Here is a 143,055-nt window from a genome sequence, read left to right as displayed (position 1 = left end):
TGCACACACGTGAGCATGTGCACCTGCATACAACATACGCCTACACATCTGTGAAGACACATGCACTCCTGCATACATACACACATAACCACACAAAAGGAATGTCCAGTGCCTTCTGCCTCACTGTGGCTATTTACTCAATAGTGTGAAGTGAATCGACTTTAGAGGAAACAGTAGGCTCCCCTGTGCCATAAAAGTGGTGTGTGTGTGTGTGTGTGTGTGTGTGTGTGTGTGTGTGTGTGTTGGGAACTGATGGTATAGGCCTGTAACCCTGGCTCCTTTGGAGGCTAAGGCAGGAGGAGTAAAAGTCTAAGGCCAGCTTGGGCTACAAAGCACACTGAAGGCCTGAGCAATTTAGTGAGAGCCTGTCTCAAAATGAAAAGTAAAACACAGGCTGGAAATAAAGCTCAGGTAAAGGCTTGCCTAGCAAGTGCTGCAGAACAAAGGTGGGGGTGGGGAGAGGGTGGTGTCCTGGAGAGACATTTCTACTATATTGTCTCACCTCTTGCCTTATCTGGGGACAATCTCAAATGTCAAGTCTATACAACGTGGCTAGGGATTGGCTTGTTCTGACTTGCCAGTGTCCCTCCTTCCCCTTTTTGTCTCCTTCTGTGTCCCAGTTTATGAACCAAATGTTTCTGCTCTGTTCTACATTTTCAGGATGGAACCTGATCAATCAGTAACCAGAATGGAAAAGTCAAATGCGTGCAGCGGCCAAAGGAAACAATCTGAGTTGCCCGGGTAGGAACAAAGTGACCAGACCCTGATTACAGGGGCAGCCGATTCCTTGCTAAGGTGGGTAGGTGGTAGTTTGCAGGGACCGCGGTCCAGGATCCCTGGATCTTAGGCTTTACATGATCAGCCTTCTTTTTTTAGTCTTTGAGTTGTGTGTGTGTGTGTGCGCGCGTGTGTGTGAGAGAGAGAATGTGTATGTGTGAGTGTGTGTGAGAGAGACAGAGAGTGTGTGTGTGTGTGTGTGTGTGTGTGTGTGTGTGTGTGTGTGTGTGTGTGTGAGAGAGAGAGAGAGAGAGAGAGAGAGAGAGAGAGAGAGAGAGAGGGAGCGGAGGCTGGGTGCTGGGAACTGAACTTGGGTCCTGTGCACTCCTAGTGACTGAGCCATCTCTAGCCCCTGCAATCAGCCATCTTTTTTTTAATTTATTTATTTATTAAAGATTTCTGTCTCTTCCCCGCCACCGCCTCCCATATCCCTCACCCTCCCCCAATTAAGTCCCCCCCCCTCAGCCCGGAAAGCAATCAGGGTTCCCTGTCCTATGGGAAGTCCATCTGCCATCTTATGAACCTTTTCATTGTTAGGAAACATTTGTCCAAGACTAGGGATAGGGCAAAGGAGATTATTTGGGTCCCTCTATTGAATATAGAGTACCGTGCCGGGGTTCTCCAGGGAGTATCTGATTCTACAGCATCCTGACTATTGATGGATCTTGAGATGGGAAGACTGGATGGTTCTTGATTATCCAGGTGGCCCCGGTGAAACCATGAGATCTTACAAGGGGAAGGCAGAGGAGAATTAGAATTAGAGAAGTGGGTGATGAGGAGTCGGAAAGACTCAGCCTGCCATTCCCAGTGTTAGAGGCAGGGAGGAATGCAGCTGTGAGCCAAGAAGTGCAAACAACCTCCAGATAATGGGGAACAGCAAAGAAATGGGTTCTCTCCTAGCGCAGTTAGGAGGAACGTAGGCTGGCCACACAAGATTTTAGAACAGTAACCCCATCTTTGACTGCTCACTCCTGATGGAAGTTAATTAACACAATTTTTCTTCTGGTTTTTCAAGACAGGGAGTCTCTTGTTGCCCTGGATGTCCTGGAACTCGCTCCATAGTCCAGGCTGGTCTCAAACACAGAGATCCACCTGCCTCTACCACTGCCTGGCAATATTGTTGATTTTTAAGAGCTAACTTTGGCAACAATATGCTTATAATCTGTTCCCTGCACCTGTTAATGTCAGCTCTAATAACTATATTCTTTTATCTTCAGTACAAGAGACTGAAACCTAGGGCCTTGCACTTGCTAGGTAAGCTCTCTACCGCTGGGCTACACCCCTAACCTGGGCTCATAATTTTAAGCCCACTTTGCGATTACTTGTTAATTTGATCTCTGTTTTCCGAGCAGCCAGTTAGCACAATTACAGAAAAGCACACGCTGTTAAGACCTGCACATGGGGTCCAGTGAGAAGTTGCTTATCTGCTAAGATTTTGGTCCTGATGGCGACTTCACTGGGACTTGCCCAGCATCAGACAGCACGCTGTGTTTTCAACAGCTAAGGCCTCAAGGACTAATTTTCTTTCTAGTGCTGGGAATTGGACCCACGGCTTTATGAAAGTCCAGTAAGTGCTCTACCTCTTGGTTACTCTCCCAGACCTTCATGGATTGGGTTTTTGCTGAGGCAATAGATAAGCCCTTGCCATTTCTTTCCTGATAGCTCAAACTAATGCCTTCCATACTGTCTACTACTGAGCAAATTTACCAACAGGGAATGGACGCTCAAAAGAGCTCTGTGTAAGAGTAACTAACCGATGCTGTCTGCAACTCGTGCCGACCCAGGGCAGGGCAGGGTGGCCCACCACTTGAGAGCCCTGACGCTTGTCACAGGTACGGTGACACATAGCAGCTGCTGCTGTCACCACTGAATGTAAAGCCATTCTCATAGCTTTGGACACTGAGGCTCACATACGTTCAGCGAGTTCCTTGGGGTCTCACAGAAAGTGGGTTACAAACCAGAATCTTTCCTAGTCCAAAGCCCTGAATTTTTGCTTAATTCTCTATTTCTTGTTTTTATGTTTTGACTGTTTCATACATGTATATAATGTATTTTGATCATATGCATCTCCCTCCTAACTCGGTCATGTGATACTTTGCATATCACATTTTAACCAGGGACTGTACTCTACAGTGTCCTTAGTAGGAGTAGTACTGTCAATGAGTGTCGTTGGTCATAATGACTGGGAAACACTGCTGCCAGTGATGGTTGCTAAGGGGTCTTACAATGACTATGACGATCCTGCTTTGGAACGTGTCCTCAGAAATCCACACTGGGGGAACAGGATTGTTCATAAGCCTAAAATTGAGCACCTTTGTATATAAGCAGAGGAATTTTTTTCAGATTGTTTAACAGCATAGTTCATTTCACTGGAATTCAACTGTCATGCAGGTTAAAGCATGTCTGTAGTTTGTTTTGTTCAAAATTTTACCTAGAATCTGGGCATAGTGGCAAACACCTGTAACCCCAGAATCAAGGAGGCTGAGGATGGAGATTTGTGAGTTCAAGGCCATCTTGGGGTACATAATGATATCCCATTTGGCTCAAGAATAAGCTGGCCCTTACTTTCCTCAATGTGAAAGCTGTGTTTTATATTGAAGGTTGTAACCACAATAATTAATTGTCGATTATTATTTAAACTTTTTTTTACGTTTTATTTTATGTATATGAGTCTTTTGCCTGCATGTATGTCTGTGTCATATGTGCATGCCTGGTGCCCATAGAGACCAGAAGAGGGCATTGGATCTCTAGGGACTGGAGTTACACAGGTGGTTGTGAGCCACTCCGTGGTCCTGAGAACCAAACGTGGGTCTTCTGGGATAATAACAAGTGATCGTAACCACTGAGCCATCCCTCCAGCCCCAGTTATAAACTTTTGTCCAGTTACTTCTCATTTTAACGCAGAAACATTGCACTGGTTGTCCTTTTGAAATCATCAATTATATTTTTTTAAGTGGGGGTGTATGTGACAGCGAGCTTTTTACACAATATAAGGGTGCTAAACCTTTATAGCGGTGGAATGAGTGCTCGGGCACCCGCTGGAAAACCTCAGTTGAGAGTTGTGGCTCTGTTGCTTCTTTTGAGCACACCATGTACCTAAGGCCTCCTAGGGGCTAGCGGGTGTGGCCTTATGCGCATAGGCCCTAGGTTCTAACCTCATCAAAACAAACACCTCTCCAAGATCCCTTCCTCTGTGAGATAAGACACACCCCCAGCCTCGGCTTCTCAGAATATGTATTGAGAGCAGAGAAAGCCCTAGCCACTGAGGACTATCTCTTAAAGAGCCTTGCTACATTATAGAGAAAGCCCTAGCCACTAAGGACTATCTCTTAAAGAGCCTTGCTACATTATTATTTGATCACATTATTTGTAATTAAACTTTGCAATACTCTTAGCTTTCTGTCTGGGTAAGCGTGGGCTTTGAATAGCTGGCCTCAAAGTTTGCCTTGAACAAGTACTTGACAAGAGAGAATATTCAAGCCAAAGGGCTGATAAGCTCTGGGAAAGGTAACTTAGTCATCAGGGAAACACTATAAGGAAACACCGTTGCCCGCCCACCAGGACGGCTAAAATAAAACTAACAAGCTTTGTTGTCGAGAATATGGAACAATGGGAGCTTTCATACCTGGCTGATGGGAATGCGAACCAGTATAAACCGACACGGTGGAAAGCTGGCAGAGCAGCTCCGTTCTTGACTTCTGAAGCCCACAGAATGTGCGCGCAGGTGATGGAGGCGCGGCTCAGTGGGGGAGCATTTGCCTAGCATAGGCCCTGGGGTTTAGGGCTCAGAACCATGCAACAATCAATGAGATATATACCAATATTTTTCAAAGGCATTACAAGAAGTCCTCCTACGATAGTCCCAAATTTGAAATATTCCAAGTGTCTACAGACAATAAACAGGCAAATTGGGATACATTTCTGCAGTGACGTAATAACGTAATGGCAAAGAACGCCATTAAAGAAACACTGATGTCCGCAGGGCATGGTGGTGCGCAGCTTTGATCCCAGCACTCAGGAAGCAGAAGCAGGTGGAAGAGAATCTCTGCAACTTCAAGGCTAGCTTGGCTACACAGAGTTCTAGGACAGCCAGGCCTTCATGGAGAGATCCTGGCTAAAATAAAGAAAATAAGACAAAGGAAACAGCGAATAAAGAATACAGATGAATGTTACAACGTTCAGCAAAAGTCACACACGTGAGTATATATTGTTTGACTCCTACATGAAATTTGAAAGCAGATAAAGTTAATGGATGGAATTATTGTAGTTTAGTTTCCATTAGCATGACAAAGCACTTGTAACGGAGCTATTCTCCCAAATGTGTTGCCATCTAGGGCAGCGGCTCTCAACCTGTGGGTTGAGACTGGAATGATGCTTCTGTAGTGGTCACATGTCGGATACTTACATTACAATCATAACAGTAGCAAAATTACAGTTATGAAGGAGTAATGAAATCATTTTATGGTTGGGGGTCACCACATGAGGAACTGTACTAAAGGGTCCCAGCATTAGGACACTGGCTCTAGGGAACCACTGGCTCTAGGGATCTGGCTTGGGTTTGTTTTCCCTGCTAGCTGGAGAAAAATAAAGCCAGGAGGATCCTCAGACACAGCAGGAAGTAACAGGCAGTGAACTTTATTACAGCTGAAGAAGCAGCCACGCAGCAGAGTTCACAAGAGAAAGGCAGAGAGGGAATCCTTGCTCCGCCCCCCATAGCTCAGGGGTTTAAGAGGTTCTGGTGGCTGGGGTGGGTTTCCTTCCCCTAACTTAGACAGCAAAAGGGGAGCTGATAGGGTCACAGCTTCAGGTTCATGTGTTCATGATGGCACAGGGCAGGCCCCTGTCCCAGGTTTTGAGTTTGGTCAACTTGGACATAGTAAGAAGATCTGATAGGCCCGTAAACACATTCGGTACTGGTCTTAAACATATCTGATCACTTCAAACTTGGCAGCAGGAAGCTGGGGGTGGGAAGGGAGGTTGGGGGAAGGTGGGGAGCTGGGGAGGAGGGAGGAGATGGCAGGCTACTATCAGGAGGAAAAGCCCTCTAGGATGTTACCTCCAGTCAGAAGAGTGAGGAAGAGCCCAGAAGATTGATATCTTCTCTATCAGTGCCCCTTTCTACCCGCTGCCTGTGAGTGTTCTAACCTAGTCTTATAAAAGACATTTAAGCCAGATGTAATGATTTAAATCTATAATCCCAGCACTTCAGGGCCTGTGGCAGGAGGACTGCCTTGTGTTTGCCGCCAGCTTGGACGACTGAACTACATAATAAGTTCCAGGCCAGCTTCGGCTATAGAGTGAGAAACTATCTCAAAACAGCAGCAACAGCAAACTCTCTCTGTTCCTCATGTGTGTGCACAAACACATACACACAGACACACACAGACACACACACACCACACTTGTAGGAGTCAAGCGTTTCCTACTGTATGTGCCCATGCGTCTCCGGCATGCAGGGAAAAAGAAGTAGTTGTTGAAGTTGCTATTTGGTTTTTGGTTTTAGAAACTTCAGTTCGAGAGCCAGTGCTGACATTTGTGAAGATCCCCCACCTCCCTTCTCCATCTCCCTCCCCACAGTGAAGATCTGTCTAAAAGTCAACTGCTTTCAACCAGATTCTAAACAGGATGTTCAGGATGCTGCTACCCTGTAAGTAACTTGTCTTTTGTGGATGCTGCATGCCCGCTGGCCACGTGACCTGTTTAGCTGATGTAATCTATATCATATAATCTGTCCCCTATACTGTTACTTTAAGACCTGCACTCACTTCTAAACTTCTAAAGTTGGCTTACTTCCAACTTTAAGATACTTAAATCTTGTGTTTCAAAACGAACTTCTTAGCCGGGCGGTGGTGGCGCACGCCTTTAATCCCAGCACTCGGGAGGCAGAGGCAGGTGGATCTCTGTGAGTTCGAGACCAGCCTGGTCTACAAGACCTAGTTCCAGGAAAGGCTCCAAAACCACAGAGAAACCCTGTCTCGAAAAACCAAAAAAAAAAAAACAAAAAAAACCAAAACGAACTTATTGCCTTTAATCCCAGCACTCAGGAGGCAGAGGAAGGGGGGATCTCTGTGAGTTCAAGGCCAGCCTGGTCTACAAGAGTTATTTCCAGGACAGGCTTCAAAGTTACAGAGAAAGCCTAAAAAAACAAACAAACAAACAAAAAACCAAACCTAATTTTTTTAAGTTTTCATATGACTTCCTAAGTTTTCATCTGCCTAATTAAAGATATTTAGACTTCAGAACTGATTTCTGAGGTTTTCATTACACTCTCATGGCTTCTTTCAAAAAGTTCTTTTCAGAATCCTACCAATAGGAGATCAAGTATGGTTCAGTGACTAAGAGCACTGGTTGCTCATCCAGAGGACCTGGGCTCGGTGTCTAACACCGGCAGCCTGCTAACCTGTAACAGGTTTGTCTTTGGACTGCCAGCTCCTGAATAGCGACATGGAGACATTTCATTAATTATGAAAGCTTGGCCTTAGTTTAGGCTTATTCCCAATGAGCTCTTAAAGCTTAAATTAATCGTTTATACTAATCTACATTCTGCCACATGGCTCATTACCTCTCCTCAGTGCCATATCTCTGACTTCCTCTGAGTCTGGCTGGAAAATTTCCTATGCTTAGATTCTTTTCAAGAGTTCCTATCTCTGCCTGGATGTATCACCTACCTTCTCTGCCTAGTTATTGGCAACAGAGGCGTTCTGTGAGACTGGATCACCTGGGATGTTTGTCTTGTCTTCTCTGGTATTTTGTTTTGAAAACATACAAACTTCTAAAGGTAACATATATATATCTGCATTAACATAAGTATGGAACATGTGGTATAAACAAATTAGCTAAAGATAATTTTCTGTTCTGTGTTTGAGCAGGTAAAAGGCATCTGTCAGCTTCATAAGTCTGTTTGAACTGCATAACCAAACCGTTATAAGGACTCTTTAGACAACAAGATTCGGCCGGGCGGTGGTGGCGCACGCCTTTAATCCCAGCACTTGGGAGGCAGAGGCAGAGGCAGGCGGATCTCTGTGAGTTCGAGACCAGCCTGGTCTACAAGAGCTAGTTCCAGGACAGGCTCCAAAACCACAGAGAAACCCTGTCTCGAAAAACAAAACAAACAAACAAAAAAAGACAACAAGATTCATCATCTCATCCAACCCAGAGCTGTTCCCGTGTGGAGGAACCAGCATAGACGTCACCTTTCCTTACAGGGCTTATTCTTTTTATATTACTTTACTCTGTCTTTAAAACTTCATATTATTAGCCCGGCGATGGTGGCGCACGCCTTTAATCCCAGCACTCGGGAGGCAGAGGCAGGCGCATCTCTGTGAGTTCGAGACCAGCCTTGTCTACAGAGCTAGTTCCAGGACAGGCTCCAAAGCCACAGAGAAATCCTGTCTCGAAAAACCAAAAAAAAACCAAACTTCATATTATTATTTTCAAACTGTTTTTTTCTATGACTGTCTATACTCATTTCCCTTTTTTCTTCCTTTTTCCTTTCTTTTTGTTTGTTTTGTTTTGTTTTTTGAGACAGGGTTTCCTCTGTGTAACAGCCCTTGCTGTCCTGGAACTAGCTCTTGTAGGCCAGGCTAACCTTGAACTCACAGAGATCCACTTACCTCTGCATCCCAAGTTCTGGAATTAAAGGCGTGCGCCACTGCCACCCAACGTCATTTTCTTTTCTGTCTTCCACTCCTACGCACATTTTCAAGCTTGCTGTGCCTGTTCAGAGGTTCTCTTGGTCTGGAACCGACTTTCCGTGCTCCTGCAGTCAAGCTTTAAATGCCAGGCCACCTGACGTGACCAGGGTGGTTACATGCAGCAAGCAGTCACAAGCCTGTCGGAGAGACTGTGCCATCGGCACATCATGGCTCTGGGGAAAGTTCCTTTCGTCCTTCTGTGAGAACCGAGCCTCATGCCCAAGGCCAGGGCCTGCCTGAGAGACTGCACTTGCTAAAAACCTGCAGCCAGCCCCACGTCTGGGACTTTTCTTCATTTTCTCAGGCCCTGTGCCCTTACTTTGGACCACTAGCTCCTGAATAATGACATGGGGAGTTTTTATTAATATAAAAGCTTGGCCTTCACTTAAGCTTGTTCCCAACTAGCTCTTAAAACTTAAATTAGCCGGGCGATGGTGGCGCACGCCTTTAATCCCAGCACTCGGGAGGCAGAGGCAGGTGGATCTCTGTGAGTTCGAGACCAGCCTGGTCTACGGAGCTAGTTCCAGGACAGGCTCCAAAGCCACAGAGAAACCCTGTTTCGAAAAACTAAAAAAAAAAAAAAAAAAAAAAAAACCTTAAATTAACCTGTTTATATTAATTTACATTTGCCATGTGGTTCATTACCTCTCCTCCGTATCTTACATCTACCATTCTCTGAGTCAGCCTGGTGAATCTCCTGCCTCAGATTCTTTCCCAGAGTTCTTATCTCTCCCGGGAAGTCCTGCCTATCCTCTCCTAGCTAGCCAACTACCCTTCAGCTCTTAAACCAATCAGAAGGCACCTTAGGCAGTGAGGAAAGACAGAGAGACAACTTTACACAGTGTACAAGAAGATTATCCCTACAGGCAACCAACCACCTGCGACTCCAGTTCCAGGGAATCTGATGCCCTCCTCTGGTCTCCTCGGGCACCAAGAGGAGGCACACACACATATCCAGGTGGGACACTCAGACACTGAAAATAAATAAATCTAGAAAAAACCTTTTTAAAGAGACAAACAAACTCAAATTTATTTATGGAAAACTGGATGTTTGTATGATACAACTGAGTACACAAATGTTACAAATTTCATAAGTCTTATAAACAACAAGATGTACCATAGGACTTGGCCACTTTTAAGGTTATCAGGTGTTACCTACTAGGGCTGGTTGTGTGTTTGTATGTGTGTGTGTGTGTGAGTATGCGTCTTAGTCAATGTTTTACTGCTGTGAAGAGACACCACAACCACAGCAACTTTTATAAAGGAAAACATTTAATTGGGACTGGCTTACAGTTCAGAGGTCAGCTCATTATCATCACGACAGGAAGTATGGCTGTACATGGGCAGAACATGGTGCTGAAGAAGGAACTGAGAGTTCTATGTCTGCATCAGTGAGCAGCAGGAAGAGAGAGTGAGCCTCTGGGCCTGGTTTGAGCTTCTGAAACCTCTAAGCCCACCCCACCCCCCCAGGGACACATATTTTAACAAGGCCACATGTCCAAATCCTTTCACATAGTGCCAGTCCATAAGAGACTATGGGGGCCATTTTTATCCAAACCACCACAGTACGCTTGTGTATGTTCAGGCATTGTTTTTATTTTTATGTATAAACATTGAGGTTTTTTTTTAACCAAAAAACTTCAGCTATATCTTAAAATTTACATCTCATGCTCATGAATTTTAAAAACATCTTCTTTTACAATGTTTTTGGGATAACAGCTGATTTATGTGCAAAGGACTTCCTGAGTCCTCATTGGTTTATAACACACAAAAGAGTTAGAGACAGGAAGTGTATTTTTGATAAAGGAGATTTTTGTTTTGTTTTGTTTTCGAGACAGGATTTCTCTGTAGCCCTGGAGCCTGTCCACACCACCACCTGGCAGTAAAGGAGATTTTAAAAATGTTTTTAGATCAAGAAAAATATTTACAGCCGGGAGGTGGTGGCGCACGCTTTTAATCCCAGCACTCGGGAGGCAGAGGCAGGCGGATCTCTGTGAGTTCGAGACCAGCCTGGTCTACAAGAGCTAGTTCCAGGACAGGCTCCAAAACCACAGAGAAACCCTGTCTCGAAAAAAGCAAAAAAAAAAAAAAAAGAAAAATATTTACAGGGGTATTTATAAATTATGATTATAGTGTAATTATAACTTAATTATAATTCCTAAGGAAATACAAGATGATTTGTAATACAATATAATTTTCTGAGTTCTCATTTGTTCAAAAAGCAAGATATGCAGCTTACAGATAATGCTTTTACATAAAAAATATTTACACAGGAAATTTATAGTTATAATTATAGCTAGGCAATGGTGGCACACACCCTTAATCCCACTACTTGGGAGGCAGAGGCAGACAAATCTCTGTGAGTTTGAAGCCAGCCTGGTCTACAGAGTGAGTTCCAGGACAGTCAGGGCTATACAGAGAAAGAGTGTCTTGAACCCCTCAAAAAATAATAATATAAGCTGGGCAGTGGTGGCACACACCTTTAATCCCAGCACTCGGGAGGCAGAAGCAGGCAGAGCTCTGTGAGCTAGAGGCCAGCCTGGTCTACAAGGGCTAGTTCCAGGACAGGCCCCAAAGCTACAGAGAAACCCTGTCTCAAAAAAACCAAATAATAACAATAATAATATAATTATAACTTAATTATAATATCTAAGACTAAAATTCTGTTGCACTTAGATATAGCTGATGCTGATTCTGTTTATAGCCATAAAGATTTAAAAAACATATTGAGAATTAAGAACATTATTCTTAGTGATGTGGAAAAAAACAAGGAAAAATGTACAGCTTAATGAAATCAATTAAAAAATGAGGAAGATACTTAACATTGACTTCTGACCCCTACATGCACAGGTACACATACACAAAACATGTACATACATACATACATACACAAATGTGTATATATGTACATACATATATTTTTAAGATCCAAAAATTTACATGTAAACAAGTATTTTATAGATTGAAATCACCTTTTATTAAATTAATAAACCTATGCACATGGTTTTTAGATTAATCTTTTTCCTTAAACATGTTTTGAAAGTGCCATACTTTTATTTTTCATTTATATAAAATCAACCAAACATGTCTGTCACTCATTTGCCTTTTATTTCTGCCATTTAAAATTTATATTTTAAGTATAAATGTTTAACCAATGCAGAAAATAAACTATACAAAGGCAATAAACTGGTTGTCCTATTAGCTCAGGTTTCTTATTAACTCTTACATCCTATAATTCTTGTCTGTGTCAGCCTCATGGCTTAGTACCTTTTATCAGACAGGCGTTCTCTTCTTGCTTCCTCTGTGTCTGGGTGACGACTGCAGACTGAGCCTTTCCTCTTCCCAGAATTCTCCTTTTCTGGTCGTCCCACCTATACTTCCTGCCTGGTTACTGGCCAATCAGTGTTTTATTAAACCAATACAAGTGACAAATATTTACAGGTTATAAGGCCATTGTCCCACAGCAGTGTATTGATGCAAATTAAAGATATTTTTGTCATATTACACTGTGTATTTCTATCTCTGATTAAGATATTTTTGTATATTGTCACAAGTTTGAGGTCTATCTGTACATCTGTTTACAGACTGTTTATTCTTATAATTTGAAGCTTTAGTCTTTAAGATACATAGGTGATTAAGAACTACAGATTAATAGACACCCATATTTATCATACTTATGTTAGTTAGGTTTTCTAGACGCAAAAAGATATATCCCATATAGCTAGGTAATCTTCAAACACTTCAAAGACCTGTAGAATATGGCATTTAAAATGTTTTAATAACTTAGAATTCTTTTTTTAAAGATTCATTTATTATGTATACAGTGTTCTGCCTGCATACCAGAAGAGGGTACCAGATCTCATTTATAGATGGTTGTAAGCCAACATGTGGTTGCTAGGAATTGAACTCAGGACCTTTGGAGGAACAGTCAGTGCTCTTAACCTCTGAGCCATCTCTCCAGCCCCCTTAGACTTCTTTTTTATTCCTTTTTTTGTTTTGTTTTGTTTTTCAAGACAGGGTTTTTTAGTAGCTATGAAGCCTGTCCTGGAACTCTCTCTGTAGCTTAGGCTGGCTACAGAAATCCACCTACTTCTGCCTCCTAAGTGCTGGGATTAAAGGCATGTGCCACCACCAACCAGCAATAACTTAGAATTCTGTTAATGTGAGACATGACTGCTCCTGGAAGCATCAATCTACTCCCGAGAGGATGATGGGTACCGAAGACAGTCCATATGGAGCTTGTTTTCTTCTTGGCAAAACTAGTCTGTTGGACAAAGAGCTGCCCTGGCTTCGACTGCTGACAGTAGGCACCCTGTCCAATCTGGACAAACAGGATACAAGAAAAAGGTATTACTGAACCTTGCCAAGTCAGGATAAAGCAATCTTTCAAAATTTTCTGCTTCTGAAAATGGCCTGTCAGATATTCTAGGCCTGCCAAAGTTGGATGCCCCAACAGTACAGAGAAACATTGGGTGACTGTCCAGGAAGCCAACTGTTTTTGTCATGTCCTGCATCTTTTAGAAGTCACTTGCTTGCACTTTCTGCTTACTCAGGTACTATTACCTTCCTTCTCAGGTCTTTGATGGGGTTGAAGACTAGATAGTTATAGTTATAATTCTCCTGTATCTTAGCTAGGGGCATATTAGGTACAAGATTTGGACTCTTCATGATAGGACAGCTATTATAGTATTACCTATGGTCTGGACATTTAGAATGTGTTTCTTATGATGTTGTTATTGTTGGTTGTAGTTTTCATTTTAATTTATGTTATTACCTTTTCTTTCTTCTGGACAATACTTGATAGTTCTTACTGTATATAGTTTAGGTTAAGATTAGAATCTTCTTAATTAAAAAAAAGGGGGGACATGTGGGAGCTCCACCCGTTTATCCAATGACATTTGGAGGTGACTTGCCAGAGGTGTTATTTTCTCTGGAGATGTGATAAAATGGAAGAAACGGTCAGAGATGCTCTCTTGGGTGGTCGGAGCCAGAGCAAGCCTTGTGGAGCAAGAGCAAGCCTTATGGTTGGTCCAGCGCTGTGGTGCCATATGGTTGGTCGTCATTGCCTTTGGGAGAACGACGAGACAGGGGCAGCTGGATCAGCAGCATCTAACTGGGTCTGTGTTTGTTTTTCCATTGCATCACTTCATAAATTGTTAAATAGACTTTTGTGGGCTCACACTTCATTTCCTCCTTTTACTAAGGATAAGTAATAAGACAGTGAAGACCCAAGGTTATAGTTCTCAAAAAAAAGTGTGGGGATACAGTGGAGGAGAGATGGGTAGAGCTGGAGGGAAAAAAAAGAAGGCGGATGTGATCAAAATTGTACACACATCCTAAGTTCTCAGGGACAAGGTTCAAATAGATTATTTAAACTACTGGGATATAGAGATGACTCCCTGGGCTCCCAGGGCACCTGCACTCACATGTGCAGACACACTCTCCATCATACATACATGCACACACATGCACACACACACACACATGCATACACACATACTCACATTGAAAAGTAAATCGAGGGCTGGAGAGATGGCTCAGTGGTTAAGAGCATTGCCTGCTCTTCCAAAGATCCTGAGTTCAATTCCCAGCAACCACATGGTGGCTCACAACCATCTGTAATGAGGTCTGGTGCCCTCTTCTGGCCTGCAGACATACACACAGACAGAATATTGTATACATAATAAATTAAATATTAAAAAAAGAAAAGTAAAGTAAATTGAGAGAAAGGGGTAAGAGGACAAGAGCCTATGTCCCAGAGTGACTTCAGCTTCTCAAGAGAGAGTTGCCCTGGTTCTACTTCTTAGTCTGGGTGCTGGTTCCATGGGGAAGCCCTGGTTCTACTTCTTAGTCTGGGTGCTGGTTCCATGGGGAAGCTCACTTTGTGAAAGGTACATGGGTGGTCACGTGTGCAGTTTTTTTTAAATATATTATATGGTTCAATTAAATCCTTAAACAGTAAAACATACCCACAATCCTAGAATGAAGGAGAGCTGAAGGCCAACCTGTCTACATAGTGAGTGCTAGGCCAGTCAGGGCTGAGCAGTGAGACCCTTGAAACAGAGAAAGAGAGAGAGGAAAAGAAAAAGATGTTTCCCAAGCTTGTGCGGCTTAGGTCCTTTTTAAGAACAAACCCAAACCCTGCCACCCTGAAGGCTCTGTTTGTGATAGCACAGAACAAAGCTAAGGGGACATCTCATGATAAAGTGACAGGTCCCAAGACTCAAGATCAAGGATGTTGTAGCTTGCTTTTTATGAAGTCTGATAAAACGTTGGCCAAAACAACTTGAGGAGAAGGTTTATTTGGCTTACAGGCTACAGTCCATCACAGAGGGAAGCCAGGGCAGGAACTCAAGGCAGGAGCCTGGAGGTAGGAACTGAAGCAGAGACCATGGAGGAGCGCTGCTTACCGTGATTCCCACTCCTTGCTCAGCTACTTACCCTCTGGTTTTTATTGTGTGTGTGTGTGTGTGTGTGTGTGTGTGTGTGTGTGTGTGCGTGTGTGTTTCCTTCATGGGTGTTTGCGTACCACATGCATAACCTACGAGGTCAGAAAAGGCCATAGGATCTCCTGGAACTAGAGCTGCAGATCTTGTGAGCTACCATGTGGGTTCTGGGAACTGAGCTCGGGACCTCCAGAAGAGCATCGAGTAATCTTCATCACTTTCCGCCACCCCCCCCCACCTTCTTTATAACCCAGACACACCTGCCAAGGGACGGTACCATCCACAGTAAGCTGGGCCCTCCTATATCCATTTACAATCCAGAAAATGCCTCATAGATGTGACCATGGTCCAGTCCCATGAAGGTGCTTTCTCAGGTGAGGTCCCCTCCTCCCAGGTGAGTCACACTGACAAATGAAGTTATGACAGGCGTGATAGAATATGCCCTTATGCAAAGCAGGGTCGAATATACCCTTATGAAAGAATGGTAAACCAAGGATGGTGGCATATGCCTTTAATTCCAGCACTTGAGGGGTAGAGGCAAGAGAATCAGTTCAACGTCATCCTCAGCTACTTACCTGCGTGAGTTTGAGGCCAGACTGGGATACGTGAAACCATGTGTCCAAAAAAAAAAGTGAAAGAAGAACGAGACTGCAAATCTCTCTGGTGAAATTTCTCCTCATCCACGTTGGATCCAGGAAGAGCTTCCAACTCATATGCAAGAGCCAATTTTTACCGAGCTTGTCTTTAGGTGTAGTACCTATCTTATTCGCAAGAGGGCGGTATGGCACCACGGCGCGGGATTGGCAACTGGGGCGTTGGCTGGGATGGAAGCCTTAATCCCTTCAACCTTGAGAGTCAAGCCACACACTCCTTTGTCCGTCCCCCACCCCCCACCACCACTAGCAGAGTGAGAAGGGAGGAGACCCTGGCACAGGCAGGGGAGGTCTTTTGTATCTATAATGCATTGAACTGAGAGATACGGCTAGGGAGTTTAGGAGTGCGCTGTTCCCTGAGACTCACAAATGTGTCTGTTGCTTGTGGAAGCTTCCTAAGGAGGGAATATTGACTGAATAGGGGGGTTGGTTTGTTTGAGTAGGGGGGACCAAAACTGGTCTTGAGGGTAAGTAGCTGAGGATGATCTTGAATTTCCTCCTTCGCCTCTTCTATATGGGATTACAGGTATGTGAAACCATACCCAGCCACATAGTGGGCTTTTAAAAAAGATTTTCCAGCAGGCATGGTGGTGCACGACTTTAATGTCAGCATTTGGGAGGCAGAGGCGGGTGGATCTCTGTGAATTCGAGGTCTGCCCACTCTACATAGTGAGTTCCAGGGGGGGAAAAAGAGGATTCCCGGTTAACACTGCCTTAGCCTGTGTATGGTGGCTGATGACTGTAATTAGATACTTAGGGACTAGGGCAGAGGACAGTGTTATGCCCAAATCCGCGAAGTCCCCCAGAAGTCAACAAGGAGACCGAGTCCCCTGTGTAAAAGCAAAGAGCCTTGCCGGGCAGTGGTAGTGCACGTCTTTAATCAAAAAAAAAAAGCAAAGAGCCTTTATTTTATGCAAGTTTGCAAACTCGGTCTCTCCGCATGTCCAACGTATTGGAATAAACGGAGAGTCCCAAGTTCAGTGAGAGTTGGGTTTTTATAGTAGTAAAGGTGGGGGTGAGGGGTTTCTGAGGTTCAGGACCCCTGATTGGCTGATATTTGTCTAAGGGTGTCCTGGTGAGTATGTGCTGGCAGGTGATTGCTAAATGTGATAAATGTAGTGTTAGACTTTATCAAAATTCAAAGTTCTATCAAAAAACAATCGTAGCTCTGCATACACACCTGTTACCCCAGAACTCAGAAGGAAAAGGTATGAGGATTAGAAGTTCAAGACCAGCTTGGGCTAAAAGAGACATGTCTCACATAAAAGACAAACAGATATCAAATATTATTGAGGACGTGGAGAAAGAGGACCCCTTTATACACAGTTAGTGGAAATGTGTATTAGTATAACCACTGTGGAAAACAAAATGGAAGAGTTTCCAAAAACTAAAGTAGGTCCTGTGGAAGAGCAGTCAGCGCTCTTAATCACCAAACCATGTCTCCAGCCCTGAGGCAGCATCTCTTGATGAACTGGGAGCTCACAGACAACTAGCACAGCTGTTAGCTTGCCCAGCATGCCTTGGGCTCTGCTGTCTCACCTCTGCAGCGTGAGGAAGGGAAGAAGCGGTCGCACCCAGAAGGCTTTAATGTGAGCTCTGGGCATCAGTTCAACCTCCAGGCAACATGTTCACAAAGCCAGCACGCTGTTCATGAACCATCTTCCTGGCTAGTGTCTTAATTCAGGGCTTTTGGTTTGTTTTGTTTTGGTTTGGTTTTTGAGACAGGGTTTCTCTGTGTTGCCCTGGGTGTTCTGGAACTAGCTCTATAGATCAGGCTGACTTCAAATTCTGCCTGCCTCTGCCGGCCTCCTGAGTGCTGGTATTAACAGCGTGCACACCACTGCCCACTGGCAAGTGTGTTCTTAGCGTGCACTGGCTTTCAGCCTGACTTTCACCACCAAGCTTGAACCAGATAGTTTTGTCCCAGCGCTAATTTTTCAGTTGTTCATTAACTTTGTCACGTCTCGGTTTCCTAATCTATAAAACGGGCATTCTAGTAATGCTTACCTCCCAGGGTAGGTGTTATAACCGGATGAGATAAAGACAGCTGCTCAGAATACGTGAGATGCCGAGTCCAGTTAGTTAGCTGTTAAAATTCCCTCCCAGGAGGATGCCAGCAGCATCCACCCTTTCTCTTAAACTCCCAGAGGCAAACTGAGACAAGAGTCCACCAAAATTCATTCTGGGGAATCCTGAGTTTATTGGGAACCCTTAAGAGCATAGGTGAGTGGTTATCTATAGGGGTGTGTGTGCTCCCTGCAACACACCATACCTGGAAAACCTTTGCCCAGCTGAGATGAGGGCTTCCTCCGCCCTAACCTTCCTGACCTGTCTGGTACAGTCCCTGCCAGAGGCCATGTGCAGCTAAGAGTTCGATGATACAACAAGTGGTATTGAGTTGCTAGAGGCTCAGGGGATGTAAGCAGCCAACGAGAAAGCTGACTTAATCCGTTTGCAAGATGGCGGTTGCTTGGACAGGAGCACAGTCACTAACAACAACACATACACTCCAGAGAGCTAAGGCTGTTACACAGAAAAAGTCTGTCTAAAAAAACAAGCAAACGAAAACCAAACAAACAAGTCTCAAATATATCACTTTCTCTTATAAAATTCGCAGTGTCAGGGATACAGTTAGAGCACAGTGTCAGGAATCTAGCTGGACTCTTCAGAGAGGGTCTTTCTTACTGTCATGGGGCGTGGGTGACTGCAGGGGAGCAGTTTGTGTTGGACATGACAGGGCCTTTGTACACAGGAACTCACAGTGGCTGTTACTGCATTCGCAAGATCAAGCCTGACAAAAATTCCAGCAGGGATGTGGGAGGGGCTCGTGATGCCCCCTGCTAGCAGAGGAGCTGTTAGCAGCTGCTGGCTGCTGGGGAAGGGGAGTCAGTTTTCTCTGGAGAGTCAGCCTGCCTCTGCCTGCTTTCTATTGCATTGATAAAACGCCATGACCGAAACCAACTTGGGGAGGAAAGGATTACTTTAGCTTACATATCCTGGATCACAGTACACTGAGGGAAGCCAAGGCCGAAACTCAAGAAAGAACTTGGAGGCAGGAAGCTACATCCACCATTCATCAAGAAAATGGCCCACAGACTTAGTTATTGGCCAATCTGATGGAAGCAATTTCTCAGCTAGGTTGCTCTTCCCAGATGTGTCAAAGTCATCCCAGCCAGAAGCTCATAGGAAAAACACAGCGAGATCAATACGTTTTAATTAGAACAGAATGAAAAGAGACTGACTTTTAGAATTGTGTTGATAATGAAAAGGTCTGAATAAAAACAAATCTATTTACAAGAAGGGGCATTACTTAGCCTGGACCCTTGGAAAAGGACGCTTGTAGGAAAGGTATGTAGCACGATTAATAAAAATCCAGAGACGGAAATCGGGGTTCAACTTGAAGGTCAGAAAAGCGAAATAGCCAGCCACTGGCTCTTACTTCTACCTTAGTCCGAAATGGCGATCCTGCCTCCAGGAAGGTCAGAATGAGACAGTGTCTGAGAGCTGTCTCCTCCTGTTTTAAAATCTTCTCTAGGGCTGGGATTAAAGGCATGCACCGCCCAGTTTCTATGGCAACTAGTGTGGCTACTGGGATTAAAGGTGTATGCCATTGTGGCTACTGGGATTAAAGGTGTGTGTTACCACTGCCTGTAAGACTGACCAGTGGGGCTGTTTTACTCTCAGACCTTCAGGCAAGCTTTATTTATTAAAATACAAATGAAATATCACTACAGGGGCAGACATGAGCAAGACCTTCTATACACTCTCCGCGAGGAATGAAATCTCCATTCGTGGTCCCGGCAAAGGTGTTTGCCGTGTAAGGTGGGAAGGTGGGGGTTTGCTGCTACACCCCTCTCCTTGCCTTGGCTGACCTCAGCTAGCAGCTGCCCTCTTACACTGAACATCGACTTCATTGACCTCCTCTGTTGCTTTCCATGCTTCTTTGTCGGCCAGCTTTTTCATTCTGTGGTTACAGACCAACAGGAGAGAAAGTGTTGCTGAGGGGTGGATCTACCCTGGGGCCGGTTCAGTGACTTCTCATCCCGGAGCTGCCCTCAGGGTCTTTCTCTTGTTCTAGCAAGTCTAGCCTTCCTCTGGATGTGGCCTTTGTCCTTCCGAGCACAAGGCCTGGTCCTGAGCAGTGGCAAGGGCTCCGAGGGAGTGTCTCCTATCTTCATTGATTGGCGGCTGGCTTTGAGAATAAGCTGAGGAGGACGTTAGTATTAGCTATAATTCCTTGTATTGTAATTCTTTGAGGACCTGTGCAGGAGAGTGTGAAAGTCCTGGCTACTGCCAGTCTGCCTTTTCTGACCTGTGCCCCACCCCACCCTCGGGAAGTGCTGGAGAGCAAACCCTGTGGCCCCTGCATGCTAGGCAGACAAGCGCTCTGCACCCAACCCAAACCCCAGCCTCTGAAGCACACAGACGAGGACACAGAGGGAGCCCCTCACTTGCCTTGCAGTTTGGTACTAACAGAGACCTTCTTTCTCTGGTTGGTCATGATTTAAGGACAGCACGTGGCACGCAGAGCTGAGCGCGTGGCACGCAGAGCTGAGCGCGTGGCACGCAGAGCTGAGCGCGTGGCACGCAGAGCTGAGCACGTGGCACGCAGAGCTGAGCATGAAGCAGTGTAGCGTGGCCACTAAAACCGTCACTTACCTGTAACTTCCAAGACAATGCTTCGGGTTTGATTTAGTTTGGCGGTTTGTTTGCTTGCTTGTTTGTTTGTTTCAGACATGTTTTATTCTGTGGTTCAGGCAGGGCTGGAACTTATTTAGTAGCCCATGTTGACTTCAAGCTCACAGCGATCCTCCCGCCTCAGCCTCCCACATGTCCAAAATGTCTGTCTGTGTGTCTCTGTGTGGTGTGCATGTGATTGCATGTGTTTGCACATGCCTGCATGGATGTGTGAAGGCATTTCCTGCCATCGTTCTCCACCTTATTTTTCAAGATAAGGTCTTTCTCTGAGCTCAGAGCTCAACCGTGTGTTTGGCTGGCTGGCCGTGTGCTCCAGACATCTGCGCATCCCTCCAAGGCCTCCCCTCCACTAGAGCTACAGACATGCACCACAGTGCCCCAATTTATGTGGGTGCTGCAAATCCGAACTTAAGTCCTCGGTTGTGTGGCAGGTACTTCACTGACTCGGCCATCTCCCAAACCCCGGAAATGTTTCGCTAAGCAGGGCATTCTGCGCCTGAGCAACATCAGATAGAGAGTTTACAGCACGTGAAGGGTGTTCGAAGCATCTTCATCCTCTGTGAGCTTTTGAGTTCCGTGCATCGTGCTCTTTCTTTCCGTCATGAACATAACTGTTTGAAGATTCTAAACAGTGATGTGGGGGCTGGAGAGATGGCTCAGTGGTTAAGAGCACTGCCTGCTCTTCTGAAGGTCCTGAGTTCAATTCCCAGCAACCACATGGTGGCTCACAACCATCTGTAATGAGGTCTGGTGCCCTCTTCTGGCCTCCAGACATACACACAGACAGAATATTGTATACATAATAAATAAATATTAAAAAAATAAACAGTGATGTGTCTAACCCTGAAAGAGGCTGTCTCTATCTCTCTCTCATTTCGGAGTCATCATTCCTTAAAGGAAACCAGGGCTTTTGGGTCTCCTGCATCCTTCTCAAGAAGGTGCTTTCTCTGTATTCCTCTTGAAAAACAGCCCTACAATTCTTGTTTTATATGCGAACACACAGTAATGTTGCCACCTTTAAAATGTTTTAGTCCTAAGAGTTTTAACATGTCTACAGGATCATGTAAGAACACCCCTGGTCACGGTGGAAAATGTTTCTGCTCTGGCAAACAAAAGGGATCAGTGGTTGGCAAACCTATCTGGTCTGGGTTACCCCCCGCCCCAGTAATCCTCCTTTAGCTGCATACAAGGTGAGCAGATGCCTCTCGGAACAGTGTGCCTAGCAATGCTTGGCCCTGCCTGCACTGCGCCACATGAATATCCCTCTCTGAACGGTGGTGCAGGCTTCTCTGCCACTAATAACCATCACACATACGTTCCCAATGCATCCAGGTATGAAGAATGGAAAGGCTGTTCTGGCCTGAGCTGACTTGGGGTGCAAGGTCAGTAAGACAAAGCTGTGTCTACAAGTGAACTTCCGGGGGGACCCCCCTATTTGCCCATTCCATGCATATGGGGAAAGCATCCCAATATGTATTAAGGGGATGGGCACGAACAGTAGGAACGTCATTATATTCCTATCCATCAGAACAAAGAACTACCTTCATTATGCCCCTTAGAAACCAAACCCATCCTTTTCTTGAAACCCATAAAAGGAAGACAATAGCTGGGCTCTTATGTAGCCTGCTGTCAATCTTGCTAGCACATCCCTCTACAATCTGTACTATCACTGTGCGACAGAGAATGCTTTCCTGCGACTTTTGTCCATCTGTGTGAGCCTTGTTTTCATCTCTTTGGACAAGAGGCCAAAAACCTGGAAACATTCCACCTTGACCCTGACTTACCCCTGAGGTTAGGACCAGCCAGGATAATGTGAGAAAATCCTCTTTGCCCCCTAACTGCTAAAAGTGCCGTCACTACTTTCTACTCTTTTCATCCTGATGTCTGTAGCTGACGGCCAGCTGAGCTAGTCAGTGTGGTCAGAGAGCCACTGGTCTACAGCCGGACCCCCGAAACTGCCCCGCGGATAGCAGAGGTTACACAGGTGAGGCCGATGGACGCCAGGTCTCAGTTCCCTGGGGGAAAGTGGATCGATGCAGATGGTTGCTTCGCCAGGGACGAAAATGATGGCAAGGCTAAAGGAGAAGCAGGTGCCCTCGCCAGCCACAAACAAGGTATCCCTTGCAATCTTCCTCCTTCTTCATGTTGTTTCGAGTCTGTAGATCAAAACCAAACTCTTGTGGCGCTGGAGAAAAAAAAAAGAATCTTTTTTCCTCTCCCCCTCTCTGTTTCTCCTGCATTTTCCATCCAGTCTCACGGGAATCTGAAGGAATGTTGCTAGGTCTTGCCCTTGGATTGTTTCTGCTCTTTAAATCAGAGTCTAACTCCGCTGCTATCTGAATTTTAAATGTTTTTCTCCCCCTTTTGATTCTTGTTTTCTTTTAATTTAACAAGTGTCTAAGTTACGGATGTCTAGCCCTGACATTCCAACATTAAGAACACAATTTATTGCTTGTTCTGTGTCTTTGCTTGAGTGGTTCACAACCTGCCTACAGAGTCAGGCAGGTGATTAAAAGGGAAAGAAACACAAATTAAAGGTGAAAATCGCCTACTTTTATCCAGTCAGGAAATAGATTGCCTTTCAAAATGGGGACCTCTCTGTGTACGGCCATTGCTTGACTGCTTCTCCTGTCTTTAAAACTTGTGTTGCCTGCCAGTCAGTGGGCACAGGTTAGACAATTAAAAGTCATTAGAGCATCTGCTAATGAAAGACTCTCATGATAGGATAACTGGGTTGTGGAACTGAGCAAATTAGACTCTTCCCAGAGCAAGACAAATCCTCCCATCTGTCAGGCCAATGCTTGCATGGTGTGGCGGTTTGAATGAGAACGGCCCCCCAGAGGCTCATATATTTCCGTGGTTAGTTCCCAGTTGATGAACTGTTTGGGAAGTTATTAGGAGGAGCAGCCTTGTTGGAGTTGGTGTGTCATAAGAGGTGGGCTCTGAATAATCAAGAGCCCATACCGGGCCCAGCCATCCTCTGACCTTGTAAATAAGCCTCCAGTTCAGCGCTTTCTTTTATGAGTTGCCTTGGTCAAGGTGTCTTCTCACAGCAAAAGAGTAGTAATGAAGATAGATGGATAATATGAACACTTTGTCTTCCTTCCTGTGGCTTTTAGAAAACTACTACTAAATTTTGGGGACTTCACATTCCCAGACTAACATGATCTCTAAATTTAAGGGTTCGGGGACCCTTTCTTCTCTATATCGTAAAGTGGCATAACTTACCCTGTCAAATTTGGGAAGAATCTCCTCTTGCCTGGGTTCCTTATGAAACAGCTATGGATTTTCCCTTTCCCTTTTCCTACCCAAACTCCAAGGAAACAGGCACTCTTAGATCATGGCACTTCCACCATTTCCCCTAACTGGGGAAATGCCCTGCCAGGACCCCAATATTCTTTCTTTCTTTCTTTCTTTCTTTCTTTCTTTTTTTTTTTTGGTTTTTCGAGACAGGGTTTCTCTGTGATTTTGGAGCCTGTCCTGGAACCAGCTCTTGTAGACCAGGCTGGTCTCGAACTCACAGACATCCGCCTGCCTCTGCCTCCCGGCCCCCAGTATTCTTATAATGATTATCTTAAGCCATCCCGCCTAACAGTCCCAAATTCTCATTCAGGCAGCAACTCAACACGCATCAGCAGTTTTCCCAAGAGGCTCCCCCTGAGGGGGATCACATGGCAACCAGAGGGTGGCCCAAAGTCACGGCATTTGCCCGGGAATGCTACGGTTGGACAGCAGGCCTTGTTATGACCACCTTGCAAACATGCCTTTGTTTCAAGAGATTGTTATAACCAACTTGTCATGCTTATGTTCCGTTTCTGTAACCCTGCCTGTCAAATGCTCCATCTGGAAACCCCCTTACTCTTGAACTTGAACTATAAAAACCCTCATGTTACCCAGGTACAGCGCTGATCTCTTGAATCCCCAACTTTAGGGAGAGACAGCCCATGTACACAATTTTAAAAGCTTGCTTTAATTAACTGCGTGCTTTGATTAACATGGCCATGGTTTGGGTTGGTGGCCTTCCTCCTCTCGTCTGTGGGATTAACAAACATGCAGAGCAGTTTTGGTTAGTCGGGATTCTTGCCTCCTTCAACTGCTACCTTTACATTTTAGGTGCTAATAACTTTAGATTTGATATTCTTATTGTGAGTTGTATGTACATATTGTGTCAAACACAGAGTATTTAAATAAGTTAAAACCAGACCTGGATCATATTTATATAAATAAATAGTTTTAGCTCAGGAGAACTTGCCTCACGTGAATGCCCTGGGTTTACTTCCCAGTACTGGGGGGGGGGGGGAGAGAAGGAAGATTTATTGCTTAGAGGTTACAGAGTTTCAAATTTTTAGGCTTCTATTGCCAGAATGGCCTTCAAAACTGCAAGATGATGCCTGCGTAGTTGATTTTTTGTTTTTTATTTGTTTCAATTTTGCCACAGCCCTCACAGCTAGACCTTGGAAAGTTGACTGGGAGTAAGATGAGATTCAGACAGACAGACAGACAGACAGACAGACAGACAGACAGACGAACACAAGTAATGTAAGCTGTGATGGGGTGGGATGTGTGCTGGGATGGAGATGCTCCCGCAGCCAGGATAGCACGAAGGAGGATATGACTTAGCTAATCTATGTGGGTCTCTATCAAGAGCAGTCCCAGGGAGCGTGATGAAGCAGTCATCGCTGCGGTGGAAGCTGAGCTCTATACTTTTTACACATTCTGTCTTTAGCTAACAGCCAGCCAATGGGCAATATCTCTACTCGGTCATCTTCTTCTACCAGGAGAAGACCTGGCCGTTCCTGAGCCGGAAGCACTGGCACCCTTGACATGCCACACTCATGTCATGAATGCTCGTTCATACAGGGTTGCACTCGCTCCCCATTCAAATTAGCACAAGCGAAGGTCATCTGAGAAGAGAGAAAACACCTCCATCAGATTGATCTGTCAGCAAGTATGTGGGGCATCTTCTTGATTAATGACTGGCATAGGAGGAACCAATCCACTGTTATTGGTACCGTCCCTGGGAAGGTTGTCCTGGGCTGTACAAGAAAGCAAGCTGAGTGGGCTGGAGAGATGGATGGCTCAGTTGTTGAGAGCACTGGCTGCTCTTCCAAAGGATCTGGGTTCAATTCCCAGTACCCACATGTCTGTAATTCTAGTTCCAGGGGATCTGACACTCTTACACAGACATACATGCAGGCAGACCATCAACGTATATATAAATAAAAAGATATTTAAAAAGCACGAAAGCAAGCTGAGCAAGCCATGGAGAGAAGCCAGTGTGAAGCATTTCTCCAAGGTCTCTGCTTGAGTTCCTGCCCTGACTTCCTCCAGTGATGGACTGTAATTGAGCTGGGATATGTAAGCCAAATAAATCCTTTCTTCCCTAAGTTACATTTGGTAATGGTTTTTCTTTTATTTTTCTTTTATATACATTGGTGTTTTTCTTGCATGCATGCCTGTGTGAGGGTGTTAGGTCCCCTAGAACTGGAGTTACAGACAGTTGTGAGGCACCATGTGGGTGCTGGGAATTGAACCTGGGTCCTTGGGTAGAGCAGTTTGTGCTTTTAACCACTGAGCCATCTCTCCAGTCCTGGTCATGGTGTTTTATCACAGCAACAGAAACCTAAGGCAATGTCCTTTCTCCTACAGCCTTGACAACAGATGAATCCTTGTCAATATATGAATCCCCTTCAATGTGGTCGTTGCAAAGTGCTCTTTCATTGCTTTTTAATGCATCTCATTGAACTGGCAAAGCTTAAACTCTCTGTGCATGCGTCAGCCATGTGCAGTTCTCCAACAGTTTGTTCATATCCCTTGTGAGAGTGAGCTTGAAAGAGGTGGCACGAAGCTAAGAATCACGACAGGTACCTTACTGGTGTTCTTTGCACGGAGAGAAAACACCAAAAAATAACACCGCATAGTACAACCATATTTTGTGTTTCTTTGTGAACATCGAGACCACGGTGAGCTGAGTGAGCTGCCTGTAAGCATCCCCAGAAGTTTATTCCAGGTTGTGTGAACCAGCAGGCTGGAACTCCCTGGGGGAAGGAGCTGACCAATGATGGGACGAACTCCTCCTTCGTAGGGACTGCACCTTCCCCTGATCCTGACCTGGTGATCCCCACATCTCTTCTGAACACCTGGCATCTTACACGCCCTGCACGGACATAGTGCATGTGTTTGCCATTCACAGATTTCTTCCTTACGTTCACTCTGTAGCCAACATCCCTTCTCCCAGCATGGAGACTGGTCCATCAGAGCGCTGGCCCCAGCATCACTTCCTGTGATGACAGAGAGATGTCAGACCCCTACTTCCTTTCCACTTGCTTTGCTTTGTTTTGTATCCCAGGCTGGCTTTGAACTAGCTATGTGACCAAGGATGGCCTTGAACTTCTGACCCTCCCACCTCTACCTCTTGCAGCTCTTTCCTGAATGAAGCCTGTACTGAGTGGAGGGTTAGACTTTGTTAGAAATCCAGGAACAAAGAGGTGGTGATCAGAGAGGCCTACGTGTTATAAGAGAAACACACAGGGAGTCCCCGGGGCCGTCCCTCTGACTCAGCTCCTATGTAGTGTTGGCCCAAGGACAAGGATGGAAAAGTCTGTGGAGGATAAACAAGGACCAAGAAGACATTGCTGTGAATGACACCAAGATTAAAGGATTAAACTAGACTGAAGTGTTAAAACTAAGTTATTCTAGTTCCCAACTGCTTCCTTTGACTAAACAGTACCTGCTATTTAGAAGAAATACTTACACACCATATTGCTTTTTATCACAGAATGAAAATGGAAAACATGCCGGGCGGTGGTGGCGCACGCCTTTAATCCCAGCACTCGGGAGGCAGAGGCAGGCGGATCTCTGTGAGTTCGAGACCAGCCTGGTCTACAGAGCTAGTTCCAGGACAGGCTCCAAAGCCACGGAGAAACCCTGTCTCGAAAAACAAAAACAAAAAAAAAAAAAAGAAAATGGAAAACATATAGGTTTTGGGGATAGTGGCACTTATAAGGCTGAGGCTAACATGCCTCTTGAAATTAGAAGTTTCAGGTCATCCTGAGCAATAGTGAACATCTTCTTCAAAATGTATGTTAGAGCCTGGCATGGTGGCTCATACCTATAATACTGAAAGGTTAAAGTCTTAAGTTTGAAGCCAGCAAGGGCCACAGAATGAATTCTTTGCCTGCCTCAGTATGAAACCCTGTCTCAATTAATATATATATATATATATATATATATATATATATATATATATATATATGTAAATAAAATAAAAATTATATAAGTTCATAAAAAATGCTAGCTGGGAAGTGGTAGAGTGCACCTTTAATCCCAGCACTTGGGAGGCAGAGACAGGCTGATCTCTGTGAGTTCAAGGCCAGCCTGGTCTACAGAGCTAGTTCCTGGACAGCTAGGACTATTACAGAACAAAATCTTGTTTTGAACCCCCCCCCCCAAAATTCTGAGGGCTAGGGGTGTAGCTTACTGGTAGAGGGCTTGCCTAGTAGGCTTGAGGCCCTGAGTTTGAACCACCACCAAAAATAGTGGAAAAGTAACATAGATTTAGTATCTTTATTCCAGTTCACTCCAGTATACTGTTTACTGAGTATACAGCTTAGAAGTGTGAAGTATATTCATATTCTTGAGAAACTAATCATCATTTGTGTGGGGGGGGGGGAGGAAGAGAGAGAGAGAGAGAGAGAGAGAGAGAGAGAGAGAGAGAGAGAGAGATCCTCTATACACATACAAGGATATGCATATGTAAAAGAACAGCTTCCAGGACTCAGTTCCAACCTTGCAGGTTTGGTGACAAACTGCCTTTATCTGCTGAGCTATCTCATTGGCTGTCTTAGGGTTTGTATTGTTGTGATGAAACACCATGACCAAAAGCAAGTTGAGGAGATGTAGACGGAAGTTTCTGTCCCACCCCGTCCCACAGCATTCAGTCCCAAATAAACACACAGAGGCTTATATTAATTATAAATTGTTTGGCTATTGTTCAGGCTTTTACTAACTACCTCTCACAATGTAAATTAACTCATAATTCTTATCTATGTTTAGCCACGTGGCTTGGTACCTTTTCTCAGTGAGGCATTCTCATCCAGCTTCCTCTGCTTCTGGATGATGACTGCATCTCTGCCTTTCCTCTTCACAGAATTCTCCTAGTCTGGTTGCCCTGCCTATACTCCTGCCTGGCTATTGGCCAACCAGCAATTTATTAGACCAATATGAGTGACAAATCTTCACAGTGTAGAAAAACATTACCCCACAGCAGGGAGGAGAGGGTTTATTTGGCATACACTTCCATATTGCTGTTCATCATCAAAGGAGGCCAGGACAGGGGCTCAAACAGAAGAAAAACCTAGAGACAGGAGCTGATGCAGATGCCATGGAGGGGTGCTGCTTACTGGCTTGTCTCCCATAGCTTTCTCAGCCTGCTTTCTTAAAGAAGCCAGGACTGCTAAGCGGTGGTGGCTCATTCTTTTAATCCCAGCACTCGGTGAGGCCAAAGCAGGTGGATCTCTGTGAGTTTTGAGGCCAGCCTGGTTTATAGAGTGAGTTCCAGGACAGCTAGAGCTACACAGAGAAACCCTGTCTTGAAAAACAAAACAACAAACAAACAAACAGAACCCAGGACCTCCAGCTCAGGATGGCCCCCTCCACAATGGGCTGGGTCCTCCCCAGGGACCACAGTTAAAAACTTTGCTGCAGACTGAGACTTTGTACAGCCCTCTCTCATGGAGGCATTTTCTCAATTAAGGTTCCCTCCTTTCTGACAACGCTGGCTTGCTTTATCTTCCACACAGTGGTTGCACCTTAATCTACTGCTATTTCAGGCAGCAATTGCAACACCACAGTAATTGGCCTACTTCTCTAGCAGTGGCCTGGCTGCTCAGACCACAGCCTAGCAGAAATTCAGTTCCTGCAGGCACGGGCCCTGAGGCTGCTGCAGGCCGCTTTAACTAAATCTCTATTGTTTTATTTATAAATAAGACTCAAGATTTAAAGACTGGGTGAAAACCTGCCAGCTCAGAGAGGTTGAGCAGCAACCAGCTAACCTTCTCTCCTTGCTGGCAGCTCCTCAAAAGGCCTGTCCTTCTACTCCACCAAAACAGAAAAGGCTGAAACGGAAAAAAATTCCTCCCTACTTCCTCTAGTGAATCTCAATATCTCTCTCTCTCTCTCTCTCTCTCTCTCTCTCTCTCTCTCTCTCTCTCTCTCTCCCCCCCCCCCCGGATGCCCTGAGGCTCTATGATTACTTTCTGAACCCCGTTGCTAACTCAGCCTCCTGACCCAAGGTTAATTTTATTTAATTAAGGTAAATACTAACTCAGGGTTCACTGTGTGGTTAAATATCCCCCTACACTAGCTTGTGTCAAGTTGACATAAAATTAACCATTACACTGGCCCTTCCTTTTTGTTTGTTTTTCCCTCCCCTCTTTCCCTCCCTTCCTTTCTCCTTTTCCTCTTCCTTCCTCCTCCTCTCTCTCCCCTCCCTGTGTGTGTGTCGCCCTCCCTCCCTCTCTCCCTTCCTCCTTTTCCTCTTCCTTCCTTCTCCTCTCTCCCCTCCCTCTGTGTGTGTCTCCCTCCCTCCTTTACTCCTTTTCCTCTTCCTTCCTCCTCTCTCTCCCCTCTCTGTGTGTGTGTCTCCCTCCCTCTCTCCCTCTCTCCTTCCCTCCCTCCTTTTCCTCTTCCTTCCTCCTCCTCTCTCTCCCCTCCCTCTGTGTGTGTCTCCCTCCCTCCCTCCTTTACTCCTTTTCCTCTTCCTTCCTCCTCTCTCTCCCCTCTGTGTGTGTGTGTCTCCCTCCCTCTCTCCCTCTCTCCTTCCCTCCCTCCTTTTCCTCTTCCTTCCTCCTCCTCTTTCTCCCCTCCCTCTCTCTCTGTGTGTGTGTGGCCCCCTCCCTCCCTCTCTCACTGAAATGGATAGAGCCTCTCTATGGAGCCCAGGCTGACCTCCCAAACATTAGAACTATGTGAATAGCACCAGGCCATCCAGGTCTACACAGACGATCTTGTTTGAAAAAACCAAAACCAAAAGAAAAGATACAAACTTGCAAAGCTCAAGGTCAGGGACTGGACCTGCTAGGCCTTCAAAGGCCCTCAAAGCCTGACCCACTGCAGTAATGTGCCTAACTTACAGCAAAATCAGGACTAATAAAAACAAACAAAAAGGTAAGCAGACTTCACTAAAATTAAAAATATTTGTATTTTAAAGTTTCCTGTCACATGCCTGGGGTGCCTGAGGAAAGCAAATAAGCAAATGTGTGCTGGCAAGATGGCTGGTCAGTGAAAGTGCCTGCTGTCCAGGCCTGACTAGAGCCAACCTTGCTGACTCCCGCACCGGAGCTGATGGTACACACGCGTGCACTCACAGCCCCCCCCCCCCCCCAAATGATGATGATGGTGACAAACTAAAGAGCGAGGAAAGAGATATCTTGATTGAGGGGCCATTATGGGGCTAGCAAGAAACTTGGCAGTACAGAAATTCCTAGGAATCCACAAAGACGACCCCAGTAAGACCCTAAGCAATTGTGGAGAAGGTGCCTGAATTGACCTTGCCCTGTAGTCAGATTGATAACTGTCTTAAATGTCACCATAGAACCTTCATCCAGCAACTGATGGAAGCAGATACAGAGACCTACAATGAAGCACTGGGCTGAGCTCCCAAAGTCCAGTCGAAGAGAGAGAGGAACAATATGAGCAAAGGGGTCAAGACCATGATGGGGACACCCACTGTAACAGCTGGTCTGAGCTAATGGGAGCTCACCAACTCCAGCCTGACAGCAGGGGAAGCAGCATAGGACCAAACTAGGCCCTCTGAACGTGGGGTGACAATTGTGTGGCTGGGACAGACTGTGGGGTCACCGGCAGTGAGACCAGAACTTATTCCTAGTGCTTTGTGGAACCCATTCTCTTTGGAAGGATACCTTGCTCAGCCTAGATATAGTGGGAAGGGTCTTGGTTCTGCCTCAAAGTCAAATCAGACTTTGTTGACTTCCCATGGGAAGCCCCTACCCTCTCTGAGAAGTGCATAGATTGGGGGGAGCAGGAGGAAGAGAGGAAGAGGGAACTTGGATTGGTGTGTAAAAATGAGAAAAGATAGTTTAAAAAAAAATAAATAGGAAAAGAAAAAGGGAATCAACTTTGGGCCACACAACATGCCTACAAAATCTAAAATTCTAGGGGTGCAACTCAGCAATCTGTGCTTTTTAAAAATGCTCTAAGCACCTGGAAACAACCTAGATGCCCTTCAATGGAAGAACGGATGAAGAAAGTATGGAATATATACATATTAGAGTACTACTCAGCAGTAAAAAACAACGACTTCTTGAACTTTGCATGCAAATGGATGGAAATAGAAAACACTATCCTGAGTGAGGTAAGCCAGACCTAAAAAGAGGAACATGGGATGTACTCACTCATATTTGGTTTCTAGCCATAAATAAAGGACATTGAGCCTATAATCCATGATCCTAGAGAAGCTAAATAAGAAGGTGAACCCAAAGAAAAACATACAGGCATCCTCCTGAATATTAACCTTCATCAGGCGATGAAAGAAGACAGAGACAGAGACAGAGACCCACATTGGAGCACCGGACTGAAATCTCAAGGTCCAAATCAGGAGCAGAAGGAGAGAGAGCATTGATGTGGGAGTGTCATATATCAATCTGTTGATTTCATTGGCTAAGCAATAAAGGAACTGCCTCGGCCCATTTCATTGGTTAGAAGATAGGTGGGAGGAGTAGACAGAACAGAGCGCTGGGAGGAAGAGGAAGTGAGGTCAGACTCCGCAGCTCTCCTCTCCTGAGCAGACGCAAGAGAGACGCCATGCTACCTGCTCCAGGGAAGACGCACACTCTGAAGCTCCGACCCAGGATGGACTTAGGCTAGAATCTTCCCGGTAAGCGCACCTAGGGGCGCTACACAGTTGATAAGAAATGGGCTAGTCCAGGTGCGAGAGTTAGCCTAGAAGAGGCTAGATAGAGATGGGTCCAAGCAGTGTTTAAAAGAATACAGTTTCCGTGTAATTATTTCGGGTAAAGCTAGCCGGGCAGGGCAGGCGGCTGGGGTGTTTGGGGACGCAGCCCCACCGCCGCCCATATTACAACAAATGATGCCCAGATGTGTGGCTAACTAAACCCACTTAAAAAACCTGAGAAGGCTTAAAAATAATGGAGAGAGAGTTTAACACAGATTTTTGCTGTTTGTTGGTGGCGTGCTGTAGAGAGATTTCCTGATTCGGCAACAGCAGCAGAAAAAACGCTGTGTCATTTTAAAGCACAGCTCTTTGGGGCTGTGCTGCCAGTGCAAACTCTGGCTTTATGTTGTGTTCCCACTTGGGATCGGAAGGAGAGTGCTCTGAGACCGTGCTGATGGCTCTCAGCGCTCCCCGCCTGCACCTGGGCAGATGGCCGAATCAGGCTTAGGCAGGCGGAAGAGCATGGCGGATTCCTGCCGCCATACAGAGACGTGTTTTCAGACTGCACAGTGCTCTGCGTGTCAGATTTGGATGTAACTTGGATGAAAAGAATTTCTGTGCTGCGTGCTCAGTCTCAGAATTAAAGTGCTGAGTGCCGCTCCTACCTGGCGGCCCCAGAGCTAGCACAAAATGGTACGTCCTCCATTTTGAAATTTTCCTGACTCAGCTTCAGCTGCAAATCCCTACAGCTCATTAAGAGGTCCTGCCACGAAACACTTAAACGGTGTTGACGAAAAGCTGAACGCATGCTTTTCGGTTTTCAGCCGTAGCAGGAAAAAAGCTGTGCCGTTTAAAAATGTCGACTTTCTGGGCCATCCTGCCAGGGCAAACTCTGACTGAGGCAGGAGGGCCGGCTACCGAGAGAGGACTTGAGTGTTGTCTGTTGTAGCTCTCTGGCTGGCAGGGACCTTGAAATGCCAGTTGTGGCTATAAACATGGCTGCAGCCTGTAATCAGCCATGAGGCTGGAAAGCTAAGGAATGGGCTGGATCCAGCCGGCAAAGCCACGCCGTTAGTCCTACTGATATTGCTCAGTAATTTAAAGGCTCTTGTGGTCAGAAAAAGAGAGATATACAGTAAAGAGAGATTCAAAGACAGAGAAAATTTCTGAATGGTTTAAAGTGTGTTAAAAATATATGCAAGCTGAAAGTTGAAGTTCTTAAAGCAAAAAACAAAAAAAGGAAGAGAGTTGTTGTGTGTACACACCTTTAATCCCAACACTTGGGAGGCAGAGGGAGATAGACCTCTGTGACTTCAAGGTGTGGTAGCACACGCCTTTAATCCCAGTGCCTAGAAGGCAGAGACAAACAGATCTCTGTGAGTTCAAGGTGTAGTAGCAAACACCTTTAATCCCAATGCCTGGGAGGCAGAGACAAGCGGATCTCTGAGAGTTCAAAGACAGCCTGGTCTACAGATACACGCTCAAAAAGCAAAAAGTTAACTTAGGAATGTCACAGCTTAGACTCTTAAGCGCCTAGTGATTTAAAGGTGCAAATCAAAAGTGCTCCTGGATAGTAAAAAATTACAGATTCACAAATAGGACAGATTCAGACCACTAAATAAATCACACTGTTAGATAAATGTACGTTGGCTTGGGAGAGAGGAAAAAAAGAATATAGAGAATAAAGTTAATGGTTTAAAAAGAAAAAAGTAAAAGTAAAGTCTTTAAAGAGACAGAGTACAGATAGTTAAGAGATTAAAAGAAATAAAAAAAATAAGCCGTGTAAAGATGAAAAATTCACAGAGAGTCTGGATTCTTTGTATTATTGTGTTTTCTTTAAAATTTTTGACTGTGAAGGAGCTAAGTACAGAGAGACATTTCATTACATGGGCTGTCAAGCTAAACCAAAATGGATATAAGGGTATTATGATTTCGGAATTTGGGTCTAAGGATATGATGCTTTGGAAAGAGTCTTCTTTTGTTTTCACAGAGGATGAGACCCTGTTCATTTCTTCTATTCCGATTTGGTATGATGGACCACGTCCTCCTGAAGGTTTGCTGTGAACATCTTCAGAAAATTGCTTTGCTCAACTGCCAACTGAGATGAAACTAGCACACAGGTTATACCATGAAAGACCTAATTAACGACGCCCCCATTCAGCAGGAAGCAGTTTGGAGAGAAAAAACTGCGCCCATGTTCCCAAATATGGTTTATAAGTTATTTTACATTTAAAGGGGAAAATGATATAGGTATAAATAATTTGCATTAGTATGGATTTTAAGATCAATTTTGTTATATGTATATGCATATTTCTGCTATTGATTAAGATATTGTGATTGTGTAGTTCATTTAAAAATGTAATGTATAATTAAGAAATATAGATTAGTGGATAATCATCAGTAATAGTAAAGCTTGTAGTCATGTTAGTTAGATTTTCTAGATATATAGAGATATAGTTTAGATAGACATTCTTCATGTCTTTCGAAGATTACAGAATAGAACATTTAATGTTTTAATAACTGAGGACTTTTCATGACAATGAGACACTCTGCTCCTGGCAGCACCAATCTACTTCAAGAGGAAGATGGGCATCGAAGAGGATCCTTATGGAGTTTGATAGCCATTTGGGCAAGAAACTGCTCTTGCCTGGACTATTGCATAAACTGGACACAGAGAACCCGCAGAGAGAGGACTACTGAACTTGCCTAAGGTGAGATGATCTTTTGGGGTTCCTGATTCATGAAAGAGTCTGCGAGACATTCTGCAGGACACAACAGATAGTGACTGAGCTGACTTTGAATTTTCCTGCTTTATGGAAATGTCTGCTGGATACTATGGGCCTGAAGGCTGAAGATGGATGCCCCAACAGTACAGAGGAACTTTGGGTGACTGCCCAGGCAGCGAGATGTCTCTGTCATTTCTAGAGTTTTGAAAGTTGCTTTTTTCTTATTTGCTTATGTAGTACTGTATCTTTCTGGAGTCTTTGATGGAGTTAAGAATAGTTAGTTATAGTTATAGTTTTCCTTAGTTATGATAAAGATTATTGTAATTTTACTTGATAACTGTTTTGCTATATGTAATTTTACTATGTTAAAGTTAAAGCCTTTTTTTTGTTTAAACAGAAAAAGGGGAAGTGATGTGGGAGTATCATATATCAATCTGTTGATTTCATTGGCTAAGCAATAAAGGAACTGCCTCGGCCCATTTCATTGGTTAGAAGATAGGTGGGAGGAGTAGACAGAACAGAGTGCTGGGAGGAAGAGGAAGTGAGGTCAGACTCCGCAGCTCTCCTCTCCTGAGCAGACGCAAGAGAGACGCCATGCTACCTGCTCCAGGGAAGACGCACACTCTGAAGCTCCGACCCAGGATGGACTTAGGCTAGAATCTTCCCGGTAAGCGCACCTAGGGGCGCTACACAGTTGATAAGAAATGGGCTAGTCCAGGTGCGAGAGTTAGCCTAGAAGAGGCTAGATAGAGATGGGTCCAAGCAGTGTTTAAAAGAATACAGTTTCCGTGTAATTATTTTGGGGCATAAGCGAGTCGAGCCAGGCGGCTGGGGATTTGGGGACGCAGCCCCGCTGCCGCTCATTACTACAGAGCATGAACAAGGAACTCAGGACCACGAGGGGTGCACCCACACACTGAGACAATGGGGATGTTCTATCGGGAACTCACCAAGGCCAGCTGGCCTGGGACTGAAAAAGCATGGGATAAAACCGGACTCCCTGAACATAGCGGACAATGAGGACTACTGAGAACTCAAGAACAATGGCAATGGGTTTTGATCCTACTGCACGTACTGGCTTTGTGGGAGCCTAGGCAGGTTGGATGCTCACCTTATAAGACCTGGATGGAGATGGGTGGTCCTTGGACTTCCCACAGGGCAGGGAACCCTGATTGCTCTTTGGGCTGATGAGGGAGGAGGACTGGGTTGGGGGAGGGGGAGGGAAATGGGAGGCGGTGGCGGGGAAGAGACAGAAATCTTTAATAAATAAATAAATAAAATAAAATTGCTCTAAGCAAGACATACTGGATCATCCCTCTAATCTCTGCACTGGGGAGGCTGGGGCAGGAGGATCACCTTGAATTCAAGGACACACAATCCCTTGCCAGCTTGGGCCCAGCAGAATGGCTCCAGCAAAGAAGGGTGGCGAGAAGAAGGGCCGTTCTGCCATCAAGGAGGTGGTGACCCGAGAATACACCACCAACATTCACAAGTGCATCCACGGTGTGGGCTTCAAGAAGCATGCCCTTAGGGCACTCAAAGAAATAAGGAAATTTGTCATGAAGGAGATGGGGACTCCAGATGTGCGGATCGATACCAGGCTCAATAAAGCCGTCTGGGCCAAAAGAATAAGGAATGTTCCATACCGTATCCGGGTACGTTTGTCCAGAAAACATCATGAGGATGAGGACTTACCAAACAAGCTCTACACATTGGTAACTTACGTGCCTGTTACCACGTTCAAAAATCTACAGACAGTCAACGTGGATGAGAACTAACCTACTGAATCTCAAATAAAGTTGGAGAATTACCAGGGGGAAGAAAAAGGACATTCTGGGCTATGCAGTGAGTTCCAGACCAGCTGAGGTTTCAGAGTGACACATTGCTGCCATTCCTCCCCACAAGCCTTCCAAACCAGACCAAACAATAGAGAAGCCTGCTAGGTGACAGTGCCCCACGCCCAGGTTTGAGAATCACTGGCCAAGACACCGTGGGCGAGCCTGCCAGTCCCGTCTCAGTTCCTGTTCTTGCTGGGTGTGCATTTTCTCTGTTGTTCCCGCTGGGCTTCCTGCTGCTCATTGGGCCTATGCTTTTACAGTAGACTTGTATGATGAGCGGGCGTTCTGCTCTAAACACCAGTAGCTGTCCCACTAGGAAACTTCAGTAGCAAAATGAAGGTGTGGCTGTCATTCCATGTGTAGTTGCCGTAGTTGCGATGACTTGAGAGCTTGACATAGACTTGCACTCTAGACCTTACCTTGGATTTAATGGAGCTATAAAAGTAGATGAGCAAGAAGTCCACCCCCCATCTGTGGCAAAGTATAACAGAAGGACATCGAAAGAGTCGGGTGGCCGAGCGATTGCGGCAGAGAGGCAGAGGCTGATGGGTCTCTGTGAGTTCAAGGCCAGCCTGTTCTACAGAACTAGTTCTAGGACAGGTTCCAAAACTACACAGAGAAATCCTGCCTTGAAAAGAAAGAAAGAAATAAACAAAGTATCAGTCATGGAAGTTCGAGTCCTAGCCGAGTGACGTATTTAGGCTTTGGGAGAAGAGAAATTAGGAAGTCTGTCTGTAGAGCAGTCTAAAGATTGGGGGACAATAACAAGGGCAGTGGCTGAGTCAAAGGTCTAGATCCACAAAACGGAACCAGGGCAGGTATACCTTGAGTGCAGACCAGGCACAGGGGAAGGGCACAGGGGAGTCATCCCCACAGATGACTAAGCGCCCATTTCTCAGGAAGCAAGACCAGGCTGGGAAGCAGGGAAACGCCAGCCGTGTGCAAGGCCACTTGACTGTGATTGTCGGAAGTGATTGGCTGAGCCTGAGTAATCAAAGCGTTGGTTGGTTTCCTGCTTCCTTTTCTCATTAAATACATTGTAATCTCAGTTACTTGAGAGGTTGAGGCAGGAGGATTTCAAGTGCAAGATTCTGTCTCAAAAGTAAGTCAAAACTGGACTAGACTACATGTTTGGAAGGAAGTAGTGTGAGGGTTGGTGCCAACGCTGTCAGATCTCCAGGTTCACCCTGCTTTTGAGAGAAACATAAGGTATCCCTAGTCCCAGCTCATGAGCAAAGCCCATTCATTCCCCATCCTTACAGGCTGGGCTATGGTTTGACCCTTAAGACCCTGAAGTAAACTAGGTGAAAGGTGAGGACATCGAATGTATTGTGAATTATACAAATTCATCTAGAGAGGAGTGTGTAGCTCAGCGTTAGAGTGCTTGCCTAACATGCATGAAATCCTGGGTTCAGTTCATACATACCACAAAAATGAACAATAAATCTTGTTGAGAGAAAACTGCCTTCCCCTTTACTCTGTGTCAGTCTCCCAGAGAGAAAAAGCTCAATGGGAGATTTGAAGAATCTGAGGGACGAGGAGAAGTCAGGGACCAGTCCCCGAACTTTGCATGTTTTTTCTCTATTTCCCCGGGGTATTTTGCATTTCTCAAAGCTACCCCTCAGCACAGCCGGCTTGGCTCTCACTGATGGGCTGAGCTCTGGGCTCTCATCATCGTAGAGACATAACATTCTTGTTTACCATCCCCAACTCTAGCTCCTCCCACCAGTGGCAATTTACTTTGCAAGGAAAATGAGAAAAGCTGGTGTGGCTCAGGGTAGCTATGAGCTGGAAATCCAAAGGCAGGTGCTGTCAGTCCATGTCCTTAGCCTCCACAAGGGTTCAACTAGGGGAGAAAATGTTGGGTTTGCAGTGCCTCAGGCTGTTTGAGCTGGAGGAATTCAGTCTAAAGCACCTATGGTACCCTGAGGACTGATTAGCTAGGAGCTGTTGGTCAAGAACATGAGGCTACAGAGCTTTCTTCTTTCAGAAAATGATTTATCTAAACAGAGCGGTGGTGACACCTTTAATTCTAGCACTCAGGAGGCAGAGGCAGGTAGATCTCTGGTCTACAGAGAGAGTTCTAGAGAAACCTTGTCTTGGGGAAATAAAAAAAGGATTTATTTTTATTTTATATGCATGAATGTTTTGCCTGCATATATGTACCACTGTTATGGGGACCACCAAAGACAAACACTCAGACACAGTTTATGGCTAATTGAAAGTCTTTTTTTTTATTTATTATGTATACAATATTCTGTCTGCATGTATGCCTGCAGGCCAGAAGAGGGCACCAGACCTCATTACAGATGGTTGTGAGCCACCATGTGGTTGCTGGGAATTGAACTTAGGACCTTTGGAAGAGCAGGCAGTGCTCTTAACCACTGAGCCATCTCTCCAGCCCCCTAATTGAAAGTCTTTACTCCACTGGGTATTGTAACATGAGGGCCTGCTTGTTTGTCCCAGCCAACTGGCTAGCTTAGCTCCAAAATAATCACACAGAATCTGTATTCATTAAAATATTGTTTGGCCCATTATTCTTATCTATGTTAACTACATGGCTCGGTACCTTTTTTGGCAGGGTAGGTCATATCCTGCTTCTTCGGTGTCTGGACAGGACTGCGAAGGAATGGGCTTCCTCCTTCCCAGAATACTCATTGTACTCATTGCCCCGCCTCTACTTCCTGTCTTGTTGTCCTGCCTATACTTCCTGCCTGGCTATTGGCCAATCAGCATTTATTTAAAACATAATAGACAGAATACAGAATTGTCCCACACCAGGGTGTGGTTGTGCTTACCTTTAATCCCAGGATTCAGGAGGCAGAGACGATCAGATATCTGTGAGTTCAAGGTCAGTCTGGTCTTCAGAGTGAGTTCCAGAACAGCCAAGGTTACACAGTGAGACTCTGTCAAAAAAAAAAATAAAACAAGTAATACATAAATAAAAAAAGAAAGTCAATTGTAGGGATAGCCCAACCCCCTTAGGGGGCATGTTCGCCTTGGGCTAATGTTTACATATAAATCTGGCGAGTGTGAGCCCTCCGCCCTTTCTGCTTTCCTGTTCTCCTCGAAAACCTGTGGTTCTGTAAGTCTATTTCCCCATTAAAGCTATATATATTATTACAATCTGTCTGCATTCATTTTCGCCAATACAGTCCATCTGGAGGGACTAAATTTAGGAATTTGGGTCCTAAGTATTACCCTGAGCATTTAGATCAAGGGGTCTTTAAAGTCAAAAGCAACATCTTATTATCTCTTTCTGCTAGGGGGTGGTGCAGTGGGGGTAGGGGTTTGGGGGGTGTTCTTTGCACAAGCAGGAAGTTTAACAGAAGCTAAGATAAGCAGTTAACTGGAGGGGGATTCTACACAAAAAGCTAAGGTAAGTTATCTAGGGCATCTGGACTTGGGTTCCTAGGATAGAGTTGGGTAATTTTTCATGGGATTCTCCATGAAAGAAATCGAATTTTAGTGAAAACTGAAATGGCCTGAGCAGGAATATAAGATGGAGGAACCTGTGCTATGCACTGCCCTGCCTGTTACACCATATGTTTGCATGGCGCTATGCCCAAGTTTCTGCTCCCCAAATGAATTCACAGAGCCGGGTTTCCGATGCAAATTACATGAGGGTTTTTAATATTCAAACTCAAGTTGGGATCAACACCTTTCCAGCACCCTAGCATGGTGGGTGTGGAAAGTGTGGCCAAGAGCCCTGGGAAGGTAGAACTTTCAAAGGGGAAACACCATAATCAGGGGAGTTGATGTCCTGTTGCCGTGGGATTGGGTAAGGAGGGCATAGGGTAAGGCAGTTTCAGGAATCTTTGGTCAGTTTTTGGATGCAAAAGCCTAACAAAGAGCCATGCATAACTGACAAGTTATCTTCAAGGACAGGATGCCTCCCAAGAACATCTGGACCTCGTTAAATTTTATAGCCCCGCTCCCTAGCTCCTTAATTGGCTATTTTTGGGGTATCTGTTCAAATTCTGCTACGGCAGCACATTTCCGGAGCTGAGCTCAGCCCCTGCCCATTATATGGCTTAAGATGAAGCCCCTTCTTTAAAATGGAGTGTGCAAAGTCAGGTCCTCACATTGGTGCCCTAGGCGGTCAGCAAAGGTATTCAGAGACCCTGGAAATAGAATTACCAATAGTCATGAGCTGGCACATGGGTTCTGGTTATTCTACAAGAGCAACAATTGCCATTAAATGCTGAGCCATCTCTCCAGTCCTAATATATGACCTTTCTTGGCTACGACCACGAAGATTCAGTCAACACTGGCTCTTGGCAGATATAACCTAAAGTTTATAATGTCTAGTGTCATTGTCTGAAGAAGAACAACAAATACCTGCTTTGTTGTTTTAGTTTAAAAAAAAGCTCAAAATTGAAAAACATTAATGTACTCAACAAACATTTCTTGCCAACTTAGTCAAATGCCAAACATGGCTCAAAGCACTGGGGTGGGATAGTTGAGCACAGTGATACAAGTCTGGAATCCCAAGTGGAGGCAGGACATCAGGAAGGGAGGAAGACATTGGGGGTCGGGGGACTGAAACCCAAAAATGAGATACTTATGATCAAAACCTTACTTTGAAGGATTCACACTGTGAAAGGCCTGGGAGGAAGGCAGCGCTTCCATGAGTTCTCACGGAATCAGGGAGTATCACTCCCTGATATCAGAGCCCTGGAACCCAAAGTTCCTGCCAGGACTTTCATAACAAAGGCACAATTGATACTGGCATAATGATGCATGCCATGAGACTGAATGAAGTTCCATCTCCTCTCAGAAATCCTTTTGCATTCTACTTGGAACGATACTCCGAAGTTCCAACCCTTCAGTCCCGGGACTGGTCTTCCTAACGACCAGCTTCCAGCCTGAAGCTGTCTAGGCTTTTTCTTGATTCACTTCGTTGCCACAACCAAGATGTTGCTCACTTTGGAGATCCCAAGAGTTTTGAAGCACTAAACCAACACCTTGGAACAAGGACACAGCTTATTCTTTACTACACATCACCTTACATGAATGGAACACATCAGTAAGAGAGATACAGAACCACATATCATCAAACATCACAAAACCAGAGAACATTCTTTCCCCTTCATTTCCTTTTCCTTTCTGCTCTTGTATCAGTCAGGGTTCTCTAGAGTAACAGAACTGATATAGCTAAAGATATGCATATATATTGTATGTGTATATATTGTATATATGCATATATACATATTGTTTGCTTGGAAACTCCACCTCACCCCTGTATGATCCAGAAAACCCCATTCCTGTCTCTCCAAACCCATCCCACTCAGAGACTCTCTGAACAAAGGGAAGGCACCAAAGAGCCCAGTTCCGCATGCTGTGTGTGCAAGTCCCCACCTAAAGCATTCAGCTTTTGACCATACTTGGGCACAAACCCAGCTTGTGGTGGACATGTCATCATCCCTCACCTACAACCTATATAAGCTCCCTGTTAGTTTGTGCATGTGGCTTCTCTGGCACTGGATAACCCATTGGGAGATGCATTGCTTAAATAAACTTCTTGTTCTACTTTTTCAATTCAACTTGATCTAGCTTACTGCATTGGTAGGGAAACCCACTATGGGAGCAGGGTGGCAGAAAAATCTATTATCTTGGTGCTGAAACCCAGGAGGAGTTGAGCTCTCCCAAACAGTGGACCAGGTCCTCCAGCCACATGGAGCGGGGCACTCCTCTCCTTTTATCTTTCTCTCCACCAGACATGATCCACGTTTGACTGGGAGCAAGTCACCCATTTCCCAGCCACTAACTAAGGAGGTATCAGGTCTGTTTGTTCATGGTTCCAAAGGGTTAGAGTCCATGGTCATTATGGTGGGAAGTATGGTGGCAGACAGCTCCGGTGCTGGAGCAGTAGCTGAGAGTTTATTCCTGATCCAAAAGCAGGAGGCAGAGAGCTAACTAGGAATGGAATGGACTTTTGAAACCTCAAAGCCCTTCCCCTTCCTCTAATAAGGCCAAATCTTCTAATCCTTCCCAAACAGTTCCAGCAACTAGGGACCAAGTACTCAAACATATGAACCGCTGGGGGCCGTTCTTATTCAAACAGCACAGCCACTTTACTATAAGAGCATAATCCCTAACTATATTCTAAATACTTATCCTTACACCCACAGATAAGTGTAGCGCTCATCCCTTATCAAAGAAGCTTCTCATTACAACAGGCAGAGATCATTACAGAAAAGCAAAATGCAGAGAACAATTGACCATGGGTTTTCAGCCCCAATAGCTACATCTACAACACAACTCCTATACCCCAAGCTCAGAGAACATCACAGAAGAGGAGGCAGAAAGAGTCTAAGAGCCAAAGGACCGGGAGATCTGCTGTGAGATTGTGTTTCCTGAGAATAATGGGACTCTTCAATCTGCTGCATAAGGCTGAACAAAGACAATACCAATAGACATGCAAACATGGAAGAGGGAGCTTTCACCCCTAGACAAAGAACTACAGATAACTAAGAAATACTGAGGGCAGGAGAAGTAGTCTTCCTCAGGAATACGCCCTTTATTGGTTTACCAACGTGTCAGCCTTGAGATCACATATACAAGTATTAAATGGAATAAACAAGTTGTGTTCATAAGTGTATTTACATATGCATGTACATACACACACAAACACACACACACATATACACATACAAACGTATGTATAATAAAGAGGCCATGGATTTGGGAGGGAGCAAGGGAGGAGGCCCCCTGTGACTTCAATTTCCAGGCAGCCTTGGCTCCATTTTGAGTGCAAATGCAGAATCAGAAAGAATCGCCCTCCATCTCACTGAACAAACGGGAACTACCCCCTGCCCAGCACCAAAGCCTATTGGAACAGACAGGAACACATGAGCTTATTAAAACCTTACCAGGACCAGGGAAACAGCTTATTTGGTGAAGTGCTTGCCATGTTTCTTAGCTGGTGTTGTATTGCCATGGAGACGTCATGACCAGGTCTGCACCAGGTCCTCTGAGCACATAATTATGTTCAGTGTTTTCATGGGATTCCCGAGAGCGCGAAAGAGTGGGTCTCTGATTTTATCCTTCTTTTGGGCCCCTTTCCTTCTTTTTGTTTATCTTGTTCAACTTCAATGTGTTAGTTTTTTTATATTATTGTATTTCATTTTATATTTTATTATATATATATATATTTATATTATATTTTATTATTATCCCTTAGAAGTCCGATTGTTTTCTAGTGAGAGACAGAAAGGGAGTGGATGCAGATGGCAGGGAAGGTGAGGAGGAACTGGGAGGAGTAGAGGGAGGAGAAAACATAATTAGAGTATATCGTGAAAGACAAAAAAAGAGCAAAAAAAACCCCAATTATTTTCAATAAAAGGGAAAAAAGGACGTAAATTGGTGCTGTGATCAGAGCTATTTCCCCCACAGCAGTCACGTGGCACCGAGGGATAAGGGACTTAAAGGTGCTAATAAGCCTCTCTACCACTTGTTTTTTTTGTTTGTTTTTTTTCGAGACAGGGTTTCTCTGTGGCTTTGAAGCCTGTCCTGGAACTAGCTCTGTAGACCAGGCTGACCTCGAATTCACAGAGATCCGCCTGCCTCTGCCTCCCAAGTGCTAGGATTAAAGGTGTGCGCCACCATCGCCCGGCGCCTATACCACTTATAAGCTTACAGGACACTGACTGATGGAGGCGATGTGGAAATAAAGGGAAGACGGGCAACTCCAGAAATAGAACAGTTCTTTAATAAGAACAACTAACGGGACACGGTCTCTCAGTGGAAGCAAGATTATGCATATTTGGCAAGGGGGTGGGGCTTGGGATTGGAACTCAGAGGATGGGCAAGTCCATCTGCCAGTCAGCTCTCCTGCAGTCTGGGAGTAGGAGACACCAGTATGTGGAGTGCCCAGTCAGAAGTATCATGCCAACTTTCCCATTTAGACTTCTCAGTCCAGGCTTTTAGGTAATTAACCCTTCAGACACACCAAACGAAGGGACGATGCAACCACTTCATCGGAGACACATAAAAGGACAGACATCTCAGAGTCTAGCAAGGTTTGCTGGCCTGTCACTGTTACAGGCTAGTGTAGCATACCGCTTGCATCTCTGCCCTGGACATCACCCACCCAGACGTTTCTCATTGTCCCCACCTAAGCATATTTCCCCCACTTCACACTGTGGTCCCTGTGTCTGGCCAGCTCCAGAGTCGGTTAGTTAACAGAATGATTGCCTGCCTGCAGGGGCTCTTTGCATCCGTATTGACTCTTTGCATTGGCTCTTTAACTTCTGTGATCTCTTCACCTCTCAGCTCTCTAGAACCTGTTTATAAATGTATGAAGCATGATGCAGAATTTGAAACTTATATTAGTAATTAAGATTGTACTAAAATTAATTTCTTTTTCAATTGCCATGGGCACAACCCTGGGTGAAATTAGGGGCACCCACTTGAGAACGGATGGTTCTCAAAGTCTTTTGACATTTAGGACAATCTGACATTGTGTAAAAACACAGTGTGTCTGGGGCTGGAGAGATGGCTCAGAGGTTAAGAGCATTGCGTCCTCTTCCAAAGGTCCTGAGTTCAATTCCCAGCAACCACATGGCGGCTCACAACCATCTGTAATGGGGTCTGGTGCCCTCTTCTGGCCTGCGGGCATATACACAGACAGAATATTGTATACATAATAAATAAATATTTAAAAAAAAACACAGTGTGTCAGTCTCTGTTAGTGGCATAACTCACTCATGACAGGAGGACTCGGTGGAGCCATAGCTTAGCTTGCTATTTAACTTGAGGCTCATTGAAAGTCATGTCTGCCATCCTGGGACAGACCTAAGCTTTCTGACAATCTCCATGACAGCACCTCTGGAGAATATATCTGACACTCTCCTTCTCCACTGCCACAAAAGTAACTGTTTCTGTGGTCTGTGTTTCAGAAAGCTGCATTACTTTTCTTCTCTGCATCCTGTAATCACAGCTACCACCACATCTAAACCCGTCCTCCCAAATTTATTTGACATCTCCACCTCTAATGCCTACATTAGACCTCTATGCTCCTCACCAGGGTGACTGCAACAGTTTATTATTTCTGTCCTTGCCCAAGACATCCAGTGTTGCAAGCCGGAATGATTTAAGAGAAGTCTCGAAGGAGCGAAAAGACAGCCACTTAAAACAGTTTCTGCACACTTACCATAAGTTAGGCAATCTCTTGAGGACACAAAGATGTGTGGGGTGTTGTTTTTGTTAAACATCAAGTCTTTTCTCCAGCTGGTTAGGACTTCTCTCAGTCTATAGACTCTATAGAATATGCTTTTCTCTTTTTCCTACAGACTTTAACAGTTGCTGCCTTTGCCTGGAATAATATGTTAGTTTCTTAGACATCTATCAGTCTGGTCTTAATTTAAAATATTTTTAGGTGATCATCCCAGGCCTTTCAATCTAGAGTGTTTTTTTTTTCTCTCTCTAATGACAGGATCTCATAAATTTCAGATTGGCCTCAAATTTACTAAGTATCCAAGAATGACCTTGAACTTCTGATCTTCTTGTCTCTAACTCTCAAGTGCTGGGATTAGAGGTGTATGCCACCACACTTTGTCTTAGGTGGTGTGCGGGATCAAACCCAGAGCTTTGTTCATGCTAGAGAGTTCTCTACCAACTGAGCTAATCCTCTAGTCCATGTTTCAGTAACCATTTTTACTTGATACGTGTGAGTGTTTTTTTCTGCATGTATGTGTATGCACCATGTTCATGCCTGGTGCCTGAGGAGGTCAGAGAGGGTCCTGGAATTACCATGTGAGTGCTGGAACCAAACAAGAGCAACGCATTGGTATGAAACTCTCAGTCCCCTGGAACTGGAGTTAGAGTTGTAAGCTGCCATGTGCATGTTAGGAATTGAACCTGTGGGTCCTATGGAAGAGCAAACTAGTGCTCTTAACCACTGAGTCATCTCTCTAGTCTCTGAGTTCTTTCTTTTTGACTGGTTTTGGTAGTATAGCTAAGAAGCCATTGCATAACCCAAGGTCATGAAGTAACACCTCTTTTTTTTTTTTTTTTTTTTTTTGGTTTTTCGAGACAGGGTTTCTTTGTAGCTTTGGAGCCTGTCCTGTAGCTAGCTCTTCTAGATCAGGCTGGCCTCGAACTCAGAGATCTGCCTGCCTCCGCCTCCCGAGTACTGGGATTAAAGGCATGCACTATCACCGCCCAGTCATACACCTGTTTTCATTTAAGAATTTTAACTCTTACATTTAAGACTTATGATCTTTTTTAAAGTAGAGACAGAAGTCCACTGTATTGAAGGCACTGTTCTATGGCTGATAAAAGACATCACAACCAAGGCAATTTATAAAAGAAAGCATTTAATTAGGGGCTTGCTTGCAGTTTAAGAGGTCTAGTTCATTATCATAATGGCAGAGCATGAAAACACTCAAGGCAATGGAGCAGTAGCTGAGAGCTACATCCTGAAGAGAGAGAGGAAGAGAGAAACATTGGCCCTGGTGTGGGCTTCTGAAAACCTCAAAGTTCATCCCTAGTGACAGACACACTTCCTCTAACAAGGCCACACCTCCTAATCCTTCTAATCCTATGGAAGGATTCCACTCTGCCACGACTCAGCATTCATATAAGCCCATGGGAGCCATTCTCGGTCAAACCAACACCCCACCTGCTTTTGCTTAACTATAGTCAGTGAACTTTCTTACTCTCTATTGAATTGCTTGGCTTTTTGTTTGTTTGCAATTCTACTGTAAAGTTCAAAGAGATTAGAGGCCAAGGTGGCCTTACTAAATCTTTTCTTCATAGATGAATTAGATAGCTGAAATACTAAGTTTCTTTTCTTTGCTAACAATTATATCAAGGATGCTAAGTTTTTTTTTCTCACATATTGGCAATTTAAAGTTTCTTGACAATAACAATTTGGAAGTGCACAACCATAAAGGAATGTGAAGTTCTACAAATATTTAAAAGGTTTTGCAGCAAATCTGATCTGGAATCACATTCGCACTTTCATTTAAGAACCTTGTGACCCTGGGCAAACCAAATTACCTTCATTCTCTTCTTTAATTAATTTCTTCCTTTTCCTCAGACAAAGTGTCACTATGTAACACAGTGCCTGAAACTCAGCATGAAAACAGGCTGGCTTCAAACTTGCAGCAATCCTTATGTCTCTGGTTCCCAAACGCTGGGATTACACGTGTCAGCCAGCATGAATGACCTTAAATTCTCATCTTTATTTTTATTATTATTAAAAATTTCCACCTCCTCCCCTCCTCCCATTTCCCTCCCCCTACCCCCACTCCTCCTACCCCTCCATCTTCAGTCCAAAGAGCAGTCAGGGTTCCCTGCCCTGTGGGAAGTCCAAGGTCCTCCCCCTTCCATCCAGGTCTAGGAAGGTGAGCATCCAAACAGACTAGGCTCCCACAAAGCCAGTACATGCAGTAGTAACAAAACCCAGTGCCATTGTCCTTGGCTTCTCAATCAGCCCTCACTGACTGCCACGTTCAGGGAATCTGGTTTGATCACATGCTCCAACAGTCTCAGTTCAGCTGGCCTTGGTGAGCTCCCATTAGTTCAGCCCCTCCATCTCAGTGGGTGGATGCACCCCTTTTGGTCCTGACTTTCTTGCTCATGTTCTCCCTCCTTCTGCTTCTCATTTGGACCTTGGGAGCTCAGTCCATCGCCCCAATGTGGGTCTCTGTCTCTATCTCCATCCATTGCCAGATGAAGGTTCTATGGTGATATGCAAGATATTCATCAGTATGGCCATAGGATAAGGCCATTTCAGGCTCCCTCTCCTAAGCTGCCTAAGGAACTAGCTGGGGACATCTCCTTGGACACCTGGGAACCCCTCTAGAGTCAAGTTTCTTGCCAACACTAAAATGGCTCCCTTAATTAAGATATCTACTTCCCTGCTCCCATATCCACGCTTCCTCCATCTCAACCCTCCCACTGTTGTGGGAGCTGCAGGCCGTTTCCCTGCCGCCCCAGCTCCCGGCTGCCTGGCTAGCTTATGCCCCAAAATAACAACAGACAAATTGTATTCTTTTAAACACGGCTTGGCCCATTATATCTAGCCTCTTCTCGGCTAACTCTCGCACCTGGACTAGCCCATTTCTAATAATGTGTAGCACCCCAAGGTGTGCTTACCGGGAAGATTCTAGCCTACGTCCATCATGGGTCGGAGCTTCATCACGTCTGCCCTGGCGAGGAGCTGCATGGTGTCTGTCTGAGGCATCTTACCTCACTTCCTCTTCCTCCCAGCATTCTGTTCTGTTTTCTCCACCCACCTATGTTCTAACCTATGAGGGCCAAGCAGTTTCTTTATTTTTTTAACCAATGACCTTCTTCCATCATCCCATTCTCCCAAGCTCTCCCCATCCTCCCCTTCTCACTTTTCTCTCCCCATCTCCCTTTACCCCACCCCACCCCCAAGTTCCCAATTTTTGCCTGGCAATCTTGTTTACTTCCAATATCCAGGATAACTATACATTATTTGTAATAGCCAGAACCTGGAAACAACCTAGATGCCCCTCTATGGAAGAATGGACAAAGACAATGTGGAATATATACATGTTAGAGTACTATTCAGCGGTAATAAAAAAAACAATGACATCTTGAATTTTGCATGCAAATGGATGGAAATAGAAAACACTATCCTGAGTGAGGTAACCCAGACCCCAAAAGATGAATATGGTATGTACTCACTCGTAAGTGGATTCTAGCCATAAATAAAGGACATTGAGCCTATAATTCGTGATCCTAGAGATGCTAAATAAGAAGGTGAACCCAAAGAAAAATTCTCATCTTTTAAAATGAGGTTTTACCAGGGTGGTGGTGATGCATGCCTATAATCCCAGCAATCCGAAGACACAGGCAGGTAAAGCTTAGAGCTTGAGGCTAACCTGGTCTACAGAGCTAGTTCCAGAACAGCCAGTACTACAGAGAGAAACCCTTTCTTGGAAAACAACAAACAAAAAGCAAAGTTTTAAGGGCCAGAGAGTTGACAGACTTGCTCTTGTAGAGGATCCAGATTCAGTTTCCTGAACCTATATGTTAGCTCACAACTGTCTGTAACAAACAGCCACCGTAGTGCAAATAAACACAAGTGCAGGCACAGCCCTCAGACACAGAAAAAGAAACCTTTGAAAGGTTTTCAAGAAAAAGAAGGATTTATCTTAGAAGGCTGTTAATCTGCAATTGTAACGTTTTATACACTGTCAACATTAATCAGATAGTAATGGTTATTTTTAGGGCAGCAGCAATATTGGGAAACTTCTTTGTGTGTGAACTGAGAATTGCTAGACTATTGATTTGCTTTTTATTTATTTTTAAATTAATTTTTTTCCAAGACACGGCTTCTCTGCGTATCCCTGGCTGTCTTAGAACTTGTAGCATGAATAATAAAAAATCAGATACAGATACTGGGATTCAACCTGAGGATCAGAAAAGCAAAGCAGTCAAGCCACTAGAGAGCTCTTAACTCTATGAAATCTTCAGACTGAAAGAACACGAGTTCCTGTCTCATCCGCTTTATATTCCTCTCTAGTGCTGGGATTAAAGGCGTGCAAAATTACCACCCTGCCTAATATGGCTAACTAGTGTGACTGCTGGGATTAAAGACGTGTGCCACCATAGCCTGGCCTGTATGGCTGACTAGTTTGGCTGTTTTGCGTTCTGATCTTCAGGTAAACTTTATTTATTAAAATACAAATGAAATATTACTATAGGAACTCGCTCTGTAGACCAGGCTGGCCTTAAACTTAAGAGATCTACCTATCTGCTTTTGCCTCCAGAATGCTGAGATTAAAAGCGTGCACCACCACCATTGAGCTGCTTAAAGACATGGTTTCCTGTAGCAATGGCTGATGGTGAACTCCTCTTGATGGTTTGTCTTCCAAGAGCTGAGATTACAGGCCCCCTCCATACAATCCAACAGAGTATTGACTTTCTTTATAAGAAGAAAAGTATATTACAAAAGCAACATTTTTAAAAAATGTTAAGATCTTAGTAGAAAAAAAGAGATGCTCATTCTGGATTTATTCAGTGCGGTGTGAAAATAGTAATTTGGTTAAGTGTACCTAGTGTGATTTTAATGAGAATCAGCGTAGGTACCGTGTCTTAAGTGACCTTTGACTATGCAGTACACTATAGATAGTAGGACCTTAGAGACAGTTAAACAGGAAGGACTGACTCCCTGAAGAGGGCTGCGGAAGTAGGAAACGGGAGGAAAGACTTTGGATTCTTTGTCAAGGAGATAAGATTAGGTCAGGGACGTGACACAAGTCGCTCTTAAAGCTCCAGTAAGACGTTAAAGACCTAGGTAACTACCTTGTGTCCCATCCCTTCAGTTCTCCTGGTCCGGCAGGGTCACTTCCGGGAGGAGGCGGGAAACAAGAGGAGGCGTGCCGGGAAGGAGGCAGTCTGTAGCGCACCAGACGGAAGTGTGCTAAGGCATATGGGCGGCTGCTTCCGGTCTGGTAAAGCTCCGTTTCAGGTTCGCTGCGTGGTTTGTGTCATGCGGTGATAGGCCTCAGAGATCTAGGCGGGAGGTGAGGAGCCAAGAATCCGTGTCCGGACTCTAGAGACTGGATTCTAGCAGAAAGACAGGACAAAAGGGATCCGGGAACCTGAGACGACCTATCCGCTGTTTCCGAGGGGGCGACTTCCACGAGGAACCTCCCCCCCCCCTTCCCTGGTAACGGCCAGAAAGGAGGAGATGGCGCCAGTCAGGGAGCGGCTGTGGCCGAGACAGTGAGGAATCGTGAGAGGCGGAGCAGCAGGGAAGCCTCGGAGTCGTCGCTGTCACCGCCGCCGCCACCACCATGGAAGGAGCCAAGCCAACATTGCAGCTCGTGTACCAGGCAGTGCAGGCTCTCTACCACGACCCAGATCCCAGCGGAAAGGAGCGCGCCTCGTTTTGGCTTGGGGAGCTGCAACGTTCGGTGAGGGGCGGGAAGTGGTCGTTCTGCAGCGCGTGGCCGGGGCCGGGTGGGCTCTAGGGGTTGAGTGTGAGCGAGGCGGTTGGCCTGGGAAGAGCCTCTTTCGGTAGGAGCTGCTGCTGTGGGGTGGGGCTGAGCGGCCACATCTCTGCCGCCTTTCAGAAACTGGTGGCCCCTGATCGGCCACGAATTGGTCCTTTCTCGTAGAATCCGATTTGTAATTCTGTACTTTTCGCTTGTGGCATGGATCTAGCCCCCTTCATCCCCCCCGTTTACGTCCCGCCATCGCTTTTGCTTTTTAGGCCGTGCCTCTCTGTTTTATCTTCCTTTAGCCAAAGTCAGCCCCAAATGCTTTCCCATCTTTCACATCAGGATGCTTTTGCTTCACCTTCTCTGTCCAAGGGATTCATCTGGCAATTTCTTCCCGGTGGTAGCCTTACTTAAACCGATTTTTACTCACGTTATTCTCGAAATTTCTCAGTCTTCTAGATTCATATTCATGACTTTTCCCCTTGCTTTGAAGTGCAATATAATATTTAAAAAATTAATTATTGTTTCAGGAAATCTTTTGCTGTATATTGGATTCTTACCTTATTTCCTCCACCTGTGGGTTCCTGTTTGTAAGATGGGTATCGTAACTGCTTTAATTAGCCCATATAATTATGTGAGCAGGTGGTGGAGTGTTTGTGTTATATCTGTTCTATTTCCTCATGTTAAAGTTTTTTAGTTCATGTAACTTTCTTGACTCACGTTTTGTATTTTCTTCCTTGATTTTCACCTTCACTTTTGCTGTTTTATGTATGTATTTTGGTTTTCGAGACAGGGTTTTTCTGTGTAGCCCTGGCTGTCCTGGAACTCACTCTGTAAACCAGGCTGGCCTCAAACTCAGAGATCCGTCTGCCTCTGTCTCCTAAGTGCTGGGATTAAAGGTGTGTGCCACCACCGCTCAGCTTTGCTATGTTTTATTTTTATGAGTTTGTATGGGTGCTGATTTTTTTGTTTTGTTTTTTCTTTTCTTTTTTTTTTTTTGGTTTTTTGAGACAGGGTTTCTCTGTGGCTTTGGAGCCTGTCCTGGAACTAGCTCTGTAGACCAGGCTGGTCTCGAACTCACAGAGATCTGCCTGCCTCTGCCTCCCGAGTGCTGGGATTAAAGGTGTGTGCCACCACCGCTCAGCTTTGCTATGTTTTATTTTTTGTTTTGTTTTGTTTTTTCGAGACAGGGTTTCTCTGTAGCTTTTGGAGCCTATCCTGGAACTAGCTCTGGTAGACCAGGCTAGCCTTCCTTGAACTCACAGAGATCCGCCTCTGCCTCTGCCTCCCTAGTGCTGGGATTAAAGGCAGGCACCACCACCACCTGGCATGGGTGCGGATTTTGCTGACAGTGTATAGGTTTTAGTGTATGAGCTGTGAAATTTTTTGAAAACTGAGGAGTCTCATACAAACTGACGGACTAAACAGTAACCTTTATTTTTTGTTTTTGTGTGTGGTGCTGGAGAGCCAGTCCATCCCTAGCTCTCCTCTCCCTTTAGTTTTGCATTTCATACCCACAAGTATATTTTTGTTTAGTCTAACTCATAACTGATACTTAACGGTGCTCTTCTCTGGTATAAGCCCCGAGGATGCAAGTACATAGTTAAAAAAATGACACTTTAACTTTGATCATTGTGTGTAAATGGGAGACCCAAGTTCTTGCTTACATAGTGGGAAGACAAGATTTTGTTGTGCATGGTGGCACACGCCTTTAATCCCAGCACCCCAGAGGCAGAGGCAAGAGGCTCTCTCGAGTTTGAGGCCAGCCTGGTCTACAGAGAGTTCCAGGACAGTCCGGGCTACACAGAAACCCTGTAACCAAAACAAGAAAAAAGGTTAAATTGCGGCTTCCATGTAGGTAGGGCTCATGTAGTTTTTAGTTCTGTAGTGAAAGGAGTTACAGTTCTCTGATTTTCATAGTTTCCTAAAATATAAATAACCTGCTAAAGTCAGGACAGGGCTTCCCCCATAAACCTGGTAAGTGCATTTTAAATCAGTACTGGAGTGCTTACAATGGACAAACAACTTTTTTTTTTAAAGATTTATTTATTTATTATGTATACAACATTCCTTCCATGTATGCCTGCAGGCCAGAAGAGGGCACCAGATCTCATTACATATGGTTGTGAGCCACCATGTGGTTGCTGGGAATTGAACTCAGGATTTCTGGAAGAGCAGTCAGTGCTCTTAACCGCTGAGTCATCTCTCCAGCCCGACAAACAACTTTTGGATGTTGGTAATTGAAAACAATCATCTGTGATGATTAAATGTAATATCTTACAAGAGCTATGAGAAGTTCAACATATATCTTCTGTTATCACTTTCTTAAGCTATCCCCTTTTCTCTCCCATCATTCTCTGTTGCATCTTTTCGTTATCATCATAGAATTTCAACAGGAAGACAGGACATATTTGACAAAATGCTTAGCAGAGAGAGTTTTTCTGCTTTTTTTTGTTTTTGTTTTTGTTTTGTTTCGTTTTGTATCTCTTAGCTGTATCCCTAGCCTTCTTACTTTTTATTTTGACACAAAGACTTGCTTTCCTTTACCATGCCAGGGCAGAGTTTGTTATAAAGTACTTCTTATAAAGTTATAAAGACCAGAAGACCAAAAAAAAAAAAATAAAGACCAGAAGAAATAGTATTGTAACAAACTGTTATTTTTATGCTGGAAGAACTGAGCAGGATAAGTATAGTTACTTGGTTTGAGGGGGAATGATGAGTTTCTGGTGACCAAACTTGAGGTCCCTTGCAATGATAGTTGCTGGAAGAATGAATTTACTGACTCTTTTTCTGGGATACCCTATTGACCAAGCCAACCGGAAACCAGGGGACATTGAAAAAGTCAATTCAGGAGAGCCTATTGATAGCCAGGCATAGTGATGCAGGCCTTTAATCCCAGCACTGGTAGATGGAGGCAGGTGGGTCTCTGAGTTCAAGGTCAGCTCTGGAGATCGAGGACAGCTAGTTAAGAGACCCTGCCTCAAGGGGGAAAAAAAGAAGGCTTCCTGGAGCAGAAAAGATAGTAGTAAAAGGGTAAGAAAATACTACACAGTTACACCTCACCATTTGGGCAACTTCAGCATTAAATTATTGATTGTGTGTATATGCGGATACACCTGTGGACATCAGTTTTCTTCTGACTCGTGGGTTCTAGAGATCTAACGCAGGCTGCAGGCTTGACAGCACGAGTTCTCTCACATGCTAAGTGTTCTCACACGCTAAGCCATCTCATTTGCCCCACATGAGCATTTAAACGGACAGGTCAGGTGACACTTGAACTTCTTGATTCTTTTATTTTCTTCAGGCCACAAAGTTGTACTTTGAATCTCGTCATTACCGAAAAGCTCCAGTCTCCAGGTCTCTACTCAGACAGTCTTCTCTGAGCACAATCTGCTATTTACTGTTTCCTGGCTCAAGAAGTTTAAGTAACCCCATGTTTGATGGGTTTTGTTTGTTTGTTAGTTTATTTTTTGAGACAGGGTTTCTCTGTGTAACATCTCTAACTGTCCTGGAACTTGCTTTGTAGACCAGGCTGACTTTGAACTCACAGAAATCCATCTGCTTCTGCCTCCTGTGTGCTGAGATTAAGGGCGTGTGCCACCACTGCCTGGCCCATGCTTGAGTATTTACTATTTTGAAATCTTAAGTAATTTCAATTTTTATCAAAATTTCAAAGTTTTAGCTTTTTTTTTCTGCTCAGTGAGCAATATGCTTTTTTAAAAAGTTTATTTTGTCATTTGTTCCCAAATGTCCATAGTAGGTGTCCACTTTATATTTTCATATTAATCTGTTTTTCTTTGTTGGCTGAAGAAGACTGTGTGGCCCTAAGATCTGTCAACCCCAAACATAGCCCTCAGTTCAAAGACAGAGTTTATTCTTGAATGATCATAGTCCATAAACATGCATCAGGGTACCCTGAAATGTGTTCTATTATGGAAGTGGTTACATGAAACTGTACGAGTTATAGAACAAGTAAGTGGGGCTGCAGATAATGGCTCCGTGGTTGAGTGCTTACTGTTCAGGGGATCACTGTTGGCTTCCTCCCACCTGCCTGGCACCTCAGAACTGGCTGTCCTCAAGCACCAGGAGATCTGCTGCTCCCTTCTGTTTGCATACACACACACACTCACACACAAATAAGAATAAATAAAAAGAACAAGGAAAGTCAAATCAAAGAATTTACGGAATACATTAGTTGGGCATTGGATGATCGGGTTATAGAAAAGAAACAAACTGTTGGGGTTTTTTTTTTGGTTTGTTTGTTTTATAGGGTTTTTGTAGTTTTATTTTGAGACAGAGTCTTGCTGTGTTTGGCCTGGAACTTGCTACATTTACCAAGTGGCGTTGAACTCATGGAGACTTGCCTGTCTTTGCTTCCCCAATGTTTGGATTAAAGGCATGTGCCACCACAATTGGTTCTACAGTAGGCTTTAGGTACTATCTGATGACATTTTTAATTTATAGCCTTTGGATTGGTAGAAGTTAGTGGTCTGGTAAGAATATACCTTAAAGGTCAGAAGGCAGTGAATGCTGTTGAGGGGGCTAAAAATAGCCCAAGATAATTTGACTCTGTATCTGCAACATTCCAACTTTCTGTGATCAGAAGTTGTTTCCCTGTGTAATAGTAACAGTTCTAGCTGTCCTGGAACTAGCTTTTGTAAACCAGGCTGGCCTCGAACTCAAAAGGATTCTCCTGCCTCTGTCTCCCAAGTGCTGGGATTAAAGGTGTGCACCACCACCGCCCGGCTGATCAGAAGTTCTTTTTTTTTTTTTTTTTTTTTTTTTTTTTTTTTTTTTTTGGTTTTTCGAGACAGGGTTTCTCTGTGGCTTTGGAGCCTGTCCTGGAACTAGCTCTGTAGACCAGGCTGGTCTCGAACTCACAGAGATCCGCCTGCCTCTGCCTCCCGAGTGCTGGGATTAAAGGCGTGCGCCACCATCGCCCGGCTGATCAGAAGTTCTAATTAGTTGTTTAGCTTTATAGAGTCTTCAACACAGGTAAGAGGTTTTGTTTATTGTCCTTCCATTTCTCTTATGTGTGCAGGTTTATGTGTGTGTGGGGCATGTGAGTACATGCAGATAAAGGCCAGAGGACAGCCTTGGGTGTCATTTCAGGAACTGATGTCTGTCTCCTTTGAGAGAAAGTCTCATTGGCATAAAACTCACCAACTAGTGCTAGACTGGTTGGCCAGCTGAACCCTAACTTCTTCATGCTGGAATTGCAAACTGGTGCCTGGCTTTTTATTTGTATTTATTTATTTTTGTTGTGGGTTCTAGGGTTCAAACTCAAACCTTATATATGTGTATGTGTATATTTTCTTTTTCTTTTTTTTATTTTTTAGGTAAGTACTTCCTTGACTGAGGAATTATTTTTAGCTTTTTTTTTAAAAATAAAAACCTTGAGGGGATGAGGGCGGAGTTTCACTCTGTAACCCAGGCATCTTTGAATTCTTGATCCTTCTGTCTCTGTCTTCTAACTGTTAGAATTATAATGTACCACTGTACTGTTGTCTTAACTTTTCCTCACTTGCTTTTTAGGTAAAATAGGGAAGGGGGTAGTAGTTGGGATAGGATCTTGCTACATAATCAAGATTGGCCTAGATCTTATTTTGTGTCCTAGGCTAGTCTTGAACTTGAGTTTCTTCTGCCTTAGCTTCAGGATGGGCTGCAGTCCATGGCATCTCTCACTGTCTTCACGTTGCTCATTTTTTCCTGGGCCACTTTTACTTTGAGTAGAGTCCTCTAGTCTGCCTGGAGATTATAAGCTAGTTGCCAGTGTCCCATTTGCTAGGTAGGGGAATGAGGGCAGGTGGTGGAGTTCAAGGTTTTCATTAATCTTTTAATTTCAGATAATATTCCTGTCCTTACCTGAGTCTTTTCTCAGCAATCCAGAGTCCTGCCAGAGTAAAGCACAGGGTAACCTCTTAGGATAGGAGGATAATAGTTCAGTGGCCCAGAGTCAAGGAGAACATCCAGGAATCTCACTGCTGCTTATACGGAGCTGGATATCTGCCTTTCGTTGTACCTGGTGTTTATAATTCTCAGCTATAGGATTCATCCTGTCCGCAGGCAGATTTCAGCTATTTTTAGGTCTGTCCATTAAGATAGTTTGTGTGTTGGAAGACTGTAGTCGTGCACACCTTTAATCCTGGCCGAGGCAGGCCGATTTCTATGATTCCTAGATAAACCTCGCCTGCAGAGTGAGTTCCAGGGCAGCCAGGGCTATGCAGTGAAATTCTTGTCTTGAGAAAGTGCCTCCCCCCAAAAAAGTTTTTGCAGTTTTGTTGTTATCTGTTTCCATTGTCTTTGTCATGTGGGTTTTGCCTTCTTTTTTTGGACAGTGTCTCTTTTAACTCAGGATGGCCTTGAATCCTGCAACTCCTTATCCTCCTGCCTCAGCTGGACAAGTGCTGGGATTACAGTGTGTTCTGTCAAGTCCAGCTAAAATAGGTGTTTTCTGAAGAACCTTTATTCATTACTCTACAGACTTTTTCACCAAAATCCTTGGAACTCTTCAGACATAGTTACAGTTTCTGGTAAGCAGATATCACTGACAACTCCAAAGTGTTTTGAAAAGAAACTAAGTTATTTTGAATCATATCTTAAGGAATCCTTATGTGATAGCAGTTTGCCTGTTTTGAAAATACTTAGTGGTTTCCTTTGGCCACCTCTAGTGTATATACAGAATGAGTAGACAATTTAGAAAGCTCTGGGGAACACAGAGTGTCTCTCTCTAGGGCTAGTAATTATGCTGCTTAGTTGTTTTATGTTGGTTCTTTTACAGAGATAATCTGTGTGTGAGAAGTTGTCTTGAAGTTATAGTTCAGGCTGATGCTATGGCCCAGTTGGTGGAGTGCTTTTCTAGCATGCGTGAAGCCATGGGTTTGATCCACAGCTCTGCATAAACCAGGCATGGTGAATCATGCCTATAATGCTAACTACTTAGGAGGTGGAGACGAGGAAACAGCCACATACTGAGTTTGAGGGCAGCCTGGGCATGAGACCCTATCTTAAAAATGTCAGAGACAAGCCTGGCGGTGGTGGCGCACGCCTTTAATCCCAGCACTCGGGAGGCAGAGGCAGGCGGATCTCTGGGAGTTCGAGGCCAGCCTGGTCCAGAAGAGCTAGTTCCAGGACAGGAACCAAAAGCTACGGAGAAACCCTGTCCCGAAAAATCGAAAAAAAAAAAAATGTCAGAGACAACTGTGTGATGGTGACTTACACCTTTAATCCCAGCACTTGGTTGGTAGTTCAAGTCAGCCTGGTCTACAGAGAGTTCATGACAGACAGGGCTACACAGAGAAATTCTATCTCAAACAAAAACAAAACAACAACGACAAAAACAAAACAAAAGCCAGAGAAAAGTAGGCTCTGTGTTCTTATCTGGAAACTGAGTAGATGATGAAAAGCATATTTTAAAAAATTGAAATAAAGTCAAAGTCATGCTTTAATGGTCTCGCTTGGTATTTTTGTGTATTATTTGTCACATGTGTATTATTTGTCACATGTCAGTGGAAATTTTCTCCCATAGCATGTCAGAAAGGCTTTCAGCTTCTGGTTTCTTTTCCAGTGCTTTTCCCTCTGGAACTTTATTTAGGAGGCAAAATAGTAAGAAGCAAGTTTTTCTGCATACGTGGTGTAGCCCTGTGCTTGTCACCTGCACAGTCACACACAGACGTTTTCAGAATCTCTTTCTTTAGGTCACTGGATGGTTCATTTCCCTTTGTTAGCCCGCTGTGTTTCTTCCAGGAATTCTTCTCATCATACTGAGTGTGTACCAGATCAGAGACAGATGATCTAGATTCATGTCCCAGTCGCACTGCTTACTAAATATGTGACTCACTCTCCATGTTCCTTTGGCTTCCTCTGTCTTGGTTTCCTTGTAGAGTTATGGATAACTCCAAAGCAGCTGTCCTACAAAGTCTTTACCCCAAATGAATGATGACTTCCCCAGCCAGACAAAGGAAGCCACCTGAAATTCTTTGAATCTTCCGCTTAGTTCTAATACCTAGACCTTTGGTTTGTTCTAGCAGCTGTAGTTACTAATTTAGTTTATCTTTTACATGTTTATTTTTGTGCTTTTGTTTGTAGCTTCTAGTTAAGTGACCTTTAAAACATAACTTGATTTTGAAATGAAGCCCTTTTAAAAAAGAAAAAAATGTTTCTATATAACTTCTGAGGGTCATTTAGTGTAATGAATATAGGAATGAATATTATATGCTTCTCATTGGAAGAGACTGAGAGAAAAAGGCTACCTCGCTGATCTCCCTGGATCATTCCATGTGGAAGCCATTAACCAGGCATGGCTATAAGTGAAATGAAAGCTGAAATAAATCCATTACGTTAATTGGACAGGGTATACATGGTTTGGAATCTTAGAGACTATGTGTGAATTTGTGATGGTGTTTTTGTGGATATGGTTGTCTGTTTTCTGGTGCTATTCATTTTTACCTGGATTCATTCATTTCTGGTCCACTTGGTCCAGTTGATAGTTTGATCTAGAACTTAAAATCATCAGGGCACTGCTACATTTTCTAATTACAACACAGGTTTTTCAAGACTTTTCCGGGTATTTATTCAGCTTTTATTGTGTTGATGTTTATGAGGAAAATGAAAAGTGTATTTCATGGGTTTAAAAATATTTATTATTGTGCATGTATGGGCACTCAAATAGGTCTGTGCACAACTTTTGGGAGTCTGTGTTTTTACCTTAAATGGATTGGGAGTTAGAACTCAGCTGGTCAGGCTTGTGCAGCCAGTGTTCTTACCCACTGAACTGTCTTGTTGACTAGCTTTTGTGGATTTTTAGATGTTTATTTATGCCAGATGTGGTGGTGCACACCTTTAATCTCAGCACTCAGGAGGCAGAGGCAGGCAGAGAATTTGAGATTAGCCTGGTCTACACAGTGGGTTCCAGGACAGCCAAGGTTACATAAAGAGACCTTGACTTAAAAATTATTTATTTTATTTTTATTATTTGTGTGTGTTTCTGTGTGTGAGTAATTCAGGTGCCCACATTTGCCAGAAGATGGTGTTAGATTCCCTGGAGCTGGAGTTACAGGTGATTGTGAGCACCAGATATGGTTGCTAGGAACTGCATTCTGGACTTTCATAAGAGCAGTATTTGATCTTAACCATTGAGCCATCATTTTATCTCAGTTTTTTTTGGAGACAGTCTCTCTCTGTATAGATCTGGTTGACCTGGAAGTTGCTATGTAGATCAGGTTGACCTGAATGTACAGAGATCCTCCTCTCTCTGCCTACCAGGTGCCAAGATTAAAGGCATGCAGCACTGTGCCCAGCTATTGCTGATATTTTTGTGTGTGTGAGGAGAAATTCAAAACAAAAATTTAAGCCGGGCGGTGGTGGCGCACGCCTTTAATCCCAGCACTCGGGAGGCAGAGGCAGGCGGATCTCTGTGAGTTCGAGACCAGCCTGGTCTACAGCGCTAGTTCCAGGACAGGCTCCAAAGCCACAGAGAAACCCTGTCTCGAAAAACAAAAAAAAAAAAAAAAAAAAAAACAAAAAAAAAAAAAAAAACAAAAAACAAAACAAAAATTTGCCATTTTAGCTGTTTTTGTTGTTTTGCTTTGGGACAAAATCCCACTATGGAGCAAAAGACTGCCTTTGAACTCATGCTCTTTCTCCTCAGTCCCAGCATTCCTAGACTACAGGCTTTGCCTAGTCTAAAAAAATATGTTTGTATGGCACCTTCACAGGCCAGAGAGGGCAGCAGCTCCCTGGAGCTGAAATTATAAGCAGTTGTGAGCTGCTGTCCTCTGTGGTGCTAGGAATCCAACTTGGGTCCTTAGAAGAGCAGCAAGCATTCCTAACATGGGCTAACTATGTCCTTCGCCCACCTTGTAGTCATTTTTAAGTATGTAGTTCAGTGATATTAAGTATACTGACATTTTGTGACTGTTGCTACCATACATCTCTAGATTTTTTTCCTAAAATAAGATATACTCATTAAAACAGAACTAGTCCCTGTTCCCCTTTCCCACAGCAATCTAATGTCTTTGAAACCAATGGCTGTCTGGAATCAGCAATTTTGTGATGTTACAGACTTTTCTCACGTAGCATAGTGTTCTCAGAGCTTATGCATGAAGTCCCCGCTTATTTCTTTTGGGATATATGTTCAGAAATAGAATTGATAAATCACATGAGTTTTTGTTTTTAATTCTGATAACTGTCTTAGGTTTTTAGAATCTTTGGTTCTAATTGAGTTTAATAGCAGTATAGGAAGTTTGGGTACATCATTACTCAGACTTTGTTGCCATCTTCCACAGCTCGCACCACAGTGCTGGGCAGTCACCAGTGCTTTATGGTTGTCCAGGTGAAGGAAGCCCAGACAGAAGCTTCGCTTGTCTTTACTGGAAAGTCAGGTTTCTGTTACACGGCAGGTTTGTAGTAGCAGGAATCCCTTTAGGCACTACACATTTTCCTGCCTAGTATACCTTTCAAAAGAAAGTATTAGGAAACAAATCTTTCTTTTTCTTTTGATGAGATTTTTGGTAGCAGAACTTATGTTTTTTACTTATTTTTCTCCTTGATCCTGCAGCACAATTCCTTGTTCTCAGTGTGCGCATTGTTTCTTCATGCTGTGTCTCATTAATAGTGTAATGACGTTTGAACAGTCATCGCCAAAACAAGAGAGTATATGAGTGAATTTGAAAATAAACATTTTTGAAAATTCAGAGCCTTATTTATTTATTTTAAGACAAGATTTCACTATGTAGCTCCTTCTTGTCTGGACCTGGCTATATAGACAAAGCTAGTCTTGAACTCACAGAGATCTGCCTGCTTCTGCTTTCTGAGTGATGGAAGTAAAAAGACCCTACCAGGCAGGGCTTAGATCTTTTTAAACACAGAAATTTCATAAATAGTACCCTATTATCACATCTCGCATTTTAAAAACATTTTTATATATTTTCGGCTTTTCAAGACCTAGTTACTCAGTGTAGCCCTGGCTGTCCTGGAACGAACTCTGTAGATCAAGCTGGCCACGAACTCACAGGAATCTATCTGCTTGTCTCTGTCTCCCGAGTGCTGGGATTGAAAGGTGTGTGCCATTGCCTGCCCTCAACATTTATTTTTATAAGTTTAAAATTTTTGATTCTCAGTTTTGTTACTATGGTTAATATGCAGAGTAAACTTTAATGAGTTCAGCAGGAGGTATAGTTCAGTTGTGGAGTGCTTGCCTAGCATGCACAAAGAAGCCCTGGGCTCACATCCCAACAATGCATGAACCCAGGCGTAGAGGTGAATGTGCTGTAGTAACAGTACTGGGTATATGGAGGCAAGAAGTTCTGCAAGAAATTCAAAGTTGTCTTTGACTCTGCTGTAAGTTCCGGATACTGGGGGCTACAATGGAATTTGGTCTCAAAAAAAAAAAAACCCTCCTGCTAATGAGATGTGCCTGCTGCCAAGTCTGATAACCTGAGTTCAATCCCTGGAACCTGATCTAAAGGAAGGAGAAACGGATTCCAGCCAGTTAACCTCTGATCTCCACTCAGGTGTAATGGCACACATGCATGTAAACACATATAATAATTAAAAATGTGATAAAAATTTTAAAATTTCATCTTATATTTGAATTATTATACATTTCCTTAGGTTGGCAGGAATGAAAGTAAATAGGTTTTCTATATTTTTGGCTTTCAGGAAGTCTTCTTCCCTGGACTATGCTTTCAACAAATGGTTCTTCCACCTTGACAGTCTCTGAAGAACAGCAAGTGGTCGCAACTGTTGCTTTCTCTATAGCCCCAGCTCTTTTGACCTTAATAACTATAGGAAGTTGAGATTGCCTAACAACTCTCATTTAATAATTTTATCATTCATTGATTGGTTTTCCTTTAAAATGCAGCAACCAGAGACTTTGATGTTACTTTTCGTGTCTCATTGAATATCTTATTTCCAGAAACTCATTTTCTGTTTGTCAGAGCTCTTGGGTTCTCTGAAGGATTTCAAGTAGTTCTATGTAAGTTGTTTTTGTCCAAAACCAATTAACAGCCCTGATTTGAGTCTAAATCTTGGCAGCTAATGACTCCTTTAGCTCCTGTTTGGCTGTGTGCTTGCATTGTTGAGGCCTGCTGAGTGATTTTGGTTGATTTGGCAGTTTTAGAGTCGTTGGTATAGCAGTGAGTCCTGGAACAGCAGTGCATCAATAAAGAAGAAAAGAGGCAAGTACGGTGCAGATATGCTGTGAAGTCTAATTAATGAAGGACTTGGTGCATGCTAGTGAAAGGGTTGCTGAGCCATAGCCTGCCCCGTATTCATCACAGAGTCATGGAAATAGCCTTTGAAAGAAAAGACTGTAAAGGTCTGTTCTGCTGCTGTGTGAAGAGGGAGATTGGAATTAGACCTTAAATGGAACATGTTCTCTTGTTGCAGTCTCTTTGAAATGTGCTGCTAGTGGGAGCTGCAGCTTCCTGCTGACTCTGAGCCCCAGGCTTCGGTTGAGATGGCCCTTTGAGAATGTGGAGCTTAGTCCAAGCCTGGATTTCAGTGGGTAGCACCTGGCATCTGTGGCTAGAAAGTCCTTGAAGTGTAAGTGCTTTATTCTCTCCTTGTAAAGAGTCCTCTTTATCCTCCTTTATCTTTCTTTCTGCAGCGTAACAGGAGGAATGGTGAGCCATGTACTCTAGCATCCATGGGGTCAGAATTTGGTTGGCTTGGTGACCAAAACAAGATAACTTTTTATTGTTTATAGCTCCAGCTCCTAACCCCTCCCAGCCACTAGAATGCAGAAGCAAAGAGTGAAATGATAACTTATTGTCTCTTAACATTTAGTGTTGGCAGTTTTGAGGGTAGAGGGGTTAGAAGCTGGGTTTAAGCCACCATGTGGTTGCTGGGAATTGAACTTAGGACCTCTGAAAAAACAGTGCTCTTAACCCCTGAGCCACCTTCTAGCCCCAGATGCTGAGTTTGACCTCAGGACCTTACACACACATGCTGGGCAAATGCTCTACAACTGAGCTGTATCCCTAACGTCTACCCCACCCCCAGCACTGGCGTTGAACCTTGGACCTCATGCATGATAGGCAAGTACTCTACTACCGAGCTATATCCCCAGATCTTTTTTTCTTCTTCTTTTAGTTTTTCGAGACAAGGTTTCTCTGTGTAACCCTGGCTGTCCTGGAACTCATTATTTAGATTAGGATGGCCTTGAAGTCACAGAGATCCACCTGCCAATGCCTCCCATGTGCTGGGATTAAAGGCATGCATCACCACCACCACTGGGCCCCAGATCTTTTCTTACTTTGTAGTTTGAGACAGACTTTCAAAATTGTCCAGGCTAGATTAAAAAACCTCTGTATAGCCAGGAAGGCTTATTGTTTTAAACTAACAATTTACGTAGTAGTGTTTTTGTTTTTTAACATTTATTTATTTATTATGTATACAATATTCTGTCTGCATGCCTGCATGCCAGAAGAGGGTATCAGATCTCATTACAGATGGTTGTGAGCCACCATGTGGTTGCTGGGAATTGAACTCAGGACCTTTGGAAGAGCAGGCAATGCTCTTAACCACTGAGCATTAACCATCTCTCCAGCCCGTGTTTTAGATTTTTGAAACGGTCTCATAGAGTAGGCTGACCTACTCCTATGTAGCTCAGGATGACCTTAAGACCTTGTTTCTCAAAAAAAAAAAAAAAAAATCTTGTTTCTCTTCCCTACTTCTGTCTACTCAGCACTGGGAGTATAGGAATGCACCATCATTCTTGGCATTTAGTAACTTTGATTGTCATTTTCCTTAGGTATTTTGCATGTGATTCTCATATTAGTTTTATTCTAAAAGAGAGATATTAGGAGGGAGAGGTACAATCGAGTAGTATACAAGGCAGCTTTAAGACTTAAATGCTGGATGGGTATGGTGGCTACAACTGAAATCACAGTACTAAGCCTAAGGCAGGGAGATAGTCAGGAGCCGAAGATCATCCTGGGCTATTAAGTGAGACACTTTCTGTGTCTTAAAAATTAAGTAAAAAGGTATTTGGAACTAGAAAATAGCTCTTCTTTTCTTTTGGTTCTGCTCTGAATTTTTTTGTTATTGTTTGTTTTTGATTTTTAGAGATAGTTTCTCTCTTCTGTCCTGACTGTCCTGGAACTTGCTCTGTAGATCAGGCTAGCCCCAAACTCCCTGCCATTGTCTCCCAAGTATTTTTACGGGAGTAAAATACTTTTACTCCTGGGAGGTTATTTCCTAAGGTCATTTACCCATAGAATTGTCTTAGGAAATGTTTATAGCTGTTCTCTATAGTTTTCATCACTAAAAATCAAACAAAATTCAGGATCCATTCTGGCAAAGCCTATGCAATTCTACAGATGAGAACAGGGGTCTCCTGGGTTGGAGGCAGCTCAGTGGATGAAGTGCCTGCTGTGCAAGAGCGAGGACCCGAGTTTGCATTCCCAACACCCACATAGACCTGGAAGCAGTGTGTGCTTCTGGAGTCAGTGAACTCTGTGACATCATGGGAAGTGAAGACAAGAATCCCCTAAGCTTGTGGTTCAACTAGCCTGGGCTGCGCAGTGGTGAGCAAGAAACCCTGTCTCAACCTAGAAGGTGAAGAGCACACCTGAAGTCCTGTGACTTCCACAGAGGCACCATAGCACTGCTGCACTTGCAGTCATGAACACACACACACACACACGTCAGATTCTTCTGGTGCTTCTCTGTCTGTAAAGACCTGATGTGCTTGCTCTGTTGCCCTTTCTCTATTTACATATTTTAAACTCTGGTGTCATAGTTATCCTTAATGTAAACATTAAAGTGTCTCACACATCTAGGAGAGCATATGCTGCATGCATGTTTGGGAAAACTAAGAAGTATCATAGAAGCTAGGTGTAGCTGTGCACGCCTTTAATCTCAGACTTGGGAAACAGAGGCAGGTGGATCTCTGTAAGTTTGAGGCCAGCCTGGTCTATAGAGTGAGTTCCAGGACAGCTAGGGCTGTTAGACAGAGGAACTCTGTCTTAAAAAACAAAAACAAAAAGACAGAAGAGATGATACCTTTTTTTGTCATACTTAACAATGTAATGTGTACTTTATACAAAGCTTATTGTGACCTAAGGATTTCTCTATGCTTTGGGGAAATGCAGAGATAATTAAGGTTGCTTTTGTGTTTTGAAGATAGCTATGGCCTCTTAGAATAATCCCAGTATGGAGGGTCACAGTTGAGCTATGAGAGTCAAGGGTACAAATAAAAGAACTTACTATGCTAGAGAGAGCTTTTCTGCTGTTATTTTGTAAAAATTAAGGGTGGGACTCTTTTGATCTCACTTTTTTTTTTTTCGAGACAGGGTTTTTCTTTGGCTTTGGAGCCTGTCCTGGCACTAGATCTGTAGACCAGGCTGGTCTCGAACTCACAGAGATCCGCCTGCCTCTGCCTCCCGAGTGCTGGGATTAAAGGCATGCGTCACCATCGCCCGGCCTGATCTCACTTATTTTTTAATTTATTATTTGTGTGTGTGTGTAGACTGTGAATGCGTTTGTGTGTCACACAGTGCATGTATGGAAAGCAGATGACAACTTTGTAAGGCCAGTTCTTTGTCTTGATGTGGATTCTGGAAAGTGATCTCAGGTCGTCTACCATTTCTCTTTTTTTAAATTACATTTTGACACAAGGTCTTACTAAGTTGTCAGGCCGTCTTGAATGTTTCATTCTCTTGCCTCAGTCTCTTAAGTACTGGTATTACAGGTATGTACCACCATGTCTGGTATCCAAAGGTTATTAAAATCAAACAACAAAACAAATTCCAGTATTATGAAAGGTTCTGGAAAAATAAATCTCTTTGCCCTTTATGTTTGCTAATTTGCATTCCTGTTCCCAAGTCAACCAATTTGCCCAAGGCAACTTAATTTTGTTTTGTTAGGCTCCCTTCATTTTTATTTATTTTTATATATGTATAGGTTTTTTGCTTGCGTGCATATCTGCATCACATGTGTGCCTGGTACCTGCAGAGGCCTGAAGGCATCAGATCTCCCAAGACTGGAGTACAGCAGAACTTCATTGTGGGTGCTAGGAATCAATCCCGGGTTCTCTGGAAGAGCAGTCAGTGCTTTTAACTACCAAACCTTCTCTCCTTATTTTTTAAATATCTACTTTTAAAGAGGTAGAGATAGTTAAATCAGAAATAGATATAATTAAGCTGGATGCCGTAGCTTATACACCTAAGGCAGATGGATTTCCATGAGTTCAAGACAAGCCCAAGCTCAAAAAAAAAAAAACTGCCCGCCTTCCTCCCTGCCTCCAGTTGCCAGTGACATCAGTCTCTGTATCCTGGGACCCCATGCAATTGTCCACCCTCAGCATGATGCCCTATAAAGGAGAGGACATGGAATTAAACCATCCCCGATCATCGGAAGATTTGGAACCTCGCTGGAAGTGGGTATTGTTGGATTGTCAAATGTTGGGAAGCATACCTTTTTCAATATGCTAACCAGCAGATAGCTTTCCATTCTGTACTATCCACTCCAATGAGAGTAGAGTTCCTGTGCCAGTATCGCAAACCAGCAAAGGTTACTGCCTTTCTAAATGTAGTGGATATTGCTGGTCTTGTGAAAGGAGCTCACAATGGGCAGGCGAGGTAAATGCTTTTTTTTTTTTTTTAAATCTCGTATTAGTGCCTGTGATGGAATTTAATCTAACATACTTTTGAAGATGATAGATGATATCATGCATGTTGAAGGAAGTGTAGATCCCACTGAGCAGAAATAGTACATGAAGAGGTTCTGCTAAAAGATGGGGAAATGATTGAACCCATTATAGATAAAACTAGAAAAGGTAGGTGTTAGAGGAGATAAGAGACTGAAGCTCAATCTAGGCAGTGGTGACTCATGTTTTTTTAATGCCAGCACTCAGAGGCAGTGGCAGATCTACAGGGCAAGTTCCAGGACAGTCAAGGTTACACAGAGAAACCCTGTCCTAAGAAAAAGAAAAGGTGAAGCCTGAAGATGATATGATATGCAAAGTCAAATTCTGGGTTATAGATCAAAAGAAACATGTTTGCTTCTCTTATGTTGAATGCTGAGGAGAGACACAAGTAGCTAGAAGTAGGAAAGTAAACAGGACACAATCTGCTTTGCCAAAGATGAGCATGCCAACTAGGGTACTTTTTTTTACTGCAGGCCCATATGCAATGTGCATGGACCATCAGGAAAACCATGAAGGCTTCTCAGGCTGCAGGAAAGATACACACAGATTTTGAAAAGGGATTCATTATGGCAGAAGTAGTACCCTGATTTTTAAAAAAGAGTTTATGAGTGTTCCCATGGGGTCAGTCCTGCAAAGCCTCATCCAGACCTCTGCCTAGCTCTTGAGTGCTTCCTTCGTGATGGGTGGGAGTGCAGGGATGGACCAGTGAATGAGTACCATGTTTACAGACAGGCTGCTTATTGGTGCTATCTCCATGTGTGCCCTTGCTCACTGAGGCATCCTGAGTTACAGGATAGGCTAATACAAGAGATTGAAGGCAGAAAAACAATAAAAAATTAGAGAAGGAAGCTATAGCATAATTTGCTGTTCAGTCTCTCTCTCTCTCTCTCTCTCTCTCTCTCTCTCTCTCTCTCTCTCACACACACACACACACACACGGGGGGGGGGGGAATCTAAAGAACAATAGAAATCTGTCAATGGTAGGAATGAAAGCCATGTTTGCGGTTGGCTTTTGCTGCCTTAATGTGAATGTATAATTCCATATTTGATGGTAGAGCCATAGCAAAGTTCCCTTTCACCCTACTTTCTTACATCTAAGGATTGTCTCATCAAAACCTGCTGGGAAATGACACTTTGATCTTCCTGTGTATTCTCTGTACTGTCAATTTGACAAAACATCCAGAAGATTGTTGGCCTTGTCCCTTCACAAGCTGCCACCAGCCAGGCTGATGGAGGTCTTGCTCCCCACGCCTCAATCTCCTTTTGGGAAGTTCCCTTTTATTTTTATTTTTTTAGTTATAAACTGATTGGCCCATTAGCTCAGGCTTCGTATTAGCTCTTATAACTTATATTAGCTCATTATTCTAGCATATGTTAGCTACATGGCTCGGTACCTTTTCAGCGGGGTAAGTCACATCTTCCTTCTTCAGTGTCTGGGCAGGACTCGGAAGTTCCCTTTTAAAGAAAACAGAATTCTTTATTTTCTGTCATACTTTTTTAGATATCACATTAGACTGGCAAGGTATCTGGCTGCAATCTATCTTTGAGTTATTTCTCTGCTTTTTGGCTATGATCAGAATGAGAATGGCACCTAAATAATGGGATAGTGCTTTTGGTGATGGATGACTTTGTTTTGTTTTATTTTGTTTTGTTTTTAAGACAGGGTTTCTCTGTAGCTTTGGAGCCTATCCTGGAACTAGCTCTTGTAGACCAGGCTGTCCTCCCGAGTGCTGGAATTAAAGGCGTGCGCCACCACTGCCCGGCGATGACTTTTTAAGTGAACTTGTTAGTTAAATTTGGGTGATTTTTATGTAACCCCAAATATCATCTTTCTTGTTTTACATAAGTGTTTTTGTGGGACTGATAATCAAGCCTGATGTGTACCATATACCATAGAAGCAAACTCCATGAGCCCTAGCAAATGGGTGAAAAACGGTTTGTATAACAAAACTTAATTGGAGTTACTTGTTGTGTTTTTGTTTATTTATTTTTGTTTTTTGTTTGTTTGTTTGTTTTTTTCGAGACAGCGTTTCTCTGTGGTTTTGGAGCCTGTCCTGGAACTAGCTCTTGTAGACCAGGCTGGTCTCGAACTCACAGAGATCCGCCTGCCTCTGCCTCCCGAGTGCTGGGATTAAAGGCATGCACCACCACCCCCATTTGTTGTGTTTTTAAAAAGCCACATATGTCCCTTATGTTTAATAATTTTAACTGTTTTGTTTACAGAGATGTTTGATTTTGTGCATATTTAAAAAACAATTTCTGTAATCTGAACGTAAGGATAAGCATTGAATCCTAAAGAGCTAAAATAAAATTTTGTCATGTGTTTTTTTACCAGAAAGAAAGAAAAAAAAAGAGGAAGATTCTAAAAATGCAGTCAAGGTTGCAGTAAAATAAAGACAAGGCAGAAATTATACTGTTAGAAATATCTTCTTTAAATTTAATACATCTCAGCAAACAAAAAAGAAATACATTTTAGTTATTGCTCAGATAAACGTACAACTTCCAGAAGGCAAATATGTCTTTTTTTTATATTTTAAATTAAGGTTTCTTAAAATGAAATGGGCAAAGTTGGGAATGGGAATTTTCTACAAACAAATTATTTTTGTTTTAAAATTACAGAATACATTGTACCTTCAATGAAGTTGAAGTTACTATACACGAACAGCTTTGTTTTTCACATGATTATGATCCTACTCCAAATTTTAGAAGCTTTTCAATAACCATATTTTATGATACTTCATTATACTTTCATGATACTTCATTAGTCTTCATCATGCATACCACCAAGCCCAACACATTTGATAGTGAAGACTATGTGGCTTGTTCCTTATTGAATCTATAGATAATACATGTTTTACAGTAGTTCAGATGGCTAGACTCAAAGCATTGGACAAAGCCGGGGATGGGAGGAAGGGGGAGAGGCAAAAGAAAAAAAAAATCCCAGTTCCTCTGTACAGAACTATCTTCCTTAAATTTAGCCACAATTTAATGTATGTGGGAAGCACTCAAGAGACTAAGCTAGGAGTGTTAGGAAATCCAGGCCAGCATGGGCAACATAGCAAAACTTATTCTGGAAACAAACAAAAAATTAAGATTAAAAAGAAAATGATATAATGGAAGATTGTGTAGTTGTATGCATATACTATGCCATTTAATAAAAGACATGAGCATCTACAGATCTTGGCCCTGGAATCAATCCAAGGGTAGAAGGACAACTGTTTTTTTCTCTTGCAGATTGGCGGCTGGAACCCACGCTTGATGAGATAAAAATTTGATTTCTTTGGCTGGGTGGTGGTGGTGCACGCCTTTAATCCCAGCACCTGGGAGGCAAAGGCAGGTGGATCTCTGAGTTCAAGGCAGCTTGGCCGTAGAACTAGTTCTAGACAGCTAGGACTGTTACAGAGAAACCTTGTCTTGAAAACACCAAATAATAATAATAACAACAACGATGGTGATGATGATAATAATAATGATGACACTAATAATAATAATAATAGAAAAGAAAAAAATAATTTTGGTCTCTTTGTCGTTTTGGTCGTGTAGTTCATCCAGAGGCACATGATATCTGGTTGTCTGTTCTGGTTAGCTACTACTGTGAAGCATTACCCTAAAACAAAAGCTAGTTTATTGTATCTTATACTTGGTAGACAGGAATTGTTGCAGGGGTTCTTGGCTTATAATCATGCTCATAAGATATCCACTTAGTCATTGGGCTGGTTTGGAAGTTTTGAGACACATGCTAATAAGACACTAGTAGAAAGGCCTAGAAAGTTAGACTTAGCCAGGCCCTCTTGTTCTTTGTATAGTCTCAGGGCCTTTCTGAGTTTCCCCACCAAGAGAGTTGTTGAGAATTCCCATGTGGCAATTGGTTCTCAGAATAATGCTGAGAAAGGTGGCAGAATTTCTGAACTTTTGAAGTCCCACATCAGTTCTGCTGTGTTCTGTCAGGTACACAAATTACTCAAGGCCAGATCATATGAAGGGAGAGGGAAAATAGATTTGGTCTTTAATCTAGAAATAGCATTGAGTTACAGTTCTCTTTTCACCATCCATTTGCTTGTTTTTTGAGACAGAGTTCTCTGTGTAACAGTCTTGACTGTCCTGTAAACCAGGCTGGCTTGAACTCACGCTAATTAATCTGCCTCTGCCTCTCAGGTGCTGGGATTGAAGGCTTGAATGGCATTCCCCATTCATTTTTGATAATGTACTCTGTTGCCAAGTCAGTGCTAAATCATTGTTCTGGTATGCATTTAAAAATGTTAGTTGCTAGAATACTTCTATGAAGGGATCCTTCCGTCTCTGCTTCCCTGTGTGCCATCACACCCAGCTTTGACCCTGATGCTGGGGACAGAACTCCGGTCCTCATGCTTGCTTTACTGACAGTGCCATCTCCCTAGGCCGTCTCTTTATTTCTTTTCCCCTCTTTTGTTTGGTGGCAGGAGGGTGCTGGGGGTTGAACACTCACCACTGAACTACACTCCTGGCTTTTATTTGAAGTTCTGTATTACATCTGTTCTAAATTTTGGGTTGACAAGACATAGAGGGTAGTAGAATTAAAATAGTCCATTTTCAGTTGTTATCCTATGTTAACTTTTAATAGCCTTAGACTAATAGTACCAATGCTACTGCTGTCAGTGCACATATGAGGACAGTTATGGTTATTACTTAAGAGAATTGAGGGGCAAATTCAGGCTCTTGCACAGGAAATATAAGAGTGCCATTTCTGATATACACTCACAACTCCGTACCCCAGTTAAGTTTATTTTTGTATGTTCTCTATTTTCTTCCTTATTCTTGGATGGCTAGACTGCAGACTGTCAGACAATGTGAATGTTACATACCACTTTCTTCCTTTGAATCTTCATTTGCTCTTTTGACTACACACCAATATTGAAGCCTCACTCTCTTATTTTGTTAGGTGAAGCTTGGCTTTTAAAGTTAATTAATTTGCATATATGTTCATGGGTATGAGTGTGGGTCATACCACCATTTGGAGTTCAGTACAGCTTGTGGGAATGGTTCTCTGTCATTGTGGATCCTGGAAATTGAACTCTGAGGTGTTTTAGGCAGCAATCGTTGGCCCTGGGTGGCGGGAAGGTGTGCTTAGTGTTGTGTGCACATTGCTCAGAACAAAGGCTGTGGTAAAGTTGTCTTTGTCAACACACCTGAAACTCCTTGGACTCACCAATTGTTTAGTTTTAAATTATTTTTTGGTTACTGTGTGTTCAGAAACCTTTTATTGTTGCCAATGTCTTTTTCTTGGGACCTTCATGTTCATTTGCATGATGCACAGTTTAAGAAGCCATGGACTTGCTGGGCGTTGGTGGTGGCACGTGCCTTTGATACCAGCAATTAAGAGGCAGAGGCAGGCGGAGCTCTGAGACCAGCCTGGTCTACAAGAGCTAGTTCCAGGACTAGCCCCAAAGTGACAAACCCTGTCTCCAAAAACAAAACAAAACCAAACAAAAGTTATGGACTTGAGGGTTGCGTCTGTGGCACGTGCCTGAAGGAGAAAGATAATGAGTTTCAGGCTATCCTGGGCTCTGTAGGCAGCCTTTCAGGAAATGAAAAGAAAGAAATGGCAGAGAAGAGAAGGGAGAGGGGGAAGAAAAGAAAAAGAGAAGAAATTGATTAGAACAATTTATATGGTGCTGGAGATGTTCATTTGGTGGGGTGCTTGCCTAGCATGCACAGGCCCTGTTCAATCTCCAGCACTACTTAAACTGGGAAAGGTATTGCATACCTGTACTTTGAGCTCTCAGGAGCTAGGGGCAGGAGGATCAGGATCCTCCACTACATAACTTTGGATGTATGTATCTGTCTCAAAAAATATTTTTTTTTCCGAAATTGACACTGTTTCAAAATTGAGACTGATCCCTTTTTTCTCATTGTATTATTACCAGTTTGTTAAGAGACAGCTTGCATAGCTGGATTAGAATTTGTCAATCATTAGTCAGATGTCTACTGTGTGCTTTTTCTTCAAGAGTTCTCTTTAAAATAGGACTCCCTCTTATTATGACCAGTTATTCGTGATCAGATTTGTTGTATTTTATTCTTTTTTATTATTTCTATAGACAGGTTAATTTATAAAAAACGATTTAGTCACCTTATTAAACTCTGTCATATATAAGCATATCAGAAAATAAACGATGTAAAAATTTCACTTAGACCAAGATATATTTCCTGTTGTTTATGAGGTACTAAACTTTAAAAAGTATGTCCAATGAGACCAATATGAAATGTTTTTCCTATTGATAGATATATTGAAAAGTTTCCAGACTTAACAAAACATTTAAATAAGAAAAGAAACATTCAACTTAAAAATAGGATTAGAAGCTTTATAATAATGTTTTTGTTTTAGTTTTAGTAGAAATTTCTGGGACTTTTTTTAATAACCACTGTATAGAATTGGTTATTCTAGTCTTTCAGATTCTGTCTTTTGATTCAGTTGATCTGGCCATTAGGCCTTACTAGAGTAAATCACAGTCTTAGGGAGTACTTTTGTTGAATAGGCCCTGCAAACTGAAGTTAATTTGTCAATTCTTTCTTCTATTATATTTATTCTAACTATATATGTAGAAGTTATATAACTTTAAAATTATTTATAAAAATAATACGCTTTATGATATCTTTTATTTACTTTCAGGTTCATGCCTGGGAGATTTCTGATCAATTGTTACAGATCCGACAGGATGTGGAATCATGCTATTTTGCTGCCCAGACCATGAAAATGAAGATTCAGACTTCGTTTTATGAGCTACCCACAGACTCTCATGCTTCATTAAGGGACTCATTGCTAACTCATATTCAGAACTTGAAAGATTTGTCACCTGTCATTGTAACACAGGTAAATCCTTTACTCACTAAGGAAACTTGTAAGGTCATTTGGATACATCATGATTTATTTTGGTTTTTATTGGTAGGCCATGTAAGGTAACGTTAACTTTATTGCTATATTTTCACAACTGTAGCAGAATAAAAAGTTTAATCATTTGTATTAATCTTTGAGTTCATTAGGCTCCAGACATTAAATATTAAAAGTGGGGAAGTAAATATGTTTTCTCTAGCATGTGCTCCCCCTACTGTTAAAATTGCAGATGATTAATAAAATGTGTATTATTCTGAGTTAGAAGTCTATGCAGTAACTTTTTTCAATTTTTATTAATTTATAAACTCTTTTCTGGAAGGACTGGCAGTAAAAGTCTTATAAATGAAACAGTGAACGTCTTGGCTTTCCCCTTTAGCCAGGGAAATACATTAGAAAGTAAAGTACATATATGTGTTTGCCTGATGTGGACGTGCTCTTGAAGAGGAGGCTTCAAGATGAGAAATGGAAAGAGCAGGGAAATGGCAATCCATTATCTGAGGACAGAACCAAAGTCTAACTTTGTCAGTAGCTTTGATCTTTTGACAAACTATAATTTATCAATCTCTGAAGTTCTATGGTATTATATTGTCAAATAAAAGTAAGTATTGGCTGGACAGTGGTGGCACTCACCTATAATCCCAGCACTCAGGAGGCAGAGGCAGGCGAATCTCTGAGTTTGAGGCCAACCTGGTCTACAAAGAGAGTTCTAGAACAGCCAGGGCTGTTACACAGAGAAAACATGTCTTGAGATCTATTTTTAAACATATTTTGATGTTTTTAAATTGAGTATAGTGGTTTAAACCTGTAATTGCAAGCCGGGCGGTAGTGGCACACATGCCTTTAATCCCAGCACTTGGAAGGCAGAGGCATGTGGATCTTTGTGAGTTCTAGGCCAGCCTGATCTACAAGAGCTAGTTCCAGACAGAACAGGCTCCAAAGCTACAGAGAAACCCTGTCTCCAAAACCAACCAAAACAAACAAAACAGAAAACCTCTAATTGTAGCACTTGTGAGGTGGAGAAAGAAGAATCAGGAGTTCAAGGTCAGTCTCTATCTAGTGGGTTTGAGGCCAGTCTGAGCTAGATATGCTAGAATGCTGTCTCAGAAACAACAATTAAAAAAAAGTATCCTATCTATCAAGTGTGTTTTGTTGATTTTTTTTTTTTTGGTCTGTCTTTAATTTTTAAGGTTGATGTCTAAATCCAAGCAATTTGTAGCTAACTAGATGACTGGATAGGTAGACATTCATGGGGAAGGAGGAAAGGAGATGCTAGTCTTCACTGTCATAGTGTTTGAAAGAATTGTGGTCTCTTTTTCTCTGTTAGCATTGATGGTTTCTGTATCTGGTCTATTCATTTATTTATCTCTTCCCATTCAGCTGGCTTTAGCAATAGCAGACCTTGCCCTACAGATGCCTTCTTGGAAGGGATGCGTACAAACATTGGTAGAAAAGTAAGTAATTTTTATCAATAGTATTTGGATTTCCATTAGTCCACACAGAGAAATCTGTCCTAGTAAATTTTTCTAAATTGTGGGCATAAAATTAACAATTTGCTTTAGTTTTCTTTTGTTTTATTGAGACAGGATTTTTCTGTAACAGTCCTGGCTATCCTGGAACTCACTGTGTAGACCAGGCTGGCCTTAAAATCATAGATCTGCCTGTCTCTTCCTCCCGAGTACTGGAATTAAAGGTGTGGGCCACCACCAAAGGCTTAAAAAAATTTTTTTTAAAAATTAATTATGTATAGGTATGTGTATCTACGTGTACATGGGTGCAAAAGCCCACAGAGGCTAGGTAAATCTTCTCCTGGAGCTGGAGTTATAAATGATTGTGAGATGCCTGGTCGGGAGGGGGAATTCAATTTGGGTCTTCTGGAAGAACAGCAAGTGATCTTAAACACGGAGCCATCTATTTCTCCATTCCCAAATGATATAATTTTTATTTCTCTTCAAAAATTGTTTTTTGTTTGTTTATTGGAGGTGTGCTTGCCATATCACTGTGTCAAGTTCAGGGGACAACTTGAAGGAGTTGGTTCTCTCTACCATGTGGGGTATATTGAACTCAGGTCATCAGGCTTGGTGACAAACACTTTTATACACTGCAGTATTACCAGCCCCTGAATTTTATATTGTTAACTTTCTTGTTAAAGTAAATTTGGGGGCTGGGCATGGTTGTTGCACACCTTTAATCCCAACAATCAGGAGACAGAGGCGGGCAAATCTCTATGAATTCAAGGTAGCCCGATCTGCATATTGAGCTCCAGGCTTGTCAAGGCTACATTATCTCTAAATAAATAAATATGTGCAATAATAATATTCTATAGTATAAACTTATGAATCACATATGACATAGGAGTCATGAAATTGCTGATTATCTTCTAAATTGAGGCATTAGGATTGCTTAGCCATACCTCAAAGTCAGAAAGATATTGGTGTTGAAAACTGGAGGCTAATGATAATACAGAACTTAGCCAAGTTAGTAAAATATTCGATCATATGTGTATGTGCATGTAATTTTTAAAATTAACTAAAACTGGGAATTGGAGAGGTGGCTTGATGGTTAAGAGCACATACTGCTCTTCCTGGGACCTGAGTTCAATTCTTATCATGGGATCAGGCAATTTACAACTGCTTGTAACCCCAGCTCCAGGGGGATCTGTGGGCACTTGTATTTATGTGCACATACCCCTTCCCCTGCACACATAATAAAAATACATTTTTTTTTCCTTTTGAGACAGGATTTCTCTGTACAACAGCCCTGGGTGTCCTGGAACTAGCTCTATAGACTAGGCTGGCTTCAAACTCACAGAGATCCACCTGCCTCTTGCCTCCTGAGTGCTGAGATTAAAGGCATGTTCCACCACTGCATGGCTACAAAAAAATAAATCTAACTAAAACTAACTTATCTTCCTTTCTATTGCCATATTTATTCTCCCTTCCTTCTTCCCTTCTCCTTTTTTTTTCTACAGCCATATAACAAGTTGGAAGCCAGCATGGAATGCATGAAACCTTGTCTCAATAAAACAAAGATTTCATTCATCTGCAAAACTACAGAGAAACTCTGTCTTGAAAATAAATAAATAAAGCAAAGATTACATTTTCATTTTCTTCTTTTTTCTGTTTTCTTTTCTTTTTTTTTTAAATATTTATTTATTTATTATGTGTACAGCATTCCTTCCATGTGTGCCCGCAAGGCAGAAGGGGGTGCCAGGTCTCATAGATGGCTATGAGCCACCATGTGGTTGCTGGGAATTGAACTCAGGACCTCTGGAAGAGCAGTCAGTGCGCTTAACCTCTAAGCCATCTCTCCAGCCTCCTTCTGTTTTCTTTTTAAGGTTTTTTGAGACAGGGTTTTTCTGTGTGACAGAGCCCTGGCTGTCCTGGAACTCTCTCTGTGGACCAGGACTGACCTTTAGCTTCCAGAGATCCGCCAGCCTCTGCCACCACCTCCTGGCTCTTTTCCTCTTACTGTTGAGAGTGCTGCTTTTATTGTTGTGGACTATTTTGATGGATGGCGTTGTGATTCTGTATTTGCTGGCTCTCAGTGACTTGTGATACATCCTCCTCCTTTTCTTTTCCAGATATAGCAATGATGTAACTTCTTTGCCCTTTTTGCTGGAGATCCTTACAGTGTTACCTGAAGAGGTACACAGTCGCTCCTTGCGAATTGGAGCCAATAGGCGCACAGAAATTATAGAAGACTTGGCCTTCTATTCTAGTACAGTGGTATCTTTATTGGTAAGTTTGAAATATTCATTTGTTGATAAAGGACAGAGACCGTGGAGTGATTATTTTGTGATCTGGTCACAATGGTATGAAGCAGTTTTCTTTGGAAATGTGGCATTAATACTGTTTTGGCATTTATACAAAACTTTTTAATAACACAAAATACTTTTAAAACTTTTGTATTTATTGAGCTTCTTTGTAATTCTTGTGAATGTGAATGGGCTTACTGATATTTGGTTTTTAATTTAGAATTTGAACTCAATTCTTATGATATATAAAAGCTCTTGCCTCCAAGGACCACACTAAAAGAAGTGCATATAAACTTTAGGAAAAAGTAAAGACAAATTAGCATTTTGATAAAGAAATAATAGTAGATTTTACTTGGCCATTGAACAATAGTGCAATTATAATTACATTCAGTTATATTCAATTTGCTGTTAAAAACCTGTTTGGAAAGTAAATATCTTTAAATTTTTTAATTGACCATTTTTTGAATTTTTCTGACCATTTATTTTATTTTTTTTTTTGATTTTTCGAGCAGGGTTTCTCTGTAGCTTTTGGTTCCTGTCCTGGAACTAGCTCTTGTAGACCAGGCTGGCCTCGAACTCACAGAGATCCGCCTGCCTCTGCCTCCCGAGTGCTGGGATTAAAGGCGTGCGCCACCACCGCCCGGCCTGACCATTTATTTTTAAAGAAAATAGTATTTTAGAACATTAGAAAAAAAATTAAGCAATTAATATTCAAGTAACTTGGAAATCATGTCCTGTGTCTGTCTGTCTTAATTTGGGATATTGGGGGTTGAACTGAGGGCCTCATGCATACTAGAAGTGCTCTACCACTGAACTGCTACCACAATTCTCTTTTGTGTGTTTTGGCTTTAGTTTCTTAAAATTACATGTATTTATTGGGGGGAGGGGACCACACATACCTGTGTACCCTAGGATGTGTGTAGAGGTCAGCGAACGGTTTGTCCAAACTGCTTTTCTTCTTCTAATGTGGGTGTCCCGGGATCAGGTCATCAGTCTTCTAGCATGCATCTTTTTTGTTTTTCTGTGTAGCTCCGGCTGTCCTGTAAGTTGCTTTGTAGACTAGGCTGGCCTTGAACTCACAGAGATCCACCTGTTTCTGCCTCCCCAAGTGATGGGATTAAAGGCTTGCACCACCGCCACCCAGCATAGCATGCATCTTTAAGACACAGAGCAAGCCATTTTTGGGGGGAGGGGTTTGAGACAGGGTTTCTCTGTGGCTTAGGAGCCTGTCCTGGCACTAGCTCTTGTAGACCAGGCTGGCCTCAAACTCACAGAGATCTACCTGCCTCTGCCTCCCGAGTGCTGGGATTAAAGGTGTGTGCCACCACTGCCTGACCAAGCCATTTTTTAAAAGGGTCTCAAGCTAAGTTGGCTTCAAACTTGTTTCATATCTTCATATGAAACTTGTTTCATAGCATTTATGATTACGTTTATTGTTTTTTCTGATTGTTTTTGTAATCTCCTTATTCTAATTGGAAGGTCTGAGTCGGCCCTACTGAATAAGGACTCCTCAAAAGAAGTTAAGCCTAGTACCTTAGGGTATCCATTGCATGTAATAAATTCTCTACTGTATTAACAATGCTACCACTTACATTCCATCCTTAGGATAATTGAGAAAGTAGTTACTTGGATCCTTTTCTTCAGGGTTTAATTTATTTTCCTTCAGCATGCTGATTAGAGATAAATTAAGAGACTCGATGGTTTTAAGAAAAGGTTTTTTAAGTTTTGGATCGTGCCCATCTCAGAGTTATATCTTAGGCAGTATTATAATGTCTGATTGGTACTTTATTAGTAATGTTAGGGTTGTCCTCTGGATTAGGGTGATGACAGTCTGATTCCTCCATGCTTAGCATGCTTTCTTTTTTTGCAGGGTAATTTGTGTGAAGGTAGCTTATTTTAGGAAAATCCAATTTTTAAAAAAGGTATTTATTTTTGAGACAAGATCTCACTGTGTATCTCTGGCTGGCTTCAAATCCCCTGGAACTGGAGTTATAGATAGTTGTGAGCTGCTGTTTGGGTGATGGGAATACAACCAGGGTCCTCTGGAAGAACAGCCAGTACTCGACCAGAGTCATCTCTCCAACCTGGATCATAGGTCCTGAAGCAAGACTTGTGACATTTAAGTCTTTGCTCTGCCATATTAAACAAGATAATTAACTCTTCTGCCTCAGTTTCATAATCTGTATATGAGAGTAATAGTGCTTTTTTAATTTTGTGAAGACTGAATTAATGCATTTAAAGCTATTAAAATCATGTTTAGCACATAATAGGGTTCAGTACATGTAATGGCTGGTCACTTACTTGTTAGTTATATGTTACTTCTTTGACTAAAATGCAGTATCCATAAAGAAATTAAAAAATAGAAGCAAGCCCATTTATATACTTGTATTAGCCTTTCTGTCTCCTGTTTGTCATATTAGAGGAAAAAATTGATTTTAAAATGGATGTTTTTGCCAAGTGTGGCAGCACACACCTGTAATCCTAATACCTAGGAGGCTAAAGTAGAGGATAATGAGTTTGAGTCCAGCCTGGGCCAAATAACAAGATACTGTTCTCAAACAAAAAGCCTTACTCTTTGAATATGGTTCCATGGGAATGAAGTGGTATATAGTAACATACTAAACTTTCACTTCTCATCTTTACAATCAGTCTAGTACAGCTTGGAGGGCACTTATAAAAATGACCACCATGGCTAGGGATGTATACATTGTTGCTAGAGCATTTACCCAGTATGCAAGCAGGTCCCTGGGCTCAATCCCCAGCACCAGAGGAGAACAAAACTATCATCTATGGAGAAGGGTGGTACACACCTCTAATTCCAGCACTCCAGAGCAGTGGCAGAGGCAGGCAGATTTCTGTATCAGGCCAACCTGATCTACATAGGAAGTTCCAGGCCAGTCAGACAATGTATCACTGCAGATTGTATTTTAGATGAAGCTTTGAGTCTGGGGGATTTTTCTATGTAGTTGATATCACCGTGTAAACATAAATATCATAATTTTACTCTGTATACTGTGGTTGCCACCAGCTTGCAATAATTTTTAAAAATTGATACCAGTTGATTACAGGCAATGAATTATGATTATTCTGTGATAATGGAAACAATCCTGGAAGTCCAACTGCCAGACTGGAGATCTGGTGTGTAATAAATTGTGGATGTAGCCCTTTCCTCCTTCTCCTTGCTTGTTGTCCCTCATGGCAGTTGTCATGTTTTTAGCCCACTGCCTGTGAGCTGTCTTGAAACATTCTTTTTTTTTTTTTTTTTTTTTGGTTTTTCGAGAAAGGGTTTCTCTGTGGCTTTGGAGCCTGTCCTGGAACTAGCTCTGTAGACCAGGCTGGTCTCGAACTCTAAGAGCTCCGCCTGCCTCTGCCTCTGCCTCTGCCTCCCGAGTGCTGGGATTAAAGGCGTGCGCCACCACCGCCCGGCTCTTGAAACATTCTTATCTAGAAGAAGTTGCATTATGCTTTCTAAAATGTAGCACAAAATGTTCAGATAAAGGCAGTGGTCAGTTTTAGTCTGACTTGTTTTATGTCTTTCTTTCATAGTACTGGAAATTGAACCTGAGGTCTCTGTGTATGCTAAGCTGGTGTTCTACCACTAAATTATTTCTTATATTTCCAGATCCCCCCCCCAAAAAAAAAGAATTAACAACTTACTTTAGAAGACTTTTTTAAAAAGATTTATTTTTATACAGTCTTACGGGTGTTTTGCATGCATTTATTTGTGCATACCTGGTGCCTTCTGAGGCTAAAAGAGGTGTTGGATGCTGTAGAACTGGAGTTACTGGGGATTTACCTTGGGTCCTCTACATCAGCAGTGAATGCTCTCAATTGTTGAACCATCTTTCCAGAAACTCGCCCTAACATTTATTTATTTTATGTGTGTGTCTCGAGTGCCACACATGTGGAGATGAGAGGATGGCGTGCAGGACTTGTTCTTCTTCCTCCACCATGTAGGTTCCAGGGATTGCACTTACTCGGGTCATCGTGTTAGGGAACAAGCAGCTTTACCTACTAACCCATCTCACCACCTCTTTTTGAGAGAGGATGTCTCACTGAGTAAGTTAGACCAACTGATCAGGACAGCAAGCCCTAGGAATCTTCCTTTCTTCCCTTTCCAGCAGGGGATTACAGATGTGTACCGCCATACCTGGCTAGAGTAAGTACTGGGGATCCAAACTCAGCTCATGATGCTCGGGCAGCAGTCCCCCAGAATTAGGTACCGATTGCATATGGAGAATAAACTGGTATATTTTAAAAGTAGTTGTATTGATGAGAGTACATTAATGCATAAGTGGGAACTAAGAACCTTGTTATTTTTAGTGTCTGTTTTGGATCTTTCACCTCTTTGTATCTCAGTTTCCCCACTAAAAAGAGAAGATAATCGTATTGTAGTATTTTGCTGGAAATTATGTGGTAATAGGATTTAGAACAATGGTATTTACAAAACATTTGTGACTGCTTGTTGCTAATGTCGTTATAGATAGTATATAATAGTGACTAAAGTATAAAGGTTGATTTTTTTTTCTTAAACTATATTTTCTATTTAGATGACATGTGTAGAAAAAGCAGGAACTGATGAGAAGATGCTTATGAAGGTTTTCCGCTGTTTGGGAAGCTGGTTTAACTTGGGAGTTTTGGACAGTAACTTCATGGCTAATAATAAGTTATTAGCGCTGCTTTTTGAGGTTTTGGTAAGTATAACTGCCATTGTTACTTTAATAACCAACCTTCTGGGACAGCTCAATGTTTGTATTGAGAGAAAAATTTTATCTGAGTCTTAAGAATAGCATAAGAACTTGTTGGCTTTGCTGTTGCTCTTTGGGTTGACGAGGGAGGGGGACTTGATTGGGGGAGGGGGAGGGAAATGGGAGGCGGTGGCAGGGAAGAGACAGAAATCTTTAATAAATAAATAAATTAAAAAAAATAATACAGAATTCAGAGAAACTAAAACGAGCTTCAACAGCTAAGAGGTTACACATATACAAATATATGTATAACAAAAAAATTTAATAGAAAATGTCTAACCTTCTTTGTGGAATTTGGGAAAAAGATATGCAAAAATGTTTCTTGAATAAATACACTTCTGGCCGGGCGGTGGTGGCGCGCGCTTTAATCCCAGCACTCGGGAGGCAGAGGCAGGCGGATCTCTGTGAGTTCGAGACCAGCCTGGTCTACAGAGCTAGTTCCAGGACAGGCTCCAAAGCCACAGAGAAACCCTGTCTCGAAAAACCAAAAAAAAAAAACAAAAACAAAAAACAAAAAGCAAAAAAAAAACACTTCTGTTTGGTTTCTAAATAAAAAAAAAAAAGAAGAAGAATAGCATAAGAAGGCGTTGAGCTTGATGGCCCGTGCCTATATTCTTAGTATGTGAGGTAAAGGCCAGAGGGTGAGAAATTCAAGGTCACCCTTAGCAAATTTGAAGCAAACCTGAGCTAAATAACACCCAATCTTAGGGAAAGATAGAAGCCCGCTGAGGCTGACGTGTAATGGAGCATGTGCTGCTCTTCAAATGACCCATAGATGCAGGAGTTTCAGTCTGCTGGGCATAGACACTGTTGAGCTTCTTACGTTCATCCCAAACCTGTATACTTCTTTTTGAAAGAATTAAAACATTTCATCTATTTTGTGTATATGTGTGCTTTCTGTATGAAGATATGCACATGCCACAGAACCCATGTGGATGGAGCCCTCTGTATAGATCCTTACCTTCCATTTAGTTTTTGAGGCATCATCTCTCCCCTTGTTCTCTAGGCTAGCTGACCTGAAAGGTTCTTGTGGATTCTCCTGTGTCTGACTTCCATCTTATCAGAAGAGTGCTCTTATATAGTTTCGGGGGATCTGAATTCAGGTTCTCAGGCTTGTGTGGCAGACACTTCTACTCCCTGAACCATTTACCTGTCCCGCCCCCTTTTCCTAATAAAATATCTCCAGGATTGCTCCTTTAAAAAACAGGGATGGGGAACAAAAAGCTGGGTAGTGGTGGCACATGCCTTTATTCCCAGCACTTAAGAGGCAGAGGCAGGTGAATCTCTGTGAATTCGAGGCCAGCCTGGTCTACAGAATGAATTCAGGTTAGCCAGTACTGTTATAAAGAAGCTCTGCCTCATAAAACTAAAATAAAGAAAATATTTTAAAAAGAGGTAAGAACCCAATGGGATGATTTGCATCTGTTAGCTCTCCTAGCATAAGTAGCTCTTATCCTTTATAGAGAGAGTCTAAATGTCTGTTATCATTATCATTGTTGTTATTAGAGAAAGACTTAGCAGTGACAGCTTCAATGAATTTACAGACGCTCTTAACTGTGTCAGTGAATAAGAGCCCTCCAGTTTCCCTTGTTGTACTTTTGTTACTGTTTTGAGACGGTCTCAACTAAGTAACAGGCTGGCTTACAGCTAACTGCCTGTATGACCCAGGTTATCTTCAAATTCAAGATCCTTTTGCTCTCACCACTGGGTGCTGACATTGCAACTTGTGCTTCCATGTCGGCTCCACTGTCGGCTCTGATAAGTTCTTATTCTTTCTTATAAGTTGTTCTTTTGATTTATTCCCCAGTTATGATGCTCAGATTTCCTTTTACTTTGCTTTTTGGGGTTGATTGTTTTTTGAACATCCTCAAGTACTTTCCAAAGAAAATGTACAAAGAGAATAAACTTTTGAAGGTTTTTGAATGTCTCTGAAATATTTTGTTCTTGGTTTTTTTTGTTTGTTTGTTTGTTGTTTTTTTTTTTTTTTGGATTTTCGAGACAGGGTTTCCCCATAGCTTTTTGGTTCCAGTCCTGGAACTAGCTCTTGTAGACCAGGCCTCGAACTCACAGAGATCCATCTGCCTCTGCCTCCCGAGTGCTGGGATTAAAGGCGTGTGCCACCACTGCTTAACTTTGTTTTTTTTCAAGATGGTTTGTCTTTGAACTCACTGTGTAGCCAAGGATGAACTTGTACTCCTGATCTTTTGCCTCCATTCATTAGCAAGTGCTAGGATTAAAAGCACCACAACTTTTAAAATACATTAAAAAAAAATTTATCATATGCGTTTGAATGTCTGAGGACAATTTACAGAGGAGTTGTTGTCTCCGTAATGTGGGTCTCGGGGATCAAACTCAAGTTGCTAGGCTTGGCAAGTGCCTTTATTTACAGAACCATTTTACCAGCTCCAAAAATTCTTTTTTAAACCAAGGTCTTATAACTTTATAGTCAAAGCTATCTTGGAACTCAGTCTATCCCATGTTGATCTTGAATTTGTAGTAATCCTCTTGTCTCATCCTCCCAAAGTGTTTGAATTATAAGTGTATTGTATGATATCTAGCAAGAAATAATATTGTTTTTATTTTTGATTGATACATTGGGTAGCTGTAGTTTTAGGCTTTGTTCTCATATATATAGCATGTATTACTGTGAATGAGAAATTGGGAGAATTTGCCATTTCTGTGTTAACTCGCTTCTCCACCCCAAAAGTTTTAAGAACCTCTGCTTAACTTTGGTATGTAATTGGCCTTTTGGTGTTGCTGAACCTTTTCATTTTAAGCAGTACTTAAAAAGAGAATGAATTTCAAAATCCATTCAATGCCATTGAGAAACATGGCATTCCTTATGGAAGAAATAGTATAGAGAGAAACATGGGGGATAATCTGGTAACTCCCAGGCTGATGGCTCACACCTGATCCCAGAACTCTGGCTGAGACAGACAGAATGCTGTTTCCAAGAAAGCTAACAGAAGAAACCTGGTGTGATAGTACAGCCCCTTTCATCCCAATACTTTGGATCTCTGTGAGTTTGAGGCCAGCTTGGTCTATCTAGTGAGTTCCAAGACAGCCAATGCTACACAGTGAGACCCTTTCTCCAAAAGAAAGAAAGAAAAAGAAAGAAAGAAACAAAAGCAAATAAAATGAAAAAAGTTCATGTAAGTCTGAATGATGGGTAAAGAAGCTCTTTTTTTTTTTTTTTTTTTTTTTTTTTTTTTTTTTTTCCATGCCTGGAGAAGTAGGGTAAGGAAGATGTTGTCTTGGCAAGGTCTACACCTCGGGGGCTCTTCATAGTGTATTCTCAGTCAGGCGGACATAGAAGTAGGGTAAGGAAGATGTTGTCTTGGCAAGGTCTACACCTCGGGGGCTCTTCATAGTGTATTCTCAGTCAGGCGGACATAGAAGTAGGGTAAGGAAGATGTTGTCTTGGCAAGGTCTACACCTCGGGGGCTCTTCATAGTGTATTCTCAGTCAGGCGGACATAGAAGTAGGGTAAGGAAGATGTTGTCTTGGCAAGGTCTACACCTCGGGGGCTCTTCATAGTGTACTCTCAGTCAGGCGGACATAGAAGCACATTTGGTGTGCATTTTTGTAATCCTAGCACAGGGAGCTAGTTTGTGCTACACAGTGACTTTAAGGCCAATGTAGATTACATGACACCTGTTTCATACAACAAACAACAACTTTCAGAAGGTTGTATTTGTTTTCCCTGGAGTACAATGATTCTGATTTCTGCTTTTGTATTCTGTCTTTCAGCAGCAGGATAAAACCTCATCTAACCTCCATGAAGCTGCTTCAGACTGTGTATGCTCAGCTCTCTATGCTATTGAAAATGTGGAGACTAACTTGCCATTGGCCATGCAGCTTTTTCAGGGGGTCCTGACATTGGAGACTGCTTATCATATGGCTGTGGCACGAGAAGATTTAGACAAGTGAGTAACTATTGAAGTAGGAGCCCTGGGTTACCTATAACCTGGGGTTTTTCCTCAATTTTTTTTTAATAATCTTCCATTGTTTTTTGATTCTGTGTGACTTTGCACGTGTGAAGTGTGTGCTATAGTTGATATGTACCTGCCTCTGGAATAGCAATTTGGATCTAGAAAAGAGGATTACTACCAGTTCTTGGTTGTTCTACTGTTTTACACTTAAGAAAAGACTTGAAGAAATAGGGATAAACTTTAAAATGCATAGTTTAGGAGCTGTAGAGATGGCTCAGCAGCTAAGAATGGGCTCTTCTCTTCCATAGGACCTGACTTTGGTTCTTAGCATCCATCTCTGACCCCTCACTCCTGCCTGTAACTCCAACTCCAGGGAATCCTATGCCGTCTTCTGTATTCCATAAGCATTTGCATTCACGCATGTAAACACCCACACAGAGATGCCTAGTTTAATGGAACTCAAGCTCTCTAGCAAGCAAGTGCTCTCAACAACTGAGCCATGCTCCAGCACCCTAATTTGAAGTTTTTATTCAAAGATTTGTAATAGAGAATATGAATTGACTTACCATCATATGCTCATCATGAGTCTTCACTTGAATGGCCCTCAGGCAAAGAGACTTTTTGTTCATTTGACTCGTCTCTGTGTATGTAAAGTCCAGATTCTTGACTTGGTATTCTCATTTTGCTTCTGCAGAGTTCTGAATTACTGCCGTATCTTCACTGAACTATGTGAAACTTTCCTGGAAAAAATTGTTTGTACTCCAGGCCAAGGTCTGGGAGATCTTCGAACTTTGGAACTGCTTCTTATTTGTGCAGGCCACCCTCAGTATGAGGTAGTATATGTACTGTGTTAAGGCTTTTACTCTCCACTTGAGAATTTGCAATCTTGTTTCTTATTAATGTGATCTGGAAGTTGTGTATGGTTATAATTTTTTTCAGTTTCATTATTTGCATATGAGAGTGGGGTGCTGTCCACGTGCTGTGGTGTGTGAAGCAAAGCGGTGTAGTACAGACACTTCTCTCCTCCCAAGTACCTTACCAGTGGCCCACACTTACATGGCCCATGTTTAGGATACTTTTAAGAACTGTGTTTGGGGCCAGGCGGTGGTGGCACACGCCTTTAATCCCAGCACTCCAGAGGCAGAAGCAGGCAGATCCTCTATTTGAGGCCAGCCTGGTCTACAAGAGCTAGTTCCAGAACAGGCTTCAAAAGCTACAGAGAAACCCTGTCTCGAAAAGCCAACCAACCAACCAACCAAACAACAACAACAAAAAACAAAAACAAAAAAAGAATTGTGTTTGGATTTCCATTTTGCATTCTTTCTATTTTCTAATCTGTTGTTAAGGTTGACTGTTGTAGGCAACTCAGAGAATCTGTCAGAAAGAAAACCTGTTACCTCCCACTGGGCCTCCTTTCTAGTTCCACTTATTTTTTTAGAACTTTACCGCTAAAAGCAATAATGAAAACCTACATCGTATTGTCAAATTTCTGAGTAGCAGACATAACCAGCTCAAAGAGAGAATACATTTGTTTTTGTTTTTTTTCCAAGCTCACACACATTTTTGGATGTTTGGATGTTTTTGTCTTTATCCATTGGGCCCAGGCCTTGAAGAGTACAGTTAAAGAGGAAGCCTGTTTACCTCAATCTGGCCTCATAGGCAGAAAGGCAGCAATGAGAGTCTTAGGTCCCAAAACTCCCTCTGGGAAGTTTCCCAGTGACCCACTTCCTTCTAAGGCCAGCCTCATAATGGTCCACTACCTCCCAGTAGCACCACACAGCCTTCTACACATAGGAAACTCTGGACTATACTAGCTCCTGTTAACTCCGGGTGTCCTCATGGCGTCAGTTTTTCTTTAGAGAAGAGGTGTGAGTGAGACTTGAGAATCTCCTTCTCGCCTAGGCACGGTGGCACGTGCCTTTAATCCTAACACTCAGGGAGCAAAGGCAGGAAGATTTCCATGACTTTGAGGCTAACTGGTCTATACTGAGTTTCACTTAAAAAAAAAATCCTTAAAGATCTTTATAAGATGGAGATAATGGCATATGCCTATAATGCCTGTAATTCCAGTACCTGGAGGCTGAGACAAAGGATCATGAATTTGAGGCTAACACAGGCTACATTCTGAGCACCAGGCTAGCCTGGGCTACATAGATACTATTTATAAAAATAATAATATTCTTTAAGACAATTTACAATCCTTCACCCTACTTCCTTTGTGGAAGTGAGGATCACTCTCAGAGCCTTGTGCATGTTACACAAGTTGGTACCACCAGTCAGCTGTTGAGGGGTTTTCTGTCTTGCCTGGTTCCCACAGTCGTTAAGTCGTAAAGAAATCACACAGAGGTCTACACTAACTATAAACTGATTGGCCCATTAACTCAAGCTTCTTATTAACCCTTATAACTTATATTAGCCCATTATTAATTTTTTTTTTTTTTTTGTTTTTTCGAGACAGGGTTTCTCTGTGGTTTTGGAGCCTGTCCTGGAACTAGCTCTTGTAGACCAGGCTGGTCTCAAACTCACAGAGATCCACCTGCCTCTGCCTCCCAAGTGCTGGGATTAAAGGCGTGCGCCACCACTGCCCTGCTAGCCCATTATTCTTGTCTGTGCCCTCCAAATGGCTCAGTACCTTTTTCAGCTAGGCAGTCTCACATCTTGCTTTTTCTGTGGCAGCCCCCAACTTCAGAGGAATGGGCCTCCTTCTTCCAGAATTCTCCTGTTGTCATTGACCTGCCTCTACTTCCTGGCTGGTTGTCCTGCCTATATTTCCTGCCTGGCTACTGGCCAATCAGCGATTATTTAAAATATAATCGACAGGATACAAACAATTGTCCCACACCAGTCAGACCTTTCATTTATGTATCCCTGGCTAGCAGACTGTTCTGAGAAGGAGCCTGTCTCCATCTCCCAGTGTTCAGACAATAGGCATCTATTACTATACCCACTTATTAAGTTCCTAGATTTTAGAGGGTGGAGAGATGCTCAGTGGTTAAGAAAAATGGCTACTCTTCCCAAGGACCCAAATTACTAGAACCAGTCCCAAGGGATCCAAGACCCTTTCTGACCTCTGGGCACTGCACTCACGTGTGCGCAGACATGTAGGTAGACACCCATTCAGAGAAAGATAAGTAGGAAGTTTAGTTTTTTCCTAGATTGTTAAAAAGTTCATCTATTTAAGAAATTATACCTCCTATTTATCTCTTAAGAAATATAAAGGGGGCTGAAGAGATGTCTCAGTGGTTAAGAGACCATACTTCTCCTCCAGAGACCTGAGTTCAGTTTCAAGCACCCACATGTGGTGGGTTACAGCCATCTGGAACTCCAGCTCCAGTAGAATCTGATCTCTCTTCCCACCCCCCACAAGTTAACATAATAAAAATAATCTGTAAGTCATGTTTACATTAAAAGAAAAAATTAAAGAAGTGTTCTTGGGGTGGGGATTGTTTTGAACAGCTCTCCTTTGAATCCTTAATGGAAAGGAGCAGCAAGCCCCTCTTCTGTGCTTAAGCTTACTCCTGTGTCCTCAGCACCTTGTCTTTATAACAAAAAGTGCTGTTTACTTGTCTACAGAGCCCCTGAGGATTTCTAGTTTTGGTAAAATCCCAAGCAGTATGGTTCTTTGCAATGGTAGTCACTTCAGAAATAGCATTGCATGGAAGGTTAGCTGATCCTGAAATTCCAGTCTGTTTCTGCTGTCTTTCATGTTCATGAAAACAACTAAATGGGGCTGGACATGGTTGTGTATTCCTATAATCCCAGACTTGGGAGGTGGAGGCAGGAGAATAGGAAATTCTCAGCTACTTAGTGAGTTTAAAAATCAACTGTATTAGGGAATAACAATTAGCTCTCCTGGAAGACATGTGATGTTGGCATGATTAATGGTCCAGAGTTTGGTTAAAACTGCTTTTCAAGACTTGCATGTCTTTGTTTTCTATAGAATCTAATGGGATTTGGGAAAAGTTTCCTCAATTATAAATGGAAAGTGTAAAGGGAGTCATCTAAGTAACCACTGAGGTGTAATTTGGGAAGATATTTAGGAGGTAACAGCAAACCTGTACCACAGAAAGGGTGGTTCCCTAACTGCATATACATAGGGAATAGTGTATATCCTTCGCTTTATGGTAAGTAATGATAAAACTAATTTTTCCTCTGTTCTTTTCATGCACAAATTAACCATCAACTTTCTTACCTAACAGGTAGTAGAAATTTCCTTTAACTTTTGGTACCGACTAGGAGAACATTTGTATAAAACCAATGATGAGGTCATTCACAGCATATTCAAAGCGTACATTCAGAGGCTGCTTCATGCCTTGGCTCGACACTGCCAGTTGGAACCAGACCATGTAAGTACCCTTCTCTACTTAATCTTCTCCACCTTTTGGTTCTGACTTGATCTAACAGTCTTCAAGTTTTTTTCACTTTAGCTTAAAAATTAGACCTATATAGGTACATTGCTTTTGCTGAGCTAGTAATTGTGTATGTAGGAATTTGCTTTAAATGATGTTATAGAAGAAGAAAGCTAATTTTTTTGTGCAAAGCCTTGTGTGTATATATATGTGTGTAAAATGTTTGACTATGTTCAGAAACTTGTTGAACCTCTATGCAGCAATTAAAAATGAGAATTTCTGCAATAGTAATCGGTATGATAAGTGATAGAAATCAAAATGTAGAATTCTGTACTGTTTGTTTGGGCCTTTTTGTTTTCTTGTAGTGCCAGGGGCAAACCTAGGGCCTTGACCCATTCTAAGCAACTGCTCATGCTGAGCTACATTCCATTTCCTTGGTGGATTGTTTGGTTTTTGTTTTGCTTTGAGACAGGGTCCACTGTATATGCTGGCTAGCCCAGAGCTTACTATCTAGACCAGGCTGACCCCAACTTGAGGTCCACCTGCCTCTGCCTTTGAAGCACTGAGATTAAATGCATGTGCCACCCCACCTAGCCTTATTGGTGTTTTTGAGACAGTGTTTTGATATGTATTTGGGACCAGTTTTGAATTCTTAATCCATCTATGTCAGCCTCCTGATTACTGGAATTGCATGTTTACACCACCACATTGGGTTTATACTGTGTTTTTAATAGTGTAGGACATATGGTTAGGTAAGAATTAATACAAAAAAAGTGAAAAAATTGTGTAAGGAAGTTGAATTTTGATTTCCCTCCACATGTGTATACATTTTCTTTATATCACTTATAATCATTTGATAATTTAACAAAAAATGCATACATTTGCTTAGAAGAAAATATACTAGATGCATGAAATATTTCATTGGCAAGCTCTTCCACTGCTTAATGTCTTTGCATATTATGCCTCAGTGTTTTTACCTTCTGGGTGGTTGTTGGGTGGCTTTAGTCTAGGCCCTGGAGTACATTTAATTGCTTATATTGAAATTTGACATGCTCATCTCTGAAACTGAAGATTGATCCTTAATTGTAACCACGATTTGCTTGAAAAACCACACATGAGCTGTTATGGTCAATGGATTCTCTGTTCTGTGCCAGTTCTGTGGTATCATTTCCCTTGCAAATGTTTTTTTACACTTGAAAGTTTATAGTACTGTAGAATCTTATACGTTATTTCATCTGGAAAGCCATCACTTCCTCATTATTTCTCTTAGTTTCTTTATTCTAAAACAAGAAGACTGAGCTAGATGAGCAATTATTGGTGCCACTAAAGGGTGCTTCTACAATGTTCATAGCCCAAAGTTTTCAAAGGCTCCTTTAACCTCTCGAAATTAGTTGGTAACTCGTTTATTTGGAGAAGTGCATTGGGATAGGAAGGATTTTTTTTTTAATTATTTATTTACTTAGGCAGTACCCTGCCTGTAGGCCAAAAGAGGGCACCAGATCTCATTACAGATGGCTGTGAGCCACCAAGTGGTTGCTGGGGATTGAACTCGGGACCTCTGGAAGAGCAGTCAGTGCTCTTAACTGCTGAGCCACCTCTCCAGCCCTGGGATAAGAAGGATTTAAAGTCTAAACTTTTCTTTGTGAAGTTATTGTGATAATGGTTGTTTTTTGTTTTGTTTAATATTTTGAAAAAGAAAGTCTCAGATTTGTCCAGTATTATAAAGAGCTGACCTCTAGATAGGCACCCTTTACAGCTTCTTTCCAGTCACTCTTGTAAACAAGCAAGATATTTAATTAAAAATACAAAATAAAGATACATAGTCACACACATAAACAGAAGAATTTCTCATAGTAAAGTGGAGAGTAGACTGTGTTGACTCAGCATACCTAGCTCCTGAGGAGAACAGATTTCGCACTTTGGCTTATTAGCATTTGACTGCTGAAGAGCTTTATCTTTATGGGTTTTACTCAGAGAATTGACAGTGCCAGTGAGGTTTTTTTTTTTATGTATGTTTTTTTTTAGTTGATTTTTATTGAGCGCTACATTTTTCTCTGCTCCCCTCCCTGCCTCTCTCCTCCTCCCTTCAACCCTCCCTCGAGGTCCCCATGCTCCCAATTTACTAAGGAGATCTTGCCTTTTTATATTTTCTACTTCCCATGTAGATTAGATCTATGTAAGTCTCTCTTAGTGTCCTCATTGTTGTCTAAGTTCTCTGGGATTGTGGTTTGTAGGCTGGCTTTCTTTGCTTTATGTTTAAAAACCACCTATGAGTGAGTACATGTGATAATTGTCTTTCTGTGTCTGGGTTACCTCACTCAAAATAATGTTTTCTAGTTCCATCCATTTTCCTGTTAAATTCAAGCTATCATTATTTTTTTCTGCTGTGTAATACTCCATTGTGTAAATGTACCACATTTTTCTTATCCATTCTTCAATCGAGGGACATTTAGGTCGTTTCCAGGTTCTGGCTATGACAAACAAAGCTGCTGTGACCATAATTAAGCACATGTTCTTGTGGCATGATGTATACCCAAAAGTGGTATTGCTGGGTCTTGAGGAAGGTTGTTCCTTAATTTTCTGAGAAATCACCACACTGACATCCACAGGGGCTGTACCAGCTTGCACCCCTACCAGCAATGCAGAAGTGTTCCCTTTTCCCCACAACTTCTCCAGCATAAGTTGCCATCAGTGTTTTTGATCTTGGCCATTCTTTACAGGTGTAAGATGGAATCTCAGATTTGTATTTCTCTGATGACTAAGGATGTTGAACATTTCCTTAAGTGTCTTTCAGCCATTTTAGATTCCTCTGTTGAGAGTTCTCTGTTTAGGTCTGTACTGCATTTATTTTGTTGGATTATGTGATATTTTGGTGTCCAATTTTTTGAGTTCTTTGTATATTTTGGAGATCAGACTTCTGATGTGGGGTTAGTGAAAATCTCTTCCCATTCTGTAGGCTGTTGTTTTATCTTGTTGACCATGTCCTTTGCTTTACAGAGGCTTTTCAGTTTCAAGAGGTCCTATTTATGAATTGTTTCTCTCAGTGTCTGTGCTGCTGGGGTTATATTTAGGAATTGGTCTCCTGTGCCAAGGTGTATTTCCCATTTTCTCTTCTATAAGGTTCAGTGTTGCTGGCTTTATGTTAGGTCTTTGATCCATTTGGACTTGAGTTTTGCGCATGGTGAACCAGTGAGTTTTAAACAGTTGATACATGGTTTTGAATTTCAGGAGGGAGTTCCTGAAGAGACTGATGACTTTGGGGAGTTTCGAATGAGAGTGTCAGACCTGGTGAAGGACCTGATTTTCTTGATTGGATCTATGGAATGTTTTGCCCAGGTAAGTCCATTTGGAGATTCTTGAGTCAGTTTTACTGATTGCATTGATTGTGTTTATCTTGCTTCTATATCTTCTGTAAATGTTCCATCTCCCCCCTCTCCCAAGCTTGGTGGCTAAATGAGATAGTAGATAATGTAGGTGCCTAGCACATTGCCTGGCATATAGTAGCAATGTTCATTTAGGGTCCGATAAACTGGTTGTAGTCGATAGATAAATTCAGTTATGATTTCCTCTATTATTCTTACTAAGGAGAGCCATTCCAAGTGTACAGCTAATAAATATGGAAGTCTCTAGGAAACTTATAGGGATTTGAACCCCACTGGGAAAAATGGGCAGGTTTTCCTGCTTTAATCCTAACAACTATTTAAATAGTTATGTCGTATTTCCTTGGTCCACAGTTAGATTCTTGTGCAGCTTTGTCCCAGAGGTAGATAGACTCGAGTAGAAGAGTCATAGTCCTGTGGTTTCCTGGCAATCATTGAGTGACATTTTACTGTGTAAGGTTGCAATCATTATCATCATTCCACATCACTTAATATTAGAATATTTTCAGGTGTTGTTAGTATTGCTGGATCATACTTTAATGAGCCCTGCTGTGACAGTTTGGATGCTGTGTTGTAGCAATACCAAATTTCCAAAAAAAAAAAAAAGAAAAAAAAAGAAAGAAAAAAGAAATGGGGAGAGGAGGGCTTGACACCCATTTTGTATATAAAACTTTTATATAATTTTGCCCAGGAAATATTCAGTAAATTACAACTTTTCATTGCAAGGCTTGTTTTTTGAATCTACTATACAGATTTGGAGAATTTTAGGAAGCAGATTCAGTGGGCAGATGACCTATACTCAGATTTCAACTCTTTTCTCACTGGCTCTTGTCTTTAAGCTTAAAAATTATATAAACTGTCAGTGTTACCAAGATGTGTTCTGTGGAGCACCAGGTCCAGAAAACGTTCTTTGGCAAAAATGAAAGGAAAGAGGTTTTTTTTTGTTCTTGTTTTGCTTTCCTTTGTAGTTTCTCTTTTGACTGTAGAAATTTAGTTGTTTTGTTTTCAGTTATTTATTTTTGACTATAAACATTTTACTTGGCCTAATAGCAAGTTATGTTCCACACATATATATGATCTGGTAAATTAAGAACCAGAACATCACTAAGTATTCTGCTAGGTTTGCCTTTTTTAAAAGATGTGTTTTTTTGGCAAGATGATGGTGGCACATGCCTTTAATCCCAGCACCAGCAGAGGCAGGTGGATCTCTGAATTAGAGACCAGCCTGGTCCACAGAGCGAGTTCCAACACTGCCACAAAGAAGCCCTGCTTAAAAAAACAAAAGAAAAACAATAAGTGCTTGCATGTGCTATTGTATAGAGCCTTCTGAGCAGTTAGCTTCCTTCCAGCACTTTCCCTTGCACTACTGTTGGTGCAGCCAATAATTTATAAAGCAGATGCACATGCAGGATGTGTGCTTTAAGAACGTTTGCCTATTGATGTGCTGTCGAGACCACCAGACACCCATTAATGTTTAATATTTCCCCCATGATTCTCATTTTTTGGAAACTCTTGGGGTTCTAAATATGTTTATTTTAGGCACTAAAATCGTAGTTCCTTTTAAACAGTGAGAATCCAAATATGAAAGTACTGTTCTTGGGTGGCTCTGAGAGATAATTGGGTTTAGAAAAAAGAGCCGGATTTCTTTGAACTAACATTTTTTGTTTTGTTTGTGTTTGGAATTCTGTTTTCTTTTAATGGCTCCATAATCCACCTCTTCTTCTCTAGTTGTATTCTACTCTGAAAGAAGGCAACCCACCCTGGGAGGTGACAGAAGCGGTTCTCTTTATCATGGCTGCTATAGCAAAGAGTGTTGATCCGTGAGTGTCTAATAAGTCTTTTGCTGGGAACTCTTAAATATCAAAAGAAAGGAGATTTACACCATGTTTCTGTATGGTATATTATTGGAAAGTCTTACAACTTCTATGCTGCTGTCTAGTCTTACAGCTTTAGTCTAGTGTAGGATGGCCTGCATTGCTGATGCCATATTTTAATATGTTTCCTAGAGTTAAACTTATTTTACTATTGATCCTAGAAATAGAATGCTGATTTTTTTTTTCCCTCAGTGGCTCCTTTGTGACAGTGTGAAGGAGTTCGTTAGAGTGTTACATTGTTTGGTATTTCCTTAAAAACAATGGGATTGGCATTAATTTGGGTCTCCTGTTTTTGTGACCTAGGTAAGCTGTTTAATTACATTGTTCTCTTTCTCAATCTTAGAGAATCTATGGGTTTCAGAGGCAGAGCATTGGTACCATTTTGCTTAAAAGAATAGAGAATCTAAAGGACAGTTGTTACTTTTGCTATTGCCATTGAAAATTTTAAATTATTTGAATTTGAATTGCAATTGCTAATTGCTTAGCATGAAAATTAAATTTATGGAAAGGTTCTTAAGCAGAGTTTGCTCGTGTCCTGAGTTTATACACTGATATAATAATTTTGTCCAGTTATGTGGGATTTTGATCGGCACTTACACTCTGGCTCTATTTAGGACCGTGATTGGAAGGCGGCCGGGACAGATGGAGGGGCACCTGTTAAAGGCACAGTGCTTCTTCTTAGCTGCCTTTCTGGGCCTGGTCTGCGAGTTCGTAGATGTGTTTTCAACCTAAGAAATGCTTAAGGAAATGATTAGGCCTATTTTTCTTTTTTCTAATAGAAGTTCTGCTTCCTAATTGCTTACTATAGCATTTGCTCTTAAACCATTTGGTGTCTTTTAGAGCCTTCTCTGATGGTCTGAGGGTTACTATTATACCCAATAGGTATTGATTTGAAAAGGGATAGGTAGATAGTCTCCCATAACTGGTAGAGTGTCCAGTCTAAAGCATCAGTGAGAGAATAATTACTTGTTTATCCTCTCTTCAAACCAACATGTGATTACAGTTTTTCATTTTGTTTTGTTTTGTTTTTTTTTTTTAGTCCATTTAAAGGATGTGATAAGCCTAGTAATTGGCAGGTGATATTCATGCTATAATCCTAGATATCTTCATTTTAAACATCTTCATTTCTGGATTAAATTCTAACTGGGAACATCTTCCATTCTGTTTTAAATCCAGTTTAGTAGGAGGATGAGGGTGGTAAATTCACAGAACTGTGGAAAGTGTTTGATTGATTTAAATTTCCCCTCGTGTTCCAAATCAGGGCATCCTAATAGCCCCTGCTCCTGTTTTTCTTGGATTCTTTCACTTAGTAAACTGGTTCACCTGTACTTTCCTTTTCAGAGTTTCCAGTATCCAGCCATAAGAAATCCTTTGGAAGATAAGAGCTAATAGAAGTGGTCTATGATTGTCATTCATTCATTCGCTTAAGTATTAAGCAGTATTTCCTGAGTGCCCACTATGTGCCAGGCACTGTTCTAGGTGCTGCAGATAGGGGACTAAATGAACTAGGTTCTTTAAAAGATGACTGTCACCATCAGCTGACATCTGCCTTTCCAATTGCAAATTCCTTTGTTTGCGGGCTTATATCTAGATACTTTCATGTCATTCAGAAGGAGCAGTGTACATCTTCTAGCTTTAATTTTAATATTGTTAGCTTTAATTTCTATCTTTTGTCACTTTTTGAAGTATTAGGGAATGCTCAGGACTGGAGAATGTGCCTCAGTGCACATTCTTAACACCCCAAGAAAGGAAAAAGCCAAAGTCCTGTTTGAAAACGTTCTGCACTTTGATTTGAATAGTTACTATTTACTTAGATGCCCTTTTTACAATGTGAAGTTTCACTGCTGCCTGCTGCTTGGCCAGAATAATACCCTATAGACAGTAACTATAAGTACTTGCTTTCTATCCTCAGGGAGAACAATCCTACACTTGTGGAGGTACTAGAGGGAGTTGTCCGTCTCCCAGAGACTGTCCATATGGCTGTGCGGTACACCAGCATTGAGCTGGTTGGTGAAATGAGTGAAGTGGTTGACCGGAATCCTCAGTTCCTAGGTGAGTGTGGGTTCTGCCTCTGCTGCCATCACTTGAGCTGTCTCTTTTCTTTTGCACTTGTTTTCTTACTTCTCATAGAATAAGCACATTGTTATTTATATAAGTTGCTTAGTTTGAACATTTGTTAGACTTCCAGAGGGCTGGACTACTTCATACTTTTCTTAAATTAAGCACAGATATTTCTGTCTCTGATGGTCTTTGGTACATGTGTTAGCTAATCAGACTGTCCTTCTAACACCAACTAAAGGAAAGAAGGGGGTTTATTTGTTAAGTAGATTTTTTTTAAAGATTTATTTATTTATTATGTATGCAGTGTTCTGTCTGGCTTGCACACCAGAAGAGGACACCAGATTAGTGTGAGCCACCATGTGAGTGCTGGGAATTGAACTCAGGGCTTCTGGAAGAGCAGGCAATGCTCTTAACCACTGAGCCATCTCTCCAGCCCCATAAGTAGATTTTTTTTTATCTAAGCTAATAATTATTCAAAATAAAAATAAATTAAAATGAGCTGGGTGGTGGTGGTGCACGCCTTTAATCCCAGCACTTGGGAGGCAGAGGCAGGTGGATCTCTGAGTTTGAGGCCAGCCTGGTCTACAAGAGCTAGTTCCAGGACAGGCTCCAAAACCACAGAGAAACCCTGTCTCGAAACAAGAACAAAACTTTATGCTGAACCCTGTCTTGAAAAACCTAAAAAAAAATAAAAAATAAAATAAAATGAGTCTTGAGAGTTGGAGTTAAAGTTGGAATCATTTATCCCAACACCCTTATTTTGCAAATGAATGCACTGAGATCCAAGGAAAACAAAACAAAAAAAATTTGTCCAGAGAAATATGTAATCAAACTCCCGATATTTAAAACGATTCATTCTGAGAATTTTATGTGTTCCCAACTTTGTGAATGTTTGCAAATAATCTGGTTTTAATAACTAAAGTGTTTGCCACAAAAAGTAAACCAGTAGCTAAGTGTGGTGGTGAACACTAATCTTAGCACTTGGGAGGCAGTGGCCAGCCTGATCTACAGAGAGAGTAGTTCCAGGACAGGCAAGTCTGTTATACAGACAAACCCTGTTTTGAAAAACCACACACACACACACACACACACCAAAATAAGTACATGTTTCTTTTTCTCACTTTTGTACATGGATCCTATGATAGGTGTGCTCAGTTATTACCAAGCTACTTAGCAAGTGGAGCATGCCATTCCATAATATTTTCAAAATTCCTATGGTGTGTGTGCACCCTTCTACCAGGAAGCAAAAGTGGGGTCATTGTTTGTCGTGTCCAATAAGCAGCAAAGTTCAGTCCCTGCTTGCAGTATTTCATTCAGATTTGTACATGAACAGTAAACAAATTGCTGTGTTGGAAATAACTGCTGATGTTATTTGAGAGTCAACGCCTACAATGTTGGAGTTGTGTGGGCTATCATTTCCAATTCTCCATCTTCTGAGTATTTAACTAAACAGGCTTGGGGCCTTTGGGGAAGAGGATAGACTATGGTAGGTTGTGTTAGAAATTAATTTTATAGTACCGAGGATCAATTCCAGGGCCGCAGTTACACTAGCTAAGCATCCTACCACTGAGCCACATTCTCACTTAAAAATAACTCTTTTAATTGGTTTTTGACACAGTATCTTTTGATTCCTTAAGTTTTGTTTGTTTTTTCATGGTAACCATGAAAATGATCTTATGATCATATAGCACATTTAATATTTCCTTTCTTTAAAAATCATCTTTCCTTTCTTTAAAAAAATCTGATTTTATAAAGAAAGGGAAAAGAAGAATAGCATTAACTCTAGAAATAACTTTTGCAGTCAGGGTTGTTGTTTACGTTTGGTAAAGTCAAGTCATAGTAGTCAATTAATTTTATTTAGAAGTGCTACCGATGGGATTTGGGACATGGTTTAGTGGGTAAAGCACTTGCCCTGCAAGTTTGACAGGAGTCTAGGTCCACTTAGAAACTGGAAAGGTGAAATGGGCAACAGAAATCCCAGCATTAGTGAGACAGAGGCGATCTCCAGGGCGGGCTGGCAAGTAAAACAGTCAGCAAACAGTGTGTTCAGTTAAGAGCCCCTGCCTCTATAAATAAAGTAGAGAGTGATAGAGGAACACTAACACCAACTGTGGAGCTACATGTGAACATTCATATACATATGCACACATACACAATTGTATTTGAATGTTGTTCTTTTAAAGTATATGTAAGAGTGGGGATGTGTGCATAGGAGTGCAGGTGTCTGTGGAGGCCAGAGGCTTCAGATCAGTCTGGAGCTGGAGTTACAGGCACTTGTAAGCCACTCTAGGTGTTTGAAACTGAACTGAGGTCTTGGGAAGAGTAGTGCACACGCCTAAGGCTAAGCCATCCCTTGGGCTCACGGTCAGTGGTTTTCAAACTGCTGCCTGATTCTGTGGAGTTCGAAGGAACAGTTAACTACAATGAAGAAAAAATTGAAAGCTGAAGTGAATGGAACTCAGGGCTTCCTGACAGAGCATCAGTGAGATCACCTCCAAATCTGTAGGTTGGTTTGTTTTATTGGTTCTTTTAACATTTTTATTTTATATGCATTGGTATTTTTCTTCCATGTTTGCCTATGTGAGGTTGTTGGATACCCTTGAACTGGACTGTTCTACAGACAGTTGTGAGCTGCCACATGGGTGCTGGGAATTGAATCTAGGTCCTCTGGAAGAGCAGCCAGTCCTCTTAACTACTCAGGTATCTCTCCAGCCCCTTGTTGATTCTTTTGAGACAAGATCTCATGAGCTATGTAGCCCTGGCTGTTCTGGAATTCATTATATAGACCAGACTGGCTTCACACTCACAGAGATCAGCCTTGCTTCTGCCTCCCAAAGTGCTAGGATTAAAGGTGTGTGTCACCACTTGCTGAATTTTTATTTTAAACCAAGGGTAACTTATATTTCATTTATGGGTTACTTTTGAAAAATATACCGACCTTTGTTGCAACAAAGTATATACTTTTCTTGAGTATGATGTATAATCTGTATTTGGCTTTTATTTCGTAGACCCTGTATTGGGCTATTTGATGAAAGGCCTGTGTGAAAAGCCTCTGTCTTCTGCTGCAGCCAAAGCCATTCATAACATTTGTTCAGTTTGTCGGGATCATATGGCTCAGCACTTTAATGGACTCCTAGAAATTGCCCACTCCCTTGATTCTTTCATGTTGTCTCCCGAAGCTGCTGTGGGTTTGCTAAAAGGTTAGTAACAGTCTTCTCTCAACCATTACTGTGGTTAAGTTTTTTTTGAAGTTTTTTAGTTATAATGTTCTTAGTGATTTTTCTGTTCAGGGGAAATTTCCAATATGTGTTCATACATTCTTTTCTTAGCAAAACTTAAGCCTATCAAATTAATTCACACTGCTTTGCAGTATGTATAGTGTAATTATAGACTTGAGGTAGAAACAACACATTCGTGTTTGCTGCTAAGAAGAAATGAATGATGTGTTATATCAATGTGAAAATCAGCCTGAATTCTTCTAAACAAACACACAAGAAAGCTCTAATTTTAAAAACAATACTGATCTTTTAAAAAGAATTCTGTTTATTTTTGTAATATAGATCAACTAATTTAATTACCTCAATTCAGCCTTTATGCTCTTCATTTGAGTCATTTTGTTTTTCAGGAACAGCTCTTGTCCTAGCAAGACTCCCTTTGGATAAGATTACTGAATGTCTTAGTGAGCTATGTTCTGTTCAGGTTATGGCATTGAAAAAGGTGAGCCCAAATAAGGAATTAAACAAATATATACTTACATATGTTCAGAAATAAAAAGTACAATTCCTGTATACAAGTTAGTTATATGTTTAAAAGGCAAGAGAATTAATTGAAATTCATTAAAATTAGTAATTGTATTTGCATCCTAGAAAATATGCAATTGGACATTAATTTACATCAAGGAAACAGTCTGAGAAAAGCATTGTTAGGCATTTTGTAGGTATCAGACATTTGACTATTATACAAACCCAGAAGATCAGTCATTTGAAATGACTTCTTAATGCAAGTCAAGAGACATAGCAAACACTGGGCATATAAGGGCTGCTGCTACCATAGCAATTTCTTTTTCCTGAGTATGTGTACATTTAAAATAATGGTAAGGCCAGACATGGTATCCCTTGCACTTGAGAAGTCAATTCAGTAAGATCAGGACTTTGAGACTATGTAGTGAATTTCAGGCATCCCAGACTAAATAGTGATATACTCTTCAAATAAACAAACAAAGCCAAAGTAGCAGTAATAGTAGTATAGTAACACATCAGTAACGGTCATATCAGAAACAAATACAGGAGTAAACATTGCACACTGCTGTTTGAGTAGCTGTGAAATCAGTGTTAAGTTTTTCAGGTCCATTATAATCTTGTAAAGTGACTTTATACATGTGGTCTCTCATTGACCAAAACATTGTTTATGTGTCACATGATTATTTAAAAATTAGTAGATTCTCAGGGTGATGGTGGTTCATGCCTTTAATCCCAGCACTCAGGAGGTAGAGAAAGGTGGTTCTTTGAATTCAATGCCAACCTGGTTTACTGAGGAATTCCAGGACAGCCAGGGCTACACAGAGAAACCCTGTGGGGGTGGGAGACAGTAGATTCTCAATATTGGTGATAACAATTTAGAAGGTCCAGTGTGAAAAGCAGGTCCAGGAAGTAAAACCAACCATATTCTAAAAACCTAGAAACCAGGAGTATTGGCACACACCTATAATCCCAACTCTGGGTGGGGAAGATGGAGAAGGATCAGGAGTTCAAGGCCAGCCTCAGCTACTTAGTAAGACTGTTTGAGGAACAGAAAATCTCTAGTCTACCATATTTGGTTGAAGAACACCTGAAAGCTGTCAGCTCTTCTCCAGTTGCATTTCTAGTGCAATAACAATAGACTTACTAATGGAAGTTTTAGAACTTGCCATAATGGTCCTGAAGTTCATCTGTAATGATCTATACTGCTAGCAGTATTTAAGGAATTTTAGAAAAGAGAATGAGAGACAGTTTGCTTTTAAAACAAGCTTTAAAGAAGTAATCTTAACACTTTATCTTATATAAAACTAAATATAAGTTGGGTATGGTGACACATGCCTATAATCCCAGTAGTTGAGTGCTGAGGCAGAAGCTAACCTGGGCTACATATACATTGGAAGACTTTGTCTAAAACTTAAAACAAAACTGACCTGGGAAGAGGGTTCAGTGGGTCAGGGTGCTGGCCACCAAGCTTGAGGATCTAAATTTGATCCCCAGGACCCACATGGTAGAAGGAGAGAACTGATTCTCACTACTTGTTCTGGACCTCCACTCAACACTCTGCCCACCCCAGACTTAATTGTGTTTTTTCTTTGTTTTTGTTTGTTTTTTGAGACAGGGTTTCTCTGTAACGTTGGCCCCTGTCTTGGAACTAGCTCTTGTAGACCAGGCTCGCCTCAAACTCACAGAGATCCTACTGCCTCTGCCTCCCTAGTGCTGGGATTAAAGGCGTGTGCCACCAACCGCCTGGCAAATGTTTTCTTTTTTTTAAAAACTGCATGTAAGAACTGGAGAGATAGCTCAGAAGTTAAGAGCACTTGTTGTTCTTATAGAAGGCCTGGGTTCAGTTCTTAGCATCCTCTTCTGGCCTTCTTGGGCACCAGGCTTATATACAGTATACATATATATTTACTCAGATTTACTCATAAACTTAAATATTTTTTAGCTAAATACAAATGTTACATATACTAAGTATAAAATAACAATGTACAGTTTCTATTATAGACATCTTAATCATAGATTAATAGAGAAAAAAATCATGATATTTTATCCTCTCAAGTGATTACATAGTGAATACACTAATATGCAGTCTAATCCAGGGCACAAGATGGAGGCAAGTAGTCTGCAAATAAGAAATTTGTACCGTTTGAGTATTTTTTCAGCTCTTCTTAAAGAGATAAGCAAAGGTTGATATGTAAGAATGTCTGCTGCAGTATTCACTAAAGGTCTATGTGTGTTAATGTCTTTGTTTCTTCAGCTGTTGTCTCAGGAGCCCAGCAATGGCATATCTTCAGATCCCACTGTGTTCTTAGATCGCCTGGCGGTAATATTTAGGTAAGAAGGGAGGTTTAGTCTCCTAGAGTTAAAATAAAAACACAAATGAAACACCAAAATAAGCAAGCCAATAGTGATGGTACAAACCTGTAATCCCAGTTCTAGGGAGGTGGAGGCTAGAAGATAAGTTGAAGGTCATGCTTACTACACAGCAAGCTGCAGCCAGCCTAGGCTACATAAGAAGATCCTCTCTTTGACCCTACCTTGCTACATACAAACACACACCACCATCATCCCCATCACTTTGGTTATTATTTTGGTGGTTCTCAAGCTAGTGTGTACCAGAATCACCTTGAAACTCTTTCAAAACAGATTGTTAGCTCCCATCCACCGAGGTATCTTGATTCATTGGATCTTTAGTAAGATGTAAACAGTTGACCTTTCTCTTAAGTTCTGTAGTGATATTGTTTCTTCCTGCTGTTACAGAGACAATACTCTTCAGGATCATTGGTATATATTATATATATCCAAAAATTAATAAAGTCTCTTCAATGCTGGATGAAATAAGTCCTTTGCATTCAAGAGGAGCCATGATTAAAAAGACGATTGAGTAATGGTGACCAAAACTTGATCTTGGCTGAGTTGTATAGCTTATACGTTCGTTAAGCTCATGGGCAATTAGAGTATCAGAGTAATAGTTGCATAGTTGCATAGAAGAAGCCTATACCAGGCATTGTTTTTTGCTTATTAGTTATTACTATCAAGTGACTTGATGCAACACTTTTCCCTTCATAGCTGTGAGAGCCTGCTAATAGCTTCCCCCCCCACTCCACAAGGCAGTTTCTTTATAGGCTGTCCTGGAACTCACTCTGTAGACCAGGCTGGCCTTGAACTCAGAGATCCGCCTGCCTCTGTCTGAGTGCTGGGATCAAAGGTGTGCATCATCATACCTGGCTGAACTTTCTCTGTTTTAATGCTCAGGATAGGTTGTATGTATTTTTATTGATTTAGAAACAAACACATTTAGGTTTATAAGGAGAAATAATAGAAAAAGTAGTAGAGCCTGCCCTGCAGCCCATATAACCAGAGTTTCACGAAATTTCCTTGTTCTAGTAGAACTGCCTTAGTGGCAGTTTGATGTTTGTGTATGGGGGTGGCTTAAAGTATGTTTATTTTACTTGAAATGGGCTAGAAGAAAACTGTGTTGGTGTAAGTAAATGACTTTACCACCTGGTTTTATGAGCAGAGCGAGGTCTGGGTTCTTAGTTAAATTTATCTTTCACTGTTTGGGGCTATTATCTTTTCCCAGGCACACCAATCCCATTGTAGAAAATGGACAGACTCATCCGTGCCAAAAAGTCATACAGGAAGTAAGTACTAATGGATCCTTTTTTTCTTTTCCCTTTGAGGAGCTGTGTTGAGGAGACACTGATTTTACATGTTCACAGTGAGATTTAATTTGTTGGCATGGTAAGAGGTAGAAATTCTAAGATTAACTGATTGCTAAGAGGCTTAATCAGTCCTAGCCTAATATTGTGACAAAGTAAGTGACATTAGCTTTCCCTCAGTATAATACTCCCTGAGGATCAAGAGATACGGGGTTTTTACTTATTAGTTTCTTTCTTATTTTATAAATTGTATCTGTGCACATGCACTCTCAGGGCACATGGGTCAGAGCACAACCTGCGGGAGTTGGTTCTCTCTCTGTATTCTGTGTTGCCCAGGGATGTAATTCACGTCATAAGTTTGGGTGGCAAGTGTCTTTACTGATGAATCATCTCTATAGCCAAAGTCATGGTTTCTAGAAGTGCATTGCAAACTTTGGAGGTTACATAAATACTAGATATCCTTAATTTTTCAGTGTAGCAGATAACTATTTATATCCCCAGTTCTTTTGTGTGTTTTCTGCTTTCCTAAAGCTACCTTTAAAGATTTTTTTCCTCTGAAATTCTTTTTTATGCTCACTGAGGAATTATGAAATTTAGGAAAATGGGTATCTGATTTTTATAGAGTTGGTGGTCTTGTTCTAACAAGTCACTGTGTTTCTCTCAAGAAGCAATTGGGTTTTAGTAATGTGTAATATATGAACCTGTGCACATCTGTATACATACTGGCTGAATCAGGCCATGTATACTACCATAAAGAAAATCCTGTCCAAGTCAGACAGGTGTAATAATGTATGCAGTAATCCCAGGGACTTGGGAGGCTGATGCGGAAGATTGTCATAGCTTTGAAGTAACTGAAGGCCAATTTATGGTGTAAGACTAATAGTAATTACTTAGTTTAAAACAAATCAGATATTACCAATTTAGGATTATTTTCTCGGCTATTAGTTGATATGCTTTCTCATATTTTAACTTTTGATTCAGATATGGCCAGTTCTGTCTGAGACTCTAAATAAACACCGAGCTGACAATCGGATTGTAGAACGTTGTTGCAGATGCCTGCGCTTCGCTGTTCGTTGTGTAGGCAAAGGGTCTGCAGCCCTTCTACAGCCACTAGTCACACAGGTAAGTTTTCCTTGAGTGACATGCTATGTACACAACTATACCTTCAGTGCAAAAACTTTGTTGATGAAATGAAGCCGTTTTGATTGATTGATTGATTTACAAAGGAAAATATATTTTAATAAATAAGTACATGAAGTAAGTATGTCGTCCATAGAGAAAGAGCTTGTGTAGCAGCAGTCTGACTAGACTGGCTAAGATCCTGTGAAGAGAAGAGCTCGTGCTCAGCTTTTATGTGCCAGCGGTAAACATGTAAATTAATGTCTTTGGGGACAATGAAACAAGTCAAACTTGCTGTTTCTTGAACCAGCCAGATTTTGTTCTATCTTGACTATATTTTGCTTTTCACATGGGTCTCTTTTATTTGTCAAAAATGAATGTGATTCTCTTCTTTTCCCCCAAGGGGTAGTATACATGCATGTGTATAGGGAGAGTGTGTCCAGCGATAACAAAGAGTGTCTTCCTCAATCAAACTCTAAATTTCTTTTTGGGATGAGATCTCCCTGAACCTGGAGATCTGGCTATTCTAGCGAGATAGCAAGCTTGCTCTAGGTGTGCCTTGTCTGCCTCTCAAGTATTCAAATTGCAAGTGCCCATCCCACCTGCCCAACTTTTACATGGGTACTGGGGATCTGAACTCTGATCCTAATGCTTGTGCTTTTATCCACGAGTCACCTTCCTGGTCCCAATTTTTTTTCTTTTAATCATTAAGATTGGTAATTGTGATGGTGTGATTTGAAGTAGTAGCATTTAGACCTACATGAAACACTTATCCTTAGGTCATTAAGTAATTTGTGTTTATGTTAGCCTCCTGTGTCAATATAGCACATTTAAACTTTGGGGAAGTTGGGGGGTATTTTTGTGCTACACTGTCAAATTAGAGTTAAAACATTGACTATGCCAACGAGACTACACTTTTACAGTGTGTTCCTTAACCAAAATAAAAGAAAAATGAGGGTTGGGCATAGCTGGTGCAGACCTTTAATCCTAGACAATGAGACTATATTTTGGAAATACTACCCCAAGTACTAAATTGCTTGTAGTTTGAAGTATTTGACAGTTCTTTCAACATTGTCTTCAGAAGGAAACCAGTCAAAGGCATGAAAGAACTCTTTAAAAAGAAAACTTGTGGACTGGAGAGATGGCTCAGAGGTTAAGAGCACTGGTTGCTCTTCAGAGGTCCTGAGTTCAATTCCCAGCAACCACATGGTGGCTCACAACCATCTGTAATGAGATCTGGTTCCCTCTTCTGGCCTGCAGCAGGTATACATGAGGACAGAACACTGTTACAATAATAAATAAATCTTTTAGAGAGATTTAAAAAAAGAAAACTTGAAAATTAAGTTGAGCCTTGTGTTTCAGAAAGTATTGCCAATAAACTGTAAAACTTTGCCTTAAAGAGAAAAGCCCCAGGGGCTGGAGAGATGGCTCAGAGGTTAAGAACACTGGCTGCTCTTCCAGAGTTCCTGAGTTCAATCCACCAGCAGTTGCATGGTGATTCAGACATTTATAATGAGATCTGGCGCCCTCTTATGACTTGCAGGCATACATGCAGGCAGAATACTGTATACATAGTAAATGAACAAATCTTTTTTAAAGAGAGAGAAGCCCCATCTGATTTTCTTCCTGCAGATAGATTGTTGATACTCCAGATTCTTTCTGAGGGGTGAGGGATGAGTTGACTGGGTAGTTTCCTCTTGCAGATGGTGAATGTGTACCGTGTACATCAGCATTCCTGTTTCCTGTACCTTGGCAGTATCCTTGTGGATGAGTACGGCATGGAAGAAGGCTGTCGGCAGGGATTATTAGACATGCTCCAGGTGTGTTTTTCCTGGGGAGAATATGCCAGGCTTTATGGGCCTGGGGACCTTTGCTGTGTCTTTATTCTTATCACAGCCATGGTGTGTTGATTTTCTAATGTCGGGGAGGTAGACACTTGGTGATTGTTTTATTTTCTTCTATTTATTTATTTATTTTAGACAGGGTCTCACTATGTCCTGGAACTCACTATGTAGACCAGGTTGGTCTCAAATTCACGGAGATCTGCATGCCTCTACCTTCCAAGTCCTGAGGTTACAAGCTATACCACTATGCCTGGCTTTTTAATTTCTTAATGCATTTGTTGGGGTGTGGGGTACACATATCACCACAGAGTGTGGAAGGCAGAGGACAGCTAGGGAGTTGATTATTTTCTTCCATCATGTGGGCCCAGAAGATGAAACTCAGATACCAGGTTTGAGGACTAGACCGCATCTAGTACAATATATAAAGTGTCTTCCCTAATGCTGGGATGAGCGCTTGCTGTTCTTGCAGAGGACCTGAATTCGATTCCAGCACCCATGTAGTGGCTTTCAGCTGTCCACTGCTCCAGTTCCAGGGCATCTGATACCACTTTCTGACTTCCAAATACACTAGGCATGCAGATGGTGTACATACATAACATGCAGGCAAAATACTCCTACACATAAAACAATCCTTAAAGAAATTTTTTTTTAAATTTCTAATTCCGTGCCAAGTATGATATTTCGTGACTATAGGCATTTTGTGAGTTGAAAGCCAGTCTGAGCTACATAACCAAATCTTGTCTCAAAAATATGAAGAGTAGAGTCAGGTGGTGATGGTGCACGCCTTTAATCCCATCACTCCAGAGACAGGCGGATCTCTTTGAGTTCAAAGCCAGCCTGGCTTAAAATCAACAAGGAGCTGAAGAGATAGCTCACTAGGTAAAGTGCTTTCTTCAAAAACATGAGTTTGAATTCTCAGAGCCAGTAATTCCCATCAGATACAGTGGTGTAAGCATCTATAATCTCATGGTTCCTGTGGAAATTGAAGCTTTCAGACCTGGATGTCACATGCAACAGAAAAACAACAAAGGATCCATACCTAGGGTTGTCGTCTGACCTCCACATTCATAAACAAACAAATACGTTTTTAAACATTCCACGAAAGATTCAAATATGATGGTGCATGCCTATATTCTCATTATTCAGGAATCTGAAGCAAGAAGATTACTGTGAGTTTGAGACCGATCTTGGTATACTGTGACTCCAGTTTCAGGAGCTCTGTGACACTATCTTCCAAAGTAAAAAGATTTTAAGTGGGGATGAGACATAATCAATTCGTTGCATCAACTGAAATATGTACTTTTGTCCCTTAAATGTCTTCTGTGTATGTGTTAAGTGTACTGTGTGTGTGATATACACATATCAGTGTATAGGTGTGTGTGTGTACATTTGGAGACAAGAATAGAGCATCAGGTGTCTTTCTCCTGCTTTCTGTCTATTGCCTTGAGATAGGGTCTCTCACTGAAGCAGAAGCTTTTTCCACAAGGCCAGCTGGCTAGTAAGCTCCTAGCATCTGCCTGTCTGACCGCCCCCCAAAAGAAATTGACGTTACAGGCACATCAGGCTCTTTATGCAGGCACTGGAGATCCAAACTCAGTTCCTCACGCTAGCATAGCAGGTGCTCTTCCCTACTGAGCTGACTCCTTCCTCAGTCCCTAATAGATGACTTTTTGATCCTCTCTCTCTCTCTCTCTCTCTCTCAAACATATAAGCTTGTTCTTTGAATTGGTCAAGAGTTCTCTTTTTCTATTCTGCCTGTCATAATCTTGTCATTTCCTACGTGCTTCTTCTACTTGTATTTGCTATGATGTTTGGCAAGTCTAAATATTGACATTTATGTTTAAGCATTTGTTTTAAAATTACTGTTTTGTTCTAGGCACTGTGCATTCCCACTTTTCAGCTCCTAGAACAGCAGAATGGCCTCCAAAATCACCCCGACACTGTAGATGACCTATTCAGGTTAGCCACCCGGTAAGTCCTTCTGAAGAACAAGACTTTAATGTTAATTGCTCATCTCTTGTCACTGCCTAATTTTGCCATCTGACATTTTATTATTTCCTTCTCTATAAAATGAGGTCATCAGGAAAAGTAGCTTAATGATTCATAACCTTTTTGTGAGCTGCCCTATACGCAGAGGTGAGGGGGTATTAGGTGGGAACATGGAAGGAATATGCACTACATAAAAATGTACTTAGGCAGGCTAGGAATGTGTCTAAGTGGAGACTCCGAGCTCAGTGCCCACTATCAAATGAAAATCAAATAGTGCTTACCCAATGTCTTCGTGGTTACTATTGCTGTGATGAAACACTGACCAAAAGCAACTTTGGGAGAAAAAGGTTTATTTCATTCACAGTCCCATATAACAGTTATTATCAAAGCAGTGAGGGCAGGAATCTGGAGGCAGGAGCTGATGTAGAGGCCATGGAGGGTGCTTACTAGCTTGCTCAGCCTGCTTTCTTTCCTATAGAACCCAAGACTGTTAGGCAAGGGTTGAACCCACCCTCAATAGGCTGGGCCCTCCCACATCAATCATTAATTAAGAAAATGCTTTACGGGCTTGCCTAGAGCCTGATCTTATGGAGGCATTCTCTCAGCTGAGACTCCCTCTACTCAGAAGGCTCTAGCTTGTGCCAAATTGGCATGAACTAGCCAGCACACACAGGTAATCCCCAGTCTCATGCTGCTCTCATTGTTTCCTGCTTCACTCTACTTCTTGAAGAAACTGAATATCCTTAAGATAGAACCAGTGATTCCTAGTTTTTGTTTGTTTATTTTATAGACAGAGTCTCCCTTCATGTCTCTGACTGTCCTGAAAGCTCACTATGTAGACTAGCCTGGCTGAAATCTGCCTGCCGGAATTAAAGATGTGCACCACCATGTCCAACTTTGTCTGACTACTAATTAATTTTCCTCTTTCTGTGATGAAATACCCTGTCGGGCGGTTTAAGGAAGAAAGGGTTTTCTTTTGATTAAAATCTAACGCTTTAGTCTGTCACAGTGGAGAAGTTACAACAGTAGGAGCTTGAAGCAGCTGTGCTAGGCTGACTTTCTCCTTTTTATGCAGCTTAAGATCCCAACCCAAAGAATGGGACCGCCCAAGGGCTAGAGAGGTGGCTCAGCAGTTAAGAGCATTGCCTGCTCTTCCAGAGGTCCTGAGTTCAATTCCCAGCAACCACATGGTAGCTCACAACCATCTGTAATGAGGTCTGGTGCTTTCTTCTGGCCTGCAGGCATACATGAACACAGAATATTATATGTGTGTGTGTGTGTGTGTGTGTGTGTGTGTGTGTGTGTGTGTGTGTGTATTGAATAAATATAAAAAAAAAAGAATGGGACCGCCCAAAACAAGTGTCCTTCCCACCTCAGTTACGCTTATCAGGATAACCCCCACAGGCATTCCCAGAGGCCTGTCTCCCGGGTAATTCCAGATCTCATTGAGTTGAAATTGAGAATAGGTTCACTGGTCTCCCCCTTTTATTTATATACATATGTATGTATGTAATGTATGTATGTATAAAGAGTTTTTAAAGAATAACTTCAAGGGCAGGGCTCCTTGGAATGGGTTCACTGTTTGGTGGCATCCAGTGTGTTCTCACGCTGGGCAGTGCCCATATCCGCAGAAGGCCTCCAAGGTTCTTTAAAAAAAAAAAAAAAAGGAAAGAAAGAATGACTTCAAGTTCCCAGCAAAATTTAGTGAAAAGTATGGTTTCCCTGTGCCTTTTTTGTCCTCACACACACATGCATACACAACTCCCCTTTTATCAACATTCTCCTCCAGAATGATCCATTTACTAAAATCCATTCTCCTACACTTGTTTTTGAAACACAGACTCTAGAGTAGACATTAGGATTCATTTCTGATATTTTTGCACTCTGGGTTCTGAGAAGGGTCTAAGGAGTGGTTACCGCTGTAATCTTACTAGAAGTCTTCTGTGCTCTATTTTAACCCTCCTTCCCTAGAGTTCCCAGCACCCGGTGGCTTTTACTGTTTCCATGGTTTTTATCCTTTATCTTTGCAGCTTTTGTAGCCTAATCTTGTTATTAATAACCTAACTTCTCCTCACATACCAGATTTATTCAGCGTAGCCCTGTCACCTTACTGAGAAGCCAAGTAGTCATCCCCATCTTACAGTGGGCCATTGCGTCTACCACCTTGGACCACCGAGATGCCAACTGCAGTGTCATGAGGTTCCTACGAGACCTCATCCACACAGGAGTAGCAAATGATGTGAGTATAAACATGCCTTTGTGTGTGTGTGTGTGTGTGTGTGTGTGTGTGTGTGTGGCTTTTTTCTGTCTCTTTTGTGTACTTGGTTTGTTTTAGTTGACCTGTACCACAGGGGATCAGTCACCGACCAAGTTACTAACCTCTGGATGTCAGCCATCCGTGCTGAGTGCTGCATACTGCACAACCCTGGTTCCTAGTGTATGCTCCCGTTGTCTTACAGCATGAAGAGGATTTTGAATTGCGTAAGGAACTGATTGGACAGGTGATGAACCAGCTTGGACAGCAGCTTGTAAGCCAGCTGCTCCACACGTGCTGCTTCTGTCTGCCACCTTACACCTTACCAGATGTGGCTGAGGTGCTCTGGGAGATCATGCAGGTTGACAGACCGGTAAGTGTCTTTCATAAGGTGCCTGTTCTCGCAGTTCCCAAACCTAATAAGCTTTGGTTCCTTGAAACTGGCCCTAAGTTTGAACCAGCTCTATTGTATATGTCCTTGAAACCAAATTTAGACACATCACTAAGCTTCATTTGTAAGTGAAAGGGCCCATTGAAAGCTAGTAACTCCTTATTGGATTCTTGAGGTTTGTAATATCACCAGATATATACAGAGGGTATAAGGGTATGTAATAATGCACAGGTTATTTCAACCCTCATGCTCAGTGGGTGACAGATACTGCAGTCAGATGACCCTCGCTTCCTCAAGTAGTTTCAGTACTAGCTATGTAATCATAAATGATACTATGCCTACTAGATAAAAATACGAGATTTTTTTATTTTATGTGTGTATGAATGCCTGCATATATGTTTACAGCACATGTGCCTAGTACCTGCAGGGGCCAGAAGAGGGCATTGCTTCCCTTGGAACTAGAGGAATAGAGAGTTGTGAGCTGTCACTTGAGTGCTGGGAGCCAAACCATAGTCCTCTGCAAGAGAAGGAAATTCTTAATCAGAGTCATATCTCCAGCTATCATGTCAGAGCTTTGAGCATAGTGATACAGTTTATACCCTATAAATTATTTTGAAAAATATGATTTCTAATTTTTAATGTTAATTTATAAGCCGTTTATGAAAATACACAGTAGGGCCTAAAATGAACTATCTTCCAGAACCAATAAATAAGTAATAAAAATGCATAATTGTACTATAGTTCAGTTATTTATTTGTTCAGTTCATAGGTAGATATTACAAGGAAACTAAATTAATACAGTCCCTGGGCAGGATGACTTTAAAATCTTGATTCTCGATGCTTTCTGATATGGTTTCTATATCACCTGACCTAGGAATCATATATCCCTGACTCTTTCCCCAAGAAATAGCAGTACAAGTATAAAAAGGGTGCATGCATTTGTGTGTGTGCATGTGCGAGTGTGTGTGCGTGTGCGTGTGTGTGTGTGCATGTGCGGATATGTGTGTGTGCATGTGCGGGTGTGTGTGCACATGCATGTGTGTTAAAGAAGAAGTGTTTTGATCACTACCAGTTTAATAAGTGTTTAAAGGAACCTTTAAAGTATATGGTTTAAGCAACTCAGGTTTAGTTAACTGCAATTTTAGCATGTTCCTAATTAAGTATCACAATTCATAATTATAGTAAAAATTTTATATAGATACCTAGAGTAGGAGGTTCATTTAGGCCATGGTACTATTTTGAAAACTTGTAAAGGAGAAAATTCTCATTTAGTTAATTCTGAGTTCCTTATTTTTCTATCTGCTTTATTGCTTTAAAAACAGAGGTACAGGGTCTGGAGAGATGGTTCAGTGGTTAAGAGTACTGTCTGCTCTTCCAGAGCTCCTGAGTTCAATTCCCAGCAACCACATGGTGGCTCCAAACCATCTGTAAAGAGATCTGGCGCCCTCCTCTGGCGTGTGGAGGCAGAAAGTTGTATACATAATAAATAAATCTTTAAAAAAAAAACCACACAGGTACATAATGACACACACTGATCCCAGCTGATCTAAGTACTTGGGAGCTAGAGGCAGGAGGACCACAGGTTTGATGCAAGCCTAGTTACATAGTGAATTTTAGGTTAGCTGAGGGTTTGTGTTTAGTTCATATTACAGAAACAAAGCAAAAAGAGACAGTGTGAGTGTGTACAGAGAGGGTGTGTGTCTGTGTCTTGTTGATGTTTGATTTGTTTATTATTTTTCTTAAGACAGGATCTGACTATATAGCCTCAGCTAGTCTGGAATTCCCTATGTATTCCAGACTGGCCAGAAATTCTCAGTCCTCCTGCATCCATCTCCCAAGTGCTTGGGTTAAAGGCTTGTGTCTTCATACCTGGCTATGTAGGCCACACAGTGTGGACTGGAGAGATGATTTTGTTTTGTTCAACCAGAACATTTGAAGGCCTAGGATAGTATTTTGTTAATCTTATTTGGCCCAATTCTGTAGGTGCCAGATCTTATTCCTTTTAAAACTCATGTCTAATTTCTCTATACAGACCTTCTGTCGGTGGCTAGAGAATTCCTTGAAAGGTTTGCCAAAGGAGACAACTGTGGGAGCTGTCACAGTGACACATAAACAACTTACAGATTTCCACAAGCAAGTCACTAGGTGAGTGGTGCCGGGGCCTTGTGAAAGGAAGACAAAAATAACTGCTTAGACTTGCTTTTATGAAACAGCATAAAAAGTCAGCGGGTGGCAATTTCATCATGGCTTACGAGTGATGTGGCCTTCAGTTAATCAGCTAGAGTGCCTATTTGTTTAGTTAGGGTTTCTAGTGCTGTAAAGACACCATGGTCACAGCAACTCTTAGAAAGGGAAAGCATTTAATTAGGGCTGGCTTGCTTACTCTTCATGTTATCATCATGGAGGGGAGCACGGAAGCATGCACGCAGACATGGTGCTGGCTTCATCTTGATCAGAAGGCAACAGGAAGTAGAGTGAGACACTGAGCATGGCTTGGGCATGTAAGACCTCAAAGCTCACCTCCACAGAGACAGAATTTCTAGTCAAGGTCACACCCACTCCAACAAAGCCACACCTTCTAATAGTGTCATTCCCTGAGTTTATGGGGCCGATTACATTCAAACTGCCACAGTGCCCAAACCTAAAACACTCAGATTCTTTTGAAATTTTAAAGTTTTAATACTGTGCAAATAAAACATTTCTGAGATGTTTAGGCTCGTGAGTCATTTACAGTGCATTATATCTTAATTTAAATGTGATGTGACTGTCTCCTAGTTACTGTCTTACAGTCATTAAAGTGCTCATACCTTTTGTTGCTCCTATTAGGAAATGGGTTTTCAGTTTTTCAGTATTAAAACCTCAAAAATAAAAATACAGTGTTGTTTTCTAAATGTAACCTTGAATTAAAGTCTGTGTGAGACATTGTGGTCTCTACATAGTATTCATGGCAGTTACTCGATTCAGATTTTGTAACTGATAGGTAGATTCTTTAAAATTTGGCTAAATCTTAAGTACAGGCTTTTATTCATACACTTGTGGGATGATGTGTAAGCCAAAGAATGAGTGCTGTAGCCAGGGTAATAATGTCAGAAGAAAAAAACAACCTGGAAATAAAATTATCTATCAATAGAGAATGGTTAAATAATTCATTATATGTCTGCACTAGTAAATAGTCACTACAAGAAGTACATGTGATAGATGAGAAATCGTACAGTTCAGACATGGTGACACATGCTTTTACTTTTAAAATTTTTTGGCCATAATGAGAAAGGAACGTCATGTTGGAAGGACATAGAATAAAGCTGCTCATCTTACGGTAGCCAGGAAGCCGAGGCAGACAGAGTGGTATCAGGAGAAGATACATGTGTACTGAGAGTCTGGCAGGTTCAGATTCTAGCTCTGGAGGGTCTGGAAGGGGAGTTAAGGTGTAGGAGCTCAGGAGGCACATCTCATCTGTAGTCAGGAAGCAGGAAGAGATGAACACTAGTAGTTAGCTGGATTTCTCTTGAATTCAGCTACATTTATTTAGAGTAGGTTTTCCCTCCTTAGTTAACGCAGTTTAGAAACTCCTTTACACACATGCCCAGAGATTTGTCTCAGGTGATTCCAGAATCTGTCAAGTTGACAGTCAGCATTAGCCATGTATATGCCCTGTTTTATTTATTTTTCTGTTTGTGTACATTTAAGGTTGCTTCTATTCTTGTCTACTGTGACTCATGCTGGTATAAATAACATTACCATAAACATGGATACCATTATTACACATAGCTCCTAAAACATGGATGTGTGAGCTCAATATGGTGATACAAACCTTTAATCCCAGTATCCACAAGCCAGAAACAGGAAGATCTCTGTGAGCCTGGTCTACTTATACTTAGCAAGTTCCAGGCCAGCCAGGGCTACATAGTGATCCCTCACTCGAAAAAACAAGAGAAAAATGGATATGCAAATACTCTTTGAGACCCTGCTTTCATTCCTTTTGCGTTTATGCTAGACTGGAAACTATTGTACTTGGGGAAAAAAAGAAAGGAAAAAGAATTTTTTTGAACAGCCACATTATTTTCCAAAGTACCTTCATTTCTTATATTTCCTCTAGGTGTGTACAGCGTTTTAATTTCTCCATCCTTATCAACCTTTTTGATATGGGAGGTGCTAGTGGACTTCAGGGTTTTTTTTATTTTTTTATAGACTGATACGGTGCTTGTTCTGAATAACACTGGCTTTCCCCCCTCCCCAAGTACTTTTTTCTTTTATTGAAAATAGATTTTCCCCCATCACATAGTAAAATGTCCTAATTACAGTTTTCTGTCCTCTACTCCTCCAGGCTATTTTGTTGGGTTGGTTTGGGGGATTTTTGGTTTTGTTTTTTGAGACGGGGTTACTCTTTGTAGCCCTGGCTATCCTGGAACTCACTCTGTAGCCTAGGCTGGTCTGGAACTTAAGAAATCTGCCTGCCTTTGCCTCCAGAGTACTGGGACTAAAGACGTGAACCACCACCACCTGGCAAAATGTTTTATTGTGGACTCTTTATTTTTTGTTTATTTGTTTATGGTTATTGAGGTTTCTTTTTCTCAGTGTTTTCCAGCTCTTACTAGTAGCTACTTTAGCAATTTAAGCCTAGTATCCTTTTTGGATATTTGTATCTAAACAACGACCTTTCTGTGTTTTGGGGTTTTTGTTTGGTTGGTTGGTTGGTTGGTTTTGTTGTTTTGTTTTGGTTTTTTCTTGAGACAAGGTCCTACTGTATAGCACAGGCTGGGTGGAGCTTACTGTCCTTGGTGAGCTTCCCACCTTGGCCTCTCTGGTGCAGGATTATTGTGTGAGGCGCCTTCCAAGCTCTTGTTGGGTTGTAGAGTTGCTTGTGTGTTGGGCCTGTTAATTCCCTACTAGATACATGATTTGTAGGGTTTTTTTTCTCCCATCTTGTGCTTTTTAGCTCTGTTGGTTGTATCCTTTGATGTTCGGTTAGAACATGCTTATTTTTTATTTTTGCAGTGCTAAGGATAGAGCACCTTACAAGCATTCTGTTGTTGAGATATTTTGCCAGTTTCTTAAAGGTTTTAATATTACTGTAGTTCAATTTATTCATTTTTATTTTTGTTTGTTGTGTTCTTATCCTAGCCAAGAATTGTCAGATCCAACATCATAAAAATTCCCCTAGGTTTTCTGTGAAGAATTATAATACTTGATCTGTCTTCCTTCTGTCCCTCCCCCCTCTCCCTCCCTCTTTCCTTCATTTAGCTTATTTATTTCATATGTTAGGGCATTTCTTTGTTTTGCTAGTAACTATTCAGTTTTCATAACAACAGTTATTAAAATGACCATTCTTTATCTTTTAATGGTCTTAGCTCCTTTGTCAAGAAATACTTGACCATATATGTGAGGATTTGCTCTAGGCTGTCTATCTCACTGCTGGTGTCATGCTGTTTTGATTACTTTGACAATATCATGAATTTTGAAATCAGGGATTATGAGACCTCCAATTTTGCTGCCCCTTTTCAAGACTGTTTTGGGCATTTGGAGTACTTGAGATAGCATGTGAGTTGTAGAAATCTTTGTTTCTGTAATACTGTTGCAGTTTTGTAGTTAGTACTGAATCAGTAGACTTCTTTGGCTGTTGCTGATAAGACAACAATATTAAGTCTCAGAGCTGGGTGTGGTGGCTAGCACTGGGAAGGTGGTAGTGCAAAGGTGATAAATTTAAATTTAAAATAATTTCCCAGCCACGTGGGGAGTACAAGGCCAATCTAACCTACAGGAAACTGTCTTAAAAGGGGGTGAGGGCATTGAGGCAAGAGGCTCATCCATTTTAAGTACAAAGCCAACCTGAGCTATATAGTTTCAGGTCACCCTGTACTATAATATAATGTCTTAGTTAAATGTTGGAGGTTGGTGGGGAGAACTGTTTATTTTGTAGCTTACTAAGTGTCTAAAGGTCATGTCTTAGAACTGTATCAGCTGATATGCATGGCTGAAAATTAGCACAGTAACTGGCCTTTGTGATACATTTCTCCAAAGTAGGGATTCCCCTGTACCAGGTAAGCATATATAGACTGAGTGACCTTATGAAATGATTTGATTTCCTTTCATTGTGACTTTATAGTACGGGTGGTATTTCACGTGACTGTAGTCTCTGGAGAAAGTTGCTTCTCCCTGCTTCTGTTTGTCTGTTCATCTTGCTGGTCACCAGAAACCATGATTTGTTGGCTCTAATTTCCTTGAAGCAAATGGAAGCCTAGGGGAAATCCTCCAGAGACTGTTGGCATTATGCTGTTATTTTCATTTCGGTTAATTCGTCTTTAAATAAGGTTAGTTCTACCCTGTAAGGTCATTAAGAGATGCCAAATGGAATCCCGAAGCTCCCACACGAAATAGACGATCCGTAAAGTTTAACTCCTTTTTGTTTGGAAAAGAAACTGCCAGACTGTCATTGCCTATTTGCAAAACTAGCTGGGGCATGTCTCCTGCCTGCTTTACAGCAGCCACCCACACATTCTGGAATATGTCTCCACAGGCCCATATGCTTTTCATGGGGCTAATATATGATGGATAGAATAACGAGTAAGTCTAAAATCAAGTCACAGACAGCATTCTAGTTCGTGAAAGGACTAGAGAAAAGCATCTAAGTAAAGCAGCATTGTGAGTAACCGTATCCTTGGTCCTTGCTCAGTGAGAAGGCAACTGAACCAAGTAGCCTTGACCTTTGTTGCTGAACAAGTTCTGCAGCTCCCAGAGCAGGCTGGGGCAGGTGTGTGTGTGTGTGTGTGTGTGTGTGTGTGTGTGTAGTCTTGAGCTAAAAAGGGGTTTGAGATTGCTCACCTTCTCTTAGTAATTCTGTAGTGTGTGTTGTCCTTGAACCTGTGCATGACTCAGTCTCCCTTTTGGTTTTAAGGTTCTCTAACTCTTGCCTTAACATGCTGTTTTGTTTGCCCTCCTAGCAGGGAGGGTGAACTGGTTCAACTTCATTGTAGCAAGTCCTGGCCTGCTTTGCAAATGGTGCTGGCAATGAATTCTCCAGCTTTCTTACTTGGTCAAGTTGAAGAAAGCTGAGCTTTATCATCTTAGAATACATTTTTTTTTCTGAAGAAAAAAGAAAAAACATGATAAGCCATCATCAGTTCAAATTGATTGAGACTAAAAGAAATCCTGCCATTATTTCCTACTTGTCCATGCCTAACATGACATCATACCATGCATGACACTCTTAAAGATAAAAGGTGCTGAACATAGGAAGTGTTGACACTGGAATTAGAGACCAGATGGGGTGCTTCACTGGTCAGGTTGTCATTGCCTACCAAGACACCAGATAAAATTTCCTAGCACCTGCCTAGGATTATGAGGGTTGAGAAATAGGGGCCACAAGCATATTTGGGGAAAGACTTGGAATTATGGGACTAGAATATAGAAGATAGTAATAGGGGTTGGAAAATAAAATCTGAGACCAGAAACTAGTCAGTGCCATAAGAACCACAGTAAGAAAATAGTATTGACATTTAAGGGCTTTTTAAAATTTTGTTTTCGCATTTTCTTTGTGTATAGGGGGGTATTTTTGTTTTTATCTTTTCATTGAGCTTTTTGATCCTTTCTTGTGGGCTTACCCACCAAGGTCATTTAAGTTCAAAATTAGCTGGAGCTCTTGCCACCTAGGACAGTCATTGATAGAATTGGGCGCAGAAGTGGAACTGATTGGAGACTTACGTCCATCCTTATTGTCTTAGTCACTGTTCTATTCCTGTGAAGAGACACCACGACCAAGGCAATTCATATAAAGGAAAACATTTAATTGTGGGTTTCCGAGGGTTGGTCCATTATCATTTTGGGTCCCTATGGGCCTGTAGCAATATCCTAATGTAAAAACGCATTCAGTTCAATTTCAGAAGTCCTCATAGTCTTTCACAGTCTCAAGACCAAGGTTTTTCTGAGACTCATAACAGTCTCTTAACTGTAACCCTTTGTAAAATCAAAATAAAAACGAGATCACCTATTTCCAGCATTCAGTGGCACAGAGTATACATTACTATTTCATAGAGGAGGAAAGGGAGTATAGTGAGGAAATGCTGGACCAAATTGAGACCAAAAGCAGCTGAGCAAATTCCAAATTCTCTTTCCCCGTGTCTCATATCAAATCGCTCTTCAGATCTCCACTCCTTTCAGCTGGTTGACTGCAACGCACTTCTCTCTTGGGCTGGTTCCTCACCCTGTTGGGGGCTTTCCTCAGTGGTATTGCACTGCTCTGGCATCTCCAGCATCTTGGGGTCTCCAACACAATCCAGGCTTCACCTTTACAACTTCTTGCAATGGTATTGTTGGGCCTCCATGCAGAGATACCCCTGGCACACAACTGACCCTTATTTAACCAAGAAGGGAGATTCCACAACCCCTTTCTTATATCCTTAACTTGAAAGCTAGAACCACACAGCTGGAACTTGGCTCCCTAATTCAAATACGTTTGTATCAACTTTCTGTTGATGGTTCCCTTCCCTGCTTAAGCTTTTCTTTAAGTCCTTTTCCCAAGTTGGAAGCTTAGTTAGGTTAGGTGGGATCTTGCCCTAGGGTCACCATTCCCTCTATTACTTTTAGCATCAGGCCTTTCTTTAACTTTTTATCTCCTTGAGCACAGGATTAAGCTCCATTATTCCATTACATTTTCTGGTGTTCCTTTTCTCCTCAAATTATACATTTTGTGTTTTTCCTTGCTCAGCTTGATCCTTTTCATTATAGAGTGACCACTAGTAACCGCAGAGCAGAGTCGGTAGTGGGCTGTCTTGAAACCTCTGGTAATGCTAATAATCTAAACCTCCTCAATTTAGCCTCAGTCAGACTTTTTTGGACAAGGGCAGAAAACAGACGTACTCTTCTCCAAAATAGCATAAGAATCACCAGGTGGTAGAGATGCAGTGCCTTTAATCCCAGCACTCGGAAGGCAGAGGCAGTTCCAGGACAGCCAGTACTACACAGAGAGACCCTATCTTAAAAAACAAAACAAAAAAATTACAAGAACGGTCTCCAGGCCATTTGCTAATAGTCTCCTCCACTGAAACCTCTTTAGCTGAGCTGTCATGATCTATATTGATCTCAATACCACAATGGTCCATCAAACCCTGCTTAAAGTGTCTAACCAGTTTTCTTGTCCAAAGTCTTCCGTATTCCTCCAACAAGCGGCATGGTCAGGTCTAATGCAGCGATGCCCTACTAGTCCCTGATACCAACTTCTGTCTTTTTTGTTTTTGTTGTTGTTGTTGTTTCGATACAAGGTTTCTCTGTGGCCTGTCCTGGAACTAGCTTTTGTAGACGAGGCTGGCCTCGAACTCACAGAGATCATCCTGCCTCTGGCTCCAGCTTCTATCTTATTCACTATTCTACTGATGTGAAGAGACACCACGGTCAAGACAGTTCTTATAAAAAATAAAGCATTTGATTGTGGGCTTGCTCACAGTTTTAGAGGTCAGTCGATGATTATCTTGGTGGGGAGCATGGTGCTGGACAAGTAGCTGCGAGGTCTGCCTCCTGGTTCTTAAGCAGAGAGAAAAACAGATAGGCTTCTGGGCTTGGCTTGGGCTTTTCAAAACTCCTAAAACCCTACCCCAAGTGACACCTTTCCTCCAACAAGCCCATACCTCTTAATTTTTCTCATCCTTTCAAAGAGTTCCACTGCCTGGTGACTAAGCATTCAAATATATGAGCCTGTAGGGGCCATTCTTATTAAACCACCACTGGGAGCATGGCCCTATGGCTGGGAGCTTTACACCCTAATCCACAGGCAGCAGGGGGAGAGAGCCTGGGCCTGACATAGGCTTTTGAAACCCCAGTAACACACTTCCTCCAGTAAGGCCTGCCTCCTAATCCTTTTAATCCTCTCAAACAGTTCTATTCACTGGTAACTAAGCATTGAAATACATGAGTCTGTGGGGTCCAGTCTTACTCAAATCAGCACACTTACTTTGCTATTCACCACAGTTCTCTTGTCTTTAAACATTACTTATTTGGAGTTTATTTGATTGGTTAGTTGGTTTGGTTTGGTTTGGTTTTTTTGAGACAAGGTCTCCTTATGTAGCCATAGCTTGCCTAGGACTTACTCTGTAAACCAAGCTAGTCTGGAACTCACAGAGATCGTCCTGTCTCTTTCTCACAAGTGCTGGACTAAGGGCACGCACCACCATTCTCAGCACTCAATTTCAATGCTCTTTTTTCTCACTCTCAAAAAGGAGCTAGATATAGAGGTATTCCTCTGTCTGGGTTAAATTGAAAGATCTCCATTGAAAACTGGGTAAAAATTTAAACATATAGGAGATTGGGATAATAAAAGAATCTTGAGTCTCTAGCACTTTGGGGGTCCTTGTGTATACTCTCTCTTAATGGTTTGTTGTAACACTCACAGCAGCCTCTGGTAGGTTACTTACCCTTCCTCCTGATATTGGAGACATGAATGACATGAGCTTGCATGCACTTGGCTGCTTCCTTAGCATATGCTGTTGATTTTTAAATAGACCAAAAAATATAATTTTGTTGGTAAAGCTTGTTAAATCAGTAGAAGTGTTAGGAATATAGATATAGTTTAGTGGTAGGTTGCTTGCATAGCATGCACAAGACCCTGGGTTCAATTTCCCACTATGCTAGATAGAGAGTATTGTTGCCTGTGGCGGAGAAAAACTAGAAAAAAAATTCTGAAATACTCTGTCAACTCCTGGAGTCTGAGCCAATGAAATCAACACAAATATAGAGGGACCTCCTACACCAATTCCCCTTTCTGTTTAAACAAAAAAGAAAGGCTTCCACTTTAACATAGTAAAATTACATATAACAAAACAGTTATCAAGCAAGAATTACAGTTACAATATTTATTTATATATATTTTATATTTTATCATAATTAAGGAAAACTATTTATTCTTCAACTAAATCAAAGATTCCAGAAGGATATAATATTACCTAAGTAAACCAGAAATAAGCAACTTCCGAAACTCTAGAAATGACAAAGACATCTCGCTGTCTGGACAGTCACCCAAAGTTCTTCTGTATTGTTGGGGCATCCATCTTCGGCCTTCAGGCCCATGGTATCCAGCAGACATTTCCATAAAGCAGGAAATTTCAAAGGCAGTTCAGTCACTTTCTGCTGTGTCCTGCAGAATTTCTCACAGACTCTTTCATCAATCCAGGAAAGAGCAGTTTCTTGCCCAAATGGCTAACCAACTCCATAAGGAACCTCTTTGATGCCCATCTTCCTCTTGAAGTAGATTGGTGCTGCCAGGAGCAGACGTGTTTCATTGTCATGAAAAACCCTGAGTTATTAAAACATTAAATGCCATATTTTGTAGTCTTTGAAAGATATGAAGAATGCCTGTCTAACTGATATATATCTAAGAAAATCTAACTAACATGACGACAAGCTTGACTATTATTGATGATTATCCATTAACAACCTATATTTCCTAATTATACATTACATTTTTAATGAACTACACAATCACAATATCTTAATCAAGATCAGAAATACTTTTACACATAACAAAATTGACCTTAAATTTAAATCACTAAAGCAAAATCCATACTAATGCAAATTATCTATATCATATCCCCCTTTAAATGTAAAAGAACACTTATAAACAAGATTTGGGAATATGGACGTAGTTTTTTCTCTCCAAACTGCTTCATGCTGTGTGGGGGCACTGTTAATCAGGTCTTTTGTGGTGTATCCTGTATGCTAGGTTCATCTCAGTCTGCAGTTGAGTGAAGTAATTTTCTGAAGGTGTTCATGGTGATCTTTCAGGAGGGCGTGGTCTATCATAGTCAGGAACTCTCTGCAGCACGCCCTAGAAAACAGCAAAAAGCTGTGTTAAACTCTGGTTTTGTGTGTGTGTGTGTCTAGAATTCCTTTTCAAGCCCTCTCAGGTTTTACGTGGAGTTCATTACTACGTTGGACGCCACTCTGTTGTAAAACACCAATTTTGGACCTTGCTACTTGGTGAGGGAATCTGTAGATAGGCATTTGATACCTTTTCTGTTGCTAGCTTTTACCGGTTACTTCCTCTGGTATTTAACCAGCACAGGATGGCAAGTCTTCTTGAATTCTAGGCTATATCCCTGTGCCTGAGTTTCTTAGTCAGGAGAGGGTTTCAGGAGGAGTGTTAGGAAGTGCTTCCTTTCTCTTGCTTTGGCTTAGCCCCAGGTTCAGTTAGCAAAGCTGTTGGGGAGATAGCTAGAAGAATGAGATTTGCCTCAGCTGATTTCTGGATGGGTGTAAGACAAAGAAGAGTCAGGTGAATATTGGGCTTATATATTATAATACTGGGTCATCTCAGCATTTTCCAAGAACCAAGTCCTGTTCTCCTTTTCTGCATGTGTTAACCCTTTTCTTTCTCCCCCTCCTTCCATGAGGAGATCCTGAGCATCCTGTTCACTAGAGAATCAGTGGCTGATAGTCCTAGTTACTGGACGAGCCTTGTAAACAGCATCTGTCTTTGAATGAGAACAGGGAACCTACTGGCTGTCTTCCTTTGAGGGCTTCTGGGTTCCTTGTGTCAGGAACTTCAAGTATTCACATTTATTGAGTTGGTTTTGCTCACTGCTCTTTTGTCATGAATGTCTCATTTATATGAATGAATTTGAGTCCCCGAGCAACATGAAGTAAGTGATGGATGAGGAAACTGAGGAAAGATGGGCGTCTTGTCCATGAACACAAGGGCCAGGAATCAGCCCTCAACAGTTTGTCTCCAAAGGTCATTCCTTGAGAACCACCAAGCTTATAATTATCTTCATTTATGGAAGTTCATTTTTACCTGAGTTCTGGGAAGATCTCAGTCATGAGTTGATGGATCCTTGGCATTGCACTACTCCCCAGCCTGTTGGCTCTCTTGTCTGCAGTCAAGCGCCACCCACCCACCCTTTCTCTTCTAGTGCCGAGGAATGTAAGCAAGTTTGCTGGGCCTTGCGAGATTTCACCAGGTTGTTTCGGTAGCTCAAGCTCACATTCCTGCACTGTGCCTGTCGTCCAGGTGAGTTGTATATGCTTTGGGTTCTTTCTGGACTGGTGGAGAGGCTTGAGAATGGGGTTATATTTAAGGCTCATTGCTGAAATCAAGAAAAAACTTAGGGCTGGAGAGATGGCTCAGTGGTTAAGAGCATTGCCTGCTCTTCCAAAGGTCCTGAGTTCAATTCCCAGCAACCACATGGTGGCTCACAACCATCTGTAATGAGGTCTGGTGCCCTCTTCTGACATACACACAGACAGAATATTATATACGTAATAAATAAATAAATATTTTAAGAAAAAGAAAAAAGAAAGAAAGAACTTAGTGTGCAGTTATCGCAGTGCCTGGGACTTTTCAGGACCTTGATTGTCTTGGACCAGAGCAGGCAGATTAACCATGTATCTGGATGCCATTTTCCATTCCATAGAGGGGAACTGTTGCAGGATGCACCTGAAAACATTTTTCCCTAATAGCTATTTCTAGCCTAATAAGTGTGTGGTAACAATCAAATTGGTACTTTTTAACCTTTGCTGAGAACAGTGGTGACTGTAATTCCCGGCACTGGTCTTCTAAGGCAGGCTTGCCAGGATTAATGTGTGAGCAGCTTATTCTTATTGTTTCTATGATTGAACTATGCCAAGGAGCTGTAGGAAAGTAGCAGTTTCTCGAGATGTCTCCTGATGGTCAACTTTCTCTATGTGTGAGAAGCTCGGCTAAGGAAAGGAATGAGTAGGTGGTAAAATTTACTTAGCAGTTTATTGCCTAAGAAAGGCAATTCTGTAAGCCCGCACTTTGACATCATAAGGAAGATTTATTGTCCCACCCATAGGCAATATTCTGAATCCTGCACTTGTTGTTTCTGTAGTGAATGCATTATTAGGTCAAGGTGATGTTCAGTAGTATCTTACCACACCAAAAATTTTTCTAAAGGTTGGTTCTTTAGTAAGTAATCTGAGGTTGTCAATGCATTGATAGACCTCAAGAGGTTGCTTGTAGGCAGCTGTAGATGTTCTCTGCTTATCTTCCTCAAGCCCTTACTAAGTGTCAGGTACCATTCCTGTGTGTTGAATATATTAGCCAAAAGAATCTTCCTATGGGTTTCTACTACTGTACTCATTTTACAAAGAAGAAAATTGAAAGTCAAATATGTTTAACAATTTGCTAAATGTTACAGTTAGAAGCCAGGGGAGGCAGAGTTCAGGAGCAGGATTCTGGTGCCAGAGCCCTTGCTTTAGCCATTATAATAGATGACACATCTGTTCAACAGTCTTGCCATAGAGTTTAAATCATTGTTATAACAAAGCCCTCTTTCCAAACTAAATCTTGCGTGAAAACCCAATATTTAACGGACTAAAGTGGAGCTTTTCTGGTGGTTTACCATGGAAGGCTCAGTTCTGTTGGCTTCCTCCCAACCTTTACATCATCCTTAGTGTCTGCAGCTCAGCACTGGAGACATGCTGCAGGCAGTGGTTTAGGGAAGTTGATGTTGCCATGAAATTAATTGCAAGTTGAGAAAAGCCAAACTTTGGTTTTGCATGTGTGTTAACCTGAGCCCTGTAACAGAGCCCAGTGAGTGCCTGAACACACGCATCGTGCTGCCTGAAGGCGGCTTTCATCCTGCTCACTGTCCTCTGGAGCCCAGCTCTCAACCGTCTCTTCTCTTTTGTCAGGAATGTCTTTTTTTATTAGAAGACAGGAAGAAAACAACCCAGACTGTGTCCCACAATCAGAAACCTCCGTTGTGGCAGAGGGACCTTCACTGCCGCCAGACAGGGAGAAGCTTCAACCTCCCGAGGCATCCTGAGGAGTTCCTGTTTGGGGTGTGAGGGAGAAACAGCACGGCTTTAAAGGTGGCCGCAGCCTGTCCGGCGTGGTGGGAGGGGAACTAGTTTCCTGGTGAACTTCTTTTTAAAAGGAAAAATAATTCAAGGAAATTTAAAAAAAAAAAAAGAAGAAGAAGAAAAAACCCTGGAAGCTGGGATGAAAGCAGAACTGTACCATTCACCTGGTAGCAGATGACGCACACGATAGACATACACCAGCATGCAGTGCACATACAGAAACATAACAGTGAGAACTTTCTGTGAGACAGGCACGTTCCCTAAGGGAGATGTGGAAGTCAAGTGAGAAACACGGCTACACTTGGAATTAAAGAGTCGTTCATGTCTCCTCTGTTGTCCTTCCTTTAAACTTGAGTAGAAGGATCACATGCACACCCCAGCCGTTCCAGACAAGGAGCCTGTTCTGCTTTCTGTCACCATCAGGGATGAAAGTCAGAACTAGCCAGGGCCAAAGTTGCTATTCCTGTAGAGCCCAACCCTGCTGTTGAGTTGCTGAGTCCACTCCAGTTCACATGCTAAGTCATCAACCTTGGGGAGAAAAACCAAAATTGAGGTGGGTGGAAGGGATATAAATGTGTGTTAAATATTTCTTTTTCTTAGTGAATTATTCATCCAGACATAGGAGGGGCAAGAACAAAAAAGGCTATGGAGAAAATGTATTTACAAGACTACTTGTATTTTGCTTAAAAAGTGAAAATTAATTGACCTCTTGGGACATGAGGCTGAAATGGGAAACCCAGAACAGACCTTAATGAGGGAGTGTGGTCTTGTGTTGCCATTAGATTACAGGGGCACTGTTCTGTCCTGTGGTGTAACCATCTCAAGATGAATCAACAGCACCAAAAAAAAAAAAAAAAAAATAGAAAAAAAGAAAAAATAAAAACCCAATTTTTAAAATTTTACCGGTCTTTGTTTTTGTTTCCATTCACTACCTCACTGCTTCAAAGTGAATCTGGCTCGTCCACCTGTGTAATCAGCCTTTGTGGAGCCTAAGGGGCTGAGCAGAGTTTAAAAAGGCAGGTTCCACCCTGGGAGTCGCCCTTCAAGAAGCTGCTGGTTCTTCCTTTCTGCTGCTTCTCCTGCTTCTCACCGTTCATGCAGCCTCAGTGAGAGCGAACTGTGTTCATGTCATATAGTCACAAACACATAAACTGGGAATGAACTGTGTGCCCGTGTGTGTCTATGTGCTCACACACGTGTCAGAAGCTTAAAAACAAGGTTCAGTCACCTTTGACATGATACACCTGTGAAATTATGCCATAGCTAAAAAGATGGTGAACATATGATATATGTTGATGGTGTGTATGTGATATATATATGCGTGGGAGGGGGCCACACATCATGGAGGCCAGAGGAGGGACATTTCTGTGGCCCTCTACTTAAAACCATTGATATCTCAAAACCTCATAGGACTGGGCAGTGGTGGCACACGTCTTTAATCCCAGCACTTGGGAGGCAGACAAAGGCAGGCGGATCTGGCCAGCCTGGTCTACATAGGGAGTTCCAGGACAGCCAGGGACACACAGTGAAAGCCTGTCTCAACAACAGCAACAAAAAATTAACAACCAAATACAGAATCTTGGATGGCGTCCTAAAACCAAAAGGGTAGGAAAGAATTAACTAAAATGTTAGTGGGAAGTGGGGGAATGAAGGGTTCCATCTTGAGATAGGGTCTGAAGGCTTTGACTTCTTGACACTAAAGGCTCCCATGGAAAGTACACATCCCGTAGCTGAGCTTGCATCCCCAGCCTTGTTTCTTATTTTTCAAATTTTATTTATTGTGTATGTCTGAAGTGGAGGGCACACATGTTTTTCTTTAATAGCTGGGGATCTTGCTCAGTGGCAGGTCACATCCTTAGTGCCCCCCCAAATGTTTTTGGAATACACGCTAGATATTTATACTATTATTTCTCATATTTACTTCAGAATAACAGTAGGAAACCAAATGGGAGTTGGAATGAGAAATGAAAGGCTAGATAATGTTCCTGTGAGCCAGGTTCCAGTGATGAACCACAATTTGCATGTAATATCCTAATATTAGTAGCACATGCATGAAAACAAGACTTACCTTTTAGTCGCATTCCACTCTTGTAGGCACGCCGTCCCAGACTGGCTTTGAACTACTGAGCTTCTTGTCTTCACCTCCTCAGAACTGGGATTACATTACAGGCATAAGCACCATACCCAGGTATGTTGGGAGCAGTGAACTCCCAGATCCTGAATTTCTTGTAAACAACTTGTTTTCCTCTGCTCTGAGACAGCCTACAGCAGCTCTGAGTACAAGACCCTCAGGAGTTCCTGATGGCAGGGGAGTGGTTTCTGGTGGGTTTGGCTGGAGTGTGGCTATCAGTTAAGGATCCCTATATATAAGCGGCTCTGGTACACAATAAAGGGGAGCATTCTTGGGGCATTCCTGTTTCAAGGATGACCCGTGTCTCTGTGTGTCTTTGAGTGTTTAAATCTCCAGGCCCTTGCCTGGCTCGCGAGTGGTTCTGTAGTGCAGGCTCAAGAGTTTTTACACAGCTAGGCCTTTTTATTTATTTATTTATTTATTTATTTTGCGGTGTGTGGGGGAGTGGTTCAAGACAGAGTTTCTCTGTAGTTTTGTAGCCTGACCTGGAACTACCTCTTGTAGACCAGGCCGGCATCGAACTCACAGAGATCTGTCTGCCTTTGCCTCCCAAGTGCTGGGATTAAAGGCGTGCACCACCACTGCCCAGTCAGCCTTTTTTATTTTGAATGTGTGTTACAATGAGTCAAACATGGCCTTGTGCATTGCTGAGCAAGCACTCAACGGCTACATCCCCGCTGTTAAGCTCATAGATTACTCCAGCACTTAAGAGATATAGGTAAGGACAGAGGGTCAGGGGCTCAAGTTTAAGGCCAGCCTGGTATCAGAAAGAGAAGAGGATCCCAGATTCTGACAGTCTGAAGGGGAGTAGCACCCAACTATTTTTTTTTTCACTCTTTTGGGAAGGTTTGGGCAGTTTTTAAGATGGCACACATTCAAATTCCACATCTACCTCAGTCTGCTTTCTCCTTGAAGCAGAATCAGCCAGGTAAATGTCTGTGAAGGCCCAGCTGACTTCCTGACGGGAAGACAGGGTCTCCCCAACCCACCCATCCCACTGCCAGACAGCCCACCCCACTGAAGCAAGGCTGGACAACAACTGAACAGTCTGGTAGAACAGAGGAGTTTCTGGGCCTGGGAACAGTCAAGGAATTAGCAGATCTGCTTTTAACATTTATTAGTCCAAAAATATATTAAATTCTACTTTGTACCCCAGCTTCTTAGACTCTGAAGGAAGGTAGCTGTCAGCCCCGAGTGTCTAGTGATGTTCTTGTCATAAGGAAGATGAGAAAGGCTCAAGCTAGGGAATCCCTAAATCAGGCCTATTCTCTGCAGAAGCCCCACGAACACTCCTTGGGTACTTTTTGCTAGAGGAATCGGGGTAACCATAAAAGTTGGCTACCCTGGGGTAACTGGACCCATGCATCTACGTCCCGGGCTAGTGATGCTTCTTCCCTCCCACTGAGCTGCTGGCTACACTTCTTCAGAGCCAAACATTACAGATCTCCCGGAGACAATGCTCAAATCGAAGAATTTTAGGGAGACTGTGACCTGAGGCCTCTCTTTGACGTCCAACTCTTTGGCCCAACTCTTTCTTAACAGACTCAGAAGTAGAACCCTGCAGCCAGCCAGGCCTGCTGGGTCCACTGCATTGCCCTGTCAATCTCCACAGTTGCCCCGGGAAACCCAGGCCAGCCGCTATCTGTAGCCTTGTTACTGCATGCCAACTGGATGATGCATGGGCCAGGGCCCTTGGCCAGCACCAAGGCCTGCCACAGGAGGGGCCTGGACCATGGGCTGCAACCGCTGCTGGGACTGCCAGATGTGATGGAGCTCTTTGAACTGCTCCACCATGTGGTCTTTGAGATCTGGGTTTGAGATCTGCAGCCGGATGCTGTCCGCCGACCAGGAGAGCTCCCCGGAGAACATCTCCAGCAACAACCTGGCTGCAACGGGTACCACCTGGGGAACAAAGGGAAGACAGGGCATGGAGAATGGTGCCAGGAGTGTTCAATCTAGCTGGGCATGAAGACATCGAGAGGCAGACGGTGGACTGTCTCATCCAGCCCCAGCAACCAAGTCCTCATGGTCCAGAGGGTCCCGTTTCTATCCTGGGTCAAGGGTCCAGCCCCACGCAGAGCTGGCCAGGGACGCACCTGTACAGTAATGAGCTTCTTCTCTCGGGGTTTGAGGTCAGGCCATTCTTCACCAAAGCAGAAGAAGATCTCAAAAGGCGGCGGGTTGTTGGTCTGACCCTTCTGGAACAGGATGAGTTCTGCATCAAGATTAAGGCCTCTAGTTAGAGGTTAGAACCCTATCCTGAGTGAGGGACATCCAGGAGGAGCATGGAATGGACCTCACCGTTGAGAAACTGCTCCAGGCTAAAGAGCTTTGTCTTGACTTCTCGTTGGATGGGGTTGGGGCGTGAGTCCTGGACTAAGGCACAGGGCCCACTCCAGAACACTTTGCACTGGCACAGACGGATGGCGTACAGGTCCTGGCCCTGCAGCTGGAGGATGAGCCCACGGTCCAGGACATCTAGCAGCTGGTTTGTATAGAAACGCTGCTTGTCACTAGGGATGTCCTCTGGGCTAGGGAAGCGCACTTGCTCCAGGCTCACAGGGCCAAAGAGTTCCACTTGCTCCTGGGTAGCCTCTAGCTGGCTGTAGAAGAGCCTACAGCCTTGGGGGTTGCTGATGGTGAGGGCACGGGGTGGCCGACCGCGGTACTGGAACTTGATCTCCAGGTCAGTCACTGTGAGACAGAGCATCAGGTCACCCAGGCTGTGAGCCCCATGGCTCTTGAGAGAGCATCAGGTCACCCAGGCTGTAGGCCCAACCTCCCCAGCCTCCCCAGTTTATCCCTGATCCAGGAGGACTGGCCTAAAAGCTCTCCTTCATCATCCTCCTTCTGAGTCAACCCGACCCCATCCCTACCAACCCGCCCAGCCCACCAGGGTCCTTACAAGGCAGCATGTGGGGGCTGATCAGCAGGTCAGGCAAGAGCTGTTCTGTAGGGGGCTGGCTGGGAGCCAGCGGTCCAGGATCCAGGTCCTCAGGGAGAAGCTGCTGGAAGTCAGCAGGATTTCCGGAGGGAGGGACCAGGAGATTTGGATCTGGGGCAGGGGGACCCAGCCCTACAGATGGCTGGAGAGCAGGTGGCCACTTGATGCCGCCATCTTTGGGTAAGGAGTAGGGTGCTATGGGAGGCCCGGGTAGCACAGGTTCTGCAGAGGATATGGTGAACGCGGCTGTTAACGCCACCTCACCACCTCCAAGAACTCTCCCAGGCCTGACCCCCAGCCTTGCCTCCCCCAGCCTTCCTCAGCACCCTCCCAGTTACCTAGGAGACTTGTCACTTCTTACACTAGACAACCCCACCACCACCACCACATCTCCCAGCCCTACCTGTGATGCTCAGGCCCGGCAACATTCTCTGGAGCTGAAGGGAAGACACGGGCAAGGGAGGAGGGAAGGCAGGACAGGTTATTAAATTGGTATGATGCCAAGGAAACGGTGCTCAACAAACAGGGCAGTCCCCCAGCTTCAGTCCAGTGGCAGCCAGACCCCACTTCTGGTCCCAGACCTGCCATCTTCAGTAGGTCATGAAAACTACCGGTTTTCCCATTCCCAAACGTGCATTCTGCAGGGAGAACTAACCACCAAGCCTAACTGTTGTGGAGGGTGGGCAAACATGTGACCACTGTACAGCAACAAAGCCCTAAGAGGGGCTAGACGGGCACTCTGTTCTCCTTCAGAGTCATCAAAGGAGCTGTGGAGGAGAGTGGGCTCCAGAGGAAGGGACCACTCAATCCTAAAGTGGGGCAGGGCAGCAGGGGTCCCACCAGGTCCAGCCTCATCAGCTTAGTGTAGGAGCCCGGTGAGTACGGCTCCTCTGCCCACCACTCAACCCGACCCACCTCTTCCTCTTCCTCTTCCTCCTCTTCTCCAGGAGTGTAATCTTCTCCAGGAGTGGGCTGGGACTCTGCATGTTGAAGGAGACAGAGCAAGACAGGGAGTGAGGAACAAAACAGGAACCAGGCCAGGCTGTGGCTCCATCTGAACAAGCAGAGAAGCTGGCTGTCTGGCTGGTGATTGAGGCCTATGATACCAGCACTTGGGAGGTGGAGACAGGTGGATGAAGAGTTCAAGGTCATCCTCAGCTAGTTAGCAAATTTGCCAGCTAGCCTGGGCTACACGAGGCCCTGTCTTAAAAGAACAAAATTCCCTGGGGTTCCATGATTCGCAAAGCTGGCCAAATGTGGTTGAGTCAAAGGACCCAGCATCAAGACGCAACAGAGCAAGGTCTCCCCTGAAGCCAAAAGCCCAGCACAAGGGCAGTGGTAAGGAAGCAGCAGGAGCCCTTGCCCCACTCCCAGGTACTGGTAGGAGCCCTGGGATTATGACCTGGCATGGCCCACACAGAACACCCTGGAGCCCTTGGCTGGAAGGTCCTCAGGCTTCCTTGTACCCAGAGGTCACAGCTTTCCCGGCGTCACACAGGGCCAAGCATCGTACCTGCAGGAGCGGGGCCATTGGAGCAGACCTCGTAGATCTTGAAGGGCTGAGGTGGCATATCTCGAGGACCATCATAGTACAGGCGGAAGTCACGGCTTTTGTTAAGGGCACAGCGCAGGTTGGCCTTCCACTTGGCTGGGTCAGCCTCGTCCACCCCCTCGGTGTACTTCCCCGTCTCTTGAGCCCAGGCCTACGGAAGGAAAAGAAGACTGCAGATTACAGGGAGCTGTACCTGTCACTGAGACCCCAGCAAGTCTCTTGTCCTACAGACATCACTGCTGAGAATTTTGGCCACCAGGCTAAACCTTGCTAAGGCTTTGTCTGTGTTAGGTGAATAGGACTAAGCCATGTCCAGCCCTTGGAGTTGGAACAAGCTCAATGAAGTCTGTGTGCTACTCGCTGCTGCTAGGAAGGCCAACAGGTACAATCTAAAAGGAACATGTCACTATACCAGCAGCCAAATTATCACTGTCGTTGTCACTATCATCGTCATCGTCGTGTTAAAGATGGAACACAGACACTCACACTTACTAAACCCATTCTCACTACCACTGACCCTCAACCTGCAACTGACCTTATTTTGCATGGCAATTCGGTAACATCAGGATTATAGGTGTTTCTTCTCTTTAAACTAACAATTTTGATAGACTTATATAGAATATAGGAATATCCACACAGATTGTGGTAAGAATCAAGTATAAAAGCTAAAAAAAACATATATGATTTTAAAGTTTTTACAGTCAGCACTTCTTTGGTCTAAACAATTTTTAACTCTGAACTCCAGACCTAGACCGACCATTATAACAATGGGTAGAAGGCAGGAGGAATTATGTTTTCTTCCTAACACGGTCTGAAGTGTCCAAACACTGAGTCTGGGTGCGGTATAGCGAATCCTTCCAGCCGCCACTCAGTGGTCACAAGAAGTGAGGCAGACGTGCGCTGGAAAGGAAAGCTAATCCTGATGCTGGGCGGAAAGATGCAGGTTCTAAACCAGCACGGCTTTATCCAGCGAAATGGGTCCACACACAGAGGCATTTGCACTGTGTTTTTCATGTCTGACTACTGAGTCTGATCCCTGGACCCACACTGGAAGGAGAGAGCCAGCTCTTGCAAGTCGACTTCTGACCTCCACACACATGCTGTGGTAACTACACACTCCCCACAAGGAAGTAAACAAATAAGCAAAAATGAAAGCATATGTATGGGTTGACTGTTTTGACAGACATCTGTCATCGGGGCACTTCAGACGGGAGGGCGGAAGGATCGGAAGTTTAAGGCCAGAGTCAGCTGCATAGCAAGTTTGAAGCCAGCCTGAGCAATGTTAAGAACATTTCAAGACATATAAAATAATAAATAAGTAAAGCATGCGGGGGGGGGGGGTCCCGAGTAGCAGATGGTGAGCACAGCGTGAGCAAGGCTGGTCTTGATCCCTAGCATAAAGCTTTCTTTGACGAGAAAGAGGCATTTTGGTACACGCTTGTAATCCCAACTCTGGAGGCAGAGGCAGGAGGATTGCCACACATTTGAGGCTGGTCTAATCTACAGAATGAGTTCCAGGCCAACCAAGACGACATAATGAGACCCCATCTCAAAATAAAACACATCTTAACATTTTAAAAATGTGACTGGATTCCAATCTTGCCTACCATCTACCCGTGCCGAAGCCTTAAGACGCTGCAGTGCGCAGCCTTGTGTAAAACTACTGTAGGGAGCCTGCCGGGTGTCAGGGTTAGAGACTGTCAGACCTGTGACACATGCTTATAATCCCAGCACCTGGGAGGCTGAGGCAGGAGGAGGACAAGATCAAGGCCAGCCTTGACTACAACCAAGAGTCTGGCATCATAGAGAGACCCTGATTCAAAAACCAGACCAAAACAGAAAGATCTGGTATTTGAACGCTGAGTCGGTGGCCTCATTTAGTGCACGTGTGTACTCAATGTGTACTCTTGTGTGACAGCGAGTCAAGAGCTAGGAGCATTACAAGGACTTACAGGGGGACCTCCCAGAGACCCTCCTTGTCCACCTTGCTCTAGGCTACAGCTTAGAAGTGATCCTGTGTCCCCGAGTCCAGGCATGGGGTCCCCTGAGCACTGTAGCTGCAGAGTGGACCACCTCCAGGAGATGATCATGGATCTCCACTGGGGGAGGGGCTGCCCCAGAGGTCTAGACAGCACCTTATCCAAGGCTTACCTTGAAGATGGTGTTGTCTCCCTCCTGGCTGGGCCCATGTCTTGTGGCATGGCGCCAGGGGATATAGAAGAGTTTCCTTTCCCCATTGACCCACTGAAGTCCTGGGTACTGGCAGCTGTTCACCTGGGCCACCAACCAGGGCTTCAGCCTTACACGGCGGGGTGGTGGGGGAACCCCCGGGGCTGGCTGGTTCATGGCAAAGGGCTCTGCAGAAGAAAGCACAGCAGACCTCAGCAGATTCACACAAGATGCTCCCTGAAGGCCGTGGGTGGAGCCTTGCGAATATGGCTCAGTGCAGGCTGAGGTCAAGCCTGTTTTCCCAGCCTCCTCGGCTTTCTTGTGGCAGGCTCACTCGCTGTGTGGTTTCTGTCCTGGTGGGTGCTGTGGGCCCCTTCCTAACGGACCATCTGTTTTCGAGGGTGCACTCAGTACCCAGCTGCTGCTTCAGTGGAGAACTGCCCCAGTTGTCCCAGTGTCCCTGGTCAGGACACCCAGCACTCTAGAGTCACACCACAGCCAAAGCTGGCTCCCTTACATGGAGGTGGGCTAGCAGGTCACAGGCGCTTCTCTACGGTTGGCTATTGGCACCATGCCTTATCCCTCCCATTCCTGCTCCATCTTTCCCCTCTGCAGTTTACTCCAGCTCTGTCCCCTGAACTGCCCTCCCATCCCCACCAAATCCTCTAAACCAGGATCCAACCTCAGGCTTCCAACGGAGGCCAGCTTTAGATAGAAGCAGACCGTGTGGATGGGGTGGGGTGAGCTCATCCCCAGCCCACAGGGCTCTGTCATCACTTTCTGGCCTTTTTGCTAAGATCACGTGTTGAGCTGCTAGTCCTCCTCAGTTTCTCTCAGGGGTGATGCTTTCATCCCCCTTGACCTCCTTATAAGAATCCCATTAGTCCACTCAAATGACACTGGGCAGCTTCGATGGCACCACTCTGAAGCCATCAATGTCCTAGATGTCCTAGCTTTCAGTTCCTGCCCCTTTTCTCACATTCCTTCAGCGCCTAGGAAGCCTCTCGAGCAGTGGTTCTCAACCTTCCCAAAGCTGCGACCCTTCAATGCAGTCTCTCATGCGGTGGTGACCCCCAACCATAAAATTACTTTTGTTGCTGCTTCATGACTACAGTTTTGCAACTGTTACAAATTATCAGGTAATTATCTGCCATATGACCCCTATGAAATGGTCATTTGATCCCCAAAGGGGTCATAACCCACAGGTTGAGAAATACTGCTCTAGTGTTTACAGACCTGTGACACACACACACACACACACACACACACACACGCACACACGGTGGCAGGAAGTACAGGCCAAGATCTAACAGCTCCCCACTAGAGGCAAGCCCCTGGGCAGGCGACAGGACGCATGAGACCCTGATACCCTCCCCTCTCCCTGCTCACTCTCCTCTAAAAAGAACTGGAAATTTACAGCAGTCTAAGGCTCCCTCTTAGCCGCCCTCACTCTGGGAAGTTCTCTCCCTTCTTTGGCCATGCCCTGGGTCTTGAACTCTTGGACCCAGAGTCAGAGGCAGGAAAGAGGGAGGCCACGGTGCCACCAGCTCCTTAGATAGGAGTCACTTATTTGGCAAGTTAAGGGACAAAATGAGCAGGCTTGCCTTTTGTAGCATGGAGCCTCCGTTTCCCCTGCAATTCCGCAGCCAGTATCTTTTGGGTTGTGGCTGCTACATGCCACATCCAGGCTAGCAGACTGTCACTCTGCAGACTGCAGGGCAGTGCCTAGCTCAGCTGTCAGTGACCCACGAACAGTAATGCCAGCGCCAGCGTTGGACAGGGAGGGTGGAGATGCTCCCAGCCCTGCCCCCAAGCTTAAGAAGACAGAGGCTTAGTTCCTCTTTCTACATCAGCCTCCACCCTGACCTAAGGGAAATGAAAGTGGCCCTGATGGGACAACTCAGAAATCTGACTCATTGGGCTGACTTGTGGGCTGACGGCGGGAGGGGGCATAGAGAAATCTCATGAGAGTCTGCAACCCCCATCCTCTAGATCATTCCCTTTCTCTCAGACCTACTGACTACCACCTGCGTCTTTCTTTGTGGCTCTCAAGAAGCTTTGATCCTAGAGCAGCTGGCAATTCTGCTTACAGGAAAGCGGACACAAGGACAGGCGAGTTACCCTGAAGACCCCACACAGTCCATCCTGTAGCTGGCCAAGGTGCTCTGAAAGGAAGGCCAGGACTCTCTCCATGCTTCAGGGACCAAGGAGCCAGGGACCAGGGCAGCTTTCTGTCCCAATCTGATGTTTAATTCAGAGAAAGGCTTTGAAATTGTTACTCTGACCTCAGTGTTAGGAAGTGGCTCTGAGTCTGACCCGGGGTCTGCCAGTTGCCAACTCCAGTGTCTAAACATGACTGCCTTCTCCTGGGTCTGGAAGTTTGGAGTAAAATAGATACAGCACCCAAATTGAGATCTGTTGGCTATCAGCCCCGTAAAGGAGAAACTTCAGAAATGTCAAGAAGGGTATAGACTGCTGAAAGCCCGAGGAAACATAAAATTAGGCACAGAAGCGTCCTGAGAAGCAGTCCGTGAGTCCCTGCTGCAATGGAGAGTTCCCACAGCTCACCCCAGGGTCCTGAAGTCCCAGGTGAGGTCACCTGGGTCGTCAGATCACTGAGAGCTACGAGGGCTGGTGGGGGAGATGCTGCCATAACGGAGGTAATAGAGGCAGAACCTCAAACCCCTCCTGTCTGGCTCTAAACCCCACACCCAGCTCAAGGAACAGGCAAGGGGTTACCCGCATCAGGCACGAGCCTAAGTCCCGCCCTCTCCAGGTGAGCCCCACACCGGGGCCCCGCCCCTTCGGAGTGCAGACAGGCTGACTTACTGGGGCAGCAGGTGCGGCAGGAAGAACCTTCTCTCAGCTTCCTCCCAGGGGCAGGTTGGGGAAAGGCCAGAGTGCAAGGGAAAGCCCCGGAGCAGCGATTTTAGTTAAAAGGGGTGGTTATCCTACCTCTTTCCTAGTCCTAAACCAGGAGCTTAAGGAGTAGGGACTGCTACTCCTCACCTGGGGGCCCCCAGCTTCTCCAGCCTCCTCAGTCAGCCCAGCCCATGTCCTTTCTGGTCCTGTTCATTTATCACCACACTGGGTCCCCTCTCTGGGTCGGCCCCAGAAGTCACCGCAGTGTTCTGGCTTTAGTATCCGTTCCTGGACCACTGCTCTGGCTGGGGACGCCCCGCTCTGCTACGCCAAGAGGAGGCCAGGAAAGTCTCCACGTGCACCCCGGCTCCTAGGTACCGGCTCTGGGAGACAACTGTACAGCGGTTGGAAGCCAGCCCTGGGCATCTCCCTGCCTGGCCTGCGCTGCGGCCGTACTGCTAACACTTTCCCTCCACTTTCAGGTTCTAAGTTGTTTCCTCTTAAGCTTAGGAGCAGGTCGTCAAGAAACCAGACCAAGCATTGCGCCCCCCATTCTTCTTGACTGCTAAGAAAATCGGCCTCCCTTTTGAGCCACGAGTCAAGGGGCGGCGCCACTATTTGACACCATCTCCCCCCAAACTCTATTTCCACAAATTCCTGCCCTTGGATTTAAGATCCTTGGGAAGGATGACTGAAACCTCAGCCTCTTACTCGAAAAGGTGAGGCGTGGCCGGGGAGGAAGGACTGGGCTGTGCGTGGAAGGGATCCTCGGTGCCAGACTGCGGCCCCGCGCGAGAGCGCTTGGCATCCTTGACCCTGGCGAGGCGCGAGGAGGATGCGCACTCGTTATTCGTTCCTCGTCCCTCGCCTGTCGGGGTTTTCCCCGCGCCTGTAGGATGATGGCGGCCGGAGCCCAGCACTCCGAGCTGCCTGGGCGTGGAGCGCCTTGAAGACGTTGGCGTCGGCCGGGCGCTGCCTGCGATGGGCGCCCACCGCGGAGGAGCGGGATCGTGGCCCCGCCGACCCTCTTGGGCAGGTGTCCCCAGGGGCGCAGGCCGCCGTGATTTGGCAGTAGCCGGAGACGGTTCCCACCACCCTCCGTGCGCGAGACGCAGCACAGCCCACAACTCCGGGACCTACCTGTCTGCGGTGCGCCCGCGGGGAGCCAGGAGCCCCGGCCGGGCGCTGCGGCCGGTCTGAGCCCTCCCCGAGCTGCGCCTCCCGCGGGTCGCCTAGTCCGCCCCGCACTTCCGCATCGTGCCGCCCCCGCCTCGGGCAGCGCCCCGCCCCGTCCCACTCAACCACCCCGGGTCCCCTGCACCGACCCGGCCACCGCCCACCGCGAGGAGCGAGGCGCCAGGCTCGGGGCCTCGCCAACATCGCAGACAGCTCAGCGGCCCGCACGGAAGGCTCCGGCTTCTTCGGAGAGTCAGAGTCACCCATCACCCGATCCCCAGACACCCCGTAGCCGGTCCCCACCCAGTCCGCGCCCGCCTGGAGCTGGAGATCCGCTGTGCACAGGCGTCAATGAAGCCACACTCCAGGGCGTTTCGAGGCGACTGAGAATCCCCTGGTTCTCCGCTTCCCACCGCGACCCAGCTGTAGGCTGCCCAACTCAGAGACCCCTTTCAACCTACCCTGGGCCGCTGTCTGTCTCCAGCCTTAACATACATACACCTACTCCGACGCAGACTCACTCTGTGGCTGCAATCCCGCCTCTTCTTTCTCTCCTACCTTCACAGTGGGTTTGCCGTTTGAACTTTTTTTTTTATTATTATTTCGGTTCCATAAACCTGCCTACCTGCTGATGTCGGCCTCAACTTTCACACATCCTGTTCCTGTAGGAACATTCTTCACTCGCTGACTCCTGCTCTTCACCTTTCGGGTCAGCATCTCATATTCTGGGAGTCTAGGTGGTTTTTCCGGAAGGGTCTACTCTTTGAGTCAGCTTCTGGTTTGTTGTTGTGTTTGGTGTTATTTGTTGGCTTGTTTCGTTGGGGCGGGCAAATGAAGGGACAGCTTCCCAGAGTCCTGGGGACCGAACACAGGTTGTCTTGCTCTGGTGGCAAGTACCTTTATCCAATCGATGATCCATTTCACAGGTCCCGGTTTGTGATGTTAATGTCTGATTTTCAGTGAAATTCAGCTTAGTGGGGACCAGTCCTGTCTTGCATCATTCATGATCTGTAGAAATTTTTATTATTGTGTTTGTTACTGATGCTGGACCTTGCACATGCCCATATACCTGCCCTGCTCTATCATGGTTTTAAAAGATGATTGTTTGTTGGGTTTGTTTT

At 43.0% G+C, this 143,055-nt stretch overlaps 3 protein-coding genes, 1 long non-coding RNA gene and 2 pseudogenes across 11 annotated transcripts; 4 read left to right on the top strand and 2 right to left on the bottom strand.

The window, feature by feature from the left end:
* Window positions 1-36,311: 36,311 nt before the first annotated feature.
* LOC142838343 (large ribosomal subunit protein eL31-like) lies at window positions 36,312-36,709 on the top strand. The gene has a single exon (XM_075953709.1). The coding sequence runs from the start codon at window positions 36,312-36,314 to the stop codon at window positions 36,684-36,686; it is 375 nt and encodes a 124-aa protein (XP_075809824.1). The 3' UTR covers window positions 36,687-36,709.
* An 11,704-nt stretch (window positions 36,710-48,413) lies between these two features.
* On the bottom strand, window positions 48,414-51,110 carry LOC142838468 (uncharacterized). The gene is made up of 3 exons (XR_012908577.1): window positions 51,036-51,110; window positions 48,855-49,006; window positions 48,414-48,437 (listed from the first exon to the last, which is right to left on the bottom strand). It is a non-coding gene; the product is annotated as an uncharacterized LOC142838468 (long non-coding RNA).
* Window positions 51,111-51,162: 52 nt separating this feature from the next.
* Window positions 51,163-130,002, top strand: Tnpo3 (transportin 3). 4 transcript variants are annotated; one of them, XM_075953664.1, is made up of 24 exons: window positions 51,179-51,649; window positions 64,067-64,222; window positions 74,977-75,177; window positions 76,576-76,649; window positions 78,779-78,935; window positions 83,503-83,646; window positions 87,451-87,626; window positions 88,327-88,465; window positions 91,832-91,978; window positions 95,210-95,317; window positions 97,090-97,181; window positions 99,148-99,287; window positions 102,305-102,496; window positions 102,922-103,013; window positions 105,291-105,367; window positions 106,617-106,677; window positions 107,677-107,817; window positions 109,518-109,634; window positions 111,535-111,629; window positions 113,730-113,886; window positions 114,107-114,274; window positions 116,325-116,437; window positions 127,186-127,283; window positions 128,930-130,002. In XM_075953664.1, exons 3-23 carry the CDS (start codon window positions 75,055-75,057, stop codon window positions 127,244-127,246), a joined length of 2,574 nt encoding a protein of 857 aa, XP_075809779.1. In that variant the 5' UTR covers window positions 51,179-51,649; window positions 64,067-64,222; window positions 74,977-75,054; the 3' UTR covers window positions 127,247-127,283; window positions 128,930-130,002. The 4 variants fall into 4 exon arrangements, with proteins under 4 accessions (XP_075809777.1, XP_075809779.1, XP_075809778.1 ...); XM_075953662.1 differs by lacking the exon at window positions 64,067-64,222 and having other exon boundaries at window positions 51,163-51,649; XM_075953663.1 differs by lacking the exons at window positions 51,179-51,649; window positions 64,067-64,222 and adding an exon at window positions 53,895-53,912.
* LOC142838481 (obg-like ATPase 1 pseudogene) lies at window positions 67,829-68,706 on the top strand (annotated as a pseudogene).
* On the top strand, window positions 69,040-71,605 carry LOC142838479 (calcium load-activated calcium channel-like; annotated as a pseudogene).
* Window positions 130,003-132,333: 2,331 nt separating the features above from the next.
* Window positions 132,334-142,581, bottom strand: Irf5 (interferon regulatory factor 5). Of its 5 annotated transcripts, none has more exons than XM_075953670.1 (9): window positions 141,899-142,027; window positions 137,879-138,084; window positions 135,689-135,878; window positions 135,091-135,155; window positions 134,579-134,612; window positions 134,137-134,397; window positions 133,533-133,925; window positions 133,328-133,446; window positions 132,334-133,133 (listed from the first exon to the last, which is right to left on the bottom strand). In XM_075953670.1, the coding sequence occupies exons 2-9, from the start codon at window positions 138,071-138,073 to the stop codon at window positions 132,885-132,887; spliced, it is 1,506 nt and encodes a 501-aa protein (XP_075809785.1). In that variant the 5' UTR covers window positions 138,074-138,084; window positions 141,899-142,027; the 3' UTR covers window positions 132,334-132,884. The 5 variants fall into 5 exon arrangements, 4 of the variants coding, with proteins under 4 accessions (XP_075809785.1, XP_075809784.1, XP_075809783.1 ...); XM_075953669.1 differs by lacking the exon at window positions 141,899-142,027 and adding an exon at window positions 142,560-142,581 and having other exon boundaries at window positions 132,740-133,133; XM_075953668.1 differs by lacking the exon at window positions 141,899-142,027 and adding an exon at window positions 142,396-142,418 and having other exon boundaries at window positions 132,740-133,133.
* Window positions 142,582-143,055: the final 474 nt, after the last annotated feature.

Source organism: Microtus pennsylvanicus, chromosome 19 (assembly GCF_037038515.1).
Source record: "Microtus pennsylvanicus isolate mMicPen1 chromosome 19, mMicPen1.hap1, whole genome shotgun sequence".
Taxonomy (NCBI): Eukaryota; Metazoa; Chordata; class Mammalia; order Rodentia; family Cricetidae; genus Microtus; species Microtus pennsylvanicus.
The sequence above is the reverse complement of the archived record's forward strand: the minus strand, read 5'-3'. Positions and strand labels throughout refer to the sequence as shown.

Coding starts and splice junctions, on each gene's coding strand:
- Tnpo3 (XM_075953662.1), top strand. CDS start 51,530: ATGGAAGGAGCCAAGCCAACATTGCAGCTCGTGTACCAGGCAGTGCAG. Junction 83,647..87,450: donor CGCTGCTTTTTGAGGTTTTG/GTAAGTATAACT, acceptor TCTGTCTTTCAG/CAGCAGGATAAAACCTCATC. Junction 95,318..97,089: donor CTATGGAATGTTTTGCCCAG/GTAAGTCCATTT, acceptor CTTCTTCTCTAG/TTGTATTCTACTCTGAAAGA.
- Irf5 (XM_075953667.1), bottom strand. CDS start 139,579: ATGTGGCATGTAGCAGCCACAACCCAAAAGATACTGGCTGCGGAATTG. Junction 135,879..137,878: donor GAGACAACACCATCTTCAAG/GTAAGCCTTGGA, acceptor TTCCTTCCGTAG/GCCTGGGCTCAAGAGACGGG. Junction 133,134..133,327: donor AGAAGCTCATTACTGTACAG/GTGCGTCCCTGG, acceptor TTTGTTCCCCAG/GTGGTACCCGTTGCAGCCAG.
- LOC142838343 (XM_075953709.1), top strand. CDS start 36,312: ATGGCTCCAGCAAAGAAGGGTGGCGAGAAGAAGGGCCGTTCTGCCATC.